Here is a 103,099-nt window from a genome sequence, read left to right as displayed (position 1 = left end):
CAGGTAGAGCATTGTACTGCCCAATCATGTACTAGTTTCTATTGTAGTTTTTTTATAGTGAATCCTTTTGTCTAAAAAGCCCTACCCAGTTCCTGGGAAGGCCCTGAAGGGTACTGCTGGTTTTATTGTGGTTAACCCTGTTCTGCTCCAGTTCTCTGATTTTGCCCCTTGAAACACAAGACTGCTTCCTATGTCTGCATGCTGAGAGGTTTTTGTGTTGTGGCCCTTACTGACATCAGAAGCAGAAACTATTTAGGAAGTATGGGGAAGATCTGAATGCAGAAGTACTTGGATAAGGGGAAAGACAGATCGATGAATTTGACCACTCTTTCCTTTCAGAGAGTGTGAATGTATTGCTTCTCTGATAACTAAGTATCCTTTCCCAAAAGAAACAAGGAACTATTTTCTTATACCTCTTTGAAGTTCCAATTTGTGGTTCAAGAGGTTCTCATGAATTAGTAATGATACTGGCAAGAGTAACAAATGAAGAATGTTTTACAATATAAAACAAATCTTATTAACCTATGTTTATCTGTGTATGTAGGTCCAGATGGAATATATTGAAACCTGATACCAATTCTTTGACAATTAGATGGATATTCAAAATGTAACTCACAATTTTAAAAAGAAATACCATTTAAAAGAGGTTTAAATTAAAATAAAGATGAAAATTAAAAATTTACCAATTCTTTATTTAAATTTTTTTGGATATTGAATTTAGAATTAAAAGTTTTATATAAAAACACTTTAAAATGTTCAATTGCGATCAAAATTTAAATAAAAATTTATCATTATTTAAACCATTTTAATCTGAATTTTTAATTGTCACTTTTGTAATTTGTACTTTGACTTTTAACTTTTAATCATTTAAAATGTTTAGTAAATCATTTAAATAGTTGAAAAATATGAAATAGAAAGTTCTAGCCACTTTCTGTGGATTTCAAATAAGGGGCATTACCTAATGCACAACACAATGTAAAATTCACATATCCTAATTTTTCCCACTGTGGCCTATGGTGGTAAGGGAGAATACTTGTCACATTATGTAAAGACAGTTTTTACTGAAACTCTGTGTCTCTGGTCCACACCTGGGATTGGAGAGGCTAAAATAACCATGATTTTACCTGTGTCTTTTCTGTAACTCTGGGGAAGAAAGAAAGAGCATGTTGCATTTTATCTCAGTTAATTAACCATGAGAGCAAAAAGTTTAGGTTTTTAAAATTCTTTATTTCACATTGACAATATAGAAGGCAGTCATTTTCAGACTGTACATTCATTTCTGCTTCTCAGTTTTCTGTCGCCTCTACTGTTTGAATCATGCTGACATCCCTCCTAGAGACTGTCCTCTGGCTCGAAACTGGCTCTTCACCCCTCCTGACCTCTCCTAAATTGCCATCCCCTCCACAGACAAGACCTTGCTTGACATTTTGTCCTCTTGCTCCCACAGGACTTGATGAACATCATCAAACCTCCAGTGTCGGATCCAAAAAGGTTTCTGCAGCAGCACATCCAGAGAGACCTGGAGCAGCTAATGAACACACTGGGGAGGAGCGCGGACGAGACCGCCAGTGTGGTGCACCTTGTCTTGTGCCACCTTCTCCAAGAGCAGAGCCACAGTGAGGAGCTGGGCATGGGGCCAGGGTGTGGGGCACAGCCAGGAGAGGAAGCAGGGCACTCCTCGACCCCAGAAGGAGATGAGGGGGAAGCAGGAAGACAGGCACTTTCCAGAGAGTCAGGGAGGGGAGGACCTGCCTGGCCTTTCCATTGACCCCCTGCTGGTTCGAGTGTATTTGGGAGGCTTTAGTTTCAAAAGTCAGCCTTGGATGTAGTTCAGCCACTGCATGGGGAACACAGGGCATCCAAAAGAGGTGATGTGTGTTAAAGAAACATCAAAGAGACTAATGTTTGATAAGCGCTTGGAACGTGGCTTCTTTCAATTGTACATCTCTCCCATTTTTTTGGTGGGGGTCGGGGGAGGACAGCATTTGCTTTTCCTTAAAAAATGCTGTAGTGGGCTTGTTGCCAAAAGTGGGGTCTGGCAGCTCGCCACCCAAAAGCTGTAAAGAGGCCAACTTGGTGAAAAGAAAAGTTTTCTTTATTTAGCATGCCAGCAGCAGGCAGCAGGCAGGGGTAAGGAAGAGGATGGCTGGTAGATGTCTTACCAAAGGCCGACTCCCTTCTCTGACAACTAGTAGGCAAAAGCTTTTATAAGTGAAAGGAGGGGACTACATACAGAAGCAGGACAGTCAGCTGTGACAGTACTCTTGAAATTGGTCGTTGATGGTCTGACTATCATCATCATGATTGTCTTGTACAGTTAATCTTCAGTTGCAGGGTAGATTTGTTTCCATTTCTTTGAAGCCAACTCTCAGAATTGTGGCAGCTTATGTCATGGCTCAGTATGGTCATCATGTGGTTAATTTCTCCAACTGGGGTTTCAGTATCTATAAGAGAGCTCACAGAATATGTCTCAGAATATTATCTATAACCCTTAAGAAGGAACTAAAGGTCCTTGATTATGCTTAATGACTACATTATTATTATTTGGCCTCCGATGACTGTTTTCCTCTGTTTCTGTATTTTATCATTTCTCTGATTAAACTTATTCTCTGGCTAAAGTTTCTCCACAGACAAGGCAGGCAGAGGACAAGAGTGGGCCCATTTACCATAGGGTCCTGACCCATTTCAGCTTGATTTAATACGTGTCATGTCCACAATTTGTTCCATTAAAAAACAGGCTAACAACTATTATGATCACTGAGCTAATTTTTCTAGTTTAAAATTTAAAATCCACCCAGAAAGAAAAGGTCTGTAAGACAAATTAATAAGAGGGTTATCTGAGTGCTGGAATTAAGATCAGTTTTGTTTTCTTTTTGTTTATTTGCAAAACTCTTTTAAAATTACCACTCTAATGAAAATATTATTTAAAATAACAACAACGATTGAAACTTCTGCCATATGGCAAGAAAATCCACTTCAGGGTTTTTTTTTTTTTTTTTTTTGCCATAAACCAACATCAGCACAGATTTACCCATTTAGCAAAATCAGATTTTAAGTTTTTCATTCTGGTGTGATTTCACACCAGGTAAGTTCAGCCAAATTCATAGTGACAAAGTGACCAAATTCTAGAAGCACACTGACAGTTTATATGGCATTCTGCATCACATGGACACCCACAGGGTCCTGCCTCCGTCTTCAAGCCCAGGTGGCAGCAGTTGAGACCCTGGTTCACTGTTATTTTGACCCTGGGCTTCTGATTTCCAGTATTGGTCCTTTCAGTAATTTTGTTCAGAATGGCTTTAAGATGATAATTATGTGGGTTAGAGATTTTAGAGTTTGAAGTATCTTCTCAAAGATCATAAGTTTGGTGTTAGCATCAGGAAACATTTTTAAATGTTCAGGTTACTTTTGGAAAAAATATCCACCCTGCTCCCAAAAGGAGCATTATTTCAATTAAACATTTCTTTAGCATTTAGGCAGAATGCTGTGGTTTTTGTTTCTTGGGTAACACACACATTTTTCTTTGTAGGGTCTTTAAATTTTGATGCAGAATTGTCAACCAGAAACAGAGGAACAGGTGGGAAAATCTTGTTGAGACTCTTATTCTGCATGAACTAGAGGTAAGTGATGAGTAGCTATGGGGCTACTTTCTTTGGGAAAGTGCAGGAGGGGGTTTCACAGCCTCTGCTGAGCCCTTGATCTGTTGTCTCTTCTGCAAGTGTCCCTTAGAGAAAGAAACCCTAGGCTAAGTCACAGATTTAGGTGTTCTTTGTTTGGTCACCCCACCCTCCTGTTGCCCCCTCCCCATCCTGTCCCCTCCTGAGGTGGGCTGGTATGTCAAGTTGGGGAATTACTGGGGATCCAGAATGCAGGCAGTCATTTTCTCTCCACTACTTTTTAGAGCAGAATGTGCAAGCAAGAGGCAGAGAAATAAACCCTGTCAGATAAGAATGTTACTGAGAGTAACTAAGACCATCAGGAAATATAAATCAGCAAGTATTTAAAATAATAGTAATAAAATATAGGTGTCTGAGACTCATTCTGTTTGGAGAGACAAAAACCTGCAAATAAGGAACATATAAATTATGATAAAGATAGGAAATGTGACTATTTGATTACGGGCTAAAACAAGGAGGGCAGCCTCCCAAATCAGCCCACTGGTAAGGTCACACTAGGTATCCAGTCCATCTGAAGTAGCATCTCACTTCCAGATCCCATGTCGCTTTCCTCACCTAGTATCTAGAAAACCCTCCTGGCAGTGAACGCTCAGATCAGCCAAGATGAGCGCATCAGCTCCAACCCTGTGGCCAAAATCGTGTATGGTGACCCAGTGACCTTCCTGCCCCACCTGCCCAAGAATAGCATGGTTCACTGCTCTAAGATGTGGAGCTGCAGGAAAAGGATCACCATTGAGTACCTCCAGCACATCGTGGAGCAAAAGAACAGCAAAGAATCAGTGCCCATCCTCTGGAAGTTTCTGCAGAAGGTGAGGCTGCTTCGCTGTGACCACCACTTACATGTCCCCTGGAGATGTGAAGGCCCTGCTCTCATTTAGTCTGATCAGTCCTGAAAATGGACAGCCATTAAACTACTTTGAGTTTTGAATAAAGTGTCTCTGGCAGAAGACTCAGGGCAGAAATCTCCAAACATATCCATCTGTATGAGTCATTTGAAACATAAAGTCACAGGTGAAATATATACACGAATTGGAATTAGTAGGAATCTGTAAAGTTCTTGAGGGCCAGGAGGGTTTCTCCCAATCACTCAGTAAGAAAAAATAGAATAAAATCTTTCCTTTGTCTGTTCATCTTCATTCCCCAGTGCCTGGAGCAGTTAGTCTCCAAATGAGTGTCTATTGAATGAAAAAATTTTAGTTGAGAATGCATAGCCAAAATCAAACAAAAAATTTTCCCCTAAACCATTCAGAGGGAGGGTGTTGGGAGGATTGGAGGAAACAGAGTAACACAGTAACATGTGCATCATACCTTTCAGAGCCAGAATTATACACTCTTCCTAACTTTAATCCATTTGAATTTTTATTTTCTAAAACACATTTTCTAATCATTTCCCTCCATGCACCAGTATTTGCAGTCTAGGAAGAAGTAAGATGATGCAGAAATTTTGGTGGGTCATTTAATGAAAATGGATTCCCGGTGGGAAGGCCGTCATGATAACGCTGTGATCTGCCACTGGTGTCAGGCAGGCCCGTTACACTGAAGCAGCATAGGTCCTAGGTCTTCAGAATGACACTGGATCATCACTAAGCATCATTGCCTACATGCTTCATCTTCTTGTTCTCAGCAGTGCCTCTCCACACCCAGCCCATCTCATGGGCCCAAGAGGCTGTTTTCTTTCATCAGCTTCTGGCCAACACATTTGATGTGTCAGCCGCACAAGTTTGCTTCTTGACCCTTAGAGGTTAGAACACTGGCCACCACATTGTAAGCAGTCGCTAGGTACTTGCTGAGAGAATGATTTGGCCTATTAACCCATTTGCAAGTATTATGATGTGTTATCATCTAAAATGGCACATTGACCATGCTGCTGCTGCTGCTGCTAAGTCGCTTCAGTCGTGTCCGAATCTGCGACCCCATAGATGGGAGCCCACTAGGCTCCTCTGTCCTTGGGATTCTCCAGGCAAGAATACTGGAGTGGGTTGCCATTTCCTTCTCCAATGCATGAAAGTGAAAAGTGAAAGTGAAGTCGCTCAGTCGTTCCCAACTCTTAGTGACCCCATGGACTACAGCCTACCAGGCTCCTCCGTCCATAGGATTTTCCAGGCAAGAGTACTGGAGTGGGGTGCCATTGCCTTCTCCACATTGACTGTATTAAACTACAAATACATGGCCTGAGCCAGCCCCAAAGTCTGTTTCCCAGGATCATTATCTAGATATGTTAAAAAGTGTTCCTGGTGTTCTTCCCTTCTCTAGGAAGCAGAACTGAGACTGGTAAAATTCTTGCCTGAGGTTTTGGAGCTGCAAAAGAATCTAGTGAAACGATTCCAGAATGTTTCAGAAGTTGAATACAAATCCATCCAAAGTTTCATTAGCAGTCACCATTCAGGTAAGGCTCTGCTCTCACAGGGCATCAGGACTACCAGTTCAGGGCTAATGTGTGTTCTGTATCCTAAGCTTGTAGCATGAAGCAGTGGGTGCTGTGAATGCCTGGGGACATTAGAGGCTTTTGCTGTATCAGTCCAGAATCTCCCTCTCTCTTTCTGGTTCCTTAAACTCAGCTTTAGTTTAAACAGCATTTAGAGTGTGTTGGTGATGATATGAAGGTGGGGGTCAAAGATCAAGTAATTCTGTTGGTTTGACCTAGATAGGAGTAGGTGTTATCTTGCAGTTCTTAAAAAGTGTTTTGTTTGCTAGATGGGCTGAAAAAGTTAGCCCTCAGTAGAATCACTATCTTTCTGTCAACATGGAACAAGCTGAGGCGATCGCTGGAGACCAATGGTAAGTCAAATCCCCTTTAATACTAAACATCACAGGAGCACCTCTCTGAAGGCCTATTCTCTCCAGTCTAGCAAGCTTCAGGAGTTGGTGATGGACAGGGAAGCCTGGCGTCCATGGGGTCGCAAAGAGTCAGACACGACTGAGAGGCTGAACTGAGCTGAGCTGAACTCTGCCTTTTCTGTGTGTGCACAGCACCATGCTGTGTGCCTCTAATGCTGAACTCTTGTGGGGGTGTCTGATGAGTGAATAATATTTCAGAAAGAACAACCCCTCAGTCCTCTTAAAGTCTATAAATTCAAAATAAATTTTATAAAATCAAAGTAAAGTATATAAAATCAAAAAGGAGCTGAGAATATTTCAAACTTGTCAGCACATAAAAGAGACGTGGAAGACAGAAGCACCCTTGGTTCCCAGCTCTGTTCTGTTGAGGGGGCTTCTGCATTGCCTCCCTTCCCACTGTGGTGGGCTCCCAGTCCTGAGGCTATGAAAGAAACAGCAGGGAGGTGACTGCCCCTCTGTCGTTTAAAGGTGAGATCAAGCTGCCTAAAGACTACTGCAGCTCTGACCTGGATCTGGACACTGACTTGGAAGTCATCCTGCCTCGCCGCCAGGGCCGGGGCCTCTGCTCCACCGCCTTAGTCAGCTACTTGATTAAGTTGCACAATGAAATTGTCTATGCGGTAGAGAAGTTCTCCAAAGAAGACAACAGGTAAGCATGCAGGCCGACAGCAGGGGACGCTCTTTCAGCACAGGAAGTCGTTTCTGGGGGGAACAAACAGGAAAATAGGGTCATGAGACCTAGAGACAGCAAGCCAGGCTTCAGGTCCTTTCTTAAACAGAAACCCCTTCAGCTACACTCACAAGTGTCACAGATTTGCATGTCCCTTCACCTGCACATTGGAGAAGGAAATGGCAACCCACTCCAGTGTTCTTGCCTGGAGAATCAGAGGACGGGGAGCCTGGCTCTGCACGGACAGGGCCACAGCAGCAGCAGCACCTGCACAGCCTATGGCAACGTCAGACAGGAGCTGGCTCTGCATGGACAGGCCACGTGCACCTCACTGGGACCCTAAGCTCTGTCTCTCTGTCCCCAGCTACTCCGTCGATGCCTCTGAGATTGCCGACCTGCACGTCATCAGCTATGAAGTGGAGCAGGACCTGATTCCACTGATTCTCTCCAACTGCCAGTACCAAGTGGAGCAGGGTGGGGAGACCCTGCAGGAGTTTGACCTGGAGAAGATCCAGCGCCAGATCATCAGCCGCTTCCTTCAGGGCAAGCCTAGGCTGACCCTCAAGGCAAGGCTGACCTGCTGTATTGACGTGGCCCACATGTCCATGGTCCACATGTCTGTGGTCTGTGTGTCTGTTTTGCAAAAGTTGCCTCAAGTGTGGCTTTGATCACAGCGATTTCAGAATGAGGAGGGATCCTCTGGACCCTTCGTCCACACTCCCAGTATCTGTGACCACACCTGCATTCAGGGCCAACAGCTCTGCAGAGTTGTCTGTGCATCCAATCCACACCTCAGTACCCCAAGGGTGACTGCAGATCTCAATGGACTTAGTCCAGATTTCTCTGCTGTAGTTAATGGCACCACCAGCCACCCACACTGAACCTCATTGTTTTTCCCCTTTTCCTTTAGTCTGAAAACACAGTCTGTCATCTCTACCATCAGGCGCCTTCATTTCACCAACCAGCCTGCTGCTCTAGTTCAAAGCATCTGTCCTTAAGCTCCACTGCTGCAGTAGCTCCCAACCAGTCCCTGTCTTCAGGCTCTTTAGGCCACATTTCTAACATCCAGAAATGCATCTCTCCATCCACTTCCCTGCATTGAATCCCATGACCACACAGGCTGGATCACTCTCCCTTCCCTGAATGCAGCCTGCACTGTGCTTGTTGCTTCCAGGTCCAGTCAAAGGTGTGGTACTTCGTTCTGTTTATGCTTCTTCCCTGCCTGCAGTTAGGCGGCGAACTGTTCGAGCTCAAGCCTAATTCATTCTGCTCTGTCAGCTGAGTGCCCCACGCTCACAGTCTGTGCTCAGTGTGTCAGCACCATGTCCTTGAGACCTGCCTGCACTGGTGGCTCGAGGGCCACAGAATACTATGTGACAGTGTCTGCTTGGCCATGGCGGGCAGGCTGGGCTCCTCACTGTGTCCCTGTTTCCATAGCTTCCAGGATAAACACACACATCATGAGGCAACAAGGAGCTGCCAGCTTTGCCGGGTGATGCACTGAAATCCCTGGGACTACCACTGAGTCTCGGCTCAGGCATATATTGTCATCTGATGGAAACCTCCACAGTGGATTCCATTTCCAGTCTTTTTCTTTCCCCTTTAGGGATTACCCACTCTGGTATACAGACGGGACTGGAACTATGAGCATCTCTTCATGGACATCAAGAACAAAATGCCACAGGTGATGATCAACCTTATTTGCCTGTGCCTCCATCTTACCAGAATGTTTCCATCCACATTAGGACTCTTCTGCCTTTACTCGAGGCATTTGCTGTGAGCACCAAAGAGTTTCAGGGCCTCCCTCTGTTCCAAGTTCAGCGATTTTTTTTTTCCAGAGGGCAAATAGGATAGCAAATCAGTAGAAGTTCTATTTTTGTCATAAATCCTTTTAAAAAGTAGTTATTTATTTTGGCTGCGTTGGGTTAGTTGCCCCATGAGGGACTTTTTGCATCATAAGAGAACTTTCATTGCAAGGCACAGACTCACTAGTTGTGGCACACGAGATCCTGAATGCATGGGGGCAGTAGCTGCAGCACGTGGGCTTGGTTGCTCCGTGGCATGTGGCATCTTAGCTCCCGGACCAGGGATAGAACCCGCATCCCTGAATTGCAAGGCGGAATCTTAACCACTGGACCACCAGGGAAGTCCCAGCCGAAGTTTTTCTCATTGAGTATAAACAGATTGAAGTCTTGTTCTTGTAGATTTTAGAGATGATGTCATGACTGTGTATGCTGAGGCAAAAGGTCCAGAGACTTACTTATTCCTGCTTTTCTGATTTATGCATGTTGTGTGTGTTTGTGGGGGCTGTATATCTGTGTGATGTGTATGTGTGTCCATATTCATATCCTCACAAAGTTGATTTGAACATTCAACAAGTTCATCTCTCTTTCTGTAATATATCTGAATATTGCTTCACTTAAGAAGCACCAAGTGCAGACTACTACTGTTTTTAGAGAGCCTGTCCCATTCCGTGGCCTTGGCAGTGAAGAAGATAAGACTCTTGCAGGGTAGTGGTGCACAGCATGCCCCAACTGTGGACCCATCCTGCTTTTGACTTCCTAGAGTCCCCTCCCCAACGTGGCCATCACTGCCCTCAGAGGACAACTGCAGTCCTACAGTGACGCCTGTGAAGCTCTGTCTGCCACAGAAGTCACGTTGGGATTTCTGAGCGCAGCTGGTGGGGATCCAGACATGCACTTAAATGTGTATATCCAAGACATGCTGAAGATGGGCGATCTGACCTCACTGGTTTCAAAGGTAGGTCTCGTGTCTGGCCTCTTCCAAAGGAAATTAGCATTGTCCCCTCCATCGTCTCTCCACTTCCTACTGGGATACCACCCCCTAGGGAGTAGGGTTGGTATCTACTATCTAGGCAGCCCCTGAAAAGGAGGGGAGGCGAAAATACCTCGTTCCCCAGCCAGTCTACAGTGTAAACAGAACACATTGACAGGAGATGCAGAGATGTACTCGGAATGTACAGATTTTGGAAGCACAAGTCTGCTGTGGTGTGCATGCAGACTGGTGCTGCTCCTGGACCCCAAGATGCTGCAGTGGGAGAGGGCTTTCAGAGACATTTCAGAGTTGAGGCAGGAAATTAGTGGACGAAGCAGAGGTGGCCTCTATAGTAAAGGAGGTGGAATCAGTGCAGGGCCAAATGAAAACAGGGCCTCATATTCAAGAGTTCTCTTCTCTTTCAGGCCTTAAACAGATGCAAGTTAAAACATACCATCGCCCTCTGGCAGTTCCTCTCTGCCCACAAGTCTGAACAGCTACTTCGCCTGGGAAAGGTGAGTTTGGCCTCTTCCGTCCACCTGGACTCAGGGAGCCGCACATTCCCTTTCCAGGCTTCATGTATCATTTGTTCTTATTTCATTCCAGAAGCCATTTGGGGAAATTGATTCAAGGTACAAAGCTGATCTCAGCCCTGAAAATGCTAAGCTGCTCAACACCTTCCTAAATCAGATTGGCCTGGATGCTTTCCTCCTGGAGCTTCACGAAATGATGATCTTGAAGCTAAAGAACCCCAAGATTGCAGAGAGTTTCAACCCTGAGTGGAGGTACGGGCTTGCAAGCCTGCCAAGCGAGGCACACATACAACATTCTGCCATGTCTCCCAAGATTTTCCATAGTCGTGGAAATTGTTCTTGTCTCACTGCAGCATTTGGTTTCCTGCTGATTTACCATTGTTGTTCAGTCACTAAGTCGTGTCCAACTCTTTGGCAACCCCATGAATGATAGGCTGCCAGGCTCCTCTGTCCATGGGATGCTCCAGGCAAGATTATTGGAGTGGTTTGTCATTTCCCACTTCCTGACCCAGGGACTGAACCCGCATCTCCTGCATTGCAGGCAGATTGTTTACCCCTGAGCCATCAGGAAAGTCTGATTAACCATTATCAATTGCAAAAGTCATATATTCACATTATGAGTAGTGGTCTTCCTATGTCAGAGAGATGTGCATTTTAACTTTGATAGAAAAAGCTACACCAATGTATAAAGAATACCGAACACTGAATATTATCCATCTTTCATATTTTTAACAATCTAATGGCCAAAAAATGGTATCTCATTTTTGCTTATATTTTCCCATTTACTGGTAAGGCTGAAAATACTTATCAGCCATTCGTGTATCTTCCTCCAAACTGCCTCCTGATTATTTTTCTTTTGGAGTATTTGTATTTTTCTTAATATTTTATCTGGTATGTTACAATTGCTCTATCTCAGTCTTTAATTTTATGAAGCCAAATCTGAGAGAATTTTCCTATGAGGTCTCTAGGAAAATATACCTCTAAGGGTCCTGTCCCAAGGTTATAAAATATTCTCCCGTGTTTTTTCCTTGTGCTTTAATGTGTGGTCTGAGGAAGAGATTTTCACTTTATTGTTTTGCTAAATAGATAAACTCCTGTTTTCCTCACTGACATAGGGCTTCATAATTGCCATTTTCCTCCATTATGCTATGTAGCATATGCCTATTTACATTTGTATTCTTTGAACTTATTTAAGAAATCTTTACTATCCCGGACTTTTTAGTGTAGGAAAAGAATATCTCTTCCTAGAGAATTTATGATCTTTGTTAAACAAATCATGAACTGGACTAGAAGCTTTATTAATGGTGAGGCTTTGTTTTTTGTACAGCAGACATATTACTAGAGTGTTTAGAACCATCTGGCTGGGCCCTTATCAAGGGGAGCTCCTTTCCATAGAGTATGTGCACTCCAGGGTGGGGGCAGCAGGGATGCACTGGAGCCCTGAAGCCAGGATTCCAGCGCCAGGCCAGTGACTCAGCGGCTCAGCTGCATGTGCTCAGTCTGACTCTGTGCGACCCCACGGACTATAGCCCGCCAGGCTCCTCTGTCCATGGAATTCTCCAGGCAAGAATACTGGAGTGGGTTGCCATGCCCTTCTCCAGGGGATCTTCCCAACCCAGGGATTGAACCCAGGTCTCCTGCATTGTAGGCAGATTCTTAACCACTGAGCCAGCAGTTAGTTGTCTTTAAACTGACTCTCAGTATTACCGGCCTTAATGAGCACTTTAGTCCTGTGATGACCTGAAAAACTGACCAGTGATCACAGGACTCCTTATGTCACATGACTATTTAATGCTGTCTATTATTCCTTGGTTTTTCAGCCTGAGAGATACACTGGTGAGTTACATGGAGACTAAAGACAGTGAAATTCCTCCTGAAATGGAATCTCAGTTCCCAGAAGAGATACTGCTTTCCAATTGTGTTGCTGTGTGGAAAATGGCTGCTGAACTGAAACGGAATCGACAAATGAGATAGAATGATTTCCTGTCTCTACAGGAGACTTGGGCAGAGAAGGCTCTTCCCTCCTCATGGGTGGGTGCTTAGAAGGAAAGCTGTGGGCACAGCACTAAATTTGAGACCAAGATGTGCTGTGCTGGCTGACAGAGTCTTGAGAACCAAGCTGTTTCAGGAACATGTGTATATTCAGAAACTTATCTCCTCATATTCGAATACCATTCATTGGGAGGTGAGAACTGAAGATTACATGGAACTAGAATAAAGCACCATCCTCTAGGACAGACCAGGAGAGACCAAAAATAGCTTCTCAGCTTCACACATACAAACCTGTGCCCCAGGTGTCCTAGTCTCTTACCACGCGCGTACCCAGCACACCAGGCCCTGCTTCCTCAGACTACTGCATGCTGAGAGGGACGGAAAAGGGCCTTCTTTTCTAGTTTATTCTGCAGTCACAAAAGAGAAGCTGGCTTTCTTCCTTCTTCCATTCCTTTAAATTCAGAGAATTGTACAAATACTTCTAGGTCTCCAGGAAGATACAAATACAAGTCAGGCCATTCTGCGAGTGCCTTGAGGCCGAACTAGCCAGCCCTCACCCATGCCCACAAATGATTCACTGCCAAATTTCAAGGGTCAGAGCCCCAAGCTTTCATTGTGAAGAGCGCTGGGCCAAGAGTCAAGGACACTGTTAGTGACTTAGTTTCCACAGCTACAAAATGAAGGGACTGGATTGAAGGCCAGATTTCCTGCCAGTTCTAGTATTCTAGTAAATTCTAAGTGAAAGTTGATCAGTGTGAAGTTAGATCAAACGCATCGTTCTGGCATTTCTGGGGAAAGTTTTTGCTTCTGTAGGATTCTGATAAATAATAAAGCTCTTAGCATGGTCTTGATTTTCCCAAGTGTATGACTACCTGGTCCTTTCTTTGGGTCTCAGTCAAGGCACAGAAACAGACTCAGAATATACAACCAGGCAAGTTTCTGATAAAGGAAAAAGAGAATAGTCAACGCACCCCAAGCTTGTGCTGCTATTCTCACTGTAAGTGTTGTGTCGTATTTTCAAAATCCACTTGGTGCTTCTGACCGCTCTGGGCTAATTCCTGTTCCTGGGTAGCTCGGCACCTGTTAGCCCTGAGACAAAAGTTGTTTACAAGTCAGAGGTAAATGTCTTTCACACACATTCTGAATAAGATGATGACTCAATCAACTTGAAATTGAGCCCACAGAATGGTGAGAGCTACAAAAATAGAAAATGCTTGCCAAGGACAATGTAGGCTCTTCAGCGCCACTGGAGGGAGCTGCAGAACAATTTGTGCTCCAATTTCATTATTTTGGTTTCTCTTCATTGTGGTTGAGGAAGGGGAGCACAGGGACCTAGGATCTGGTACCATATCCACTTGTAATATAGTAACCTATGTTTATCTAATAATTCTATGCAAAGGCACTCCGCGAGGACATCCGTTTCCTAGATTGTGTGTTTAATGGATGTGGGAGTTGGAGAGTTGCTTGTTCATCATTTCAGTTTGCACTTGGAACTCCTTTGACACCTCAGAATTGGGATGGAGCTGGCCAGCCTGTGAAGACCTCCTTTGGGGGGCAGGGGAGAATTTTTTCCCCGCTGTTATGAAGGGGTTTTTTTTGGGGGGGAGGGGGGGTGTGATGAAGATATGTTGTTTTGTATGTTATGCTTTCAAAGTGTTAACTGTCATTAGCTAACACTATCTTGTTGTTTGTACAGAAATATACTGGTCTAGCACAGGCAAATGTAAATTTTGTTATACTTGTCATACCTGTTTCAATAAACTTGCTAAAGAATCCTCTCTGGGAAAGAGACTTTGGGGAATGGTTCCATGTGTTTGTGGAAATGTCCTTGCAGGGATGTCCAAAACATGGAAGGTTCTGGACAGAAAACGTGAACTCTGGTTTAGAACGTTAACAGGGTAAACTTCCTCTGGACAAAATGACAGCAGAGCTGACGTGGAGTTTCACACTGCTCCCTGGTTTCCAGGCTCAGGGGCCAAAGCTTCACCCTAGAAGGCTGCCCTCTCACTCCCTGCCTAATAGGATTTTCCGGGAGGATAGCAGAGCTCCAGCCAATGAGGAGGAAGAGCTGACTCTGGCAGGGAGCTGGATTGTGGTTTGGGGAAGCAGCTCCTCAGGAAAAGGAGGAAAAGGAGGAAAAGGAAGTAAAGACACTTGAGAGAGAAACAATAAGGTTCCAGCAGCCCACTTTCATTCAAGTGGCAAAACACTGCTTTAGGGGAAAACTGCATTTTCTCTTCTAAAAAGAAGGGGTTCCTCCAGGAGAGAACCCATGGTCTGGAACCATAGTAAGAGGAGGTGCTGGTTCACAGATGTGCCCCCTGCTGTCCCCTGTCTGTCAAGTCCACCTGCCTTCCGTTCCTCCACAGCTTCCCACTGACCCTGCCTGACCTTCCCCTCCAGCCTACTCATTCTTGTTTCCGGTCATATTCATTTTTCTGGACTTCACATACTACACAATTCCTTCTGCTTTCAGCCCAAACAGAAACAGTCACTAGGATGATGGTGACTTAACCTGAAAAATCTTCACAACTGATCACTGTTTTCTTCCTATGACCTTACTATGTGTGTAAATTATTTACCTTTCACTGGTATCAGTGGGCCTTAGGAAGCATAACTATGAACAAAGCTAGTGGAGGTGATGGAATTCCAGCTGAGCTGTTTCAAATCCTAAAAGATGATGCTAATAAAGTGCTGCACTCAATATGCCAGCAAATTTGGAAAATTCCACAGTGGCCACAGGACTGGAAAAAGTCAGTTTTCATTCCAATCCCAACAAAAGGCAATGCCAAAGAATGTTCAAACTACCATACAATTGCGCTCATTTCACATGCTAGCAAGGTAATGCTCAAAATGCTTCAAGCTAGCTTCAGCAGGACATGAACTGAGAACTTCCAGATGTATGAGCTGGATTTAGAAAAGGCGAGGAATCAGAGATCAAATTGCCAACATTCATTGGATCATAGAAAATGCAAGGGAATTCCAATAAAACATCTACTTCTGTTTCATTGACTATGTTAAAGCCTTTGACTGTGGATTAAAACAAACTGTAAAAAAATTCTTAAAGAGATGGGAATAACAGTCCACCTTACCTGTCTCCTGAGAAACCTGTATGCAGGTCCAAAAGCAAAAGTTATAACTGGACATGGAACAATGGACTGGTTCAAAATTGGGAGAGGATTATGTCAAGGCTGTATAGTGTCACCCTGCTTAGTTAGCTTATATACAGAGTACATCATGCAAAATGTCAGGCTGGATGAATCACAAGCTGGAATCAAGATTGCCAGGAGAAATATCAGCCACCTCAGATATGCAGATGATACAGCCTTTATGGCAGAAACTGAAGAAAAACTAAAGAGCCTCTTGATGAGAGTGAAAGAGAAGAGTGAAAGAGCTAGCTTAAAACTCAATATTCAAAAGACGAATATCATGGCATCCTGGGGAAAAGCTGAAAGAGTGACAGATTTTATCTTCTTGGGCTCCAAAGTCACCGTACAAGGTGACTGCAGCCATGAAATTAAAAAGACGCTTGCTCCTTGGAAGGAAAGCTTTGACAAACCTAGACTAAACATTAAAAAGCAGAGACATTACTATGCCAACAAAGGTCCACATAGTCAAAACTATGGTTTTCCAGTAGTCATGTATGGATGTGAGAGTTGGACCAAAAAGAAGGCTGAATGCTGAAGAACTGATGGTTTTGAATTGTGGTGCTGGAGAAGGCTCTTGAGAGTCCCTGGGACAGTAAGGAGATCAAACCAGTCAGTCCTAAAGGAAATCAACCCTGAATATTCATTGGAAGGACTGATGCTGAAACTCCAATACTTTTGCCGCCTGATACGGAAGAGCTGACTCACTGTAAAACACCCTGATGCTGGGAAAGGTTGACGGCAGGAGGAGAAGGGGACAACAGAGGATGAGATGGTTGGATGGCATCACCGACTCAATGGACATGAGTTTGAGCAAACTCCCGGAAATAGTGAAGGACAGGGAAGCCTGGAACACTGCAATCCATGGGGTCACAGAGAGTCAGACATGACTTATTTTAGCGACTAAACAAACTGAGACAGTCATGAGCTATTTCATTTCCTCCCAGGTTCAGGCAATTCCACTTCAGAAACAAACTTCTACTGACAAACAATCACTGTGGAAAAGGGCCTTGCTCAGTAGGTAAAGCTACCCATGTCCAGCCCCACACAGGGCCACTGCTACATCTTTTAATATGTTCTTGCCAAGTATAAGGTCACTGTATCAGCTGGACCTGGAAAGACACTAGATGAGGACATATTAATAGAAGAAGAAAGCCTGAGGCCTTGAGCTGAATAACCATCCATCCATGCCATGATTTGCATTTATATTGCTTTTTGCTTTTTTTAATCCCTCTAGTTATTAATTAGTCCCATGCTCAAACATTATGAATCCCATTTCCAACTGGAAAAACACCAGGAATATGCCTTCTCCCAAGAAAGCAAATGCTGACAAGATTCACACCTCATCAGACTGAAGTGTATTCTGAGGACAGCAAGGCTGTGCTTCCTTCTGAGGAGCTGGGATTATTTCAGGAAGCCATCTGGGGCAACAGCAGAGAGAAACTGGAGAGGAAAGGGCCCAGTGGGAGCACATGGACATCACCCCTGTGACTGCATATCCTATAAAGGCCTGCCTTTAACCCTGCTCCCCTTCTTTTATACTGAGACCCACATGGGGTGTCCCACTTTCCCCAGCATTCCCTCCTCATCACCATGCCTGTACCCTGAAACACATCAGAACCTCCATCCAGACCACTGCTCTCTCCTCAGCACCCAAAAACTGTCTCCGTCTCCACAGGCCAGTGAATGGCTCTGGATTACTGGATTGAAAGCCCTCTGCATCCTGTCTGCTCTGTAACATGACAAGAGTACAGCCCAGGTGGACCCCAGAGTAAGTCTGGCCTCCCATTTGCCTGCTGTCTTTGGGAAAGCCACTTCACCTCTTTACCCCTCAATTTCCCCATCTGTAAAATACAGTGCTGTGGTGAGAAATAAGAGGGTGTGGGTAAATCACAACACAGTGCCTGGTCTGCTGTGAGTGCTCAGGAAACAGTCCTCATCCCCTCTCCCAGCTGAAAAACCCACATCTCCAGGCCCATCAGTGGTCAATGCCATATGAAGCCTTTCCCAAAACTCAGACTCCAGTCCTAGTCTCCTGTATTTTCCTCTTGAGGTTTGTATTCAGATTACTTATCCATATACTTCTCCAAATTCCCCTAGTAGAACATAAACCACTGGTTAAATTGCTGCACCTCAGCCTATCTGGTCACCTTTCAGTACATCAAATATACCAACCTCTTTGCTGTCTCAGCCCTTTCATGTGCTGTTCTCTTTGCCTAAAATGCTCTCTTGTACTCAACCTTCAGGGCTCCTTTTACCACCAGTTTAAACAGGCTCCCATATTCTTTTCATGTCAGCACTTAACACAACTGCAGTTCTACCATCAGGAAGCTGTAACCTCAGCATCTTGTACAACACCTAGCACAAAGAGAATGGAATCATTATTCTTTCAACTGACAAGCAGGGGTCAGTCAATGCCCCACAGGTTGTCCCTATTTAGTTTTTCTGCTCACCAAGATCCACCAGGTCAAATTTAATGAGTCTGGACCCACTAAGGACTGTGTCCTGTCCTCAAAAAGAGTCACTGAAACTGAGGTCAAGGTACCACGTAAATGGAAGATGCTTGGTCATACTGTTCAGGACACACTACCCCAAAATATGGCACCTTGGCATATTGATCTTAAGCCAGAGAAATTTTAGACAATGGCAGAAGCAGCAAAATCACTCCTGCTTCAACCATTTTTCGCTCCAAATCTCCCAGGTGAAAGGTCCCCTCCCAGGAAGGAGAGGGACATTCTTATCACCAGAGGCAGGGGGTTTAGGGTTGAGAAGGCTGTGTGAGGAAAGCTCGATCTGGTTTCACTATTTACTACCCACAGTCCAAACCTCTCTTGCCTTATCAGTTCAGTTCAGTTCAGTTGCTCAGTCGTGTCTGACTCTTTGCGACCCCATGAATCGCAGCATGCCAGGCCTCCCTGTCCATTACCAACTCCCGGAGTTCACCCAGACTCATGTCCATCGAGTCAGTGATGCCATCCAGCCATCTCATCCTCTGTCGTCCCCTTCTCCTCCTGCCCCCAATCCCTCCCAGCATCAGAGTCTTTATCAATGAGTCAACTCTTCGCATGAGGTGGCCAAAGTACTGGAGTTTCAGCTTTAGCATCATTCCTTCCAAAGAAATCCCAGGGCTGATCTCCTTCAGAATGGACTGGTTGGTTCTTCACAAATTCATTGTTTCTTTCTCTAATAGGTATAAAGCTTTCGTTCTGGCCACTTCTTTAGGTCTCTACTCTCTAGTGAAAGGTCCCCTCCTGTACGTGTAGCAGAGAAAGTCGATCAGTCGTGTCCGATTCTTGGCGACCCTATGGACTATACAGTCCATGGAATTCTCCATGCCAGAATACTGGAGTGGGTAACCTTTCCCTTCTCCAGGAGATCTTCCCAACCCAGGTCTCCCGCATTGCAGGCGGATTCTTTACCACCTAAGCCACAAGGTAAGCAGGTACGCGGAGAAACTCAGTAAAATATGTACACATGCTTTTCTCCTGCAGATCTGTGTTTGTCAGTGTAACTTTCACATGCCGTCAGAAGCTCTGGAGGGGTAAGACTTTCCCTTCCCCGCGGCTATGTCAGAAGGTCAACTCTGATGGCTGGCTGCCGCTCTTTCGGAGCAGCTAATGCCCAGCTAGGCCTCCGGCCACCAGACGGCGGTGTCCAAGAGCCTCAGCAAACGCTGCAACGGCGACGACGCAGGCATAGCGCCTGCGCGCGGCGCTCCGGAAGTGACGCTACAGGAAGGGGGCGCTCCAGGCAGCGGCATGGCCCGAAAGGCGGCTGGAAAACCGCCTGAGGAGATCTTGTTGGATTGGAAACGGTAATGAGGCAGGGGACGCGCGAAGTCCGGGGATTGGAGCGACGTGGTTCCCCGCGGACCTCCGACCTCATAACCCCTGACTTAGGGCCGCAGGGGCCTGGGCCTGCTTTTGGCTTGCGGGCGAAAGGGCTGTAGCTTCCGGGACCGCGTCTGGGTCCCAGGGGAGGGAGGGACTTCGAGACCCGGAGGGTCCCTGGTAGAGCTTCGACTCCCGGGCCTGGAATCCGCGTGAGGGCGGCCTTAGCTGGACCGCGGGGTGCGGGGCTTCTGGGCCGCGCGGCCCGCTGGACCTGTTTCTACTCTCAGGGAGCAAGCCTCGTTGAAGGCCCGTGTTGTGGACCGGGACACGGAGGCTTGGCAACGGGACCCCGCCTTCTCAGGCCTGCAGAGGGTCGGGGGCGTGGACGTGTCTTTTGTGAAAGACGACAGTGGCAGCGCCTGCGCCTCCCTGGTGGTGCTCAGCTACCCAGAGCTTGAGGTAACCCCTAGGGGACTCTGGCCAGGGGCCGCACCGCTGGGTCCCCGGGTGCATTAGTGAGAGAGGCGGGACTCTGGACAGGGAACAGTGCCAGGGTAGAACCCCGCTTCTCCTCTTGTGGGAGTTCACTAATAAATTGGAAAGCTTTTGAAGAAAAGAGGAGGGGAGCAAAAACTGACTAGATTCTGTGACCTAAATCCAAATTAACTCATGATCTCCAAGTTTGGCAGTCATCTTTTGCTCCCCATCTCAGGAACTCACAGCAACATACCCCCAAGTTGCCCAAGACGCTAGAAATCTTTATCTTCCCATACCCCTTAGCTGGTCACACACTAACTACATTTTTCCCACCACCTAAAATCACTGGAGTCTGTCCCCTTGTCTCTATCGCTGCTGCCCCTTCTTGGCTGTACCACTGTCACCTCTTGCATAGGGGACAGGCGGAATCTTCCCAGGGTCCTTTCTCCATGTTGCCAACAGAGCAGTTTTCCTAAAAAGCAAATGTGAGCAGTCACCACCTAGTCCAGTTAAAACACTTAAGTGCCCATCCTGTGATCGCACAGTAAATAAAAGCAACACTCACTAACAAGGCATAAAGGCTCTTCATGATCTGACCCCTGCTTAATATAACTCACAGTAGGCTCACCTCTGGCCACCTGCCGTGTTCATCACCCACCCCATTCTGGAGGACTTCCGCTTCCTCAAGCACTCCACGCTGTATCTGCCTGCCTAACCTTTGCAGTGATGTTTCCTCTCCTGGAATATTTTTCATCTGGCTAACTCCTCATCTCTTAGGTCCTCCAGTAAGTCCCCCACCTCGTCCTACAAGACCAGGGGTTGCTCCCAGCATCCTCTCATTCCTCTTTATCACCTGGGATAGAATTGGCCTGTGTGTCTCCTGCACCAGAATGTAAACTCCACAGTAGTAGAAACTGTACTCTCTTGCACACCAGTTATAGCCTTGGCACTTAGCTTGATGCCTGGCACATAGAAGATGCTCAAATAGATATGTGAATGAATGAACAGTGCACCCACCATTCCTTTGGAGTCAACAGCTCAGGAAGCCTTGGCTGAAGAAGAGCTTGACAAAGAAACTTCTGCTCTGCAGCTTCAGCATTTCCCCCTCCATGCTCCTCTGCCTGCTCCCAGAGCTGCCATCTTCCTGCCTCAGTGTCTTTGCACTTTACTCGAAGAGCTTTTAGTCAGAATTTAGCAGAAATATATTGATACCTGACTCAGAGTTTGGTGAGGAATAATTGAGATCATGTATGGAAAGCAATTAACGGGCATGTGGTAAGCCCTCAAAAAGTAAATGCTAAGGTACTGTTAATTCTTAGGACAGCTTCTCATTTTTCAATTCAGTTGTTCCCGTCGCTCTGTACCGTTCTCTACCTGCAGAATTAATCACCTTCTTGTCCTAGGTCTCTTTGTTTTGCATATGTTCTTACAGTACTTCTCACACTGTATTAAAGTTACTGATTTTTTTTTTCTAATTTTATTTTTAAACTTTACATAATTGTATTAGTTTTGCCAAATATCAAAATGAATCCGCCACAGGTATACATGTGTTCCCCATAAAGTTACTGATTTAAGAGATCCTCTCAGATCTTACAGCCTATTAGCAGAGCACTCTCCCTATTGCAGTAGTCAACTCCCCTTCATTGTAGTAATCATTTTGAATAGTCTGTCCTTCTTGTTTAGTTGCCAAGTTGTATTTGCCTCTTTGCAACCCCATGGATTGTAGCCTGCCAGGTTCCATTGTCCATGGGATTTCCCAGACAAGAATACTGGAGTGGGTTGCCATTTCCTTCTCTAGGGGTTGTTCCCAACCCCTCTCAAAGAAAAGAAGTTATTGGTTTATATTGTTTTTCCCACCGTCTGTAGGTTCTCGAGAGTAGGGTTATACTGTATTTTTTTCAGAACCCCAGCACTTGGATGTAGTCAGCACTTGCCATCCTATGCTATGGGTGCTTAGTCTAAGGAATGCTCTTATAAGAGTCTGGTCCAGTGACTCCCAAATGCCAATCTATGATTCTGTGCAATCAGAGTCACCTGGAAGTGTGTTTAGAAATAAGATTTCATAGGCAAATCTGTAGAGACAGAAAGTAGTATTGTGGTTGCCAAGGTCTAGCGATTGAGATGGAGGGTAACTGTTAATGAGTATAAGAATTATCTGGGAGAGATTAAAATGTTCTAACGTTAGATTATGGCAATGGTTGAATGACTCTGTAAATACCAGAAATGGTTGAATTATACTCTTCAAGTAATTTTACGGTAGCAAATTATATCTCAATAAAGTTGTTGATTCCTGGGCCCCTCTCCATTTACTGATATTTGGGTTTTTTTGACAATCCTTCCTGTGATTCCATAGCAAACCCAGGCTGTGAGTCTCTGGTCTGCCATTCACACAGCCAGAAACTCTTTTCTTGTCGTGCCTGACAAATTGTGGCCTCACACAGAGCCCATTCCGTAACTGGAAGAGCGTGTTCTTTTCCATATAGAGCTGAAATGTACTTGTTTGTTACTTCTGCTTTCTGGTGCATAGTACAGGACAAACTTTTCCTGCCCTTCTCTGAAAACCCTCCTATTTGAAGACCGTTGTGTGTTCTCCTGAGTCTCATTGGGGTGATTCCCAGCTCCTCCTCTTGCTGCTGGCCCTCTGGCCCGCCTGCAGTGAGCAGGGCTCGTTTTTATATCCAGCACCCAGAACTGAATTGAGTACGTCAAGTGCAGTTCAGCCGTTTGGTTCATCCGTTGGTGAGCCTAATGCCAGCTTAGGTTGGAACTTGCAGATCTTCACAGAGATTACGGACCATCCAGATCATGCCCACATGCTAACTAGCACAATTGATTTTTCCCTGTCCCAGATTTGTAACTTGAGAATGTGCACACATACTGAAAAGTTGAAATAACACATTGAACACCCTCTAAAGATTCACCTGGTTTTGCGGTCTTCTCTTTGTGCACACTGAAATTCAGGAGTGTCTCCCAGAGCTTATGAGAGCTCAGCAGGCTTGTCCTAGAGTGACATTTTTCTGCATACCAGTGGTGTCATCATCACACCTTAGAATGCACATACAGAATTCCATCACCCCTTCCGTAACACATTTCCCCAGTGGTCCTTAATCTCTAAAATGTGTTCTCTGATCTGTAAGACTTTGACATATTTTATGTTAAATAATTACTGTTGCCAGTAGATTATGATTACTGTGGGGATTTTTTTTGGGGGGAGGGGGGTCCAGTATGTTGTGCCGAGGACCAGCCCCGGCTGATCCAGGGTATTCGAAGGGGAGATGGCGTCGGCGACTATTTATTTATTTATCAAAGATATAAAGAGTAATAGAATGAGGATAGCTCAGTAGGAAAATTCAGTGGAGAAAAGAAGCTGAGTAGCTTGGTTTACGCGGGAGACCAATAAAACTTCAAGACAAGAAGTTTGCACCACTTACGTAGGCCGCAGGCGCCCTCTCGAATAGCGGAAGGTGCCTCACCCTAGACACCTTCTCGAGTGGGTCTTAGAAGCCCAGGCATAATTAGTAAGCGTGGTGGGTTCCGCGCTCCAGATGGAGACTCAGCTGGAAGTTAAAGAATGACATGGGGAGACCAAGCGTTGGTGAGCAAGGCCCGTAGCTTTATTTTTAACAGGGGCTTTTATACCCTAAGTTACACATAGAGGATAATAGGGGATGCAAAGTCAGCAGTCTTTGATTCTTATCAAAAACCAAGGTTTCTTTCCTGCAAATTTATCGTATACAAATGGTTTAGGTGATTTACATCATCTTCTGGCCAGAAGGCCTACTAACATTTTATGACTCTTGACAAGGACTTATCAACAAAGACTTACTTTCTCTAAGAGTAATTATTTTAAGGTTTGGCACCATCTTCCAAAGATAAAATTGCATTCCTATAGGGCGGATGTGTAATGGGTTTACAACAAAGAAAGAATTTATTACCTTAAGGGTCTAAAGTTACTAACACCAAGGCCACTACTTATTTTTTTCTATATACCAACTATTAATTAATACACATTCAAGGATACAATTCAGGGGATGTGAAAACTTGGCAACAAGCATTGACTCATCAATGAAATCCTTTACTAGTTTATTCTGACAGTTTTTAACTCTCTGAGAGGCTCTAAGCTATTTGAATATCTTAAGCTTCCCGTGCCTCTGGAGGCTAGGAGACTGTAAACAATCGTATGCATAGCTGCAGGAGTCTGGGTAAACTTGTCAGGTGAGTTAGAGAGCCATCTGAGGGGTTTGGATTTAAACACTCCTAATTGCCCAGGAACTTTATTAATTGGAGCTGTAAGTTAACTCTTTGACAGAGAGAGAGAGAGATGGTGGTAGGGGACAGCCCCCAGTAAAGTCAGAGGTGAGAGCACAAAGCAATAAAGTAGGCAGACTCTGGTTTTTTGGGGGAAAATGCTCGAGAATATCCGGGGGGACTCCTGAGGCTCGATCCCGCCTTTGCGTATGCCGAGCCTCCTTCCTCATGACCTTTGTCATGAGCAGAATGCCTCACCGGCTCCCCGCAATGTTGCCTGTTTACTTTTTTTCCACTAACATACATCTTGAGTTGGCTCTTCCACGTCAGTTTCCCCGCGTTCCCAGTTGGGTCTTTCAGTGCGTGGGGTCAGATCACTTTTTATTTTGGGAACGTTTCTTAGATTGTGCTTTTAAGTGTTAGTTCTGTTTATTATTTCAGCTCCACAGTTTTGTTTCTCTTTTTCAATCATACATATGCTGGGTTTCCTAACTTGCCAGGTTTTTTTATGGTTCTGTTTTTATTTCTCCCAGGTTGTGCTCTCTGTTAATTTCCCTCTGATGCACAACTGGTTGGGGGCAGCATTTCATCAGCTCAAAAGCGTTGATCGTTGCCTTCTGAGTTCTTGTAGTTTTTGTGTACTGCCTTTCTCTGTTGACTTTTAAGTTATATTTAAAGAGGAAACTCAAGGGCTGGGAGTTTGGGTGGCTCGTTGGGTTTCTTAAGTCTTGAACTGTGAAGTGTAGTCATGTTAATAAATCGTGTTCTTTTCTGAAGCAAAGATGGCCAATGTGTCTTCTGATTCTTTGATACTCTCGTTTCCAAAGGAGCTTACATTTCTGTCCTCACTGTCTTCTCCCTGAGCCCCCAGGGCTCACCTGTTTCTCCCCAGAGCAGCATCTTCCTGGTAAAGCCAGAGCTGACCCCCAGGTCTCATTCCATCAGGCTCCCAACCAGTAGGCCCTGCCATACCCCTTGCCCTTGCCCCATCCCCTCCTGCCTTCCCAGTGTGGGGCCTAGTGCTGGCTCTGTGAGTCTGGGCTGTTTATTTCCACATGTAGGTGCACACTGATGGTTGTACTCTGTCGTCTCCTGGTTATGATGTGGGCATGGGGCCAGGGGAGGTTTATCTCCTCTTCTGTGGATCTTTGGTTTCTGGAACTTGTTCAGAGAGATTCAGACATAAGCAGCCACCATCAGCCTATGGGAACTCAGGCCACACTTGAACTTCCCCTGTGTCCCTGTGAAGAGTCATTCTGTTGCATGGGGTTCAGCACTCCAGCCTGCTGGGGTCACTGGGAATTGAATTCTCCAGTCTGTCATCCACCTGGACCCTGCCCAGTCTAAATCACTGGCAGTTTTATGAGTCTCCTGTGAATCACTGATAAAAATATTGGAAGAACCAGCCCTTCCTCAGTACTATTAGAGTAATCTTCACTTGGACATGCTGTTATGACCCAGCTTAGAGGGAGAGGTGAAAATATGATTTTGAAAGCTGTCACCAAGAGATTGGGGTGTGGGGTGGCTAGTAACAATCCAGGATATCCGAGGTTTCTGGAGAGGTGTGCTTAGTGGGAAACATTCTTTACCTCAAGCAGGTCTGGCTCTAATGAAAACTCAAGGTTAAAGGACTTAGGGCTGCCATCCTGTTCTCTGAGCAGGTCCTTTACCATTCTAATCAAGTGGGAACAGGAGCCCCTCTTCCATGCTGTGATAGGACTTTGAGTTTGAAGAACAGCCTGCCAGAGCATGTGAAAACTGGATGGTCCCCAGCAGGTCTGCCTCAGACCTCTGGCCCCTACTCCTCCCAACATTAGCCAGGCCTTTTAGTGCATCTCTGGGGGTAACCCCCTTTCTCTCTCTGGGGTTATTTGCAATTGCAACCTGAGAATTTTTCCTTTTGGACTCTCCAGTCTCTCAGGATCTAGTTCTCTTCCAGACTGCCTCTCAGATCATGCCTGTCCTTTGTCTGAAATACTTGCACTCTCTTTTCATAAAGCAAGAGGTGCCCTTCTTGCTGTGTAGCCTCTATGAAGACCTGGCCTTTTCTTCCCCGAGGCTCCATCTCATAGGACACGCTGGCCTTATTCACAGGTGCTTCTTGTGCTTGGTCTTCTGTGAGCCTCCAGACTGGCTGGCAGCAGGGTGGGCAGGAGGACAGCAGCTCTGACTTACACAGGAGGCAGCCTGAGGAGGGCCTGGTACAGACCAGGTGTGGCCAGTGCCTTTGAAATGGCAGCATTTGAATCCCCACCGCCCACCTGTAGGGTGGGTCACGTGTCCCCAGATAGTGAGGAAGGGAAGGGGGGACTTGGGGGTGAGCCTGGGAGACGGAGTGATGAAGATTGACAGATGAGGGCTGAGGGCGGGCAGGGGGAGGTGACCCGGTGCCTGGTGACCAGGTGTCTGGTGGCAGGTGCTGTATGAGGACTGCCGAATGGTGACCCTGACAGCCCCCTACGTTTCGGGCTTCCTGGCCTTCCGAGAGTTGCCTTTCCTGGTGGATGCAGTGCAGCAGCTTCGGCAGAGGGAACCCCGCCTCATGCCCCAGGCAAGTACCTCACTGGGCTGGAGGGAAGGCCTTCCGCAGGCCTTGCCGCATTGCAGGGAGAGGTTCCATGAACTTCCTGGAGAAGTGCTTTTGCCTCAAGAGGGATAAGACCTAAAGAACTGGGTCCCTCCTCTTGCTCTGGGATGCCCCAGCCTGATGGACGTGAGGTGCTTCAGCTGACTATGACTTTCCCCTGTGGCTCTTCCAGGTCCTTTTTGTGGATGGAAATGGGGTGCTGCACCACCGAGGTAATCCTGCTCCCAAGACGGCCCAGGAGGGTTGTAGGAGAGGGACCTGAAGGGGGCAGTCGCCTGCACCAGGCCATGGGCCCTCCGCCCCCTAGCCTGGCCCTGCAACTCCTTCTGGTTTTGCTTTCCTTGGCAAGATCCCCTAGTAAAGAGCCCCTGCTTCTCTTCACCCCTACCTCTTTCCTGCTTGTCCCCACTACGTGTGCTGGCCCAGCTCCGGTACCACCACCCAGTTTGGACACAGTGCTACCAAAAGTCATAGACCTTGAGCTCAGCTGGGACTTCCCTGGTGGCTCAGGTGGTAAAGAATCTGTCTGCAGTGCAGGAGACCTGGGTTTGATCTCTGGGTTGAGAAGATCTCCTGGAGAAGGGAATGTCAACCCACTCCAGTATTCTTGCCTGGAGAATTCCATGGACTGAGGAGCCTGGCGGGCTGCAGTCCGTGAAGTTGCAAAGAGTCAGACACAACTTGAGCGACTAACACTTTCACTTTGATCACTTTGAGTTCAGCTAGCCTGTCCCACTGGTGACCTGCCCTGTGTCCTAGGCGGACCCTGGCCTGAAACCAAGCAGGAACGGACACATGTGCCCCACCGACACGGGAGAACTTTGACCCAGGAGAAAACCACCAAGGGGAAGGGGCTGTCATATCCTCAGATACAAAGCTGGAGGGAGAGGGAGTTGAGAAGGGGTGGCATTGTGTTTTCAGTCCCTGCCCTGGGAGCCTGTGGGCCCAGAGCCACCCTGGATGCTAGTGCAGGACCAGCAGGCCAGCCCTGGGCCTTGACCCCAGTCACTGTTATCCTGGCCTCCTGGCAGGAACCCCAAAGTGCTGGGGCAGTTGGGGCAGAGACCCAGAGGCCTCAAGGTAGCCACAAATGGAGGGGAGGATGGAACGTGCCAGAAAATGAAAGGAGAAGCAGGTGAAACATGTGAGCATGTTAATTGTAATTAGGCTCCTAATCTAGTCAGACGGAGGGAGGCATCCATCCAGCCTGCCAGCTGGGAAGTTGGGGCAGAGGGCCAGATTCAAGGTCAAGGTGGGGCTCTGAGGCCTGAACCCCTAGTCCTTGCCCACCAATAGGCCTCCGTTGATGGGAAGCTCGGTGAGGCTCTGGTGTGTCCCTCACCCCGACTCCTGACTGCTGGGCTCACTGCTCCAGCCTCATCTTCCTTTGCCCCTGCAGGTTTTGGGGTGGCCTGCCACCTTGGTGTCCTCACAGACCTGCCTTGCATCGGGGTGGCCAAGAAACTCCTGCAGGTGGATGGACTTGAGAACAATGCTCTGCACAAGGAGAAGGTGAGGGGGCCTGTGTGGCGCAGGACACAGACTGCCCTGCTGTGGGCTGGCTCCGCTGGGACACTCTCTTCCCATCCTGGGTCGCTGGGCAGAATGAGGAGACCAGAGTTGCTCGTGGGTGGTGGGTCATCTCTGGAGACCCGGAACTCCTCTCCCAGCCTCTGGGCACACGTTTGCCTCTCCTGCTCTGTCTACCCTGACCTGCGTGCTGCTGTGGCGCCCACAGGAAGCAGAGCCTGTAGGTACTAGGCATTCGGGGCCTGTGCAACGTTCCGTGCTTTTCCTCCAGCGTGGAACTGGGGCACCTACCTGCCTGGGGCATCCCCGTCCTCTGGGACCCCTTCCAGAGGGGGACAGTGACATGCATGGTTCACCCACCTGGACAGCCGACTGGGAGCGGGGATCAGTTGTGTCTGTCTTTTCCTTCCAGCTCCCTATGCCTGAGTGGAGCACGTGTTTGTTGAGTTGACAGGGGCCCCTGACCCACTCAGCGAGCCAGTCCCTACCACCTGAAAAAGTTTGTCAGGTTGAATCAGAAGTGCTCAAATTTGTAGAAGGAGAGAAAGCAGCAGGAAATAAGCAGCCTCGAGCAGGTTGTGGCCCTGTGTGTATACCATCCTGGCGCTTCCCTACCCCCAGCACTAGGTGGGCTTCTGTCCCTTCTCTGCTACAGGGTTGAGGAGAGCGTCTTGTCAGGGTGGGACAGTGCCGTAGGTGGTGCCTGGAAGCAGGACCCACTCACGGGATGGGCCCTTCCATCTCCTTGCTCAGCAACTGCTCATGGTTTGAAAATGAGCAGGCTTGCCTTCGGCCCTTCACCGAGAAAGGTATTCAAGTTTGTTTTTTTCCTCTGTTTTCCAGATACAGCTCCTAAAGGCTGGAGGAGACTCATTTCCTCTGATGGGAGGCTCTGGGACCGTCCTGGGCAGAGTAAGTGGCCAGGGGCCTGTGCCCTGCTGAGAAGGACCCCTCAGCTGGGCCCTGGGTTAGCACCCGTGTAATGTGTGTACCCCAGACCTTGCCACTCTGGCTGACCCTGCATCTTTACTTCCTCCCCTCCAAAACTGTGCTGAGGGGCCCTCTGGGTCCTCACTGGCCCTATCCTGTCCCCAAGACAAGCAGCAGGAAGGTGCCCTGAAGGTGCCGCCAGTCCCCCAAGCCCCTGCCCGCCACCTGAGATGTGTCAGTCCTCTCACCCACAAAGCCTGCCCAGCGCCCTGACCTCGCCCTCTCTGTCACAGGCCCTGAGGAGCCACGACCACAGCACCAAGCCCCTCTATGTCTCTGTGGGCCACAAGATAAGCCTGGAGGCAGCTGTGCGCCTGACCCACAGCTGCTGCAAGTTTCGGATCCCGGAGCCTGTGCGCCAGGTGAGTGGGCTGCCAGGTGGGTGGGCTAGCGCACAGCACCTACTCTTCCTGTGCCCTTGGGCTTAAGAGCTTGCCACAGGCACCTGTGGGAGAGTCTGTTTGGGTCACATTGGGCCCTGGAGGGGAGGAGAGGGGCCTAGAAGGTACAGAGTTCCCAGGACTCATCCTGGAACCCTGCCCTGCCTGGCGCTGTCTTCACCCTCTCAGCCTCCTGCACCCTGGGTCACTGGGTGAATCAGCTGATGTCAGCTCAAATGCCAGCCCCTGAGGGCCCAAGCTGCCCAGCTGGCCTGGGAGGGAGCAGCTGTCCTCAGCTGGGAGGCCCCTGCAGGGCCACTGGGCACAACTGAGGAAGACTTGTGCCAGAAATGCCAATCAGGCCACACCAGGCATGTAGCACAAACTCGGGGCCAAAGGGGATCAGAACTCTCATGGACAAGTTGGCCCAGCCAAGAAAAAGCTTGGTCTGCTGTGCAGGAGATAGAACCTCATGCAAGATACCCTTGGGCCACATTGATGTCTTGGCCTTAAGGAGGTACCCGGGGGGTACAAGTTCCTGGAAAGCCCGTGAGTCGAGGATCTGTGGGAAGCTGCCCTCAGGGAGAGGCCTGCTGGAAGAGGCGGGGAAGGGCAGTCCAGGCCCGAGGATCAGCATTTACAAAGACCGTGGGGCAGGAAGAAGTTTGATGCCCAGAAACTCAGGGAAACATATGGCTGGAGCCCTGGCCTGGGGGAGTGAGTAGGTGGAAGCCGGTGCGCATTGCGGCAGGTCTTCAGGTTTACCACAGGGCTTTGGATGTGATTTGGGAGGGAACTCTGTCACATTTGCCTTCCCAGCAAGGTCTGAGGCCTGTGCTGCATCAACTGGAGGCAACCTGGCTGAGGGCCCGCCCAGTCTCTCAGCTCAGTACCAGCTGCTTGGCACACCCCGAGAGCCTGGGGTTTGGGGCCTCCTGGCTGCTGGTGTGCAGGGTGGCCTCCAGGTGGCAGCAGCAGCATGCACACGACTAAGCCCACGCCGGTAGCTCCGAGGGCTCCACAGAGCCTAGGCTCCTAGGGTGGCTTCCAGGTAGACGTGCTGTGCCCACAGCCTCAGCCTCACTCCCTCCCTCCCCACACAGGGTTTGTAAATGCATGGGTTCTCAAGCTTGTGACATGTGTCCTGGCCCCAGAAAACCTTTCCTTTCCCATTCCCACCCGCCTGTACAACCTTGTGGGCAGGGGTTGAGGCAGGAGTGGGGCTGGGAACGAGGACCGAAGATTTCTTCCCAGGCTCTCAGAACCAGGGACTCCACTGAGCTGGTGCTATGGGCAGGTCTTTGTCCCTCTACCTCTCCTTGCCCCAGAGTGGATGATCACTGTGTCCTTGCAGGTGGGGGCATACCCCATAAAGTGCCGTCAGCCCCTCAGAGGTGGCCAACACTGTGTGTGTGCTCTTGAGAAAAATCAGACATCTGCATCCAGGAGCCCACCCACTCTGTCGCTTCCAGGAAAGGGGTGGGGTTCTGTCCAGTGGCACTGGCTATCTCTTGATCTGTCTTCTTCCTGGGCCCACTCACCTGTGTACATTTTGCCCTCCTGACTATTTCTGGAAGCTCAGAGGAGAAGCTGAGAGAGGGGTTTAAGGCCAGCTCCATTGGTCACAGGCCCTTTGTCCCCCGGCCAGGCCAGGCTGCTTTAGGGTAAGGGAGGTGGTACTGCCTCACGTCTCCAGGGCCTTTCCCCGCTGGATACCTTGCTGCCCACCCTGCCCACTTGCCCATTCACTTTGAAGTAGAAGCAATCAGGAGGATTAGCTGTTGTGTCCTGTAGTCTTGTGGCCCAAAGCGGGGCTAAGCCCATTGGAGGTGGGATCAGGGGCCTCCCTGAGGCCAGGCCCCCTAGAATGGGGTCAGGCAGTGGGAGAACCCAAGTGGAAGGTTTCTGGGGGCCCCCCTCAGGCCTGATCCCCTCTCCCCAGGATGTGTCTGGTACTGGCCTGTGGCCCACAAGCCCCCTTTGATTCTGGTGACTCTGCAGAACTTTCTAGACACTTCCCCACAGACAGAGTTAACAGCTAACACTACCCAGCGTTAAGCATTAGTCGCTTAGTCGTGTCTGACTCTTTGCGACCCTATGGACTGTAGTGTCTGTCCATGGAATTCTCTAGGCAACAATACTGGAGTGGGTTGCCATTTCCTTCTCCAACATTACCCAGAGAGCCAGATGAACCAAAAGTGGGGACAGACAAGCTGGGCTGAAGATAACCTTCAGAGAAGAGAGTTTTAGCAGGAAAAACATTGGCTCAAGCGAAACATACAGGGAAGCACAAGCTATAAGCCCACTGAAAGCTAGCTGAAGCAGGAGTAGGGCACCCAGCCAATTCCCTTAGGCCATCAAGCACCTTGACCAGAGGGCCTGGGCATCCTGGCACCCACACATGATGGGGCTGCTGCTTCTTGTCCTAAAGGCCGGGCCCCTGTGGACTTTCCCAGGAGAGGCCACCCTTCTGGGTGGGGACTGGTCCAGAGGCCAGCTTGGGACCCCAGCTACTGCCTCTCACTCCAGCCCCCCTCCCCAGGCTGACATCCGCTCCCGAGACTACATCCGCAGGACCCAGGAAGTCCAAGGGGTCCCTGCCCCACCGTCGGGGAGGTGAGTGCTGGGCTGGCTGGGTCATGCCCGCGTGGGGCCATTTCTGGTGGCTGGGCCTCTCTCAGTTGTGGTGCTGCAGCTCAGGCCAGACATGCAGGGCCAAGCAGCAGACGCAAAGCTCCCAAGGGGACAGTAGAGAATGCTGGGCACCAGTGTGGACTCTCCAGAAACCCTCACAATCCACTGCTTACCTCCCACCCTGGCGGCCCCCTGCTTACCTTGGTCCATTTGTCTGTGAGGCCCTTGGGTTTCACAGAAAGGGCAAGGGAGTCAGATGGTCTCAGCTCACAACCTGGTTCTGCACCAGCTGTGTCATTTGCTCTCTCCAGGCCTGTTCCCTCACCTGTGTGGTACACAGTAATTCTCATCCTGCCGTGTGTGTGCAGGAGCTGCTTGCTGAATCCTGACAGCACTTCCATAAGACAGGCACTGTGCTCACTTCGCAGATGAGGAGACTGAGGCAGTGAGGTGGCAGCCGGCAGCTCCCATGTCAGGCCTGTCCTCTCCTGCTCAGAGCCCTTGGCAAGCACAGTGTTTCCTCTGTGTTCCCTTCCCCTCCTGGCCTGCGCTTGGCTAAGCTGCTTTGAGGACTGAGGGGCACTCCTGAACTCTCCCAGGGGTAGGGGTTGGCCATCAGGATCTGCCTTGCCCTCTGACCTGGGTCCTCAAGCCCCTGAGGATCCAGGTTGGTTCAGCTTCCAGAGACCATCTGGGAAGTGAGGGGGCTCTGGTGTTTGATGCTGTCATTTCTTGGATGTCATTACCAGGAGCAAGGAGGCACAAAGGCCAAAGGCGTGCCCCCAAGGAGTCTCAGAAGAGCCTGCAGGTAAGGACGGGCTCCTTGAAGCCCAGAGCTGAAGCGCCTAGGCCCAGGCACCCAGGGGCAGTAGGGCAAGGGCCGGGGGTGGCACTGAGCTAGATGCCAGGAAGACTCCTGGGCTTCCTGCTCCAACTCATCTTTGGGGACTGAGGGAATGGCCCACAGAGCAGGTAGGGCACCCGTGCCCGAGGACATGGGGACGCAGCAGGTAGAGCCATTCTCAGATGAACTGGGCTGGCCACCTTCCCCTTCTGTGGTCATGGGGCCTGGGGGCCCAGAGCAAGCTCACTGGAACACAGCTCACATGGTAGGGCACCAGATCCAGAGAACCCGTGACATTAATTTCCCAAGAGCACAGGAAGGGATTCAAGGTTCACAGGGAGTTTTCTGGTGTTTTTGTGTTCTGTTCTGAAAGTGCCCAGGTGGGCTTCTGGCTGCCAAACTATGCATACATCCACACCTTCTCCTGGCCTATCTGCTCCTCTGAGTGCACGTGCTGCTTTTGCTTCGAGATCATTTATAAACCAGGACCCAGCTCCCTGCCGACCCAAGCCACTCCTACTTTGCCCAGGGAGGGTCTAGACTGGGGTGGCTGCTGTTGGGCTTGGCCCCTGGCTGCCCTGCCGGTCTTCAGCCTGTCTGCTTCTGGCACATGCAGGGCCAGGAGAAGGGCAGAAGAGCTGCATCTTAGCCTGGAAGAGGCTGAGCTTGGAGGAGACATACAGGGGCAGTTTAGGCTGAAGGGATGGGTGCCAGGCGGAGGGCTGGAACTGATGCCAGAAGGGGTGGGTGTTGGCGTCTGTTGTCCTGGCCAGGGTCTGTGAGGGTGGGCAGCCCATTGCGTTCAAGTGCCAATGGCTCTCCCCCATCCCTGCCAACCTGACGCACTCTGCCCTGCCAGCCTCTTCACCCAGAGGCCCAGCCTCAAAAGGCATCTCCACCTTGGGAAGCAGCTCTGCCTCATCCCTGACTCTGGCCCCTGACCTGCCATGCCCCTCGATGTGAGCTAAATCCCAGAAGGGCACATGGCTCCACCCACAGCCCCCAGTCCTCCACCTGCCAGCTCACCCCCAGGCCCCCAGGTTCCCTAAGAACTCTGGGATCTTTGCCGAGAGATGTGAAGAATCTTTGAAGGCCTTTCTTGCCATTTATGCTGCCTCTCAAGGAGCTGCTTGTCAAGGTTTGACAGCCTGGCACAGAAACCCAGGGAAGCCCCAGGTCTTAGCACTCCCTCCGTTCTCTGCTCTGGTGTGTCTCCTTTCATTCATGATGAGAAAGGAGCTCTCTTCCAGGCCTGGGCTCCTAGGAGAAGCAAAGGGGACAAGTGGGCAAGGCATCCAGCTGTTTGGGGCTTGCAGGGTGCTGCCCCCCTTCTGCTTAACCTCTGCTCTTGAAGCCCTGTATAAGGCATTGTTAGGACATTGCAGTAGGAAACAGGACCATTCCAGGGTGGGGGGCTTCTGGGTACAGAGGACCTCCTGGGGTCAAGTGGGCTGCTGGAATGCCACTCACATGCTTATGGGCTCCACTCAAAGGCCTGCTGGGCAAGTAACTTCTGGCATGTTCCACAGGAACCTCCAAGGGGACTCCTACAGGCGGGAAGGCCTGTCCCAGGTTCTGATCTCCAGTCCTCCCCAGATGTCCACACTGGCACATCTTTCTTCTCACCTCTGCTTCCACTGTCCACCCAGTCCTGGGACTGAAAAAAATACCTGCTCATCACAGCTGGGGGTTCACAGGGAGCCCCACCTCACCACACCCTCCCTAGCAGGCCCTGGGCCATCTGCCCACTCACCCCAGGGTCTGGCATATTGTGGCTTTGGAACCTGCACCTCAGTACCTGTGGCTTCTGACTCCCTTGTGCTGGCAGTGCCCCTCCTGCCTCGGGTCTGTGTCCTGCGAGGATCTGAGCACTTGTTTGATCCAGTTGGGGGACTGAGTGTGAGGATCCACGTGGAGTCCATGCCGGCGGGGGCACAGTCATTTCCCAGTGAATGAAGAATGGGGGGTGTACAGCACCATCTGGGCTCCACACTGAGGCATTAGTGGTCAGAGACAGGGACAGCCTGAGATCAACCAGGGATCAAACCCACAGCCCCTGCATTGGAATGCAGAGTCTTAACCACTGAACTGCCAGGGAAGTCGCCTTTCATTTTTTTGATTGCGTCCTTTGAGTGAAGGTTTTAAAATTTGATGAAGTTCAGTTTATCTATTTTTCATTTGTTGCTTGTGCTTTGGTGTCATAACCATGAAACCATTGCCTAATCTCATGTCACAAAAATTTCCTCCAAGAGTTTTGTAGTTTCAGCTCTTACATTTAGATCTTTGACCCATTTTGAGGTAATTTTTGCATACTGATATTTTGGTCTTTTGTAATTCCATATGAATTTTAGAACCAGCTTGTCCATTTCTGCCCCCCAAAAAAGGCAGTTAGAATTATGATAGTGATCGCACTGATCAATTTGGAGAGCACTGCTGTCTTAACAGTATTACCTCTTCCAGTCACTGAACTCAGGATCTTTTCACTTATTTATATCTTCTTTAATTACTTTTAACAATGTCTTGTGATTTTCCTTGAACATGTCTTGTCCTTCCTGTGGTAAAATTTATTAATAAGTATTTTATTGTTTTTGATGCTACTGTTTTATTTTTGAATTGCCCATTGAAAGTGTATAAAAATACAACTATTTTTGTATCTTTTATCTGGCAACTTTGCTGTACTCATTTACTAGCACTAATGTGTGTGTGCGTATGTATGTGTGTATGTATGTATGTATGTGTTCCTTAAGGGTTTTATATATAAGATCATGTTTTATGCGAATAGAGAAAGTTTTATTTCTTCCTTTCCTCTGAATCTATCTGTTCCAGGGGTAGAGAGACAGGTGCCTGATCTTGGGGGAGAAAGCTTTCAGTCTTTCACCACAGAGTATGATGTTAGCTGTGGGGTTTTCAACCTTTATCAGCTTGAGAAAGTTCCTTCTATTCCTAGTTTCTCTGTGTTTTTATCATGAAAGGGTGTTGGATTTATCAAATGTTTTTCTGCACCTTTGAAATGACCATTTTCCTTCACTCTGTTAATGTGATGTCTTAGATTGATTGACTTTAATATTTTGAGCCACTCTTGCATTTATGGAATAAATCCCTCTTGGTCATAGTGTATAATCCTTTTTCTATGCCGCTGAATTTGATTTGCTAGTATTTTGTTGAGGGCTTTTACATCTATATTCATAAGGGATACTGGTCTGTAGTTTTCTTATCTTGTGATGTCTTTGGCTTTGATAGAGGGTAATACTGGCATCATAGAATAGTTAGAAGTGTTCCCTCCTCTTTTCTTCTTTGGAAGAGTCTGAGAAGGATTGGTGTTGATTCTTGTTAAACCTTTGGTAAAATCACAGTGAAGCCATCTGACCCTGTGCTTGTCTTTGTTGGGAGGATTTTGATTACTGATTCAATCTCTTTGTTATCGGTCTATGAAAATTTTCTGTTCTTGAATCACTTGATAGTTTGTGTGTTTCTGGGGATTTGTCCATTTCATCTAGATTGTCTAGTGTGTTGGTGGCATACAATTGTTTGTGAAATTTTCTATTTCTATAAAGTTGATAGTAGTATTTCCACTTTATTTACTGATTTTAGCAGTTTGGGTCAGTCTGGCAGTGAGTGGTTTTTCTAAGGAGTGCTCTCCCCACCCTCACAATGCCTCTGTAGTGCCCCTGGCTTGAGTGAGGAGTGGGAGGGCAGGGTCCCCTGCAAGATTCAGACAGTCAGGACTCAACCTAGCTCTGCTTTCAAGGGCTTCCATCTCTTCCCACAAGCCCCAAAGACTATAAATCCCACCCCATCAGAATCTAATTATGGCCCCACCTAAATCCTGGCCTGACCTCAGAGGTTCCAGGCGAAGCAGTTGAAGGGTAGCAGAGATTGGGTGGGCTGAGTGGGGGCTTAAGCCTGTCATGGAAGGCTTATGGGTGGAGGTGGGGGTGGGGTGGGCATCTGAAATTAAAGGGACTAGTTTCAGCTACAGCCTGGAGGAAGAGACTCTGTAGCAGTTCTCGGACCCATTGGCCCCTTGGTCCTGTCTCCTGGCCACACCAAGGCCATATCAGAGATGAGAGGAAGAGAGAGAACATGTCAGCAGCTTGCTGGGATCCCTGGCTCACGCCAGGGTGGTGGGTGTGGATATAGCCTGAGCATCTTGGAGGGGTAGGCCAAGCTGGGAGTTCATGTGGAGGGGTTGGAAAGATGGGGGTGGCGCTGAAGCAACTGAAGGGGGCCAACGTGGAGTCTGAGGGCCTGCTGGCTGGGGTCATTCACGGGAGAGCAGGAAAGCAGTGGGAATGGGGCGGGGGCTTGGCGGTGGCATGTCCTGCCTGCCTCTCCCCCTGCCCCCAGGGGCTCTGCCCTGCAGAAGGCTGCACAGGAGCCTTAAGTGCAGTGGCGTCTGGGCTCCTTCCCACAGAGCCTTAAAAATAGGGCCGAAATGATATCCATCTTCGCAGACCACAGCCTGCCCCAGAACCAAGAATAAGTCTCGAAACACTCAATAATTCAAATCAGATCCAAATAGATCTTCCTGTTAGCCTGGCAGCCTCTGTGCCCCTTTCCCAGGTGCCCAGGGGCTGAGCCTGGAAGCTACCACGAGCTGGTGGGCAGGCCTGGCCATTTCAGGTCACATCCAGGGCCCTCATAGCACCTGCCTCCAGGATCCTAGTCTGCCCACCCTCCCTACTTTTGGAACAGTCAGGAACAGAGGACACCCAGGCCTGGGAGTTCTTTGTGATCGGATCAAGGCCAGGCCACAGGGAGGAGGCCCAACCATGTTCCTAGCTGCCCCAAGGATCCCTTCCCTGTGCCTTTCTGATCACAAGTATTGACCTGTTTGAGCTTGTGTCTGAGCCAGGCTCCTTGGCCCCTTTGATCATACCTCCTCCCCACTCCTAAGGTCTCAACCCTCCAGGGATCAAGGGTCAGTCTGGGCTGCAGGGGAGCCAATCCCCCAACTTAGACCCCAGTCACTGGTACACACACAGCCCTTGGGGTCTGCTTTCCTCCCCTGGAAGGGTTCCCTAAGGGGCTTCACCTGGGGCTCTGTGGTCTGATGGGAACACCTGGGGACAAGGAAGCAGGGCTCTGGGTTCCAGCCTAAGGCCTCTGCACTTGCTGGGTCGGGAGAGGTGGGGGTCCTCATCAGCCTGGCCCACCCGCTGCAGGTTTGGCCCAGCCCCAGTAGTCCCTGTTGCACTGCCCTGGCGAGGCTCTGCATGGAGTTTTACCAAATTATTAATTAAAGACACAGGCATGCGGCAGCGCTGACATCCAAATGAATAGTACACTGGGTAATTATGAGAGGTGTCATAGAAATGATGGAGCACAGCCCACTATCCCCATTTCACCTCCCTGGGAAACAGGAACAACTTCTGGGTTTCGTACCATGATGGGCAGCACTGGGGGCAGGTAGGGAATGCAGGCTGGAGGGGCCAGGGGCACAGTTGTTGCTCGTGGACAGGGCTGGGTGCCCCCCCCAATCTGATTCCTCTCCACCCAACCAGCAGAAGACCTGGGAAGGGGGCAGGGAAGGTGGGAGGCAGGCTAGTGGAGGAAGAATGCAGTCCCAAGACAGACAGGTAAGCCAACCTGCATTAACTCAGAGAGAGACTGAGGAGACCGCTAGAGGCTCGTGGTGGAGCAGGGGAGGACTGCAGCACATGGGGTGTGGGTCGGGGGTTCTTTCTAGGAAGAAGACACAGCTCCCTAGGCCCTTTCTCAGGGCTGCAGGTGCCCAATGGAGAGCTGGGAGTGGAGAGCAGGCTGGAGTATTTTTGTCTTTTAGTTACTTAAATTGCACTGGTGTTTTGGTGTTTTGTTGTGTGTGTGTGTTTTTAAAAAAACCAGGGTTTTAAATATGCATAGTTTAAATAGTCAAACAGTAATGAAAATCCAGTAGATCCTAACCCACCCACTCCTCTCCTTTCTTGACTTCCCCTGCTCAAATGCAAAGTTTTGTTATTTCAGTTTTTAGGTTTTTTTTCTTTTTCTTCCTTTCTTTTTTTGGTGTGGGGGTTGTTTTTTTTCATATTTACTTCTAAATTCCATGCTAATGTTGCCTTTCTTTTTTTTTTTCCCTCTTCCTTCTTCTTTCCCCTAGAGTTAGAAATTATCCATTGATTTCCTGCTATGGGAGTTGAGAGTTTGTTTCCTCTCACATAGCCCCCCACACATTTTCCTTCCGTCTTCCCATTTTCACTGAGTCAGAATTCAATGTCTGCATTATTCTTTCTTTGCACATACTATTCATAGCTGAGTAATGTAATGTAGTTGTATCTCCATTTTTGTACAACCTCTTGTTTTTCCTGCACTTGATAATTGCCTTATGTTTTGGGCTTGGTTATTTTCTGTGTATCCATTAGTTATTCTCAAACTCTGCAATAGAAATATAAATCCCTTTTTGGTACATTAAAAGCATCAGGCCATCTTGAATTTATTTTTTTTCTTGGAGCCTGTGGTAGCCAGCTTCCAAGATGGCCTCTTGGGGCTGATAGAACCCCCTGGCCACGTTGAACTAGGTCCATCTGTGTGACCTGTATGAAGGTGCGGAAGTGAAGGTGTGTCACTTCTGATGCTAGGCCTAAAACACACTGGGACTTTTTTCTTGATGGTGTCCCCACCCTCCCTTTTCCCGCTCATCATTCACTTTGAGAGGTCAGCTGCCGTGTTATAAACTGCTCTGTGAAGTCCACATGGCAGAGAACTGATCCTACCTGCCAGTCACCATATAAGGGCACCATCTTGGAAGTTCACCCCCCAGCCCTTATCAAGCCTTCAGGTGCCCCCAGCCCTGGCCATTGTCTTGACTACAACTTCATAAGAGATGCTGAGCCAGAACCAGCTAGCCCGTCTGCTTCCAGGTTCCTACCCCTCAGAAACTATGAGAGAATATACCTTTGTTCTGAATAATATTTTAGTCCGCCAAAGCATAACTAGTATCGTGTCACTCCTTCTGTACCCACCTGCCTAAGTTGCCTGGTATACCTGATGCACATCCAGCACCAGGGACCTCTCTCACCCTCATCTCACTCCTATGTGGGCTCCTTTGTTATAATGGATGCATTATCTGATTTCTTCTTCAGAACTACAGCTCCACCCTAACACCACCCTAGAAACTGGCAAGACCAGGAAAGGGGAATTTTTAAGTACCCAGAAGAGTCTTTGTTTCAAGACACAGGACACTGTGACATCTTTCAGGAGTCTGTCCACAGCCTCAAGATGAACCTCATTGTCCTGTGTCTCCTAGGTGGGTGGGAAATCTCTGTTTCCTCCTCTGGGCCTTCAGTGTTATGTTGGGGAAAGCCACTGCTGTCCACAGTGCTGAACTCAATGCCATCATGTCAGCCTGGGCTGCCAACCCGAGATGCTGGATGGCCTCTACTCTAGCTTTCCTCCTCTTCCACCGGGATCCCCTCTGTCCAGGCCTTGCCTTTCTGCATTGGGCTGTCTTCCTGCCCGGGACTTCTCACTCTTGTGAGCAGACCTCACCTGGGCTCTGCAGACAAGCTTGAATCCTGAAGTAAGGGCCTGTAGGTGTTTGAGCTGAGAACTCTCTGGATTACATGTGACAAAACCCAACTTAAACCACCTTAAGCTAATAACAGGGGCTTGTTAGTTCACTCCAGGGCAGAGCTGGCTATGTGTGGCCTGGCTGCAACACACGTCTGCCCTGTCCCTTTGACCCAGGGGGCCTCCCCTCTGGATGCTGGATAGCTGGCAGCAGCCCAGGCTTTCTTTCTCCCCTGTAGTGTTCCTGGGTGAAGTGTGTCCCTCTGTCGCAAAGGCTCCACTTAAAAGCCCCAGGCCTAGGTTCTGGATGGACTGTGATCATTGCTTGATTTGATCACTGTGGCTGGAAGGGAGGGGGGACCAGGTGTCCAACCTGGAGCCAGGGAGTGGAGTCAGCCATAGCCCACCTCATGGAGGGTAATTCCTCTGTGGACAGTGAGAGCACTGTCATCAGAAGAAGGCACACCTGGTTGGGGAAACAGGGAAGGGGATGCCAGGCTCTCTCAGGACATTCCATTCCTAAATCCCTCAGAAAGCACCATCTCTTCCCAGCAGCACCCCATCTTGTCTCCGGGTAATTCTCTTCCCATGCCAGCAGGGAATAGCATGATTAAGGCTTCATTATTAACTTGCCAATCTTGTTTCTGGGGCACAGACGTTAATGGCTTAGGGGACCCAGTTGGCATATAACGAGGTCTCCATGACAAATTACTTGGGTATCAATTAACTATCTAGGGAAATGTCAAGCAGGATCCGTCATGCTGGCGGCGAGGGACAGCCAGTTAACTCAGAGCAGTTAATCCGATCCAGGCCACGCAATCGCCTGCCTCAGCCTCCAGCAGGGCTGGGAATGAGAAAAAGGGTCTGGGGTGTGGGGCGGGCCGGGCCTGGCCTCCATCTCCCCGGGACACACTTCTGTAGTCATGCTGGTGCACTCAGAGCGTGGCTCTCTTGCAGCCTGACTCTGTCCATTCCTTCATTCATTCCACAGCCACCTGCTGCGTCGGGCCTGAATTAGTCACTGCTGGTCAAGGGGTGGGACAGTGCTGGGAAAACACAAATGTGCAGGCGCCCATGACTTGTGTGGCCTCTGCAGGATCCGAGATGCATGATAAGAGCATCCTCAGGGAAGGGTAAACTCTACAGGGGTGAGGGCAGGGCAGGGAGGTAAAGGAGGAGTGACCAGGCCCTGGGTGGCAGTCAGGTGGCAGGCACCCAGGGCAGTGCAGACACAGAACAGCACCCTGGGCCAAGTGCTCGGAGCCTCTGGCAATGTACTGGCAAACCTGAGCAGAATTCAGCTACCTGACTCTTGAGCCGTAAAACTTGGAGACAGTTGCTTAAAACTTTTCTAAGCCTGTTTTCTTACCTGTAAAATGGGGCTAATAATCCCAGTTCCCAGGAGTTTTGTGAGAGTGAAAGGGGCCCTGTTGTAGATGTTCCTGGCCCAGCGCAGGTGCTGAGTTTGGGTCTCCATCCTCCTCCCTGCAGGTGCAGCCTGGGTCCCCTGCTCTCTAGTGGGAGGCTCGGATGGAGCACGTGCTGGGGAGAGGCACAAGTTGAGGCATTTGGCCCAGGAGGAGGGTATTCTGGAGGAGGTGGTGTGAGCTGGCCAGCGGGCCCACAGGCAGAGACAAGGCTGAGAGGCAGGGCTCGTGGACTCTGGACACCCCCACACGGTCACACCCTGCCTTTTGGGTTTTGCTTGTTTTCAGGAAAGCATAGTGGTCACCTAGAGATGTGTCCCCCTGGTGAGGACCAGGGACCATGCTCCAATCCCACCCTCTTTCCATGCCTCTGCCCATGCCATCCCCCCACCTGGCTCACCCCTCTGGTAGTGGTGACCCACTCCATGGTAGCCCCTACCCCATGTCTGCTCAGCTGGTGATTGGCAGCTGCCATTTCCCAGCCCCCCAGCCATGGAGCCTCATGCTTATTCATGACACTGACATATGGCACCTCCATGGCGGGGCACGGGGGGATCGGAGCAAGCTGCCAATTGTGAGAGTGCAGCGTGTCCCCATTCGAGCCCTGCTGAAGCAAAACAAATGCAAGATGTGAGGGGAGCAGAGGCGGCCCGGGGGCGTGCGTGTGTGCCAGTGCTTGTGCTTGCCTGCACCGTGTGGGTGCTGGGAGGAGGGGAGAAAAACAAGGGTAAGGGTGGGGGAGAGAGGGGTGCTGCAGGGCTTGGGAGTGAGTTTAGTTGTCGTGGCTTCTGGGGTCTCAGTTAATGGGGTCCTCGGAGGCCAAGCTCTCCATCCCTCTGCCCCAGGCGGGCTGGCTGACACCAGCCTAAGACAGTTTCACCTCTCTCCCTGTCACGTCTCACACAGGACACTGGGCACGAGCCCATGAACAAGATAAGGGCTTGGCAGCTAGCAGCCCCATGTGCAGATCCTTGAAATGTTCTAATTCTTTCCAGAATCAGGAAAATCTAGCTAATGTCAAGTCAGAGTCCATAGGGCTCCAGACCTAGCCAGTTTCTTTTCCTGTTTTTGCTGAGGGTGGAAGAGTGTGTGTACCACCTCACCTCAGTGGGTGGGGCCCTGCAGCCCTCCAGCAATTCCCTCCCCCAGGCTGGGCTGGCCCTCTAGTGCTCTGTTGGCTACCCATGGGCTATCAGACTCTGCGCCTGGGCTGGGGAGGGCAAAGCAGAGGTAAAGACCAAGCTCTTGGGGTCCTCAGCCCACCCTTCCCCATTGGACCCAGGGCTAGAGGCTGCTGCCATGGAAACAAGTCTCTTTGCCAACTGGCCACATGCATCCTGGAAACAGTAGGTGAGTCCAGGGACCAGTGGATCCAGGAACTGTGACCACCCCTCAGGAAGCCCAGCTCTAGGGTCCCTTGACCCTGCTCTGCCACTTGCCCCTGTCGGTTGTAAGAACTCAGGAGAGAGAGAAGCTTGCTGAGGGAGCTGGGGTGAGGCTGGGGCCAAGACAGACCGAGTGAGGAGCCCTGTGAGGCCCAGGTGAGGGTCCTACACTTGTGCAGGAGGTGGGTGCTTTGAAGCCTCTCCCCTAAGCCTTTATACATGCTTTGTTCAGTGACTGGCCCTGTGGGATCTGTCCATGGGGTCCACCAACCCCCTCACTTTGGGCCCTCCCCAGGGAGTCAGGGAGCTGTAGAAACCTGTCTCCCAAGGGAGCAGCCTGCTGAAGAGCTAGCTATCCAGCAACTCTCTCCAGGGCCACTCTGATTCCAGGCTCAGACATCTTGGTTCTTGGCCCTGGTGAGCTGTCTAGATGGCCTGGTCTCACCTTGGGTGAGGGGCCCCTGCCCCAGCCTAGTATCATGTGAGCCCCGCACTGGGCTGGCATGCTCTCGTCCAGCAGGCGCTGGGCCACACTTCAGGCACCGCTGTGCATAGAGGCATCTGCTGCTCACTGTCTGGGGCAGATGGGCTGCCAGTGAGCTAAGTGTGTGCGGGGGAAGGGGTGCCATAGGAACCCCTTCCCGCGGTAGCGTGGGGGCGGGAGAGACAGGCGCCCGCCGAGGGAGAGCGGGGAGCGCAGGGAGGGAGGGGCTGGGATCACATGGGCTCCTGGTTTGGGGTGAGCCCCGTGGTACTGGTTCCTGGGCAAGGGGCTCAGGAAATCCCAGCACAACCACCGATGGGGAGGGGGGCCTGGAAGCAGTGGCCGAGGCAGGGATTCCCCTGTTATCACTGGGGGCATTGGGCAGAGGGCCTGAGGGAGCGAGTTTGGATCATCTTCAGGGTGCCTTCCAGTTCCTAAACCCTGAGCTTCAGCAGGCTGGGGGCATCCTGCCATCTGAGGGGCCTCCTGTGAGGATAGGAGGATGCCAGCACCGTCTGCTGTGGCTCCCAGAGAGGTTTTAGAACTGCTGTGTGCCAGGTGCTGCCACTGCAGAGTGGGACTCGGTGTCTGCTTCTGCAGCCCTGCCTGGCCGCAGCGGGAACCATGCAGTGTGGGTCCTGGCAGGTGACAGGGGCAGCCTACTGGACCCTGGACCCCCAGGGCCACTGGGGCCCATGAAGGGGAAGGTGTGGAAAATCAACAAGGAAACAGCCCAAGACCACCAGTAGCCTCAGCAATGCACTCATGGGGTACTGGAAGGGGCAGGGGCAGGAGTCAGGGAGGCCCACTAGACAAACCCTAGAATACTGCTTTGGAAAACCGTAGGGCTTCTCATTCATAGTGATGGTGAGCAGAGTCACTGGGCACACTCAGCAGCCCCCTGGGTGTCAGACGCCACCCTGAGCACTTGGCCTCATGGCCTTCAGTAATCGGCCCAGGAGTAGGGGAGGCAGCCATTACCCCACTAGACAGAGGGGGAGACTGAGGCTTAGAAAGATGACGTGGCTGGTGGAGGCCTGAGGGCCGGGTGGTGGCTGAGCTGGGAATGGAGCTGGAGGCCAGCTGGCTGGACAGTCCTAATGGTCAGCTCAAATGCCTGGGCATCCCACGGGATGAGGAGGGTAGATGCCTCGACCCTCCACACTCCAGAAGCCCAGAGGAGGGTGCCAGGTGGGCCTGGTGTCCCCTCCTCCTTCCTCTATCCCTAGGAGGCCCCCACCCCGCCCCTGCAGCCGCCTCCACCCGCCCGGCTGCAGTGACTCAGCTCAGCTGTTCCTCAGCCGCTCTGCTTGCTAGTGGTTGCCTTTCTTTTTCTTTCCCAACATGTGACATTGCCACTGTGCTGTGACACAGTGACTGCCTCTGCCCAGGAGTGCCCATCGTGGCCCCCTTGAGATGGCCAAGGTGGCCAGATGGCCAGGCCTCACCCTCAGACCCTGGTCATAGGCAAAGAGACTGTCACCTCCAGAGCAGGCACAGTCCTCACCTTAGTTCCACCTGACTTGGGCACAGTGCCGGGGGACACCTGTCCAAAGTCACCCTCCACAGCTGCCTCACGACTCAAGGACCTGTGTCCTTGAAGTAGGTGGGGCATCAAAAGGCCAGAAACCCTTCTAGAGAGGGTAACCCAGAAGGGACATTTCAAGAAATGGGTAAGAAATGGAAAGATGTGTCCTGGAGAAGACTAGGGTTGCCAGGCCAGGGTTGGAGGGGCAAGTTACAATGTAGGAAGCTTCTCTGATACTTGGGACTGTCAGTGGAATTTACTCTTTTGTTAGGTGATGAGCTCACTGTTCCTAGAAGGATTCAAGCCCTGACATGGACAGGATTCTTCATGGGATTGAGCCCAGTGTGGTAAAGTTGGTAAGAATAGCATTAGAAGCTAGAGTTGGACATTTGGGGTGGGAATCTCAGGTTTATGTAAACTCAGGCAAGTCATTAGGCCTCTGACAGCCTCAGTCTTCCCTTCTGTAAAATGGGGTTACTATCTCCTTCTCAGGCAATAGTGAGGATCTAAGGAGACAATGTAGGACAAAGGGCCGTGTAAACTGTGGAATGCACACAGATGTTTTTATATTCTAGTTCTGACCCATGCATCTTGAAGGTTCTCCATCTCTGACAGCATTTTCTGCCAAGGATGGGAATGAGCCCCATCAGAAGAAATGGCCCAAACTCCAACAGGGGGGATTTGGGGAGGGGGAAAGGATGGCTCTGGGAAGTGGGAAGTCAAGAAATGAGATTGGGGGACCCACCCTTTCCCTTGTGCCTGGGGAGGAAAGGCAGGGCATCTTCTTCTGCCTCCTGGACTTGGGGATCTTGGGGGTCTGGGGCACAGGGGCACCTGGAAGCCCTCAAGAAGATAGGCTGTTAGTGGTGCCTGGCCTTGGAGAAAAGACAGTGTTGGGGACACCAGAGGTGGTGGAAAGCTCTGTCTGGGCAGCCACAGCTGACTTGAGGTTTCAGAAGCCAAAAGGAGATTTGATGGTCCGGTGAATGCTGGGCTAGGACAGCTGGTTTCTCCTGCCTGAATGTTCCTTCTGCCTCACCTCTCCCCCTCCTCCCTTGCCCCCTTCTCAGTGGTCATTTCTCATGCCTCTTGGAGTAGATTAAGTGGGGCCCCCAAAAGATGGAATCTTGGAGCCTCAGACCATGACCATATCTAGAATAAGAGTCTTTGCAGATATAACCAAGTTCAGGATCTCAAGATGAGATCATCCTGGATTAGAGTAGGTCCTAAATCCAATGTCAGGTGTCAGAAGAGAAAAGCAGAGGGGATTTGAGACTCAGAGATGACTCTGAACTTGGAGGCAGAGACAGGAGTAATGCACCCACCAGCTAAGGAACACCAAAGGTCTCCAGCAGCCACTGGAGACTGGAAGAGAAGCCTGGGACGGTTTCTTCCTCAGAGTGCAGCAGCTGCTGGGCGTTTGGGCTGCTAAAGTCCTCTGTGAACTAAAGGGGTTCTGAGGTAGCTGCTGCTTTGCTGGGGTCTTCCTGCCTTGCTGGTGTTCTCTGACTCCCTTGCAGCTAGAGGGGTCATGTGACCTGGGCTCCACCAACCAAGATTCACCTGGGCAGACTGACTCAGAAGCAGGCAACACCAAAAAACTTATCCTCCTGAATCTTTTCTAGCAAGGGTGGCAGCAGAAGGCCCTGGCTTTGGGGCATCAGTGCCCTATCACGTGTGGGCTACTGGGTCTGCGCCCAATGGGGAGACCATGTGGTTGGGGTGTTGCTCCTGGGTGTGTGGCCACTGGGCAGAAACTTTCTTTTCCAGCAAGCTAGCCAGAGTGGGTCCTATACTGCTGGTTCTGAGCAGTAGAGGGGGTAAGGAGACCTCTGTCTGTGGGGCAGGGAGGTCATGCCCCAGAGAGAAGCTCCTAGAAACCCTTCTCCTGCTAATCCCAGCTGGATGGGAGCTGACCTCTGTCCAAGGACTTTGTGGGACTGGAGCTGGCCAAGAAGTCCATGGAGATCAGGGGGAGGAGACAGTCTGGGCTGGGAGCACCTGGTCAGGACAAGGTGGCCCTCAATTCCCCCACAGACTTTTCCCTGGGCTTGACACCCACTCTCCCCATTTCATCCTTCCTCAGGCCCCCTGTCCTCCTTCTCTCCCCTACACCCTTCTTGGAAATGAAGTCATCTAGAAAAATAATCAAAAAATAGAAAGAAAAAAAAAGCTAAGAAAATGGGATTTTTTTTCTCCCCCTTCAAACATTTGGTAAGGCACCTCCCACACGGATGAGTGTCCACCGGGGCCTGTTTTTGTCCGAGGGAGACTCAGGCCTGAACCTCTTGGGTGTACAAGCCGGTGGGCCTCCCCACTCCCCACAATGCAGGCTCCACACTGGACCTCTTCTGGCCAGCCAAGGTCAGCCCCTGAAGCCTGAGACCCCAGGTGATACTTTCAGCAGAAGGCCCAGAAGCCCCTGAGGCAGAGGCAGGTTAGCAAGAGAGGGCAGGAGGGTTCGAGTTCAGGGGGAATATTAGCTCCCAAGTGAGGTCTCTGTCTCCAGTCTCTCCCGTGTTCCCACTGGCCCACGCTTTGCCGCAGAGTTCTCATTTGTTTATTTATAATTTAAACTCAGCCTGCTTCCAAGAAAGCTCAAGGCACTTGCTGAAAAGCTGCTTCCACAAGCTGGGATGCGCTCTGTCAGCCTTGGGCTCAAAGCCCATGGACACGACCCCGTTGCTCAGCCTGGCTCCCAGGCCCCCTGGCCCCTGCCACCCTGATGTGCACCTGGCTTCCAGACACACCCTCCCTTCCAGGGCAGCTTGCTGGGATGACCCGCCTGGGGTGCCTCCTTCCATCTCGGGACCAGCCCCTTCCTCCATGGCCCCTTCTCTGGCTCCAACGGGAGGGTCCCTGGGGGCACCTACACCTCTTTTCTGCCCCTCGGCCATCTGTTCTGTCAGTCACCTGGAACAGGCTGCTCCTTTTGCTCCCAACTGAACTGGCCTGATCTTTGAAGGGCTGTGACCAAGTCTCATCACTGTTGCCAATGATGGGTGATATGATGGTGACGGTGGGGGCTCCCCTCCAAGTCTGGAATAGTATTAGGCCTGGGGCACCACATGTCTCAGCATAGGTTCCCACAGCGGAGGTACAGGAAGGGAAGGGCCTGTAGGAAGGCCTGGTAGGGGAGAGACTGCAGAGGAGGGCATGGGTCACGCTGATGGCCTCATCTACACGCCAGGTAGAGGCCAAAGATGATGTTTTCTTGTTTCTTCAGGACCCAGTGACCAAGTGTGACTCCATACACTGGGGGCATGGGGGGCAGGGAGGACCAAGTGCAGTGAGGACCCCAGTGGCTACAGCTGCATTTGGCAGCCTCATCCAAACTTCCCAGCCCAGCTGGGCCTCAGGACTTCTTGCTTCCTGCAGGAGGATCACCTTGATCCTGGGTCTCTCTTCCCTCAGCTTTGCATTCTTGGGCTCACTTTTCATCTTGTGGCAAAAGGAGCCCTGGCTCCTTTTCAGATCTGTGCAAGCCAGGGCCAGATAAGGGGTTTACCCAGGACAGCTTGCAAACAGTGCTTCATTTCTCCAAACCCCAGTTCCTCCTTCATAAAACGGAGCTAATGACACTGATGTCACTGGGGGTGCTGACAGGCGAACAAGATAAAGCGCACCAAGTACACATACGCTTCCATCCCCTCGCAGAGCCTCAGTTTTCCCATCTGTAAAATGAAGCCCTCTCAGGCCGTAGATCCAACTCCTGCAGAGCAGGTTGGATGCCTCTGCCAGCTAGGAGGGCACATCATTAGCAAGGGGCAGGGGCTGCTCTCCTTTCCTACTGAGTTCAAGATCCCACTGGACTGGCATCATCAGTTGTGGCCTCTGTCTCTCCCTCCCTCAGCCTGAGCAGACACAACCTGGCAAAAGGAACCCTGGCAGGGCCCTTGGGGGTTGCCCTCAGTAAGCCTCAGTGGCAAGGGCGATGCCAGGTAAGCCATGCCAGGAATGCTCAGCTACTTGGCAAGCACAGCAGAGCATGGCCTTTTCCTGGTTCCGGCTCTCCTCCCTGCTACTGTGTTCCATGGGGCCACAGATGCCCTGGCTGTGGGGGTTGAGGCAGACCAGATGTCCGTTTCAGGCCACCATGCTCCATGCCAGAAGGACAGTACAGCAGGGCCCGATGCTGACACAGCCCTGGAACCCTAGACTTTGGCACTAAGAGGGAGGCAAGGGCAGGAGAGCAGGTGGAGAGGAGCCACCTGGCTCCTCTCCTGAAGGAAATGCCTTTGAGCCATAGACTAGCCCAGGAGCATCTGGCTGCTGGGGTGGCCTGTGCCCTGCTCCCCACGAGGCTGGCAGCATATGGCTGCCCTCGCTCACTCAAGCCACACACCAAGCAAAAGCCCCTCTCCCATTGCCCACACCCACAGGGAAGCCAGTTGTCTGGACACTTGGATGCAATTCTGGGCAGCCTGGATGCTTGTCTGGCTTCTCGCCTGAGAAGCAGCATCCGGCCCTGGGAAAAGCACAGGCTTCTCAGCCACCAAGATCTGAATCCCAGAAATCATGTCTGTGCAAAGGAGAAAATCAGTAATTGTTGTTCACAGAGCACACTTCACGCCAGAAGAGCCCCCCGGACGAGTGGGAGGAATTCTAGAGACCCCATTCTAGAGGGGCCCACCCTCTTCCACTGTGCCTCAGGTGCCCATCCTCAGCACTGCACTGTATGGTGGTAGTCACTTCTCTGTCCCTCCCACCAGACTGAGAACCTTGAAGGCAGCACCAGATCTTCTCACACAGTTCAGCACCCAGCAGAGTGCCAGGCATGCTGGACGGACTGCCAGCAACAGCCAGTGACATCTGGAGACCAGAGGATTCTGAGCTGAGGATGACAGTGTTTGGAGGAATAGGGCTCCCAGAGGCTCCTTGGGCCTCCCACAGAAATGGGAGGCCACTCTTTGGGAGTGAGATGTCCAAAGTAAGACACTTAGCACGTAGACATTCAGCTAGTCCTGGCCAGTTCTTCCAGAGAGGGTGACCCAAGGGATTCAACACCCTTCTTAGGGAGGATGAGGAGAGAAGACCCCTCGTCCACCTGCTTAGTCTGCAACAACTACTGAGCACCTGCTCTGGTCTGAACAAGACAAACTCTTGGCCATGGAACTTTCAGACAACATATAAGTACATTATCAACTGTGTTGGATGGTGATAAGACCTATGGAGAAAAATCAGGGCAGGGAGGATGGGGAATGTGGGGTTTAACTTTAAGCAGGTAGTCACCTCACTTAAAGAGGCGTGGCCTAGACAGAGGGACCAGCAAGTGGTTGGGGGGAGATGAAGCAAGGTCAGTCACGAATGAACAAGGCTGAAGTAGGGGAGCAGTGGGGTAGAGGCAGACTGGGGAAACCGGGAACCACAAGATGGAACATGGACTGAAGGGCGGAGTTGGAAGACTCGGCAAGAGGTTGGGCATTACTCAAAGCGACTAAAGGTGGTCCAGGGTGGTCGCAGCGGAGGAGGGACAAGGAGCCCATTCTGGTCACATTTTGCTGGCACAGCCAGCAAGACCGGCTACCGAACCGTACGTAGTCCAGGAGGCCACCCAGGCCGGAAGCCTCTCCCGCGCCCTCTGGGCCCGCGCCGACCGGAAGCCACGAGGCCAAGTTCTCGCGGGAGCGCCTCCTGGGTCCCGCCCCTGAAGCGCCGCCAATCGCCGCGCGCCCGAGGGCGTTGCCGTGGCAACCGCGCCCGACGTCTGGGTCCCGCGGTCCTGCCCCAGAACTTGGCCTCCAGGCCTCGGTATCGCCGTTACCGTGATCGGGGTTGCGGGCGTCCTCCTCCCCAGGGCTCCTTCTCAGGAAGGTTCAGGGGCAGGAAGCCGCAGAAAATGCAGTCGATCCCTTTAACGTTGTCCTAGCATTTTACATCCACTGTCCCGGTGTTGAGGAGCCAAGGCCGACACCACTCACCCACCCCTCGCCCAGAAGGCTAATCCACCTCCCCCGTTCTCCACCCACCCTCAAACATCGCCGCCCCCTCCGCCCCCATTTCCTCGCGGAGGAGCAGGTCGTGGGGAGAGAATGCCTCTAGGCTGCAAAATTCCTGAGGACAGGGACACTGTCGCAACACATCAACTGTCGGAGGAAGGAAAGCACGAGTACTAAATCAGTGTGAACTTGAGAAGGAGTGCTTGTTCCTTGGGTTCACCCAGAACCAAATCTAACTCAAAGGAAAGTTACTGCAACTGGGAAAAAAGCACAGTTGGCTGGAGAATTTGGTTTAAAAATAAATAAATAAAATTTAAATTACATAACCAACACATGTTTGGTGTAAAACATGAAAGTATAAAAATCCTTGATCCCACCGCAAGATATAACCACTGCTGACATTTCAGAATATTTTCTTTTAGGCTTTTTTTTTTCCCCAATATATTGCATATACATTTTTTTTTCCAAATAAAATTCTATTCATGTGCTGCAGTGCCCCCATGGACCCTCATGTGTGGGAATGGAGACTCCTGATGTGATTGAAGAGTTTTCCCTCCCTAGTATCCCTGTCTTCCCCAACACACACACACACACACACACACACACACTCTCTCTCTCTCTAGGAGTCAAGGGCACACATGTACACTGATACAGCTGATACCAATGTAGGCGCTGGTTCCCTGAGCCTTCGTGATAGAGAGGGGGCTCTGAAAGTGACAGTGGGCCCTCCATGCTCTGTGATCATTTCCACAGTCAGTCCCAAGTTCTCTCTGCCTTCTAGGCTAGGGGTGCTATCATAGGAGACAGGATCAAGATGGGGCTTGAGGAATCTGCCAATCCAGGGAGGGAAGTTCAGGCAAGCAGGCCTAGCCAAGGGCTCCATCCTCCATGTGTGAGAGTCCTCAGAGAAATAGGAGAAACAGCCAGGTCAGATGAGAAGGCAGCAAAAGCAAGCAAGCAGAATGCCAACACTTTGCCTCTGCCATCCCCGGGGACCACTGATCATGCTTTTGGACCACGGGTTCACTGAAAGAGAACCCCACAACTCACCCACCCACACATACACATCCCACATGGTTTCATCAGACAAGGAGACGTGTTGTATCCTGGCACTTTGAAAGAACCCCCTTAGCTAGCTCACCCTCCAAGGCAAAATTTGGAAGCAATACATATGTCTACTGGGACAGGGGAGGCAGATATGCCTCCTACCTCTAAGCTCTCTAACCCGGGAGCCAGTTATTCACAAGTCTGGCCCCTTAGCCCTCCTGACTGAGCACACACAGAGTCATGGGAATGACATCACCATATATCCTGATCGAAACATGGGACATTTGTGTAGAGCCTATGTCCTGCCTCCTTGGTGCCTGCCAGTGTGGATTGATCTTGTCTTTTCCACAGACTTGTCTTTTTTTTTTTTTTTGCCTCTCTTTAGTTCCCTGACCAGGGATCAAACTCAGGCATTTGGCAGTGAAAGCGTGGAGTCTTAACCGCTGGGGCACTGGGGAATTCCCTCCACAAACTCTGTCTTATAGGGTGTTTTGAGTGTGGTGGCTCAGAAAGGGGGAGGCTAGACACCTATGCGCTGTCCACTAGGATGCTGAAGCTGATGCAAACAGCCCAGTCTAGCTCGCTTCAGTGAAGTTCTTTTCTCAGAAACTCCTTAGAAGGTGGTTGTAGGACACAGAGGCTGTCCATGTGTTCACACTGTCACTTCTTCCCGCCCTGTAGGCGGAAAAAGCCCCCTCCTGCACCAAGTAGCCACAGGGAACCCTGCTCCATATGTCACCACTCACAGTCCACAGAGAATCTCCTGATGGGTCTTTAGGACATTTTTGAAAATCACATCACATTTCTCTTAAAACCATGCCGTGGCTTCCCATATTATTCAGAGTAAAATTCACAGTTCTTTCCTTGGTGTATGAGGTGTCAGTTACCTCCTATCCGAGGACCCCTAGAACACAACTGCAGTGGAATTGAGTGAGGGCAACAGCACACTGTGGGGAGCTGGGGAGTGCTCATAGGGATCAGGGGTGATGCCATAACAGGGTATCTTAGTAATTTGTGTCTGGAAGGCAGGAGAACTTTAGCAAAGTTTAGGCTAAAATTGGCAAACCCACTCCAGTCAGCAAGGAAAGGGGACCTGAGGGCCATTTTTAGGTCTGGACAGAGTTCATGTTCTGTCTGTGTTCAGAGATGACTGCAGAGGCCTCTTGTTTCTATCTCCATCCATCTTGGCTGTATCTGATAACAGAGACACCGTTGAGCTATGAAATTTTCTGCACATCATTGAGGCGAGCTGCTTTTCTCCTCAAGCCCCTGTATGACCTGACCCTCCCCCACCCCAGCTCTTGGTCTCTCCTGCCATGCTGCTGCCCCTTCAGGCCCTCCACCTGGTCTTTCTGCCCAGGGACCCTCCCCTGCTCCACCTTACTCTCTGTCCCTTTATCCTACTTTGGGCTCTCACCATCTCCTTTCCTTCCACTAAGTGAATCCTTCATCCTCTCGTCCCCCCTTATCTCTGGCTCCTCTCCCCAGGTTGGCACCAAATCCACAACAGGGAGAGTCTGGTCACATGCCAGAGGGTCACAGTGCTGGGCAGTTCCCCAAGGGCAGTCTTGTCCTCCCAAAGGACTTGGGTGTTTTCCGGTGTTGGTGACCCCATTCTGCACTGTGGTCTGTGCTACAGCACTGAAAGAAAGTGAAAGTGAAGTCGTTCAGTCATGTCCTACTCTTTGGGACCCCATGGACTGTAGCCTACTAGGCTCCTCTACCCATGGAATTTTCCAGGTAAGAGTACTGGAGTGGGTTGCCATTTCCTTCTCCAGGGGTTCTTCCTGACCCCAGGATTGAACCCGGGTCTCCCGCACTGCAGGCAGACTCTTTACCATCTGAGCCACCAGGGAAGCTGTAGCACTAAGAGACCCAAACTGGCTGTGGTGAGTATGTAATGTACAGAAGCTGCTTTGACCATACGGCTTCTCAGCCTCCCCTTTAAGCTGCCAGATGCCAACAGTCTGATGACCCCCTGAGCCTTAAAGAGCAAAGAAACTGGAGCTCTGAGGCTTGACCTGCCCTCTGCCCAAAGCTGCTCTGACTCCTTCAGCTGGAGGCTAGGACCCCACACCAGCCAAGGTGAGCTCCTGATGTTCCCAGTCCTCCAAGCTTAGAGCCTCCCTTTCCTTGGCTCTTAAAATAGAAGGATGTTAGCCCCACCATTCATTTCTTAGTAGGAGTGCTCGTTGCTCAGTTGTGTCCAACTCTTTGTGACCCCACGGATTGTAGCCTGCCAGGCCCCTCTGACCATGGGATTCTCCAGGCAAGAATACTGGAGTGGGTTGCCGTTCCCTTCTCCAGAGGATCTTCCAAACCCAGGGACTGAACCCAGGTCTCCTTCATTGCAGGCAGATTCTTTACTGTCTGAGTTATCTTGGGCTGCCATAATAGGATACTGCAGGCTGGGAAGCTTCAAACAATAGAAATTAATTGCCTCAGTCTGGAGACTGGAAGTCTGAAATCACGGTGTCAGCAGGTTCCTTTTGGAGGTTCTGAGACAGAATTCACTCTAGGCCCCTCTCCAGCTTCTGGTGGCTGCTGGTGATCCTTGGCTTGTGGAGCATCATCCGGTCTCTGCCCTGTCTTCACTTGACCTTCTCACTATGTCCCTGTGTTTTTGACCAAATTTCCTAGACTTCGTACCAGTATGACTGTAATCCAGTATGTGTGTATGTGTGTGTGTGTGTGTGTGTGAAGTTGCTCAGTCATGTCCAACTCTGCGACCCTGTGGACTGTAGCCCGCCAGGCTCCTCTGTCCATGGCATTCTCCAAGCAAGAATACTGGAGTGGATTGCCATTTCCTTCTCTAGGGCATCTTCCCAACCCAGGAATTGAACCTGGGTGTCCTGCATTGCAGGCAGACGCTTTACCCTCTGAGCCACCAGGGAAGCCCGTAATCTTGTATGACTGTACTTTAACTTGATGTGACACCTGCAAAGACCATATTTCCAAGTAAGTTCACAAGTTCTGAGTGGATATGAATTTCAGCAGGACACAACTCAACCTAGCACAGCTCTCATCCATATAAGGTGGAAAACTCAGGGTCCCATGAGGGTCCCCATGTTTTTCTGCCATCACGTTTCCTGCTTCTGCTTCATACTCGATAGGGGGTCTACACTGGACACCACCCAACTTCTTTGTGCAGAGCTTTGTTTACCTGGGCCTTTCTGGAAGCAGACATTCACTTGTGTTTGGGTGATGGAGCAACTTGCTACAGATGACAACACGGACGTTTCTGGCCAACTGGGCTTTCCTGCCTGGCCTTTTACCACTTCATCTCTTTTCTTTTCTCAGTTCTCTGTTCCACAGATTCTTACCTCTTCCCTCCTAGGATGTCTATAAAAACCACAGTCCCTTTTCCTGCTGTGCAAGCAGCTCCTTTTACCTTTTCCTTCCTGCCTGAACCCTTGAAGGTAGGGGAGAGGGTGAGTCTACCTTCCAAACCAACAAAAGCCATTGGGATATTTTCCTAAACCAAGTCAAGCCAGCGTGTGACAAGTACCAGTTCCACTGGTGCATGAAAGCAGCCAGTCCTTATTTCAAAGAGAATTTCTGCTGTTTTTTTCTCTTTCTACATCTGCACTAACATTCTGTGATTCTTAGAGAACCAGAATTCTGAAGAGCAAAGACCAGAACCAAGAATGCTCTAGCCAGAAGGATCTTCTAGGAGGAAGGAAACAGACCCGACCTCTGCTTGCCTGGGTTCTGCGTTGGGGAGATGTGGAGCTGTGCAGACCAATCAGGTGTGGCTGGCACTGCTAAGGGGATACGGATGCAATGAGACAGGATCACAGGGAGGACTAGTTTACATGGGGCTGGGGAATCAAAAACGAGTAGCATTAGCCTAGCAAATTATTTATCGGATATGACACTAAAAGCACAGGCAATGAAAAAAATATAAATTGGACTTCAAAATAAAAAACTTTTGTGTATCAAAGGATACTATCAAGAGAGTGAAAAGACAACCCACAGAATGTGAGAAAATATTCACAAGGCATATATCCAATAATGGATGAATATCAGGAATATATACAAAATTTACATAACTCAACAATAACAAAACAAACACCTAATATTAAAATGGCCAAAGGGTTTGAATAGACATTTTGAAAAGAAGATGCACAAATGGCCGTAAGCACATGAAAATCAATATATCATGAGTATTTTATGATATGATATAATATCACTAATCATTAGGGAAGTGCAAATCAAATCCATGTAAAATAGCACCTCATACCCATTAGGGTGTGTGTGTGTGTGTGTGTGTGTTAGTCACTCAGTTGTGTCTGACTCTGAGACCTCATGAACAGTAGCCCATCAGGCAAGAATACTGGAGTGGACTGCCATTCCCTTCTCCAGAGGATCTTCCCAACCCAGGGATCAAACCCTGGTCTCCTGCATCGCAGGCAGATTCTTTACCATTTGAGCTACAGGGAAGTCCTTACCCATTAGGATGACAACCATCAAGTAACAACAGCAGGAATAACAAATGTGGGTGGCGATGCTGGAACCTAGTACACTGTTGGTAGGAATGTAAATGGTGCAGCCACTGTAGAAAACAGTGTGGTAGTTCCTCAAAACCTGTATATAGAATCGCCACATGATTCTACTCCTAGGTATACACCCAAAGGGATTGAAAGGGAGGGCTAAAGCAGACACTTGCACACCCATATTCTTAGCAGCACTATTCACAATAGCCAAAAGATGGAACCAAGGGCCCACCAACAGATGAACGGATAAATAAAGGTGGTCTATCACTACGATGCAATATTATTCAGCTGTAAAGGAATGGCATTGTGACCCACCCTACAAGATGGATGAACCTTGAAAACATGCTGAGAAGCCTGACACGAAAGGGTAAATACTGTATGATTCATTTATATAAGGTACCTAAGATAGGTCAGTTCATAGAGACAGAAAGTAGAGTGGAGGTTATCAGGGATTGGGGGAGGGGGAGGCAGTCAGTGTTTAATGGGTGCAATGTTTTTGTTTGGGTAGATTAAAAAGTTTTAGAAATAGTGATAATTGCATAATGCTGTGAATATAATAACACCTATGAGTTGTATGGTTAAAACAGTAAATTTTATGTTGTATATATTTACCACAATTTTTAAAAATTAGTAATGTAATATACCAAAAACCATTGAGTCATATACTTCAAATGAGTAAATTTTATGCTATGTCAATTATGTCTTAATAAAGCTATTAAAAAGGAGTACAGCCCTCCCCCTATGCAAGTCCCAGGCAAAGATCCCTAAGTTTCAGGAAGGGGTTTGATGCCTTAGAGACACTGACCATCTGGGCCTGGGCCCTCACAAGGATGGGGCAGGAGCACGGGCATCTCCCCAGCCCTGAGCGAGATCACGCGAGTGGAGCCTCCCTCCCTGCACCCCAGCCCTGCCGGCTGCCTCCAGCGTCTCCTCTGCAGGCTGGTTCTGTGCTGAGCACACAGCCTCTCCTCAGAAGCCAATTTTCTGCACAGCGAAAATGTTTTCTCTGTGCCCACTTTAGCAGATGGCCCCCCACCTTGGCCTGAATTGAGAAGCACAGAAATCAAACAGCGGACAGACGGCTTCCTTGGCAATGCCTTATAGGCACACAAGCATGCAAACTCACACCCGCTCTCCTCACCCTCCCCCATCCTCCCCCACCATTTGCCTTCGTTGTTTCTGAGCCTGGAGCTGGTCCAGGTGCCTGAGCTGAGCCTTCTTCTGCCCACAGACCACCCACTGGGCACCTGCCCCAGGTGCTTGTTCATGGTAGGTGCTCAGGAAATAGGTATTCAATAAGTGAATGAATGAATGAGTATGTTTTTCTTTTTTTCCCATTTTTAAAAACTTAAGCATAGTTGAGGCACAATATTATATAAGTTACAGGTGTACAGTATAGTGATTCACAATTTAAGGTGGCTCAAATGGTAAAGAATCTGCTTGCAATGCAGGAGACCCAGGTTCAATTCCTGGGTTGGGAAGATCCCCTGGAGGAGGGCATGGCAACCCACTCCAGTATTCTTGCCTGGAGAATCCCATGGACTGTAGCCCGCCAGGCTCCTCTGTTCATGGGGTGCCAAAGAATCAGACATGACTGTGTGACTAATGCAACAGACATTTATAGATATTATCAAATGTTGGCTGTATTCCTTGTGCTGTACAATATATCCTTGTAGCTTATTTTGTACATGGTAGTTTCTACTCTTAATTCCCTACCCCTGTTGTGCCCTTCCCCTTACCCTTTCCCCACAGTAACCTCTAGTTTGTTCTCTGTATCTGTGGGTCTACTTCTTTTTTGTTATATTCATTAGTTTATTGTATCTTTTAGATTCCACATATAAGTGGTATCATACAATATTTGTCTTTCTCTGACTTATTTCACTTGCATAATGCCCTCCAGATCCACCGATGTTGTTGCAAATGACAAGATTTCATTCATTTTTACAGCTGAGTAGTAGCCCATTATATATATATATATGTATGTATATATATACATATACATATTCCAGTGTGTGTGTGTCTGTGTGGGTATAGTATATGCCACATCTTCTTTATCCATTCATCTGTTGATGAACACTTAGATCGCTTCCGTGACTTATCTTGGCAATTATAAATAATGCTATTGTGAGTGCACATCTTTTCTAATTAGTTTTAGGGTTTGTTTTTTTTTAATGTATACCCAGGAGTGGAATTGCTGGGGCTTTCCTGGTGGTTCAGACAGTAAGGAATCTGCCTGCAATGTGGGAGACCTGAGTTGGATCCCTGGGTCAGGAAGATTCCCTGGAGAAGGGAATGGCCACCCACTCTAGTATTCTTGCCTGGAGAATCCCATGGACAGAGGAGCCTGGGGGTCTATAGTCCATGGAGTCACAAAGAGTGGACCTGACTAAGCAACTGACACTCTACTTTTCATAGTAGCTCTATTTTTAGTTTTTTAGTTTTTAGTTTTTTGAGAGACTTCCATACTGTTTTCCACAGTGACTACACCAATTTACATTCCTACCAATAGTGTAAGAGGGTTCCATTTTCTCCATACCTTGTCAACATTTATTATTTGTGTGTATGTTTGTCTGTTTTTTCGGCCACGTACCACACAGCATGTGGGAAGCCTAGTTCCCTAACAAGGGGTGGAACCCATGCCCCCTGCAACGGAAATGAGGAGTCTTAACCAGGGCACCATCAGGGAAGTCCCTGTGTTCTTTCTGATGATAGCCATTCTGACAGATGTGAAGTAATATCTCGTGGTTTTGATTTGCCCTTCCCTGATGACTAGCGATGTTGAGCATCTTTTCATGTGTCTGCTGGCCATCTGCACGTGCACTTTGGAAAAATGTCAATTCAGATTTTCTGCCCATTTTTTATTCGGGTTCTTTTTTTGATGTTGAGTTGTATGACCTGTTTGTATATTTTGGATATTAACTTCTCACTGGTCATACCATTTGCAAATATTTTCTCCCAGTCAGTAGATTGTCTTTTCATTTTGTTGATGATTTCCTTTGCCATGCAAAACTTTTAAGTTTAATTAGTTTATTTTTGCCCTTATTTACTTTGCCATAGGAGACAGATCAAAAAAAAATGTTGCTATAGTTTATGTCAAAGAGTGTTCTGCCTATGTTTTCCTCTAGGAGTTTTATGGCTTCTGGTCTTAAATTTAGGTCTGTAATCCATTCTGTGTTTATTTCTGCATATAGTGTTAGAGAATGTTCTTATGTTATTCTTTTACATATAGCTGTCCAGTTTTCTCAGCACCACTTATTGAAGAGACTGTCTTTTCTCCATTGTATGTGCCTGACTCCGTTGTTGTGGATTAATCAATCATGTGTGTGGGTTTAATACTGGACCTTCTGTCTTGTTCCATTGATCCATATGTCTTTTTTTGCACCAGTACCATTCTCTTTTGATTACTGTAGCTTTGTAGTATAATCTGAAGTCAGGGAATGTAATTCCTCCTGCTCTATTCTTCTTTCTGAAATTTTTTTTTTTTTTTTTTTGTAATTTAGAGTCTTTTGTGTTTCCATACAAATTTCACAGTTATTTCTCTTGAAAAAAATATCATTGGTAACTTGATAGGGATTGCATTGAATCTGTAGATTGCCTTGAGTAGAGAGATAATGTTAGCAATATTGATTCTTCCAATCCAAGAACATAGTATTGATACATCTTTCCATCTGATTGTATTGTCTTCGATTTCTTTCAACAGTGTCTTATAACAGCTTTCCAAGCACAGGTTTTTTACCTCCTTAGGAACTTCATTCCCAGGTATCTTATTCTTTTTGATGTAATGATAAACGAAATTGTTTCCTTAATTTCTCTCCCTAATAGTTCATTGTTAGTGTATACAAATGCAACAGATTTCTGTGTATAAATTTTGTATCCTATAATCTTACTGTATTCATTCATGAGGTCTAGTACTTTTCTAGTGGCACCTTTAGGGCTTTCTACGTACAGTTATCTGTGAACAGTGTAAACTTTACTTCTTCCTTTCCAATTTGGATTCCTTTTATTTATTTTTCTTCTCTGATTGCTATGCTTAGGACTTCCAATGCATGTTGAATAAAAGTGATACGATTGGGCATCCTTGTCTTGTTCCTGATCTTAGAGAAAACGTTTTCAACTTTTCACTGTTGAGTATGATATTGGTGGATGTTGGTTTGTCATATATGGCCTTTATTATGTTGAAGCATTTCCCCTCTATCCTCACTTTCTAGAGTTGTCTTTTTTATTACAAATGGATGTTGGATTTTGTCAAAAGATTTTTATGCATCTATCCAGATGATCATATGGTTTTTATTCTTCTGTTTCTTAATGTGGTGTATCACATTAATTGATTTGCTGATATTGAAAAATCTTGCATAATTGGGTTAGATTCCACTTGATCATGATATAATATCCTTTTAAAAGTATTGTTTGATTCAGTTTGCTAATATTTTGTTGAGGATTTTTACATGTATGTTTATCAGTATTATTTTCTTTTTTGTGATGTGTTTATCCAGTTTTGGTATCAGAGTGATACTGGCCTCATAGAATGAGTTCAGAAGTGTCTCCTTTGCAATTTTTTAGAATAATTTGATAAAGATAGGTATTAACCCTGGGCTTAGTACCTGCCTCTAACAAACAGAGCCAAGTCCTGGAGTCTGGGATTCCAGAGCTGGTGTCACACCATTAGTGATTGTGGATGGGGGTGGGGGATAGCCTGACACAGTTGGATCCAGAGTCCAGGGCGTCCTGAACCTTGTGTTAGTCTGCTCGTGGGCAGGGCTGGGGCCCAGATGATTCCAGGGCAGTGTCTGGCCTGCTGATGGGCAGGCTGTATCTGCAGGCTGTGGGATGGTGATTTTCTTGTCTGGTGCCTGCCCACTGGTGGGTGGAGCCAAGTTCTGGGCCCTCTGGTGGGCAGGGCTGTGTCCAAGGGAGGCTGAGGACTCAGGAGGTCTTTAGGCATCTGGTCTGCCCTGATAGGGCTGTGTTCCCACCCAATTAGTTGCTTGGCCTGAGGTGTCTCAGCTCTGATACCTATACAGGCTCTTGGGTAGGGCCAGGTCTTGGCCCTGATGAGCTAGAGGGAGGATCCCACACAATGGTGCTCACCAGCATTAACATCCATGTGGTAGAAGGAGCTCCGAAGAATGGTTGTCACCAGTGTATATGTCCCCAAGGTGAGCCACTCCTCAACCCCCCACCCTCCCTGCATCTCCAAGAGGCTCCCCAAGATAAGCAAGTAGGTCTGGCCCAGGCTCCTATAAAATTACCGCTTTTGCCTTGGGTCCTGGAGCATGAGAGATTTTGTGCACACCGTTTGAGTGAAGTCGCTTTTCCCCACAGTCCTGTGGGGCTCCCCAAATTAAGCCCTGCCAGCTCTCAAGGCCAGTGGCTCTGGGAGCTCATTTTCCTGGTTCAGACCCCTGGGCTGAGGAGCCTGATGCAGGGCTCAGAACTCTCACTCCTGTGGAAGAATCTCTACACTGTAGTTATTCACCACTTTGTGGGTTGTCCACCAGGGTTTTGGGACTTTATCAAGGATCTGCCCTTTCTACCAGTCTCAGTGTGGTTCCTTCTTTATGTCTTTAATTGTAGAAGATCTCTTCTGGTAGGTTCTGGTCTTTTTCATTGATGGCTATTCTGCAAATAGCTATGATTTTGATGTGCTTGTAAGAGGAGGTGAGCTCAGGGTCCTTCTGCTTGGCCATCTTGGCCAATCTCCTGTATGTCTGTTTGTCTAAAGGCTCAGTTGTGGTTACCCATTTTCTCAATATCCTTCTCTTCCCCTGTCCCCAAAGGGAGACTGCCAAATCCAGATCATGGCAGGGGGCTCTGGTCTTGTGGCCCCTGCCCCGAGTACCTATGTGTACCCTGATTTATATGGTAGCTGAGAAACTTCTGGGGAGACAGTGTCACCCAGGTCCACCAACAGTGATCAGAAATAAGAACTCATGTAGTCTTAAGGTTTGAGGGAGGACAAGAAGGACCCTGAAAGGATAGTTAGCATTGAAGAAAAGTCTGCTGAGGGCAGATCCCATGGCTGCTGGCCCAATGGTGGGGCAGGGACCAGAGGTGCCCTATGTAAGCAGGGGTCTTGGAACAGGTACATCAGGCATCCTGCAGAGAGGGCCCTGCTGGTCCCCACAGATTGGTCCTGGGCTCCAGGGAGAGTCCAAAGAGACTGAAGAGACTGCCTGGTCCCACCCTGTCTTCCTATGCTAGGGGAAACTAAGGCCTTGAAAACCACTGTTCATCTCCTTGAGTGAATCTCAGGAAATGCCAAGTGTGCTTCATGGGAAAACCACGAAATGAAATGATTTTCAGTTTTTAAGGATCAGACTGTTCAGTTCAGTTGCTCAGTCGTGTCCAACTCTTTGCCACCCCATGGACTGCATGCAGCATGCCAGGCTTTAGAAACAATCAGACTGTTACAAACAATTTCTTTGAACATCAGGAGAGGAGGGAGGCTCTGCTTCCATGGGGAAGGGCATCTTGGGAATCCAAGGCCACAGGAACTCACCATGTGCATCACATGTGAGTGAGTGAGAACCTGGGGGCTCAGGGATGACAACAGAGCAGTGAAGTTCGAGGGAAGAGCAGATCCAGTCAGAGGGTCATGGGCTCAGGTCCTCTTCAAGGGGGTGGCCTCCCTGGTGCTGACTTCTGCAGATGAATTCTGAACCTATAGCTAGTGTGGAAAGACAGGGGATTTGCAGTCTGAGCGCCCACCCTGCCACTCAGCAGGTCACTCAGCCTCACCGCTGGCTCCTCATCTGCAAACTCAGCATTGTCATCAGGGTAGCCATTGGGATGACGGGAGATAAAGCTTTGGAACGAGTCAGGCACAGAGCGTGATGTACAGTGTGGATGCCAATGGCCCCTGGAGGCTGACAACACTGCCAGGGCACCTCCAGAGGTGGAGCACAGAGACCCCTGAGGGCCTGGGCCCTTGGCAAAGCCAGCTGATGAGCCTGAGCCCAGACGAGCAGCAACGGCTGTGAATGGGAAAGAATCTCCTAGTGAAGGCTCGGGGTGGGAGGGAGGCAGTTCTGCTAAGGTCAAGGCAGCAGTTCCGGCTGACTCCAGCCCCCAGAGGGACTCTTGTTGGCTGGGCTGAGCATTCCAGTCTCTTCTACAGGGCATCTGGTTTCTACAAAGAGGCCAAGTCCTGAGCTCAGAACCACAGGCCTTCCAAAGAGTTGCAGAACCTTTCTAACTTCCCCACAGCCACCGCTTTTCTTCTCTCCTATTTCCTGTTTCCAGCCAGCAGTTAACTCCACAGAGCCAGGTGGCTTTGTACTCCTTGGAGGTCTGCAGAGAGGGGGCTCCTGGGCACAGGCCCATTCTCTGGGAGCCTTGCAGGGAGCAGACAAGGAGATGGAGGAGGCTGAAACTCCTTGAATTGTGCTGCTCCTACCCTGGGGGGCCCACAGCTGATGCACAAGCCCCAGCTTCCTTGAGCAAGGACCCTCTAGGGATTGGTCTATACTCTGCTGCCCTTGGGGGGCTTCTGGGTGGGAGGAGTGTGCCCCTATAGCAGGTCAGCCAGGTGGTGCAGGAGAGCCACAAAGGTTGAACCCTAGGAAACATGGGGCCTGTCTCCATGTGGGCAAACAGATGGATAGAAGCTGCAGCTCAATATAAGGAATTGGGCACAACAGAAAAGAAATATGAAAGATAGAAAAGAAAAAAGAAAAATTCCCAGCTGGAGCTGTTTGAAAGTGGGCCAGACTGTCTCTATGGATAGTGAGTTCCCTATCATTGGAAGTGTGTAAGCTGAGAACATTTTCATGCATCCGATGGGCTGTTGGCATCAATGGCTTTGGAGACACTCTCCAGCTTTGAAATCCTGAGCCTGTGTCCCTCTGCTCCAGCTCCCATTTGCTGTCTCCTTGTAAAGCTGATATTCTCTGCTCCACAGTCCCTAAATTCAGTCCTTGATGTGCCAAGATCAGGTGTGAGAAGTGGGGAAAGTAATTTGTTTCTGATAATAGTAAAAATACCGAAGTTTTGAATGAGCTGTTTCATAGAAATTAGAAATGTAAGAGTGATGTTATTACAGACATAACTATGCACTTGCGCGAGTGGGAGGCAAAGAGGTGGTGTGTCGGCCTGAGCTGCTGGCACTGAGTATAACCCTGGGCCCAGCCACACGTGTGCAGCCTCCAGGTGGACACTGCACACCAAGGGCAACTAACAGGCCCAGGGTCTTCAGCCTGGCAGGGGTTTCTCTCTCCCAACTGGGGTTCCTACTGCAGGGTCAACAGGGTGAGTGGTCAACTGCTCTGAGGCCAAACTCCCTCTGTACGTACTACTCCAGGCAATGGGCAGCCTACTTACACCCCACCAAACTCCAGCTCCTGAGTCCTGACCAAGTCCCATCTGTTAACTCAGCATGTGTGTGTGTGTGTGGAGTGTGTGTGCACGCACATGCATGTGTGTTGGGGCATGGGGGAGACCAATCAACCAGGCAGGTTATTTTGACTCATGCTCATTGATTTTATCCCACAGAAGGGAACAGCTCCACAGCTCCATGTCCATCCAGTGGCTAGCTTGGCCCATGAGGGGCCAGGGAACTGAGTTCTTTTCAGTGCCCAGGATTCCCAATCAGCCATCTTCTTGTTATGTGAACCTGGGGGTGCTGTCTTGCTTGAGTGCAGGGAAACAGCCTGGGAACCCTAAGGATGTGTCAGAAGGGATGTGGCAAAGGAGAGCAGGGCTGCTTGGGAAGGACAAGCCCAGACCACCTGGGACCTGTAGCCAGGTGTGCTGTGGGCAGTGCATCGGTTCAGGAGGGAGTAGGGCTGCAGATGAGGTGAGAAACAGGCAGATACTCTGCAATCCAAGCCCCAGTGTGGTCTCTACACACTGCAGAATCACTTCACTGCTCTCTGCCTTGGTGTTGGCTGCACCTGTGAATTGGGCAGGCCCCCTCCCACACCTGATGTCCACTATCACCAGGTGGCTGTGGGATTTTTGAGGGGCACAGGGCAATGGGTAGGCGGGCATATCCTGGGAGGGCCCCTGAGGTCACCCAGTAGGTTGAGATGACATTTGCAAGCTTGAGGAAAGAAGAGATGTTCCAAGGAGACCACAGTCTTTCTTCACTCTTTACTGTGTAAAAATAAACTCAACAATTCATGTCATTTCAGCAAGAAAATGAAAAAAAAAGCAAGAATACCAGTAGAAATAGTGCATTTCCAGAACTGCTGATGGGAGGTGGCAGGTCCCATGGTTTTGACCCATTAGATACCCAAAAGGCTGTGGATCATATGAAAAATGTACAGCTTTGGTTAGCAAATAATGAAAAAGTAAGATACATCAATTCTCTTTCCTATTATACAGTATATACAATATAACAATATCAACCAGAGGGGGTTTGCTTTGTCATTGTTGATTTTTTTTTTTTTGGCAAATAAGACAAAATTGGGACTCTAAGTATTGGGCTTTTTTGTTCTCGATGACTTGTTCCCTTTCAACAAATGGCACTTAAGTCCGCTGTACATGGAAGTGATACATTTCCCATCATTAGTTGAATAAATTTACACACTGTGTTTTAAGAGATGAAACCATGACTGCTTTAAGCCACGTTTTGGTTGCCATAAGATTACAAAGGATACCATCTTCTTAATGTTCACAATTCAGAACCCTAGTACCTTCTATCAGGGTTGGAACTGACCATCAAGTTCTCTACTCATTCCACTTGACAAGTCAGCTCCAAGACAGAGGGGCCACCATCAAGGAACCAGAGCATATCCAGTCCCCAACATGTCTTTGAGAACAGGTGGCCCCTCTCTGGAGCTCGTTGGAATAACTGTGACCCTCATGCCAGCCTCTCCCTTCCCCTTCACTCCCCACAAGACACCCCCTTGGTCTCAGGTCCCAGGGCTGGTGACAAAGTGATCTTTGCAGTCTTAGAAAATAAACTGTGAATCTACAAAAGGAACAGAAAGCATACAAAATGTATCTCTTTCTTCCAAAATACATGCTTTCAGTTCTACGTTTTGGCGGAGCCTGAAAAGTATTTTCAAGGGAAATATAGGTTGAGTTAATTTATAGGTTTGTCCTTTTCTTTCATAAAAATACTCTTGTTTTGGTAATAAACTTTTTCTTCTAGAGTAAGAGAAATAATACTGTGTTATCAAAAGCAAGAAGGCTTACGATTCAAGTGGGCTCTAAGCCCCCGAGGGCCCGGAGAGCCTCTGTCAGTAGCTCTGCCGCCTCGGACACCCAGGGAGCTGTGGGACGCCAGCTCGGCAAAAGCAAACACTGTCTCGACAGTGCTTTTTTATCTCCTTATTTTATAAAATGGCTTACCTGAGATAGGCATGTATTATTCAGTGCAAGAGGGAACATCAATCAGATTAAGGAGTAGATGGAAACTATGTGGATTAGATTTGTGGCTGTGTCATCTACCTTTCTCGGGGCTGGCGAAGTGCCAAGTGTTAACACAGTGAGGGAGCCAGGGGCTTGGCACAGGCTCCAGTTGGGGTGGGGGAGGGAGTTAAACATCAGCTTCTGTCCCTGGCACCATGGGTGCATCAGGGGAGGGGCGAGGAGGGTGAACAGGTCGGGGAGGGGAGGCCAAAGGGACACAGGTGTGCTCTGCCCACCTTTAGTTAGGGCAGAGGATGGCTTGTGGTCCTGAATGGACAGCTCCCACCGCGCCCACTGGGGCAGAAGGTGGTCTGGGGTCCGATAGATCGCTAGATCGGCAGGGGCTGGTGGGAGGTGCCGAAGGAGAGCACCTAGCACACTCTGGGCCTTGCCTACAGCTCCGAGATGGCTGAAGTGAGGGGTGGGGCTGATCTGGTCTAGAGGGGGATTCCAAGCTCTCGCTCTCTCCCAACCACGGGCGATGTTAGGCTTGTTCTCAACCTACACGTTAAAAATACTTCTTGGTGTGTTTGGGGAGTGGGGAGGGGGAGAGGGACTCTGTCTCTCCCGTGACCTCCTCCGACACCCTTGGCTTGCTTACCCAGCCATTTTCAGTAGCTACATGGATGGTCACAGAACAAGGGGTGGCACTGGGCACACAACACAGAACCAGAGAAGTTCATGCAGGCAGGGGAACACACACCAGAATGAGGAAGCAAGGGACACACTGCCCCAAGGAACATGCAAACGAGAAGATCCCTGCAGATCCACAGATGCCACAGCCGGACAGGCTCTGACAAAGCACAATGGTCTCAGAAAAAAAGCCACTGTTGAACCACAACACGCAGCCCGGCGCCTGGACCTCACCCTCGGCACGAGAGTGATGCATTGCAGAATGGCGACTGGGTACCGTGCAGACACCCACGCAGACACCGACACAGAAACACCAACACAGACACACACAGATGCACTAGGTTTCCGACACAACACGGACCTGCGTTTAAGGAGACAGGTGCCTCTGGAAAAAACAGAAGACAGAACACCTGCTCCTGCTGAAGAAATGTCTGCAGCTGTAGATGAGCCAGGCAGTGCAGTAGAATTTCTAGAAAGACTTGCCAGCCTTTTGCTAATTAGACTCTTGGTGATAGAGTCCAGGTGGCCCTTGGGTGTGCGACCCCCAGATGGTGCAACAAAGCAGGGAGCTCACCCTCCCCTGGGCGTGATCCGTCTGAGTGCTCTTCTTCTCTCTCTCATTAAACACACGCGTGCGTGCGCATGCACACACACACACACACACACACACACACACACACACACACACACTTTTCTCCCCACCTTGGAAGGACTAGGAGACGCACATGTTAGTTTTTCATGGGGAGAAAAAATGTCAAAGCTTCTGGACACTGATTGGGTGTCAGTGTCACCAGCTGGTGACGGGTTGGGGGCTGCATCAGAACTTGAGCTCTGTAAGAGGGGGAGTGGGTTTCAGGCCCCGGCCTGGCCATGCCTAACTCTCCATGGAGAGGTCTCTGGACTTGCCTCAGCCTGGGTAAAGAATATGGCTGTCAGAGTTACCATGGACCTGGCCCATTGACTGGCTGTGGCCTTACATGGCTGGGTATCAATCAGAGTGTGGGTTTCCTGGTCTAAAAGGTCTGTTCTCCAGCTGACCCACTGAAGCCTCAAGTCGTCCACTGCCAGAGGCCAAGGGGAAGGGTCCAGAGGTCCAGGCTTCCTGGGCAATGGGTGGGATGCTCCTCTCTTGGGGTCACCAGCTGGCCGCTGGAGGGGAGTTTGGGGAGGTGGGAAGGCTGACGGCCACAGATGGGATACTGGGCCAGAGCTGGCTACGCTGGGTGGGCAGGCCAGCCTCCCAGGCCCAGTGCTGTCCTCAGAGGTCAACAGCAGGATGCCTGGCTCCTGAGGCTGGTGCCACCTCCTCTGCCCTCTCCCAGCATGTGGTGCCATCGCAGGACACGGTTTGCCTTCAACCCTTCAGAGAGAATTTACTTCTACGACAAAATACAAATTCTCCTTGGAGAGGTCCCTAGCCTTTAACAAAGCGCTAAAAGATATTTATTCTATCAATATAGAGATATGTCGCTCTGAAAAAGGTTTGCAAACAAAGATGAACGCATGGCAGGAGAAGTTGCACCAGCCCCAAGGCACACGGGCAGCCACCAAAGTTGGCAAGTGCAGAGATTAGACCAGTCATGAGACTTCCCAAAGCCACAGAGAAAGAAGAAAAGGAATACCTCATTTTAAAAGAGAAGGCCTCCCCTGAGAGACAGATCCTTGTAGACACACACACACAGTCACACTCACACACGGGTCCTCTCACCTACGTGTGCATTTTTCAAAATGTCTCAGCCGCCAGTGTCGGTGGTGAACAGGGCATGCCTGAGAAACAGCGCGGGCTCCTAGAGAGAAGAGGGGACACCTGCGGCAGATGGGAGCCGGGCCTGCTTCACGTGCACGAGGACGAGACCAGGCTGTGTGCGTGTGCGCATGTGCGAGGGCGATGGCCTTGAGTCATTCCTGGGGGAAAGGGAGAGAAGAAGAGACGACGGATCATCACCGCACAAGCAGGGGGAGGTGGGCGGGGGCTGGGGACCCGGGGACCCGGAGGCTCAGCCCAGCCCCTGGCCTCAGTTGATCTGGCGACAGGCTTCGAATGTCCACTTGGTGGCGCCACCGTAGATCTCGATGTGGGACTCGGCCCAGGCGATGACGTTGCCGGAAAGGGCCTTGGTGCTGCAGGTGGCCAGGTTGTACACCTCCCCTGGGGTCAGCTTGCGGTCCCAGATGTTGAAGTGGGCCAGCTCACCCACAAACGCTTGGGTGGCATCAAACCCGCCACCCAGAGTGTCCTTCAGAGAAAAGCAGAGGGTGAGGGTGGAGGGGGTCAGAGCAGTGGGTGCTTAACAGGAGGGCCTCCCTAGCATGTATGGCTCTCACGTCCACCTCTGGGCACGTCTGTCTCAGCTGTGCATCAGTCCCTGCCCTGCAGGGAGCTCAGGAACAGCAGTGATGCTGGCCTCCTCTGCCCTGGATGCAGTGTTTCTCCTGGGGGCACCTGAGAGGTGCCCAGTGAGGGAGGGTGTCAGCTGGGTCCATGGACAACCGTGGGAGCAGGGCCTGGGGGCCTCCCCTACACTCCCTGCCTCTCCCCAGGAAACTCTAATGTCACTCTTTGCCAGCCATAGCCGCCCAACGAGAACAGAAGGCCTGGGGCTCTCCTGCCTGCCGTTCCCTCCTGGGTGCCCAATGGGAGACAAACCACTTCCAGGAAATAAATTATGCATCACTAAGTGCACGATTGGCCTTCCTGTGCCAAAGAGCATTGCTGCAGTTGTTGAGAGTCTGGAGACAGAGCTCCCACCCCACCCCACCCCCCCGCATTTCCTGAAAGCACCCACTTAGAGTGGGGACTTTGCCCAAACTGCTGCATCACTTGCTTCCACGGCTTCTTCTCAGGGGGAACTACTTCCCTCTCCAGCTCCCTCCCACTTCGCTTCCTGCTGCCTCTCTCCCCTCCCTCCCAACACCCTCACTCTCCTTTCTCCAGCCTAGTCTCCGGTTCTGGGGCTCCTCCCCCTGCAGCCAGCACCCCCACATCCCCCTCACCCCGTCCCTGGCCCCCATAGCCTGTACCTGCTCCTGGCCCAGCACCAGCACGCCTTGTGGCTTGATGGGGTGATAAGGTGCCAGGTTCTCGCCGTTGCCGCCCTGGGTGCCATCCTGGTAGGCTTCCCAGACCCCATCCCGGGTGGTCCAGGTGATACAGATGTGGTGCCACTTGCCGTCATTGATTACAAAGGGCAGCTTAGCCACCTGGGCAGGAGAACGACATACAGGACGTGATGGGAATGGGCACCATCAGGATCAATGATCATCACTAGTTACTAGTTCACCTAGTTACTAGTCATAGGCATTTACAGTAAATATCAAGAGCCATTACTGAGTTATTGCAGCACCTGCCCCTCGGGACTGTCAGGCCCATCCATTGACAGAGTACAGAATCACAAGGGAAATGGGACGCTTAGTCCAGATCCATCTGAATATGCAATCTCTTCAACTCCTACTCACCCTCCTCCCTCTGGGCCCATCCACAAAACCTGCCCTCGGATGAGCCACCCCGGGGGCTGACTTCACTGCTGCTTTCTGGGCCTCTCCTCTCTTCCAATGCTCCATCTCTAATTGCCAGATCCTCTGGGTCTAAAACCTGCCCAGCCTTTTTACAGAGACTCTGAAAGATGCCAGGGGAGATGGCACCATGCCTTTTAACGCTCAGAGCAGCCCCTGACCTGGAATTTCACTCCCACTCTAACATTTCAGGCGGGGAGGCTGCTTCAGCTGACAAAAGAACCCTCACACCCTTTTAACTTGGGGACATGGGGCCCCAGAAAGGCACAGCCCTCTCTGGGCAAGGCATCAAGAGCAAAGGCTTGGACTCCAATTCTCAGTCCAGGTTTTAGACATTAACTACCAAAGCTGGCATGGTGATGAGGGAGTTGGAGAGCTGACAGCTAATCCCACAGCTAGCAGGGGGCCAAGATGGAGACGGGTTCCCTGGAGGGAAAAGGTGCCCTCTCCCAAGGGCTCATGCAGACCTGGCCTCCTCCCAGGGGCAGGGCGCTAAGCAGGATTGATTTGGACTCTCTGGGAACACCCTTACCACCACCCCAAGCATCTATGGCCTCCCAAATATGGGGGATAAAAGTCAGCTCCAAGGCCAGCTGAGGGAGGGAGTCAGGGTTTGATCAGCCGGATTGATTGGCCCCTGGATCCTCCTCCTCCACCCCCACCTGTGAGGCCTCTGTTTGGGAGGGTTCCAGCTTCCCCGTGTTCATGGAGAATAGCAAGGGTACCCCTCCCCATTTCTCCCAGTCCTCACCCTGCCCCTCCATCAGCCCTGCCCGGTGAGCTCTCCTCTCGGGGCCACAGTAGCACCCGAGGCTGTGCATCTCACCACCCAGACCTGCCCCGGCCACTGGCATGGACTGGGGCCCTGGAGGCCTCACCCTGCTGCCCTGCAAAGCCAGAAGGAAGGGTGGGGGCTCTACCTTGTCGTTGATGAGGATCTCCATGGGGTTGTTGCCCCACTCAATGAGGACCAGCTCATTGGCCTGGCCGGGCACGGCATAGGAGAAGGGCGTGCCCACCCCCGGCGCCGCGCTGGACTTGAGCCACATGCACACCGTGAAGGCGTACATCTCCGGCAGGCTCTTCTTCACCTTGGCGTACATGTAGTTGGTCCGCAGTGGGAATGTGAGCTGGAACTTATCTCCAGGGCGGTTGTCCTTCTGACCTGGAGAGGACGGGACACAGTACCGACACCTGCACCTTGACAAAGCACCCGTCCCAGACTGAAGCAGGCTTGCCAACCCCCCTGCCCCCAACCAGGCTCTGTGATGCAGACAAAGCAGACTCCTCTCTGTTCTGTAGATGCTGAAAACGAAGCTCAGAGAGGTCAAGTACTTTGCCCCAGGGCACAGGGCCAGAACGAAAGAGCTGGCCCACAGTCTCTGCACTCTGGGTCCACCTCCCACATGGTGGCCCCCGTGGACAGGCTGGGATGGGGAAGCCCGTATACAAGGGGCTCTGAGTATCTGCACCTGAGCTGGGCAGTGGCATGGGGAGGGAGTGGGTCAGGGCACACCTTGTAAACCAATGCTTGCTCAAAGGTGTGGCTGCAGAGGAAGGGGGTCTCCTCACCAGGAAAGAGGCTAGCTCCCCTCAGAGTAGCCCCTCCAGGAGCCCAACCCGATTCCATGATGCTGGCTGCTGCTCAGAACAGGCCCCTGGGGCCCATCACACTTCCCTCAAGGCCAGAACACACTGCAGCCCCTGGTCACTCATCTGACCCAGCCAATTCATCCTGAGGACTCAGGCTGTTTCCAGAATCCCATCCACCCCACAGGAAGGAGAGCTGTCCCCTCTGAGTCTCTTCAAGCAGTTCTGTCTGCCCCTGCAGAGAGGGCAGGTCAGCAGGGAGCCCGAAGGTGGCCCTAGAGCCATGTTCCCCTGAGGTGACTGCTTTGAGGACAATGCCAATCATTCTCAGGGCGAGCTTCCGGTGTGTTTCCTGAAAAATCATACTCAGGGCCCCATCGCCTCCCTTTATACTCAGCCACCAGCTCCCCGTCTGTCGGCAACATCTCCAGGGAATGCTTATCTGCCCTGTCCCAACTCACACACACTGTGGCTATGACCCTGGGCATGGTGTGACTGATTCCAGTCAAAACATTCCAACCCAGCAGTGGGCATGGGCACCCGGCCCAGAGCCAGGAACACACACCCACCAGCTCCAGGGTGTACACGGGGTGCTGCCAGGGAGCTCAGCACTAAACCGGCCCTCTAGGCCAAGAATTATTTCTAGAAGGCATCCTACTGGGTCAGCTACCCCACCCCCTTCCTCTCAGCCAGATGTCAGGGAACAGAGCAGGGTTGGCCATGTTCCCCTTCTGTCTCAGGCTGGCAGCCCCCTGCCCTTGGAGCAGATCTGGTCTCTCTCCAGGGGGTGCTCTTCATTTCCCCAATCTCCCCCTTCTTTCTTCCTCCTCCCTTCCCCGATCTGTTTTTCAGTTACATAACGTGCCTTAAGATGGCACTGTTTAAATCCATCCAGCACACTTTGCAGTCTGAGAAGGGTCACGTGACCCTGCTCCCAGCCTCGCATCCCCCCCGCCTCCCCTTTTACAACCTTGTTTGATTTCTGCGACTTCAAGGCTGAGCCTCTCAAGCTCATCCGTGCACCCGGGCGAGACTGGGACTTGGGGTTGGCGACTTGAAACAGTAGGGCAGCATGCAAGATGCCTGAGCTTGGGTCATTTATAAGAGAAAACCACAGGAGTGTGCTCAGGGCTGGGGAGAGGGGACCTGGAAATCCCTAAAGGACGCCAGGGGCAGCAAGGAACTGGGAGGAAGCCTGCTCAGGGCCCAGATCTGCCGTGGACCAGGAGGACCCAGCCGCAGCCCATGCCCTGCTCTCTGCTGGGGATAGGGACTGGCTAGAGCCAGGGTTTCTTAGCCAGGGAGGACTTGGTCTAGCCATGGCTTTAGTGCAAAGTTGCTGAAGACTAAACAGATCAGACTTGGAAAAATTCCTGTGAGTGTGTGAGTGTGGTAGGGGAGCAGGGAAGGAACCCCAGGCAATCCCTTCCTCACTTTGTTTCCCCAGATGTCCCAAGCCCAGGGCACCCCAGCCCTGCCAGGAACATCAGCTGGAGAACCTGAGGTAGAGATGGTGGAGGAGCTCAGGGCTTCTACACTCCCGACCTGAGCTGTGCAGGAAGCCTGGGCCAGAGGCCGGGTCCCACTGGTCCTGGGAGCTGAGATAGGATGCAAGGACCCCCCTCCCCACCCCTCCCCATGACCACTACCTTTCTCGAGCTCGCTGATCCGCTGGTGCAGGGAAGTCAGGGCGCTTTCGATCTTGACTCTTTCCTCGGTGTCGTTTTTGGGGCCCCCTTTGCCCTCCTCCAGAGTGTTCACCCGAGACAGCACCTGCCTCTCCAGGTCATCGATCTTGCTCTGCAGCAGATCCTTGAGACTGTTGGTCTGGCTGGAGGAATTGAGCCGGCTGTACTGCTGCGGGGGTGCAAGGGCGGAGGGGAAACCATATCGTTACGCGTGGAGTAGGGACCGTGCCGGGAGGCCGGTGGCGCGGTCCCCTCAGGGCGACTGCGGGGGCGGCCTGGCAGGGAGCTCGGGCTAGTGCCCGTTCGTGGGGCCCGCAGGCTTGGGGAGGCCTCAGCCAGGCATCCGCACCCGGCCGAGACCGGGTTTGGGGGTGTCAGGTAGGGTCGGGAATGGAAGTGGGGGAGGGCAGAGGGGCGCGTGAGCCGGTGGGGAAATAACTGCGCGCGCGGACCTCGAGGTTCTCCAGGCGGGTTTTGAGCGACTGCAAAGTTTGCCCGAGTTGGCTGAGCGTCTCAGCGGCCGGCGTCCGAGACAGGTCGCCCATGGTGTTCTTGCCCGAGCCGGGCTGCTTGCGGCCGCCGCCCGTCCGCGCCTCGCCCGCGCTCGCGTCCAGGGTGCTCTGGCTCTCGCAGCGACCCAGCTTGGTGGTCAGCTCGCGGATGGTCTCCTTCTGGCTCAGGATGGTCTCCTTCTGCTGCAAAACGGTCTCTCGGAGCTGCAGCACGTTGCTCCGGAGCTCCTCGGCGCCGCCGGCGGCCACGGACGCGGCGCACATGTCGGCGTCCACTGGCACCGAGGTGCAGATGAAGCGCGTCGGCCCGAAATCCTGGGCCCCGCTGCCCAAGAAGCAGAGGGCGAGCAGCGCACAGGTGCGCGCGGCGCGGCCAGCCGGCATGGCTGCGGGCGCTGGGATCCGGCGCTCCGGGCCCGGCTCGCTCGGCTAGGGCTCCGCGGGCGGCCCGCGCTCTGGGCGCCGCGCTGCTGGCTGCTCCGCCGCGCAGTCCGCACCGCCGCGCTGTCCGGCCCCCACTGCCGCCTGCGCTGCGGAGCCCGCGCCTTTTATGCCACCGCGGGAGGGGCCTCGGCGCTGGCGACGTCAGCGGGGGAGGAATCCCGGTTTAATTGTCTGCGGTCCGGGCCCACTGCGCGGCTGGGGTCGCAGGAACGTGCAGTGGGGGAGACTACCTCCCAAATCCCGGCGCCGCCGCATCTTTTGCACCATCCTCTACCCACTCGCCCCTGTCCCAGCCTGCGCCGCTTCCCCGAAGGCGCCGAGAGCGGAGGGAGCGGGGTGTGGAGAGTAAGGTGGGCCGGGCCGCGGCCCCGGACTTCTGGATAGGCCACCTGCGTGCTGCTCCAAATTTCCGACGGGACATGGGGCACACGGGAGGCCACGGCGGACCCCAGGGACAGAATTCGGCTCACCCTGCTGGGCTGAACACTCGCCGGGCCTCGACCGGGTCGCCAAGGACTCAAGTCGTCCACACCTGTGTGCCGGGTGGGGGGCGCCGGGAGCAGAGCCTCGCTACCTCCCCAGGTTCCAAAGTGGGGTCGCGGGGTCGCTCCAAGTTTCTTCAATGTCCGTATGGGGTTGTAAAGATGCTACACACCCCGGGTCGCGGGGCTTCCCTATGACCTCGCTCTCGGCTCTCCTGCGCCCCCACCACCCCGGCTCCGGGCTTTGGAGACTGGCAACATCTCCCGGGAATGACAGCCGCCACATCGTGCTGGTGGGGCAGACGGACACTTCTCGGAGGCGTCCCTAGCGGATTAAGCCATTCCTGCCAGCCGAGCGGGTCCGATTCCGAGCAGACGGCGCCACCGGGGCTGGATGCTCACTGCAGCTTCGGGGGGAGGCGCCGCGCTTTTGCAAGCGGACCCTTCCGCGCTCCCGGAGCGCCTTCCCACAGCGGAGATATGAGGGCACGTGTGCGTGTCCGTGTGCTAGTTGAAATGCATCCGTGTGTCCATGTCTGCGTGTGTCCGCGTGTGTGTTGGGCTTTCTGGATCCCATGCACCCCAGTTCTGCCCACTTCTCCGCGGGTGGCGAGGGGTCCCGGACTTCGGGAGGGGGGCGTCACCCCTGAGGAGCTCCACACTATGCTACGTTACTCATAGTCACCCCACTCACCCACCCACACACTTGAGCCATTTTTTTCTGGGCAGCGGCGCCGCGGGCTTCGACTCCCAGTTTCCCGTCCGGTTTCCGGTTCCCGGCTCCCGACTAGGACCTGAGTCCCTGCGGGTCAGAGCCAAAGGCGCTTCGGAAGCCGCCGCTCCAAGCTCCCACTGTACAGAGGAGGCGCCAAGATTCCGGGATCCGACTGCATGCGACAGGTCGAGCCAAAGAGACAGTCCCAGTTGGGGCAGCCCAGCGGGCACCCCCGCCCCACACCCCGAGCCCTTCATTCTCCTCCTCTGGGCGCCACGATGGCCCAACAGCTGGGAAGCTCCCAGGTCCCTGCCCGGGGCTGACTTCTGCCCGCGGGTGGGAAATGAAGTCACTCTATTGAGACCTGTTTGATAAAACACGATCTCCTCCCTCTCCGCAGCCTCCTCCCATCCCCGGGGCTACCCGAGGTCACAGTTCTTTCATTGCTTCAGCCGTGAACCCTCCGCTAGCCTGGGGCTGCGAGCCGGCGCGGCCCTCGCTGGTCCATTGGCCTCCGCTTCCCGGCGCCAGAGGGACCCCGCGGCCCGCACGCGGCAGGTCTGGGCTCCGCGCGACTCTGTCCGGGGCTGTGCGGGGGTTTCAGCCCCCGGGGGCCGCGCTCGCCCACCACCGAGCGCCGGGACCCGCTGAAGCTCACGGCCCGCCCCTGGGCTGCGGGAGGGGCTGGCCATTACTGTCCCACGCCTGTCTGCGCCTCAGGCCATCAGGCGACTCCAGAGGAAATACCCGCGCAGGGGCGCGACGACTTCTGCCCCCACTCCCTTCCCGCGACCGGATAGGGTCACTTTCCCCGCCCAGGGCTTCATTTGATCGGAGGCGGTTTCCCGCGGGACCTGGTGGGGAAGCTATCCGGGTGCAAGAGGGAGCGCGCGCCCAGAGATCGCGTGGGCGCGGGAGAGAAGCCCAGCTGGGCCTGGCAGGCGGTGTGGACTGAGCGGGAACCCTGGGCCTGGCCTTGCCTCCGGAGCCCCAGGAGGGGCAGGGATTTGCCCGAGCAAGTCAGGGACCTGGGCTTTTACTTCCAGAGATCTCAGTGGTTGGCACCCAGGCACCTGGGCCCTGAGAGCCAGACCTCCCCTCCCCCCTCCTCACCCAAACTCTAGGACGGAAGTATGGAACCCCTAGGGGAGCAGACTGTGGTCAAGGGCCCAGGACCCTGTGGTCCCGAGGGCGACCTCTGTGGAGCACCCTGTCTGCCAGAAGGCATTATTGGGGACAACTGCAGCAGACATGCGGGCTCTATTGGGAGATGGGGGCAGGGCGCACTATGGCAGCTCTCTGCCTTCTTGAAGTCTTTTAAACTGGACTTCAAGACTCTGGGAGGGGTGGGAGATTCAGTTTTGGTAGTTTTTTGGCCTCCTGTCCCTCCCTAAGGGCTTCCCACATGGTGCTAGGGGTAAATAATTTGCCTGCCAATGCAAGAGACACAAGAGATACAAGAGACGTGGGTTTGATCCCTGGGTGGGGAAGATCCCCTGGAGTGGGAAATAGCACCCCACTCCAGTATTCTTGCCTGGAAAATTCCATGGACAGAGGAGCCTGGAAAGCTATAGTCCATGAGGTCGCAAAGAGTCCCGCACCACTGAAGCAATCGAGCACACAGCACTCCCTCCCTAGAGTTCGGGAGGTATCTGGCAGTTGGGGACTAGAAAATGAAGGGCTGCCTTGCCTAAAACTCTCGGGGAAGGAACCTCTAGTTGCTTAGCTACCTGGTCTGGAGGTGCGGGATGAAGGGGCACCCTCAAATGTGTACATCCGATTTTCCCCGCCCAGCATTGCATACCCCAGGACTGCAGCAGTGGTGGGGATGGGGGTGGGGTGTGGGGAGGAAGTGCAGTGGAGTTGGGAAGAGATGTGCAGGATCACACAATGATGGGGTTTTCCCACCTCACAGACGCAATAGATATGAATAACCTAAAAAGCATAGACAATAGTAAAGTGTAGTAGAAATAATTATAAAGTGATGAGTTCTGACTACCTATTACCTTTGTTCTTAGTATAATTTCTATAATTGTGAGTTTGTATAATTTACATTTTAATGATGACTGTGTTTAACCATCAGCTTGCAAATTCCTGAAAATGTAGCCGTCAGCTGGAGCCAGTCAGCTGGGCACATTACTGGTGGAAGAGGAGGGAGAGGTCTTCAGAGGTTAAACTGGGGGTTGGGAGGAGCAGGTACCTCGGTGTAGGGAAAGTAAAGGGGCAGGTGGGGAAGTGTGGCCCGAGGCTCCCTGGCTGTGGCCAGCACAGTAAAGGCAGACAGGCATAGGAGGGCTAAACAGGTGGGCCGGGTGCTTATTCTGAGGATATCAGTGCTGTTGAGGGTCTCTACTCATTGGATGGCTGGACACCTAGGGAGGGTGTTCAAGCCTGGTGCTGTGCCCAAGACCCTCACTCATCCTGTGGTGTCTCCTGGCCCTGTTCTTTTCCAGGGCCAAGGCCGTGAGCTGGTCTAGGGCTGGAAAGAGCCCCTCATGACGGGTAATGGGGGTTGATGAGTGGGCGCTGGCAGGGCACTGGGAAGAGCTGGGAGGACAATGGACCTGGACCAGGGCTCATCCACCACTCAACCCTGAGCCCATCCAGCACAAGGTACGTAAGGGTCCACCTGCCTTTTGAAATAGCTGCCCCTGCAGGGAGAAGGCTGGGGAGTAGAGGGGGAGAACCAGGCAAGGCCCAGGGACCCCATCTGAGAAGAGAGGAAGGCCAGCGTCCTCACTGATCCAGGTGGGACCCTCGGACCAGAGTCAGGCCCAGTTTGCTGCAGAGGACTTGCTGTGGGCCCTCCTGGGTCAGCTGCCATCTCACCTAGAATGGGAGGACACTGTGATAATGTAAGTGGCTGCTGGGTTTTGTTTGTTTTAATATTTATTTATGTATGTATTTGGCTGCACTGGGTCTTAGTTGTGGTATATGGTATCTTCAGTTGCAGCATGCAAGATCCAGTTCCCTGAGACCAGGGATTGAACCCAATTCCCCTGCATTGGGAGCACAGAGTCAGTTGCTGGGCCATCAGGGAAGTCCCGTGGCTGCTGCTTTAAAGTGTGGGGACACGTGTCACGCTTCTGAGTTGATTTTTGGTTTTGTTTCTGCGTTTGCATCAGTCCTGGTAATGATCTGCGTCTTGGTCTGGGGGCTGCTTTGGCAGGGTGTTCACTTTGGGTCCTGTAGGATGAATTTATACACCTCTGTATGTCTGGAAGGAAAGTTATGACCAACCTAGATAGCATATTCAAAAGCAGAGACATTACTTTGCCAACAAAGGTTCATCTAGTCAAGGCTATGGTTTTTCCTGTGGTCATGTATGGATGTGAGAGTTAGACTGTGAGGAAGGCTGAGCGCCGAAGAATTAATGCTTTTGAACTGTGATGTTGGAGAAGACTCTTCAGAGTCCCTTGGACTTAAAGGAGATCCAGCCAGTCCATTCTGAAGGAGATCAGCCCTGAGATTTCTTTGGAAGGAATGGTGCTAAAGCTGAAACTCCAGTACTTTGGCCACCTCATGCGAAGAGTTGACTCATTGGAAAAGACTCTGATGCTGGGAGGGATTGGGGGCAGGAGGAGAAGGGGACGACAGAGGATGAGATGGCTGGATGGCATCACTGACTCGATGGACGTGAGTCTGGGTGAACTCCGGGAGTTGGTGATGGACAGGGAGGCCTGGCGTGCTGCGATTCATGGGGTCACAAAGAGTCGGACACGACTGAACGACTGATCTCATCTGATCTGATCTGATGTCTGGTTATTTGTGGGGCAGCACCCACGGGCTGTCCCTGGAGTGGAGGAGACAGGCTTTTGACTGCTACCAGGTAAGAATCAGCAAGGACCTCTGGCAGCCCAGGCCTCATGACAGAGTCAGGCCATGTGACTCCCATGTGAGAAGTCCCTGGGACCAAAGGGGTGGGGGTGTGGCCACTCTGGTAGCAGCAAGCCCCACGGGACCTCTGCCCCCAGCCTGGAGTGGCACTTCTGACTCCCATCCACCCCTTCTGGTATGACAGGGACAGGTCTTTGCTGCCCAGCTCTGCTGGGGAGGGGACATCAGGGCAGTCCCCTCTGCCCTCTTCTCAGACACCCCCGTGGCAATAGCCTTATTTTACAAACAAGGAATTGTCCTTCCCAAGGCCCTCTGTCCATGTCCATTCATTTGCCTTCCTAGGGCATGGCTGGGCTATTGTCCTCACTTGGCAGATAAGGAAACGAAGGAAAGTCCAGGGTGTCCCATGCATGCATTGAAGGCAGAGCTGAGGGGCAAGTCCTGGCCTTCACACTCCCACCCAGCTTTGTCCTCACCCATCATGGCCCACCCCCCGGCCCCCCTCCCCTCCCTCACAGGGAAGAGCTCTCAGACTGGCAGGACTGAGTGGCAGGAAGGAGCCCAAAGAAGACACAAGGCCTACCCTGCCCGTATCTAGTGGTGGTGGTGGATCAGGCCAGGTCCCAGGCTGAGGAAGTTCTCACCTGCTACCCTTGGAGGCACAGCCACCCCTGCTTCCCCACTGTTCAAGTTCATTTCCACTGTGTGACTGCAGCTCACCCTGGAGCAGCCACATGGGGACTAATAGTCATGAGCTGTGGTCATTAACACTGGACAGTGGGGCCCCACCCCAGGCCTCCAGACTCCCTGTGCCCAGGAGTATTTCCCACCTGACGGCCCCCTTCCTCTGAGCCAGCCTGGGCAGCCAGCCCCATCGTACTGGAACAGAGCCCTGAATGGTCTGCCCTCCTCTGGACCAAGTCCAGTACTGGGATCAGGGTGGGGAACAGGTACTCTTGAACTGCTGACTTGCTGACCCCTGTAAACAGAAATTTAGAGGCACAAACTTACCTTTCCATCTCAGGGAAAGCTCATCTCACTTTTCGCCAAGCAGGGGCTTCTGGCAGCAGGCAGAACTGTGGGCACTTGGAACAGTGTAAACATTCCTTATGTTTGCTCTCAGTTCAGCAAATATTTCCAGAGCATCTTCTGAGGGGCAGGCCAGGTGCTGGAGCCAGGGATGAACACAACAGTCTCTCCATTCTGAGGGCACTCAGCCTGGTGGACAGATGGGGTAACATGCATCTCCAGGGCAGGGTGGCATGTGAGTGCCCCAGGCCAGGGCAGGTGGGTGGGGGCGTCGGGCAGTCAGGAGGATCCCCTTAGGAGGTGATAACAGAGCAGGGTCTTGAGGGGTGAGTGTCGAGGGAGGAAGCTGGCATGAATAACGGTGGGTCGGGTGTATAGGGTATGCTTGAAGGGCGGGCATGTCTTCCATCTTTGAAGAGTAAGCTGCCGAGCTGGTCGGGAAGAGGCATTGCGTGGGTGAGGGCTGGCAAGTTTGTGGGAGCCACGATTTCATCCTTCCATTTCATCCTGTCTGCAAGGATGCCCGGCTGCAGTGCTGAGTGTATGTAGGAGGTTCTGCCTGGAAATCTCGTCTGGGAGGGCAGACTTGAGGGGACACTGTCTGAGAGGCTGCTGCTGGGTGACGGGGTGGGGGAAGGAGGTTGTGTCAGGAACTGGGGGGAGAGATGGACTGGAGAACATTTGAGGAGATGAAATCGTCAGGACTTGGGGATGACTTGGGTGTGAGGACCGAGCAGAGGGAGGAACCTGGGAAGCTTCCTGACTCTTTGGTGCTGTCTGCTGAGAAGGGATGATCTGGAGGGAGGGAGAGCCTGTGAGTTTACACTGGGACCTGTCGCGTTGCAGGGGCTATTTGACAGCCAGGAAGAAATGAAAACAGTGGGCACCAGCTGTTATTGTTTAGTTGCTAAGTGGTGTCTGACTCTTTGCAACCCCATGGGCTGTAGCCCTCCAGGCTCCTCTGTCCGTGGGTCTTCCCAGGCAAGAATACTGGAGTGGGTTGCCATTTCCTTCTCCAGGGAAATCTTCCTGACCCAGGAACTGAACAGGTGTCTCCTGCATTGTCAGGTGAATTCTCTACCACTGAGTCGCCAGGGAAGCCCAAACCCAGTACTTAGTAGACTCTCCATATCATCCCTTGAGGAGACTGGTCCTGAACCAACAGGGACTGCAGGTCAGGCAGGAGGTCAGGGCCCCAAGAGCATCTTCAGGACAGTGGAGTAGCAGCCAGCCAGTAGAAAGACCACCCGGGGAGAGAATGGAGGAGAGCACCATACCCGGGGTCCCACTGCTCGAGAGATTAGTTAAGATTTCTGAGTGATGCCACCAGCAACAGATCCTGGCACTCCCAGCCATGTTGCCCTCAGACATCAAAGTGCCTCCCTGCACTGTCCTCCCTGCCTTCCTGACAATGGAACTAGTAAATTCGAAAGCCAGGTCTGGAGCAGCCCTGGAGGCCCCACCTGAGAATCCCATTTGTATCCCCCTGGTTGGCTCCCTCCAGCTATTCGCATCTGGCTGGTGTGATGGGTGCCGGGGCCGCAGCCCACTGTGTCCTTCCACATCAATTTCACCATCTGCCAAATGCCAGGAGAGGGCATATGAAATATAAAATGAGTTGAGGCGTATAAGTGTTTCAGAATAAAAATGGTATGTACCAGCAAGGGATTACAGTTATTACAAGGTCTGTGCCTGATGCCATCACTCACACCTGGGAGGGGAGGGCATGGGCTCCTGCCTCTTGAGCCTCCTTCTCTGGGGACTAAGCCACCATGGACAAGGCTCGCTGGACAGAGGCTGCCGGCTGCCAGGGACTGGAGAGGTCCCAAGGACCCTCTGGGGGCTCCCAGTGCACCAGAAGACACACCACGAACGGTCCCTTCATTCCCTCATTGATTGTGGAGGTAACCGTGAAGCGGCCCGACATGGGCTGTCAGATTTTGTTTCCCCCATTTTACAGACCAGGCTTACACTTTAGTGTCTTGACTTAAGCAGCACAGCTAATTCTAGTAATGTAAGACCTGGCCTTCTGTTTCCATCCATTCATTCATTTATTCATTCAGTGAACAGTCAGTCTTCCAGTATTTATTGTGTGCTGCCGGGAACTCTCCCAGAAAGAGAGATGCAAGAGCTTTCCAGCTAATTTTTTTTTAAAGTTGATCTCTTGGTTTTAAGTTTCACTTTCATGGACTTTTCTTAAAACATTGGCATCTGCTACCAGCAGCTGTATTAAGAGCCCTGTAGAGTGGTGTCTGGCTAGGCCAAAGCACAAACCTGAGTCTTTCTGGTCAACCCCTCACCATGAATTAGTGGCTTAGTGTTAGTTGCTCAGTTGTGTCCGGCTCTGCAAAACCATGGACTGTAGCCTGCCATGAAATTCTCCAGACATGCGTACTGGAGTGGGTTGCCATCTCCTTCTCCAGGGCATCTTCCCAACCTGGCGATGGAATCCGGGTCTCCCGCATTGCGGGCAGATTCTTTACTATCTGAGCCACCAGGGAAGGCAATATCAAAGAGAGGCGGTGGGCACCCTCTGAGGCAGGATGTGGCACACTGGGAGGGAAAGAGGCTCAGCATGCAAGTTCCAGGGTCACAGCCTTGGCCACCAGCTGCGAGACTCTGGGTGGATGTGAGGATGACATTAAATGGCACAGCAGAGGCACCCAGTGAAGTGAGCACGTGATCAGCGGTGGTATCATTATTACAGAGACATCCTTGTGCTGTTGGCAGCACTGGGCCAGTCCAGGGAGGGTCTCCAAGCCAGGAGGGCAGCTGACATTATGTGCAGGAAGCAGAGAGCTATTTTTCAGTTGAGGCCATCCAGCCCACCGCTTTTTTTTCCCCCTTGATGCTGAGTCAGAGTCAGTTTCCAAAGCTCTCAGATCCTGCGGCATATGGACATGTCCTGGGGATGGGCCCTTCCTGTGAGAAGAGCCCTCCTCAAATACATGTGTGTATGCGTGTGTGTATGAGAGACAGAGAGGTGGGGGTGGGTCAGAGAGGAGAAATGGAGTGGGAAGAAAATAAAAGAATGAAGGAATGGCATCCTTCTGTTGGATTGTCTTGGGGTTGCAAAGCCTCTTTCCTGGGAAGATTTTCATTTCCTATTCCATTTTCTGCTGTGCATAGGGACAGCCCAGTGCTCTGGGAGGCAGGGCTGCAGCAGAACTGGTCAGAGCCAGCCTCACCCTTCCATCCCACCCCCACTGAGGACCAGCTGCATCGGCTGACAGTGACTCCAGCAGGGTCCCCTGGTCCCCTGAGCCAGTCAAAGCTGGGCCTTAGTCATGACTGTCCCTGAGGCTCCAAGGCAGGGGCAACCTCCCAGGGAGGATTGTGTGGCATGCTTCCTGTCCCCTCCTAGTCACCCCATCCATCTCTAGTGGGGTGCAAAGGCAGTGTCTTTTTCTTCCCCTTTGGCTGCATCATGCAAGATGTTGGATCTTAGTTCCTTGACCAGGGATTGAACCTGTGCCTAGATCGACCTAACAGATTCTTGCAGAGTGAGGAAGTATAGCTGGGAGCATACCTGTCACCTCTCGGGTCTTAACTCTTATGGTGGCCACTGCCTGGTGTCAGGGCTGCACAGGCTGTGGCCAGCTCCCCGTTCCCCACCACCAGTCCCTCCAGGCAGCCAGGAGGCCTTCACCTCCTTGTGGCCCTGGGGCTCCTTCCTGCTCTGCACACTCTCATGTACATGTGTTAAGTGGGGAATGAGGCCACACTGCACTTCACTAAAGAGTCAATGGACAAGACCCTTTTTCTGCCCCTGGGGGATGGTCTTGGGTGGTTCATAAGCCTCCCAGGAGTTCCCCCGGGATTGGGCACCTGGTGCTCACAGCAGTGGCCAACCCTATCACTCCTCCCCACACTCCTGCCCCCCCACTTCCCAGAGAAACCACCTACCAGCCTCAGACTCTGCCTTTGGGAGAGCCCTGCTGACCCAGGTGCATCTGGGGAGCACCCAGCAGGGCCCCCACCCAGGCAGGGGATCGACGAGGACCTTCCCAAAAGAGTATCAGTTAAGCTGAGCTCTGAAGCAGGAGTGAAAGTTGTCCTGGCAAAGAGATATTCTTGGTGAGGAGAGGCAGCGCATGCAAGGTGTTTGGGGATGGCAAGAGCAGAGCATGGGATGCGGGCAGGGGCGGACATGGAGTGCAGCAGGGCCTTCTTTGTTGGATGCACTAAAGGGCTGAGATTGCTCTGGGGCATGGGGAGTCACAGAATGGTTTAGAACAGGTGACAATTCTTTAAAAATTGAAATAGAGTCGATTTACAGTGTTGTGTTAGTTTCAAGTGTATAGCAAAGTGATTCAGTTGTATATATAACATATATACAACATATATGTTGCTACAAATATTGCATATAGTTCTGTGTGCTGGACAGTAGGTCCTTGTTGCTTTATCTATTTTATATAGAGCAGTGTGTGTCTGTTAATCCCAACCTCCTAATTTAGCCCTCCCCCACCCTTTCCCCTTTGGGATCCATGAGTTTGTTTTCTGTGTTTGTGAGTCAATTTCAGTTTTGTAAATAAGTTCATTTGTATCATTTATTTAGATTTCACATATAAGTGATATATCATGTATCTTGTCTTTCTCTGACTTATTTCACTTAGTATGATAATCTCTAGGTCCGTCCATGTTGCTGTGAATGGCATTATTTCATTCTTTATTATGGCTAAGTAATAGTTCATTGTATATGTATATACCACATTTTCTTTATCCATTTATCTATTGATAAGCATTTAGGTTACTTCCATGACTTGGCTGATGTAAATAGTGCTGCTGTGAACACTGAGGTGCATGTTTTTAACTCAAATTAGATTTTTCTCCAGGTACATGCCCAGGAGTGGAATTGCTGGATCATATGGCAATTCTATTTTTAGGTTTTTTTCTTTGGCCACACTGAGTGGCATGCTGAATCTTAGTTCCCCAACCAGGGATCGAACCTGTACCCCTTGCAATGAAAGTGGGGAGTCTTAACCACTGGACTGTCAAGGAAGTCTCTATTTTTAGTTTTTAAGGGATCCTTCATACTGTTCTCCATAGTAGCTGCACCAATTTACATTCCCACCAAGAGTGTAGGAGGGTGCAGGTGACTATTTTTGAAAGCTTCTTCTGGCCACTCAGTGGAGAATAGATCTAGCGCTGGCAATGGAGCAAACCGGAAGACCATTTCGGAGGCTGCCCTGGTGACCAGGTGGGATGATAGCTGTGAACAGTGTGGAGGCAGGGAGAACACCTAAAATTATGCCATGCGTGGAAGCAGCATCCGTTCTATGTGAAGTCCAACACTGGCCGTGTTTGGTTCTTGGCCTCCTTGGCTGCCCTGGGTGATTTCTCAGGGGCCCCTGCAGCCTGGCCTCGCCTCTGCAAGCCTCTGACACAGCCCTGCTGCCCCCTTCCTGTCTCCTTATCCCTCAGATCAGTCTGGGGACATTCCCAACAGTCATGTTTGGGGGACTTTCCCTGGCTCCTACAAGCTGTCTCAGAACTCCTGGCCTTTAAACAGAAGTGGGGGGAGATCAGTGCTGCCTGCCTGTACCATCACGGACACGCCCCTTAGACAGCCAGGATGCAGGCTGATCCTCTAGTCTTAAACCTAAGACAAGTCACTCAGTCTCTGGAATCAGTTTCTTCATCTATGAAAGAGGGATGTTCTGTGCCTCCCCGGAAATCATGTTAAGAGCAGAGTGGGCCAGTGGTGGACCAGCACTGGGACTGGTGTGGAGGGTCTGGGGGTTCAAGAGGGGAGCTCCTGTCCAGGGTGTGGGCTCACCCCCCAAGCCCACCCCGCAGTCTTCTCTGCCCATAGGTGACCAGACACCCAGGGAGGCTCTTGCAGGCCCAGGTCCACCAGCCTGGAGGGGTTGACCAGGCTGCTTGGTCCAGCCACATGCTTTCCAGGCCCTGGGAAGGCTGTGGGTGCCCTGCAGAAGGGGCCCCTCATCAGAGCTGAACCAGGCACAGCTGGGAGAGTATCAGAGCAGGACCGAGACCTAGTCACTGGGAAGCCCACCTTCTGATGGCCAGACTTAGGCCCCGCTGCCTGGGCAGCTGTCATCCCAGGTGAGGGGCATCATATCCGACCTCCCTCTGGATGTGCCCAGCCCTGCTGCCCCTTTAAATGAGGGGTTGCCCGAGAGCACTGGGTGGAGGAGCTCAGAGCCTGCTTTGAAGACGTGAGCTGCATTTTGCTGCAGTGTGTGGCTGGCAGGCCTTGGTGCTCCCTGGCAGGGCCTTTCCAACACCCCCCCCTCTCTGTCTCGCACAAGCACACACTCCCTCTCCCTCTCCTCCATCCTTTTATCTCGGCCTCGCACTCATAGTATCTGGGTCTGTAAAGTCACCGCTTCCTTCCCGTGACTGCCATTTATAGCTGGCAGTAATGAAAGGCGCCTGTTTTACACTCGCTGGGCCCCAGCAGCACTACAGAGACACGGATCCCTTTGTTGCAAATAATTAATTTGGTTCCGTATTGCATAACATCCTAAAAAGCTTTCCAGGGCAAGCTCCCGCCGGCCGGACACTGTGATTTCATCAATATTGCATGGCATCAGGCACTACTGTATGCGGTTTCATTAAAAATTTAATTTGTGGTTTAAATCTGCAGTGTTCCCTTTAAAAGGACGTCAAGGGAGGGAGAGGCTTCAGGTTGGGGCTGAGCAGATCTGGGGGGGAAAGGGGAATCCCTAGCCCCAGGAGAGGGAGGGGGGCTTTCCCAGGGCTGGAGCAGTGGGCCCCTCTCTGATTGGCTGCTGGCCAGGGCTGCTGCTGCTGCTGCTGGAGGGAGGGTGACTGGACCATTCATAGAAATTGTTTCTCCAAAGCTTGTACTGTTTCCCTTTCTATAATCAGCCCTGGGGAAAGGGCAGCTCCCGGGAACCCAGACACTGGAGGAGGGCTGAGGTGGCGATGGGGGAGGCTTTCCCTGGAGACCCTGGGCCCCTCCAGACCAGAGTTGCCACCCCACCCTGAACTTGGGGCTGTGTGGCCTCCTGCAAGATACCTCTGCTGTCTGAGCTCTGGTCACCCCCGCTGCCCCATTAAGTCATTGCCATGATTTCCTGAGAATGAGTGAAGGACCTCCCAGATCTGGGTCAGCACTGCTCACCATCACCCCCTGCGTTGCCGTGGGCCAGGTGGCTCCTAGTGACAGGATCGCAGTCCACAGAACCCCTGCTGGGAACCACAAGTGTCTGAAAGTCCACCATAAGTCTTATTTCTTTGTCTGGACCTCCCTCCCTCCCAGAGAGGACCTGGGTGATGCCCCCTGCCTTACAGCTTATAGACTGGGATTTTGTTTCTGATGAGGGGCTTCACTGGGAAGTGAGGGGGACAGTTTTGCTCTTTCCAGGGAGGGAGGAGGGGCTCATGAGAGCTCTGGTTCTGGTGGGGGAGGGGAGAGAAGTGAACTGGGGAGGAGGAGCAAGCACAGATGGGCCAGAAGAGACTCTTGGGCAACCTCCTAACCCTGTCCGAGGGCGCCTCTGTCTGAGAGCACTTCAGACCCGCTCTCCCAGAGAGGCCGCTGATTGTCTCATGTGTCTCGGGAGGCAGGGATTTGTGCATCCGGGGCTATCTTCTGACATTGTTCCAGAGTGATTAAGTTAAGCCTCCTGGGGCCAGCTGGAGAGAGAGGACACATTGCTTTGTAAAACTGATTTGCTGCCATAGCATTTACAGTGTGCTCGGGGTGCACCACAGTGGCAGATGCGTTGGTGCCCTCCTTTCTCGCACATGTGGGTCTCCCCACCCACATATACACATCATGTGTTCAGGACATGACTTGTCACCGCTCACTTCAGTGCGCAGGTCTGTGTTCAATTGTGGTGGGCTTACAGTGAATCCTCAGTGTCCCAAATGCCCACACAAGACTTGTCCTGAAGACTCCTGGAGGGGTCTGTTTCCCTGGGCAATAGCCACGGGTACCACGGGGACTAGAGCAGGGGTCTAGATGTCTGAGATATGAAGGTTTCCTAAGAAGAGGGCAGGAGCCAGCGCTGACCAGGATCTCTAGACCCCGTGGGGCCTTTGCATCGCTTGGGATGCCTTTCTACATTCCTGGGAAAATAGGACAAGGGAAATGTGGTTTTCAATGAACCTGTGAGCTTGGATGATGGTGTGATGAGATCCACGGGCCATATAGCTGGGCAGCTGAGGGTCCGCCAGGGAAGGAAGATGTGCTGGGGCCAGGGGCTGCATCCAGACAGAAAAGCGTGGCTGGCGTCCGCCACACAGATAGGAAAAGAACAGACAGTTCCTTTCTGGCAGGCCCGCCATGCGTTAGAAAGCACACATTTGGTAATGGAGCAGCTTGGCCTGGCTACAGCCCGGGAACAGGACCCAAGCTCTCGGGCATGCTGTTTTCTTTGCCTGTTTCCCAGGCAGTCCGTGAGCGCTGACTTGGAGCACACTCTAGACACTACTGGATGGTGGGAAAATAGAGATGGCTTGAGCAACGTGCTCCTCTGCTCAGCTGCTGTGTGACCTCAAACAGGTGACTTCACCTTTCTGGGCTGTATCAAGAGTTAAATTGGACAAGCCCCATGAAGCTCTTAGAATGGTGCTAGTCTGCAGAAATAACTCATTAAAACTTAGTAAATACTGATTATGATTGTTTTTTGTCTTTCTCTCCCTCAAGATGCTCAGGTACTAGTAATACCATAAGGGAGTGAAGGAAGGGCTGAGCTAAGGAAGGAGTAGGGGGCTCCTGCCAAGACACAGAAAAGGAAGGAAAGTGGGCCTCTGAGTCACATGTCAAGTTGGGCCCCTGCACAACAGCTCTCTCTCTCCACCTTTTAAATTCTTAAATTTAAATTTTAAAATGTTGTAGATTGTAATACATATATAACTTAAACATTTACCATTGTAACCATTTTAAAGCATACATTTCAGTGGTCTTAAGTACCTTCACGTTGTGCAACCCTCTCCAGGCATCTTTCGTCTTTCCAAACTGAAACTCTACTCTCTATCCCTCCTCCCTGCAGGCCCGGGTACCCATCATTCCATTCTCTGTCTTCCTGAATTTGACTCCTTTAAGGACCTCATGTAAGTGAAATCATACATACTTGTCCTGTTGCCACTGACTTATTTCACTGAGCATAATCTCCTCAAAGTCCTTCCATGTTGTAGCAGGTGTCAGAACGTCCTTCCTTTTCAAGGCTGAGTACTATTCCATTGCATGAATGGACTGCATTTGGTTTATCCACTCACCTGACGATGGACAGGTGGGTTGCTTTCACCATTTGGTGATTGAGCTGGTGCTGCTGTAAAGGTGGGTGTACAGATGAGTCTCCTGGACCCTGCCTTCACTGATTTTGTATATATGCCCAGAAGTGGCAATGGGTGGGTCATATGGTCCCCACCCCTCACTACAAATGCAAGAATTGAAGCCACGCGAAGAAGCTCAGATGCTCGCCCAGGGACCCAGCGTCCCCACCCCCAGCCCCAAGCCTCCAGCTCCTCTGTGGCCTATTCCCAGGTCTCCTGGAAGGCTCTCTGGAAGAGGTGGGCTGGGATGGATACAATGGAGAAGATTGGTCACTGTAACCACAGGAAGGGCAGCATTGCGGGGGTCCCACGGGGAGGGGGCTGGGACGGCATGTGGATCATCACCAGCCAGCTGTGACTGAGCGTGACGCCTTCCAGTGCTGGGAAGGCAGCCGTGAAGGGTGACGAGGTCTCCCGAGGGGAGAGAGAGACCAGGAGCCAGGCAGCAGCAGGGCCACCGGGGGGCAGGCTCCAGTCCCCTCCGCATGAGGGCCTGTCACCAAGGCATGGGGGAGTGCCCTCTGCCCCTGGTGGCCTCCTCAGCTTCAGTTAAACCTTGGAGGTTGCCCAGTCTGCCACATGGGAAGTCTGGATGGTTCTCCATGGCTTGGACGAGGGGGCTCAGCAGGAAGGGGTTTCTGCCTCTGTGCCCTCTGTCCCAGGGGCCTGCTCAGCTCTTTGGGGTCAGCAGAACCACCTGGGCTTGGTGGAGATGCCAGGCTCTGCCCTCCCCAGGGCTTGTCTGGTTAGCCTAGTAAGGCCAGGGACCAGCCCCCAGGGCTTCTTCAGTTTCCTGATAAGAACTGAAGGGCTCCTCGCTTCCCAGGGAACCCCAGTGCTAACAAATGACTCTGGTGACCGTTCTTGGCCTGTTGTCCAAGTATTTCCATCTCCTTCTACAGGGGGACACCACACTGACCCCTGGGGTTGGAGGCCTCCTGCCGTCAATGAACTGAGCCTGAGCATGGCTTCAGCCCAGGGCATTGCAGAACCCCCACAACCCCCTTTCTTGTCCCCCTGGCACAGCGACTGGAGGTAATAGGAGGCCTTGATGACCTGTGGGGGAAATCCCTTGGATGTAAAAAGAAAGGACACCTGTCACCTGTAGCGACTGGCACACCAGAATGTTTTGACTGTGGTGTGACCTAACGGCCTCCTAGTCCCGTGTCCTGATGGATGAGCTGACCAAGGGGTCAGCCCAGTTTCCCTGGACCTGCCCATGCTTCATTCTCCTGGTTTCTGTTTTCCTTTAAGGAAACATACCTGTCCAAAAAATACCTTTTCTGTTTAACTTGACCCCGGTTGAATTAAACTTTGCTCTTTGCAACCAGCATCCTGCCCAGTGGAGGATGCTGTTTCAGCTGTTACAAACCAACTTATCACGGGATGTGGGCAAGGCAGTTGGGAGGAGTGGAGGGGGCCTGGGTTTCAGACACAGATGAGGGTCACTGGAGAAAGAGGTAGTGTGGTTGTGTGTGTGTTGGAAAGATCACTGAAGGAACTTTCCTACCTCTGAAGGGTGTAGCTGAACAGTTAGTAACATAGCTTTGCCTACACATCCCAGCCCACCCCAGAAGCCTGGGTTTGGATCCTACTGCTTCCCAGGTGACACTAGTGGTAAATAACCTACCTGCCAGTGCAGGAGACATAAGAGATATGGGTTCAATCCCTGGGTTGGGAAGATCCCTTGGAGGAGGGCATGGCAACCCACTCCAATATTCTTGCCTGGAGAGTCCCATGGACAGAGGAGCCTGGCAGGCTACAGTCCAGGAGGTGCAAAGAATCAGACATGCTGGAAGTGACTTAGCATGCACTCACACAGTGATGACCATCTGTGGTCCTTGCTCAAGTTTACCTCTCTGAACACCAATAAGCACATCTGAAATATGGTGATAACAAGACATGGGATTGTTGGGAAGATGGCAGGAGAGGAAATGAATGAAGCCCCTGGCACAGTGTCTGGACATAACAGATTCTCAATACGCTGTCATAGTACCATCCATCAAGGTCAAGGGTGGCACACAGCAACCCAGAAAGTCAGGCTGCACCTCCTCTTCACCGTCTGCGAGCCCTCGGCCCAGCCGCCCACTTGCACCCCTCCCTCCACGAAGGAGCCGACTGTCCTCCCCAGCCCACCCTCCAGGACAGAGCTGAGTGCCAGCTGCAGGCTCTAGGGTTCCTATGGTTGGGATCCAGGCTTCTCTTACTGTTGTTAAAGTGTTTTGCTGCTGGGAAGCCTCGAGCCTCTCCACGGAGGGACGTAAATAAAGGCAATAACTTGGCCATTAGGAAGTTTCGCCTGGTGTGTCCACCCCAGAGCGCCCTGGCATGCTGCAAGACAGCCCTCGCCAGGGAGTGCAGGGGCGGGAGAGAAGCCTCTCATGTGCTCCGTTTCTGGGTCAGGTACCTCTTATTCTCCAGGCTGCGAACGGAATGGGGGATGGGCGTAGGCAATGTGCCCCCACTCAAGATGGCATGGGAGGGATGTGGGGCCGGCCAGCCCCAGGAGGGAGCATAGTAAGCATGGTGAGGCAGGCCAGAGGGTGATGTCCCTGGGTGCTGCTCTCTGGGGCCCTCCTTCCCCACCGAGCTGCACGTGGAGCCTAGAGATGGGCATATGGCTCAGAACCCAGAGCTGGGGGTTGGGGTGGGCAGCACACTCTGGTGGCTCTGGGTATGGGCTTCGGCACCAGGCCAAAGTGGGTACAAGTCCTCGTTCCTGTGCACTGTCTGTGCAGGCCCCACCAACTTGATAAACCATAGTCTCCGGGGTGTAGAATAGAGACAGTGATGGGCTCCACGCCTGGGAGCTGAGCCTAGAGTCACCAGCTCTTGTGGGGGTTGACATGCGTGCAGCCCTGGATTGTCCCATGCAGGCGTTTTGGGGTGAGGCCCAGATAGCTGCCCAGGGGGTCTCTCCATCTCCCACTCTAATGTGAGGAGGTACCGGGACCCTGCTGGCAGGGGTGTGTGGGGGCGGGAATCTGACCTCAGGTCAAAGGTGAGACTGAGCAGTGGCTGGTGGCAGAGCTCCCCAGGAGGGAGTCCTGCTGTTCCAGAGTGGTGGGGTTGGGACTGGGGTGCTGGCCACAGTTAGAAGTGGGGGCGGGATGACTGGGGGCCCAGAACCAAACTGAATTAATCGAACCCAACAGACTTGGGTCAGAGAGGGCTCAGAGAGTACCTAGACTACTTCTCAGTTTTTATCTGACCGTTGAGGGCTTCCACCCCCACCCAACCCAGGCTTCTGTCTTCTTTTCTTTAAAAATGGTGATGGCACATCTTAATTTATTAATTTTATGCTTAATAACACTTAAAAAAAAAACCCTAGATGCCCATGAGAAATAATTCACACTCGTGGACAGTTGTCAAGGCTCGCTGGATGTGACCGAGTGACCCTGAATCTATGCCAGTTCCCTGGATATTTCCTGGGGCTAGGGAGCCTGGGACCGGGGTGGGAAGATTCGGGGCTGCAAAGCTGAAAGGGAGCAGAAGGTGGGACACGGGAAGGGGAAGGTGAGGAGGTCACTAGGGTGCGGGGGACCATCCCAGGATGCAGGCTGGAGAGCGAGGCCAGCCTGAGCTGGGTGACGTCCTGGCATCTGTGGGTTTACTAGAGCTGAGAGCTCCACAGGAGCAAGAGCAGAAGAGGGCAAGGGGCAGAGCGGGGCAGAGCAGGATGCAGAGCTGCTGAGGAGGTCCCCAGGAGGGGGCAGGTGTCTCCCCACCAACCCTCCAGGGAAGCAGTAGGTTGGGATTCTGTGTCTTCCTCCCTCCGTCCCCCAATCTCTGCTGAGGAGTTGGGGCCCTGGGTGGCTGCGGTGACCTGTCCAGGGATCTGTGTCGGGATGCAGGCCAAGGTAAGCTGAGTGAGCCGAGGCCAGAACCGCTCTGACCTAGTGACCTTCCCAGCGGTCCCTTCATAGCAGGAGTGGTAATTGGGTTTTACACGGGGCCCTCTGGCACTGACCTAGTTGTCCCGGTTCCTGCCTTCCTCTGTCCCTCTGTGTTCGCCCCTGATGTTCTTTAAACCCCAGGCATTGTGCCTTCCCCTGTCTGGCTCTCATCCTCCCCTCTGATTCCACTGGGCAAAGTCAGGCTGCAGCAGGGATTCGGGGTGTCTGTCACAGCCTGTGCTTCTCAAGGGCACCCCACTCTGGGCCCACCTCTGGGAATGAGACAAGTGAGGCTCTGGGTCTGCACGCTGGACAGCTGAGCAGGTGATGGCCTGAGCGTCACCCCGTTTGGGGACTCTTCTCTGACACTGGGTCCCCATGTGTGTGAGGAAGGACGGAAGGGTTGGGGACCAGTTTCTCACCTGGAAGTGGCATCAATAATGCAAAGCGCACAGGCTCAACTGAAATAACCTGTGTCGGGCACAAGGCCTGGCATCTGTCTCCATTTCTCTTCCTCTGTCATCACTTCCTCACCCACGGAATGGAGGTCTCGACATCCCAGTGAGAGCCCTGCGCCCCCAGGGACCGTGTGTCCACTACCAGACACTGACCGTCTGCAGTGGTGCTGGGGTAGCACAGATGGGAGCGCCTTCTGCGACTAGAACACCTCTGGGGGGGAATGTTCTTGGGTTCCCCATTCACAGATGAGAGCACTGAGGCTCTGAATGACAAAGGACTGGCCCAGGGTCAAGAGTTGGTCCTGGTGGACTCAGGATTCCGGCTCGGTGATCCACCCCGAGCCCCTGCGTGTCACCCCTGCTCCAGGTGCTCAGCAGCTCTGGGGAGATCTGGGGGAATGGAGGGTGAGCAAAGCTCAGCCTGCGATGGATCACCACCCTGGCACACTCACCAGCCCCATGAATTGCCAAGCACATCCTGGTCTGGGTTCTGGCAGGCTGCCGCTTGTTTTTGAGACTCATTGGCATGGGGCTGCCGGGAAAGCAGGCACCTGTTTCTAACAGGGATGTTTACCTGGCCCTGCACACTGAGGGGGCACATTCCTCGATTCCTACAGGGCCAAAACCCTGTAAGAGGGAGCCTCGAAAGAGTTGGCTGTGAGTGCAGATGGCTTTGGGTTTAAAACAGGGCCAGAGCTTTCACCAGCTCCTGTGAAGTTCCCTAAACGTGGAGGTTTGACTGAAATCAGACATGCGACATCAGCTGCCCCCCCCTCCACCCCCTGGAATTCCCCCATTGCCCTCCCCCAGACCTCCCTCCTCTGATTCCAGATTCGCCTCTGCCTGGTCCCCCAGCTCCTGCAAGCTGCCAAGCATGAGGCCTGCCCTCCGAGGCTGCATGAATAATAGAACTGAAATCACCCCTAGTTAAAAATAGATACTCTTCTTAATAAATATTTTACATACTGTCTTTAGGATATACAGATCCCCTGTCTGAAGAGTTAAAGCAAACCCTGTTATCGAACCCAAAGACTGTAGGCAAGGCTCGGCCTTGGCAGGGCCCAGCAACCCTGCAGCCATGGCTCCTGACTGCGATCCACCCCCTCTTCGGTGACGTCTGCTGAAAATAACCCACACCAGTAAGGACAGAACGTCCGGCCAGGAGCAGCTTGGGAATTCTTGGCTGGGTTAGTCACTTATGAATTTTATGGGGGCAAATCAGTTATCTGACGCCCCTGTTTAGTGAGGCTCGAAGTTCAGAAAAGTCAAAAGCAAGTTCTCATGTTCCAGCTGTACAGACGGACTCTCCTCTGTGAGCAGAAGCTGGGGGGCTTCTGGGGGCAGCCTCAGGGAGGAAGAGAAAATTCCAGGTGGGGAGGCGGAAGTAGTTTAAAGCGCTGGCCCATTTCAGAAAACTTTGCAAATGCAGTGCAACCTTGAAGGTCTGCATTAATTAGGACACAGCATGATCTAGATACAGCGAATGGATCTGAATAATCTGCTGAAACAGGTTCCAATCTTGACCACCTCCTCCCACCATGAGCTTCCCATGGGACACAGGGGCCGGCAGGAAATGCTGGGGTCTGCCCCGCTCAGACAGGACATGACTGAGCGACTTCACTTACACTTTTCACTTTCATGCATTGGAGAAGGAAATGGCAACCCATTCCAGTGTTCTTGCCTGGAGAATCCCAGGGACCGGGGAGCCTGGTGGGCTGCCGTCTATGGGGTCGCACAGAGTTGGACACCACTGAAGCGACTTAGCATCAGCAGCAGCAGCAGCCCCGCACGCAGACCACTTCAAAGTAACCCCCACTCTGCAGGCCCCTAGAGAATGGTTGATGTCCTTATTCAACAGGGCAGGAGACTGGATATTGAAGGGGCAGAATATGCTGGAGCTGGCTAAGTTGAACCAAATAGGTTTGGGGCCCATGTCTCAGTGTTGGTCTCTCTCCCTGGACTGGCAGCTCCTCACCTCATCTGGTTTACTTGGACTGAGCACAGAGGCCCTTCCCTGTGAGGCCTCCCTGCCCTGAGGATGAACCACTCTCTCCCTCGTGCCCAGCTTACTTTGAGGAGATGTTAGTTTAGCACTTAGCACCCTGATGCATGGGTAGACGGATGGATGGATTGATGAATAGTAGAAGGCTGGCTGGCTGGCTGGATGAATAGGTGGATGGCTGGATGAATGGCAGGTGACTGAGTGGTAGATGGTTGGATGGGTGGATGAATGGATAAATGAGTGGTTAGATGGATTGTTATTGTTGTTCAGTCACTCAATCATGTCCGACTCTTTGCAACCCCATGGACTGTAGCACACCAAGCTTCCCCATCCTTCACCATCTCCTGGAGTTTGCTCAAACTCATGTCCATCGAGTCGGTGATGCCATCCAACCATCTTGTCCTCTGTCGTTCCCTTCTCCTCCTGTCTTCAATCTTTCCCAGCATCCAGGTCTTTTCTAATGAGTTGGCTCTTTGCATCAGGTGGCCACGGTATTGGAACTTCAGCTTTAGCATCAGTCCTTCCAATGAATATTCAGGGTTGATTTCCTTTAGGATTGACTGGTTTGATGGATGGGTGGATAGAAAGATGGATGGGTGCATAGATAGGTGGATGGTTGGAGAGGTGGATACAGAGATAGATGGATAGGTGTGTGGATGGATGGGTGGAGGATGAGTGGATGGATGCATGGATAGGTGGATGGATAGATGGATGGGTGGATGGATGAATGTGTGGATCGGTAGATGGATGAGGGTATGTGTTCATGGATGGTGGATGGGTTTATGAATAGATGCATGACTGGGAAAAGCTATCATATCAAAGGGGATTCATATTCAAAAAGCCACCTTATATCAAAGATTTCCAAGGGGATTGACCACAGAATAAATACTACTCCAGGGTTGATCATATAGCTGGTAATGTGCTTTAATTCTTCTCTACCCCTGTTGCTTTCTATCATTTTCTTCCCAGTTCCTGGATTATTGGCTGGAAAGGCAGGGCTTGGGGAGCAAGGAGGGGTGGGGTAACTCAGATATGCAGAAGACAGACAAAGCTTAAGGACCTGATGCTAGTCTCCCCCACGTGGCCCACCTGGAGACCTTGAGAAAAGGGGCTGCCCCTCCACTGTCAGCGAGCCAGGGCACTTTAGGACAGATTTCCCTTGAACATAACATGCTGGAATGTCAGGCAATCAGAACTCAGCACCACCTGGGCTCATGTTGGGTGGAGCTTTGTGGGGGATAAAAAGTTTTTAAAAAATGCAATTATTTCAACAGAAATCATTTTTTTAATCCATGCCACTGTGTCTACACTTGTTTTGCTTTTTTTTTTTTAAATTTTGGAAGGTACAGGAGAAGAAAGTCATGAAATGTTTTCGTTTCTCTGTGATTGAGCAAACTCTTAAAATATTAAACTGTTGCTTAATAATTGATTAAAACTAATCTCAGCGGGAGCCAATCACCCATTTGGCAGAACCTCTTTAAACTTTTAGGGGCTTTTAGCTCCCCCTGGCCGCTTAACCTTTCTCTTGTCTGATTCATTCAGGTTTCAGCAAATGGCTTGCCTCTTGTGGATTATGATGTCATGATGCCTCTACTGAGCTGTGGGATGGCTGACTGAGGCTGGATTCAAAAGAAAAGTCAAGTCTTAGAAATACTGTGTCTGAAGAGGCAAGGGTAGGGGGGATGTCAGAAATAATGGTACCATGGATTTCCAAGACGCAGAAGCAGAATCAGAGGTAAGGCTGTGTGGCCTTCAGAGCTACTTAAGTTGTCTGTGACTTAAGTTTTTCTGCAGAACAACAATTATGCTGACCTCTCTGTTTTTCATGGGGACACTGAAAGTGTTGAGTAGAATGCTTCAGGACGTGGACTCATCAGACTGTCCTGATCCAAGCCTTCCCCAGTGGTTACTTCATATGTGATCTTGGATGAGTTTCTTAGCTTCTCTGTGCCTCAGTTTGCTCAGATGTAGAATGGGGGTATGTATGGTTCTGTGGCTGGTGAACCCTGGTGGTTCAGTGGCTGTGACTCTGCACTCTGAATGCAGCAGGACCAGGTTTGATTCCTGGCCAGGGAACTAGATCCTACATGCAGGAACTAAGAGTTTGAATGCCGCAACAAAAGATCCCACTTCCCGAAATGAAAATCCAAGACCCTGTGTGCTGCAACTAAAACCTCGTGCAGCCAAATAAATAAATAAATATTAAAGAAAAAATGAGGGTAAGCATAGAAATGCCCTCCTGAGCAGATTAGGTAAAACATTCTTAGCATTTACCAGGGCTGAGAAAGAGCTCCAGCATGTTCACTATGCTGATTTTAAAACAAGTACTTTGAATTCTGAAAGAGAAAGGACCCTTATGAGAACAGCCAAAGTCCCCCAAACTAAGCACAGTCTGATATGTGCACACCCATGTTCATGGCAGCATTATTCAGAACAGCCAAAAGGTAGAAGCAGCCCAAGTGTCCCTTAGTGGATGAATGGATAAACAAAATATGGTGCGTCCACACAACAGACTATTATTCAGTCTTAAAAGTGAAGGAAATTGTAACATATGCTACAATGTAGATGAACCTTAAAGGCATTATGCTAAATGAAATAAGCCAGACCCAAGAGACAAATAACCCTATGATTCTCCTTGTATGAGGTTCCTAGGGTAGCCACATTCCTAGAGACACAGTAGAATAGTGGATGCCTGGGGCTGGGGAAGGGGCAGTGGGGAGTCAGTGTTTAATGGGGACAGAGTTTCAGCATGGGAAGATGAAGGTCTGGAGATGGATGGTGGTGATGTGAATGTACTTAATGCCACTGAACTGTACGCTTTAAATCGTTAACATGGTCAATTTTATGTTATGTGAATTTTACTGCAATGAAAAGTAACAACTAAAAATATCACTAGCACTCCGGCCTCCCACCCTGAGTGTGTCACCCCTATGGGACCAGGTTCATTTACTGTCTGTGGATGGTGCTCATATATGCATGGGTGGGGCAGGGTCCTCTCACGAGAGCTCGGCAGGGACTGCCCCCTCCCCCACCTTCTGGATCATCCGCAGACGAGGTGAGAGAAGCTTCAGGGCCCCACAGCTGGATGAGCCAACCTCACCTTTCTGTGTTGTTGTTGGGAATAGAAATGGATCTGTCTCTTTGGTGGGGCTCCATGGGAGGGTGGATGGGAAACCTCAAAGACGTGGCCAGGCTGGAGCCTCCGGGGAGTGGAGCTGGAGTTTGAACCCTGCCTGGTCCTAACTTAGCCGCGTGCTCATTCTCTTGGTCCAGCCAGGCTTGGTAGCATCATCAGCTGATGGTGGAATTCGGCAGGGGAGGATAGAGACAGGGCCTGGACCCCACCCCTGAGAATCCCCTGTCACCGGAGAACACAGGCAGCAATGGTGACAGTGCTTTTTGAGATGCTGTTAACAATAATATGAATTCCTGCTGCCTTCCTAGAGTTTAGGGCTTAGAAACTACTTCCACACAGTTGATTTGTCTTTTATTTCCTGCAGTCTGCCTGCCCCATCCCTCTCCACAGACTTCTTCTATTTTATCTATCTATCTATTTATTTTGGCCACACTGCACGACTTGCCACATCTTTTTCAGCAATCCCCTAGTTCCCCAACCAGGGATTGAATCCAGACCAGTGAAAATGCCGAGTTCTAACTACTGGACTGCTAGAGAACTCCCAAGAATTCTCCATTTAAAATGGCCAAGGTGGGACTTCCTTGGTGGCCCAGTGGTTAAGACTGTGCTCCCAGTGCAGGGGGCCCAGGTTCGATCCCTGGTCAGGGAACTGGATCCTGCGTGCTGCAACTATTAATAAAAGATCTGCCTGCAGGAAATCATGGTTGGGAGAATATGTTGGGAGGGACTCCCAGCACTGAGTCACACACAGACTCAGCAGCAGCTGAAAGGACCTCAACCATGCAAAACTGGTCTTGAAGGTCAGGCTTCCTCATTTTCTTTTCTTCTTTTATCACTCATGCACTCTTTTGAAAAATCAAATTAAAAAAAAAAAAAAAAAAACACTCAGTTCAGAGAGGTTTATAAAGAACCCTCTTCCTGTTCCTCCTTTCTCAGCCCTGAAGGCAAGCAGTTTTAACTGTTTCATTTTTAATTATATGGCGGTCGTCTCCACAAGCCTAAATAATACACTCATAATGCCGTTTCTTGATTTATCTGCTTTAGAGCTTATCTGCTGTGCTGGGCGAGGCTTCCTCACTGGCGGCACCTGGCCCCCTCCCCACTTCCGTGAGGTTCCCCCACTCACTTTCTGACTTTGGATTCTGTGCTTGGAGCTGTCTCAGTTGCGGGCTTCCACAGCTTCTCTGTCCTGGTGAGAAGGGGAGTGCTGGCCTGTCTTCCTGGGACACCCTTGATTCCAAGCCCTGCTCCAGTTTTCACTGCCCTGGCTGGTGGTCTTTCATTCCGTTGCAAGGCAGTAACTGTCTGACGTCTCAGGCTTTGGCCCCAGAGCGATGCTCTGCATTTGGAAAAGCGTGCACGTGAATGTGCAGTGGGGCAGAGCCTGGCTCCTTGTCTTTGAATTTCTGAGGCTCTGAATCCCTCGCAGGACTGCTCACCTGGGCTCTGTCACCCCACTGGAGGTTCAGAATCACTCCTTGTTTTCATTTGCATTTATTGGACCAGACCTTTCTTACAGGCACTGCATTTTCTCCTGCATCCTGATTTCTCATTCCTTCCTTTCCGGGGAGAAGTCCCTGCCCTGAGCCCCTCTCATCCCTGTTGCCCTCTGTGTATGGCTTGGGCTCTGTCTATTCTCCTCAAGGCTCAATTCAGGGGCTCCACACCTGGACCAGAACTTCCTGGCACAGACTTTCGTCATTCCTGGGTTTCTCATCGCCTTTGTTTTTGCCAAGGCATCTCAGGTTTGCTCTGGAGTCATTGTCTCACTTTGGTACCTTGGGCTTTCTTGTCCATGCTGAGGTTTTTGTTTCAATGAAGTGGACTGTCTGTTTATGGCTGAGACCAGCGAGGCTGGTGTGGGGCGGACATGGGTGGAATTTGAGGATGCAGGTTGTGCTGCAGGGCAGCTGCCCAGAGCCCCGGAGGCCAGCATCATGAGGCAACTAGGGGCCACCAACACCCAGAGACCACAAGGCCTACGTTCCAGATGGGGAAGCTGAGACTGAGGGGGCAAGTGGCTTGTCCGTGGTCACACAGCAAATTGGTGGCCAGAACCCAGGTCCTGTGAGCCAAGAATCCAGTGCCTCCACTGGACCACAGCTGCTTTGGTTGGAGGCATCCAGGAGATCCAGGCTTTCTAAGCACTCTGGCCAGTCTGTTAAGCAATCCCAAGGGGGCTCGGGACCCAGGTCACAGACACCTCTGTTCCTTGGCTCTAACCCTCCTTCCTTGGCTCTGCCCTGCTCCATCCACAACTGCCCTTCCCAGCAAGGTCATGCCCTGAGGTTTCAGAACAAACACAACTTCCAGGACTATTTGACTAGAAAATACAGGCCAGAAATCCACCATGGGACCTTCACACTGAAGAGATTTTGTTGTCTCCAACAATCCAGTTTGACAATTGACTAGAGATCCGAGCCTCCACATGTGTGGGAGGAAGGGTATGGGCTGGAGCCATTTGCAAAGGGGCTGCTGGCCTTTGGGGGCTGGTTGGCAAACTTGAGGGCCAGCTTCGAGGGGACTCAGTTTCATTTCGTGACCTGGACCTGCTGTCTCCTTTACA

The 103,099-nt window shown here is 51.2% G+C and overlaps 3 protein-coding genes across 7 annotated transcripts; 2 read left to right on the top strand and 1 right to left on the bottom strand.

Annotated features, from left to right (window-relative positions):
• The first annotated feature begins 3,917 nt into the window (after positions 1–3,917).
• LOC138992127 (E3 ubiquitin-protein ligase RNF213-like) lies at positions 3,918–13,696 on the top strand. The gene is made up of 10 exons (XM_070390217.1): positions 3,918–4,486; positions 5,931–6,063; positions 6,372–6,455; positions 6,984–7,164; positions 7,550–7,751; positions 8,792–8,869; positions 9,751–9,945; positions 10,386–10,475; positions 10,567–10,745; positions 12,314–13,696. The coding sequence occupies exons 1-10, from the start codon at positions 4,364–4,366 to the stop codon at positions 12,465–12,467; spliced, it is 1,419 nt and encodes a 472-aa protein (XP_070246318.1). The 5' UTR covers positions 3,918–4,363; the 3' UTR covers positions 12,468–13,696.
• A 5,652-nt stretch (positions 13,697–19,348) lies between these two features.
• On the top strand, positions 19,349–98,997 carry ENDOV (endonuclease V). Of its 5 annotated transcripts, XM_070390214.1 has the most exons (11): positions 19,360–19,445; positions 19,752–19,923; positions 26,606–26,740; positions 26,949–26,988; positions 28,176–28,288; positions 29,150–29,218; positions 29,530–29,658; positions 32,219–32,292; positions 33,060–33,118; positions 90,759–90,819; positions 98,940–98,997. In XM_070390214.1, the coding sequence occupies exons 1-11, from the start codon at positions 19,390–19,392 to the stop codon at positions 98,980–98,982; spliced, it is 951 nt and encodes a 316-aa protein (XP_070246315.1). In that variant the 5' UTR covers positions 19,360–19,389; the 3' UTR covers positions 98,983–98,997. The 5 variants fall into 5 exon arrangements, with proteins under 5 accessions (XP_070246316.1, XP_070246315.1, XP_005907702.2 ...); XM_005907640.3 differs by lacking the exons at positions 90,759–90,819; positions 98,940–98,997 and adding an exon at positions 34,684–34,885; XM_070390216.1 differs by lacking the exons at positions 32,219–32,292; positions 98,940–98,997 and having other exon boundaries at positions 90,759–90,810.
• Positions 66,045–75,792, bottom strand: NPTX1 (neuronal pentraxin 1). The gene is made up of 5 exons (XM_005907641.3): positions 75,202–75,792; positions 74,711–74,918; positions 72,392–72,636; positions 70,980–71,159; positions 66,045–70,195 (listed from the first exon to the last, which is right to left on the bottom strand). The coding sequence occupies exons 1-5, from the start codon at positions 75,643–75,645 to the stop codon at positions 69,974–69,976; spliced, it is 1,299 nt and encodes a 432-aa protein (XP_005907703.3). The 5' UTR covers positions 75,646–75,792; the 3' UTR covers positions 66,045–69,973.
• Positions 98,998–103,099: the final 4,102 nt, after the last annotated feature.

Source organism: Bos mutus, chromosome 19, assembly GCF_027580195.1.
Source record: "Bos mutus isolate GX-2022 chromosome 19, NWIPB_WYAK_1.1, whole genome shotgun sequence".
NCBI classification, from domain to species: Eukaryota; Metazoa; Chordata; class Mammalia; order Artiodactyla; family Bovidae; genus Bos; species Bos mutus.
The sequence above is the reverse complement of the archived record's forward strand: the minus strand, read 5'-3'. Positions and strand labels throughout refer to the sequence as shown.

Excerpts from the sequence above, each read along its gene's own strand:
- LOC138992127 (XM_070390217.1), top strand. The coding sequence starts at position 4,364 with ATGGTTCACTGCTCTAAGATGTGGAGCTGCAGGAAAAGGATCACCATT. Across the intron at positions 6,456-6,983 it reads GCGATCGCTGGAGACCAATG|GTGAGATCAAGCTGCCTAAA; the intron begins GTAAGTCAAATC and ends TGTCGTTTAAAG. Across the intron at positions 9,946-10,385 it reads TGACCTCACTGGTTTCAAAG|GCCTTAAACAGATGCAAGTT; the intron begins GTAGGTCTCGTG and ends CTTCTCTTTCAG.
- ENDOV (XM_070390213.1), top strand. The coding sequence starts at position 19,390 with ATGGCCCGAAAGGCGGCTGGAAAACCGCCTGAGGAGATCTTGTTGGAT. Across the intron at positions 26,741-26,948 it reads AACCCCGCCTCATGCCCCAG|GTCCTTTTTGTGGATGGAAA; the intron begins GCAAGTACCTCA and ends TGGCTCTTCCAG. Across the intron at positions 33,119-34,683 it reads AGTCTCAGAAGAGCCTGCAG|GAACCTCCAAGGGGACTCCT; the intron begins GTAAGGACGGGC and ends CATGTTCCACAG.
- NPTX1 (XM_005907641.3), bottom strand. The coding sequence starts at position 75,645 with ATGCCGGCTGGCCGCGCCGCGCGCACCTGTGCGCTGCTCGCCCTCTGC. Across the intron at positions 72,637-74,710 it reads GATCAGCGAGCTCGAGAAAG|GTCAGAAGGACAACCGCCCT; the intron begins GTAGTGGTCATG and ends CGTCCTCTCCAG. Across the intron at positions 70,196-70,979 it reads TGGTGCTGGGCCAGGAGCAG|GACACTCTGGGTGGCGGGTT; the intron begins GTACAGGCTATG and ends TTTTCTCTGAAG.